General features: G+C 45.8%; 3 protein-coding genes and 1 long non-coding RNA gene across 14 annotated transcripts in view; 2 read left to right on the forward strand and 2 right to left on the reverse strand.

The window, feature by feature from the left end:
• Positions 1–9,774: 9,774 nt before the first annotated feature.
• LOC309890353 lies at positions 9,775–57,901 on the reverse strand. The gene is made up of 5 exons (XR_014319409.1): positions 57,825–57,901; positions 30,565–30,704; positions 17,022–17,068; positions 15,678–15,814; positions 9,775–10,788 (listed from the first exon to the last, which is right to left on the reverse strand). It is a non-coding gene; the product is annotated as an uncharacterized lncRNA (long non-coding RNA).
• Positions 57,902–59,628: 1,727 nt separating this feature from the next.
• LOC309890243 (uncharacterized protein) lies at positions 59,629–61,938 on the forward strand (the record flags this gene model as incomplete). Its single annotated transcript, XM_082783929.1, has 4 exons — positions 59,629–59,640; positions 60,389–60,700; positions 61,024–61,111; positions 61,234–61,938. The coding sequence occupies 4 exons, from the start codon at positions 59,629–59,631 to the stop codon at positions 61,875–61,877; spliced, it is 1,056 nt and encodes a 351-aa protein (XP_082640055.1). The 3' UTR covers positions 61,878–61,938.
• Positions 61,939–62,062: 124 nt separating this feature from the next.
• Positions 62,063–74,496, forward strand: NR2F1 (nuclear receptor subfamily 2 group F member 1). Of its 8 annotated transcripts, none has more exons than XM_082783548.1 (5): positions 62,063–62,927; positions 64,933–65,047; positions 65,946–66,473; positions 71,234–71,421; positions 73,765–74,496. In XM_082783548.1, exons 1-5 carry the CDS (start codon positions 62,480–62,482, stop codon positions 74,283–74,285), a joined length of 1,800 nt encoding a protein of 599 aa, XP_082639674.1. In that variant the 5' UTR covers positions 62,063–62,479; the 3' UTR covers positions 74,286–74,496. The 8 variants fall into 8 exon arrangements, with proteins under 8 accessions (XP_082639674.1, XP_082639675.1, XP_082639677.1 ...); XM_082783549.1 differs by lacking the exon at positions 73,765–74,496 and adding an exon at positions 71,506–73,713 and having other exon boundaries at positions 62,067–62,927; XM_082783551.1 differs by lacking the exon at positions 64,933–65,047 and having other exon boundaries at positions 62,078–62,927; positions 73,765–73,878.
• Positions 74,497–94,763: 20,267 nt separating this feature from the next.
• The window catches only part of ARB2A (ARB2 cotranscriptional regulator A), a 253,767-nt gene continuing 204,351 nt past the window's right edge, over positions 94,764–144,179 (reverse strand). For 2 of the 4 annotated variants that reach the window (XM_082783042.1, XM_082783043.1), the window contains exon 11: positions 94,765–96,137. In XM_082783042.1, coding sequence (XP_082639168.1) covers positions 95,995–96,137 — 143 coding nt within the window. In that variant the 3' untranslated portion in view covers positions 94,765–95,994. Of the gene's footprint in view, positions 96,138–128,481; positions 128,705–144,179 lie in introns of those variants that run through there. The other 2 variants (XM_082783044.1, XM_082783045.1) reach the window with 2 other exon arrangements.

Consider the following 144,179-nt stretch of genomic DNA (forward strand, 5'->3'; position numbering starts at 1 on the left):
ATTGCCAATGGCTAGCACTTACCTTCTCCTTCCCAGTCTGCTGTACGGGTATGTCTAGAGGAACACAGTGGAGATGGTTATCCATCCTAACCTCGTACAATTTCGATTGCCCTTCCTACTGGGGGGACTGGATTGATACACTACAAAGAATAAAACTTCAATCCACAGTAAGAATTCCTTTCAATACAGAAATTTATTTCCTTACACGGTCTCCTTAAATTGTCCTTATCACGAGATTTCTGAAAGTCTAGAGAACTTTTGTTCCTGGCTCACCTTCACCTCTCATGCATTAATTCAGCTTCTGTTTGCAGAAGCTGCTGGTTTGGTCCTTCCAGGTTGTTGTCTGCCAAGTTCTGACTAATTATCTTTAGAAGAACTCATCAGTTTTTTAACATTAAAATGAACCTGGAATTCCACACCCTTTTTCAAAAGAAACCCCAAAACCCCGAAGTTAACTGTATAAATGCCTTTCAACAATAAGAAGGGTGATTTAGCAGGGAGATGCTGTATATTGTTATTATTAGTACTATCTTTAAAAGACAATGTATATGCTTATCTGTACATACCACACAGTAAATTTCTAGCTTCAGAATTTTGGAGGGAGATATTCAGTCCTGGTAATTTGCTCTAACTGAATCCCTCAAATTCATCCATTGACGAACATGAAATTTTATGCTATACATCGGTCATTGACACATGAATTTTTGTTTTTAAATTAGATTCCAATGCCATTTTTCACAGGAAACAAAAATTCATTAAAAGATTGAGGGAGTTGATTCACTGAAAAAGGTCAAATTCTGAGTGTTGGTAAGTATTGACCATAAAGAGATGTGATAAAAATCTAAACATTTGAGGGCTTTAAACAGTAACCATAAGGAAAATGACTGGGTTTGTCATTAAAATATTTTTTTCTGATGTGTCTATCTTATCAGAGAAATTTATTGTGTAAATTTCAGTGTATTTCAGACACTGTGCTGTGGTAACTGGTGTTAATTTTGAATCTTTAATGACTACCACTGTAAGATTGTCAAATGAGATAATGCAATGAAAATTTGAGAAGGAAAATAGAGGGTGATATCCTGAAATTTTATTTCAAAGCATAATCTGCTAAATTATGCTGCAGCATCCCAGATTAATCTGTGGAACCCCTATTAACTGGATAAAATTCCAGTGAAATGGTAAGAAAGAACCTTCCTTGATCACTGGTATTAATGAAGTGGAGAAAAGAAGAAATGAAGGAACAGAGAAGTTCAGTTTCCGACTTGGCTGGCCCCTCTCTTTAGAACATGTTAATGTCTACACATGTACCTCTTGTGCTTGTAATTAATTTAATAATATGATATCTGTTCTAGAGATCTCTGGCTATTTTTGTTTCTCATGGCTTCTTTGATCTTTCATTCCTAGCTGCTCCTGGCCTGTCAGAGTGTATGCTCTAATCTATTTATGTTACCTGGCAGAGTTTCAATTCCAAAGTTTCTTTGAGTTCTTGAGGTCCCTCCTTAACTTTATACTTTCCTAAAGTGAAATTAAAATAAATAAATCTGAACCAGGATTGTTTCCAACTGCTTCAGGGGAAACATGAGGGCATAGGAGTTACAACCATTTTAGCCTGCATGAATGTCCCTTATTTGGTTTAAAAAAAAAAAAAAAAGTTTACAGGAAAGGTGGAACCAAGCAAGTAATCACAGTTAAACATGTTGCAAAGCCATGTAATAGCTTCAAGTACATTCAAGTGATTGCAGATTTATTTCCTATTTTACTATTTATACCTGTATACCCTGTATTTTATTATTTAGGCAAGGAATACCCTGTGCTGTCCTCATTTTCTCATTTCATCCTCATTTTCTTTACTTGTCATGACATAACTTGAACTACTTGGTGCTGTGAAAGGTTTAATCACCACCAAAGAGCATACTTCTCAATTAAATAGGCATTAGCAAAATGCCACCCTTAAACCAAACCACATTTTGATTAATAGTCCTAAAGAACTTTCCTTCTCAGCCTCAGTGGGTCCAGAGTGCTCCGTTACTTGATGTGCATATCAGGTCCCTCCTGGGGTTTCCATCACCCAGTGGCCCCCCAAACCTGCTGCAGCCTCCACACCACGGGGAAGCTTGGTCATCATTTTAGGAGGTTATATTTGGTTTTGGTCATCCTTTTAGGAGGATATATTTGTGAGGAGCTACAACTGATTCAGCAAGTTTCTGAATGTGTAAACAACAGCTTGTTATTATTTGTCAGAGTCAATGTATTCTAGTTGTATTCTGTCTGTGTTGGTAAGAATAAGCATACAGCTCTGAGAGCAGAGGCATGTTGGTTTCCCAAAGTGCTGCGGTCAAGGCGTAGTTTGCAGCATCTTTTTATCAGGTTTTCTTATCTCATGTCTGAAAGAGTGGAGTCTGCCTGCTCTCTGCCCATTTTGTTCCTGCAGCTTCCAGGTCTGCGATCCCACACACCTAAACTAAAGGTGTGCAAGAGGCAAAGAGCTTCTGTGGCCTCCAAGGTTTTCTTGTTTAGCTGTGCTCCAGTCAGGCATTGTCTGGCCCTGCATTATCCCATGGTAGTAGGACAGACTGTCATATTCTCTTAGCTGCAGCTGAATGCTCAACCAAAATGTCAAAAAATATAAAAGTTAAAAAATGGACATTTCAACCAGCTGAAATAGGTCTCTGATTCCTGTTCTTAACAGTTCTTTTTTTTTTTTTTTTAATGTAAATCATCATCATTAAACTTGGAAGGTACAAATTTAATTACTTTCTTTATTATTATTTTGAACAAAAATCAAAATGACGTATGCTGTGAATCCTTTTTATCCTGAATTTTCTGTAATAAGTTGTGTCAATGTTGAAGTACATAATAAATTTCAGTACTTTCCTACATCTAGTACTTTCTCACATCTAGTACTATCAAATATATTTCTACCCCAAAAATCATCATATTTTTATGATAAATAATATTTTTATGATATTTTTTATTTTTAAAAAAGTGTCTAATTCATCAGACAGGATACATTGTTGTAGTTTTAAAACACAAACATGAACTTGAAAAAAGTTAGGAAGCCAAGCTGGTTCCTACACAATAATTCTTTTTTAGGCATAAAGCTGAGGTAAGAATAATTCTTCCCTCTGTAAACCTTTTCTGGCTTAACACTTTGGAATTTTTGCCTTTTTTTTTTTTTTCCACTTTGGAATTCTGGCTTTCTTTTTATTTATTTATTTAATATTTATTATTATCATGCTAGCTGTGTATACAGATGAAAAGTTAAATAATATTACAGAATGTAATTTTCAGAATTAAGAATGGTTACTTTTACTTTTCTTCCTTTATTCTTTTCCTTTTCAGACTGCAGAGCAGAAATCATACAAGCCTTTCAGGAGCCAGAATGCAGCTTCTCGTTTCCTTCGTCTCTGTTGTGACCTCAGCAGAAACAGCCCTACTGCCCATGGATTATTTTCTTTGCTATGGTTTTATACCTGCCGCCAGTACCGTAGCATAGCAAGCAAAGCAGGCAGGCATGTAGCCCAGGTTTTGATTGGCACAGGCAGTTAACCATTTGTTAATAAATTGATAGCTTGTATGGCATTTTACAGTTAGTTTGTGTTTTTGTAAGTATTTATATACATTGTCCATGTAGCGTACTGTGTGTGTCCTTGTGTGTGTGTGTGAAATATATAAATGTTATTTATGGGCTGTGTCAAAAGGTTATAGACAAATTGAATTTATGGAGAGGGATCACTATTCCCTTGTGATTGTTGCAATAGTTGTTCAAGTGTTTCTAAAAAAAAAAAAAAAGTGCAGGCAAATCTTACTCCATCCAATGCTCACCAAAAATGATGGCTCTTAAGCTCCTTCCTGTGGCTCTGTAAGCTAAACAAGGTCATCTGGCACGAAAGCAGACTAGGAAAATATGTTATTAAGGGGAAGTAGCTTTCACTTGAAGACCACAAATAGCACCACAACTGCATGGAAAACAATCAGCAAGGGTGAGAAAGCCACACAGGGAAAGGGTTACAGAGAGATTGTGTCTTGCTCTGTGTAGCACAGCATATTGTGAGGTAGGGAATGACTCTCTCTGGTGTCTGAAAGTGAGAAGAAAGTGGTGGGGCTTTTCCCACACAGGAGGAATTAATTTCCCTTCTATCCAGAGAGGGAGGGATGGGCAGTCCCTCAGTGTATCCCATAAGTGGTAGGATACAGGAAAAAATCACCTGGAAACCTGCAGGTTTTTGTTACCTTCTGCTACTGCTGTAAGTCCTCCATGACTGCGTACCATGTCCTGACACCTGTGGTCTGACACCCAAGTTTTTAGAGGGATGGAGAAGAATTTGGTTCACCCAGCATTTTTCTGCCCCAGGGCCAGTCCCCGGGGTGCACCCATGGTCCAGGCAGAAGGGTTGTTGGGTGATATGCAGTCATCTGGCAGCACAGCATGACATCAGGTCCTATGATGAGTATAATCATCAATGTAGGGAAGAGAAGTAATCATTTTTTTCCCAAATGATTTTCTTTCCACTCCTTCACTATGCCAGAAAAATAACAAACCCGTCAGCAGACTATCAAAAACCATTTTAATATCTCTGATACTCATCAGTGAAAGGAAATACGAATGTAACCCATAATTGTACATGTTGTACTAGATGTCTGGAAAGATAGTCTTTACCAAGATATGGACAAAGCCTTTTCTGCTCATTTTTCTGGCCCATTCCAAAAACCTTGTGTTTCCATCAAATTATATTGAACTACCCTTCATGATAGGTCAACAGTGCTAATACAATTTTCACTTTAGAAGTTGCTTATGAAGAAATATGATAATGTTTTCTGAGTATTTTTTCACTAAACATCAGTAACTCTTCTGTAGGACATGCTAGCAGCCTCTTGGTTTGTTACTGCAAATTTTTGTTTATTAAATGTATTAAAGTATGATCTATTTTGGAATCACTTGTTAATTAGTGTATATTTAGGATTTTAACAATATTTTTACATTTGTCTCTAGAAATTCAGGCACTTTAATTATATTTTATAACACTTATTCTTCCAGAAAATTTTAAATGAAACGATGTTACAGTGATTCTTTTTATTTTATAATCAAGACACGTGCTTTTAACTAGCCTGCAACCTCATCTATTGCAAGCAATTATAGATGATGCAACGGCTTAGAGTATTTACATAAGCTGTTCAGACACAGTAAACAACCAGAAAAAAAAAATAATAACATCAGATTAAATCTTGAAGTTATTAATTCATTTTTAGTCCGTACATATATGTATAAACATTCAGGACCATGATTGCAAAGGGTAGGTGATGACCTCAAGATTCTGCCTAATGCTAATGGATTTTGTCTGAGGTTTCTTATTTGCAGTTAGGCACTAAGTGATCCCATCATCAATTAATCTGAAAGTTTGCTTTAAACTCCTGTCTTCTGACAGGTTTGGAGATACTTTCTTGAACTACAGAAAATTTAATGGCTTAATCTCATCATAAGTATTAAGTGTAACTTGACAATAAAGATTATCAGACTGATATTAATAAACTTAATTTGCTGAAAAAAAAAAATGTATATAAGGACATCTCTTCTAATTAGAGCATGAGTTCATCAAGGGGAAAAACTAACTCACTACATGTGGGAAAATTCCTGTTAGATGTAGCTTTGTCTGAGTGAGAAGAGAATAGAGATTTGGCTCTGGCAAATACAGGACCCAGCAAAATAGTGTCATTTCCTGGTGCCGCAATCAGGACAGTTACTATAAAGCACAGCATTTCATCCTAAATTGACTTTACCAGAGCATGTTAATATTTATGAGATACCAGTACCCAATGTGTCTTAACTGCAAAGAATTGAACAAAAACTTGGTTACAATAAGTCAGCTTCCTTTTTCTTTCTTTTTTCTTTTTTTAATTCTGCAAAGGTTGTCCAGGCTGTCTATATGTCATCTACCAGATCCATACGTGATCAAATCAGGAGAAGTGGGAACTTTTTTACCCTGAAATTCATGCAATAAATTGTTATTCAAAATGTGAACAAGAGCAGAGATCTTCCACCTCTCAGAGATGAGAGATGTGGCTTGGTAGCAGGTCAAAAAAATTCCTCATCAGAAGGCCCCGAGGATAAGTATTGTAATAGTAGCTCTACGTTTTTTTGATGACCACTGTCTATCACTATCCGTTACAGTTATCTCAGAGCTTAACACCAGGGAATTTTATTACAGAATGTCATTAGTAATTTATATTACTGATGTGAGTTAAATTTAAAATTAAAAAAAAAAAAAAAAGGTTTCTTGGATAGTTTTTGTTTGTTTGGCATACAAGCAGTATGTAAAGATCATGCCACATTTCAACTTGGGTTACTTTGACAAATAAATTTTCGAACCGCAGGTGGATTGAAAAGAGATTTTGGCAGTGTATTCAGTGTATTGAGAAAAACCATTTTTCCCACTAATATTTTCCATTCCAAGTCAGTAGCATGCCTAAGTTTGTAGTGACTGTCACAAAAATGTAGGGAATAGGCAGATGAGAGATCTTTTGGAAATTAAACCATATGAAGAATTGGATTAAAATTCATTGTATATGAGACCAGTTGCCTATTGTTCCTCCCATTACACAGCCAATGCAAAGCGGATTTGGAATTACCAAAGCTGAACTTTGGTAATTTCTATGTCAACATGGTTATAATGAGTAATAGCTATGTCAACGTAGACAGCTTATCCTGCTCCCAAACCCCAAACTGTTTGTGGCCCCACCCAGACATCTCTTGGATCTTCCAAATATGAAACTGATGTTTGAGCTCTGTCCCTGTGCGAGTATTGGCTGGTCCTCAAGAACCAAGCCCTTGAGCTCAGCATGGTATCCCGTGGTTGTCAGAAACCACTGGGACTCATGTCCAACCAAAGCAAGCTGATCACCACCACTGAGAAATGGTGTGTTGCCATTTCTTCTGGACAAGTAGCTAAACTGTTTGCAAACTGTGCTCTACTGGTACCTGATGTGGAAGCAGTCCTGGAATGGCCACAGCATCCAGCTGCTGGCACTGGGCTTTCCCTGCCTCTCCTCCCCACTGCCGGTACAGGCAGTGAAGGGCACAGCTGTCAGGCAGCACGGTTTCCACAAATATTATGCTAATGTTCCACAATAATACTGCAGACTAACCTTTTTTCTAGAAGTGTTTTTTTCATTTGAAAATGTCTCATGCATATGTATACAAGTAGAAGAGATCATACCTATATATATATTTATATATATACACACACACACACATAATCAGTATGACTAAAAAAAGTAGGAAATCACATATATACTTGTATATGTGTGTACATCTATGGTATGACATCTCCTAATTTTAAAGTATTATCAGAAAAGCTTGTTAACATTTTAACAAGCTTTAAAAGCTTTTTAAAGCTTTTTAACAAGCTTTTTTTTTAAAAAATAAAAAATAAAAAAAACGGAATATCAGTTGTCATCTAGACAGGCACAGCACATACTTCAGATGTAAGGTGATTCTGTGATTCTGTGATTTGGACATAAATTTCTCGTGTGACCCCAGAACTCAAGTTCAGTCACTGAAAGTCATGTCGTGTAGATATGGCCAGTGTATTGCATCCACTCATCATTAGTATACATGGCTATAAAGTTGTGGAGCAATAGGAAAATAGTTCCAATATGCTTAATAAAAAAACAGGGAGGGAGAAAAATATCATGTCTTGTTTACAGAGCCCTGAGATACAAAAGTCTTTTATAATTTCAAATGTTCTGTGACATGCCAGTATGAAACAAAAGAGCTCCAGTACAGCCAAGAGGAAAGTATACAACACAAATAAAAACATATGGAGACATTTAGAAACAAGCTATAATTTGTCTTCTACAAACCCCTAAACACACACTCTCCTGTTCTTCCTGCAGCTTGCGAGGAAAGAGTGGTTCTGGGTTTCCTCTCCAGATGGAGGGCTCAGCAGCATATTCCCATTCCAGCACTTCTTCCAAAACTGCTGCGTTTTCCTGCTTTCTCTAACACCTGCTCCAAAATATTTCACACTTGTTCTGTCTTGCTTGAGGTAGAGGAGGAAAAGGACACCAGCACCACTGCAAATTGTGCCCAACACTTCCAGAGCAAGCAAGCCATACTCACTCTGCCTTAGCTGCAGAAGGGCATTTGGTGGACACTGTCCATGGAACAACAACACCAGTACAGGTGCTGATAGCTCAAACTCAGTGAGAATAGGTGGAGTCATGGGATTCCTCTGACCAGTCTTTCTTTTACGGTTCTCTCTTTCATGATACAGGATCTTTTGAAGATGGAATGCTGCTGCTGTCACACAGGAGTAGCCTGTGGCAATGGGTGAAGAGGAGGTTTTCCAAGCCTCACACAAGGAAATACATTAAAAATGCAAACCATACTAGCTGTCACATATTTGTGTGTTCAGGTGGCTTATTGGGAGGAAGCCTATTGTGACAAATCAAAATCTATTACATACATCTGTGGTTGTTTAGTGCCGTACAGCTCTCATTAAACAATTTGGCCAAGTTTCTTTTGTCCTTCCAGATTCAGCTTGTTCACACCAACCACAGATCCCAAACTAGATCTTTCGTTGTCCTACTCCTTGTCAAGAGCTCAACAGCCTGGAAGCTGTTGTAACCTGCCTCAAGTAACAGGATCTCCAAAGGTCCACAGACAAGCTTGGTATTGCCACAGCTTTATGTCTGCTCTTGTGGAGTCCAAACCACATATCCCAATGGTGTTTACATTTAAAACATCCCATGACAGAAAAGAACAGAATGTTACAAACGCTGAATAAGCTGGCTGAAACAGTCCTCCATGGAGCAATCTCAGCCATGAGTACCAGGTGGAAATAATAAGAGGTGTGAGCACAGGGTGTTAGGTGCCCTTTAGGAGCAGCCTCCTCATCTTGAGCCATTAATTCGAGTGTGAATCACAGAAGGTTGCTTCCAGTATTCTGCCAGGAGAGGAGAGTCCCAGCTGCAACTCATGGTGTCTACCTGAAACTAATAGGCCTATCACAACTGCAGACCATACTGGCCCTTCTTGCTATCTTCTTTTAGAAGACCAGTATCTTTCTTTCCAAGAGTGGATGCTTAAAAATAGACATTGAATTACAGTACCACAACAGAGTTGCTCCAAAGGTTGAGGATAAAGAAACAGTGTTGGGCATGATATGGGAATGGTTAATAATAGGCTAAATAAAACAAAACAAGTTGGCCTCTTTTGCCCTCCAAAACTGAGACAACTGTTGGCAGTAGATTCACCATACTGAGGCACAAATTTCCCAGAGGAGCCCAAGGGCTGTAAGACTGCATGCTATTAGCGCTGACCTGTACAATGACCTGTCACGTAAAACAGCAGCCACGCAGCTGCCTGGTGCTCCCCATTTAGATAAGCACTGTGTCCATCCTGATGGCCATTATTTATACATGTCAGCGATGAGGAGTGGATCCATCACAACTTATTAACAGATTAACCCTCCCCATCCCAAAGTGAGGGTCATGGTCTCTGCACAAGGGTTAAAAGACAGTGAGGTGGACAGGGGGGATATTTTAGGATATATGAGACAAGCTCTTCAGTAAAATACACCGATTTGGGGAAATTAGACTGTGGGGTTATTCCAGTTCTCCTGAAAGATGCCTGTTTCCATATTAGCCACTTCTAGACATTGAACAAACCTTTATCCCACCAATAAGAAATGTCAATAGCATTGCATTTTCTATTCACTGTCACATGGAACAATACAAAAACATAAATGTACATGCCTTTTTTTACAGTATATATTAGACTTTTCCACCACCCCACAGAAATTATATTTGCTCGGTACAAAAAACTTCAAACAATGGTAAGAGCAGGAAAAAAAAAAGTGTTCTTTTTTTTCTAACTTGGTGTTAACTTAATGATATGTGACATTGCTATCAGTGCAGTGCAATAAAAATGAAATGGTACCCAATGTGCACAGACACTATGGAAATTTCAAATGACAACAGCAACAACAAAAATTATACTTTCCCTTTCCTTTTCCATGCCCTTTGCATTAACGTAAGGATATGTGACTTTGCTATCCATGCACTACAATAAAAATGAAATTGGTGGCCAATGTGTCCAGACAGAGCCTTCAAATAAAACAAAAATAAAATTATATTCCTTTGCATCATGTAAAGGATACATGACGCGAGGCACAAATTTGACTTCGCTGCCACATCAGAAATAATATGCCAGCTGAGAACCTATATTTCTTTCTCATCATGAGGGAGAAAAAAAAATGTACTTTGGAACATTTTTTTTAAATTTCTCTTCATTTTATAAACACTAAAAAATGTGTTTTAAAACAGTTTCTTATATTAGACTCATACTGTGTTTATATGTTTCTTAAATGCATGCTTTTTTGGTAACATGTTTGTGTCTAACGTTACTCATATAAATAAAAATATACAGTCATTTTACAGGATAATAGGCAAACAGACATCTGCATGCAACATTTCCCTCATTAGATGTTATCATGTTAGCATATTTTTATGACTTTGCCGCAAAATACAATGTGCTGGTTTGAAACCTTCTTAAATATAACTTATTATGCATGCTAACAACCCAAATGCCTTAGTTAGGCTGGGAGAATTTTTTAATAGAGTAGCAGCTGATGCTGCGGCGGTGCAAGGCACCCGGTCTGCGGCTGGCCTCTGTTCGACAGGCGAGGGACCAAGGGCTTTGCCACTTGCAGAGCAGGTCAAGGGGCTACCAATATGTGAACGGATGAGCCTATCTTCTGTTTTCAATTATGTCAGGACACATACAACCTGCAAAACAGAAAATGGGGATAGCCGGGACCATAATCCAGCCTTGGGGGTGCACCATATACCTCCTGGTGCATCAGGGTACCCAAGTATCAGGCGCATCCAGCTGCTGGGACCAGAAACTACCAAGGATGTGTCTTGTACAACAGTCATCCTGCAGAAGAGGCTGCTTGGCTCCCAGTTCTTTCTGAGCTGTGATTGTGAAAACAGAATGAATCCTACGATCCGTTAGTGCTTTCAGCTGGGTTTGATCAAATTGCTGCGCCCTCTGTGCCCAGGCTCTGAAGGATGAATACATAATTGAGAAATTCTCTCTTCTAAAATATTTCTTAAATCCAATGACAAAAGAGTTTAATCAGAAAGTTATTCCCTTTTCAGGGATAGTTCTGCTGTAGCTGTTTGGATAAAATGGCTGGAAATCAGAGCTAGAGACGTTTAAATAATCTGTTAAAAAGCTATTATGTTTCCCTAATGCTAGTCATTTTTAAATGGCTCTTGGTTTAATTCACGAACAATACATGAACAGTACATGAATCACACGGGCAATTTTTATGAAGTACTTATCCCAAAAGGAATGTCAGACTGGATGAAATCCATTGTAGATTGCAGTATTTTCATATTTTTTTTAAAATAACATGTGTTAGGTTCAACTTCTCATAGACCAAAGTTGACACAGAAGTTGGGCCTGCTGCAGAAGATCCAACAGAAAAGAGCCAACAGAGGCTGCAAGATGTCGTACAGATAATTGTAAAGATCTTGCTGCTGCTCAAGTGCTTTTGAAGTTCTGAAATGACTTTTTGCTATCAGAAGCCATCAGGTTTAATTGAAGTCAAAGCTTGCTATTTAATCATGAGATCCATGAGCACATAAATATTACTGCTGCTGCCATGCAATGAGTTGCCTTAGTATTAATTAGGAAAAATATGCCTTGCACTGCTTTGAGGACCTGCAGTGGGCACCTAGAGGCTGTTCATGTGTCTGCAGAGAGCAGCTCCAGGGATTTGGGAGCTTCTGCGTTCAATGACACTACCAACAGTATGGGTCTGGGGCTAGAGTCCTTCCATACAGCTCTTCCTCAGCTGTCCCAGCTCTAAGATATAGACAAGATAAATTATTACCCACCTGACTGGGATACTGCAAGAACTAAAACATTCCCTGTAATGTAACAGAATTCCCCATAGTTAAAATATTTCAGCGTAATGTATAAAACATGAGCATAAAGGCAGTCACCTCATGTTGTCTAACCCATGTGGTAAATGTACCCATATTTTCTATGCACAGCCAATGTTTGGGATGATGTTAAAAGAAGGGTTATTGCTAATTGTCATTTTGAAACAAACAATACATTGTTGGTTGAGCAATAAGATCAAAATCCAAAGCATTGTTTCAGCTGTGTTATAAAAGAAGTTGGATTATGCAATTCAGTGCCAAAGTGACTTAGATCTGCTTAAAGAACTCTAAATTATGGTAAGTATTTAAACTGATAAGCAGAGATTTAATATGGGCCACAATAGGATTAATGAATAAATATGAGGGGTTTATATTACCTATTTACAATCACATTTAAAAGTAGCACTACAGCTGCTAGTTTATACTCAAGGTACGCTTCGTACCTTGGATGGTAGACAGCAAAGTGACATATCTACAGAGCCTCTTGCTTGATCTGAAGAACTCTCAGGACATAATTTTTCTCAGTTTAGTCATTCATCAAGCTAAAGTTTACCTAGTTTTATGGGTTTGTGGAAACCTTAACACACATTCTAGTACACAGCAGTCTTACAACTGTGCTGAAAACCACATACCAAAGAGCTACCCTGGGGAAAAGAAAGATAAAAATGTTGTGGTTAGGATCCTAGATGAAGTACAATTCTAGGACACTTTAAATGTTAATGCATCTCAGTTGTACTGCATGTTGGGAAATGATGCTTCTTTTATTGTTTTGAGTTACTTGGACCCATAATCAGGTCCCTAATATGTTCAACAAAGCATCAGGATACATAAAATATCTTACTGGATAATCCTCTTTGGAATCCACAGTTCAGTTATTAAGTATTCCTTTCACTAATCTCTGTAATCCTCTGTTGATATAGGTCAGTAAAACAGTGGCTAAACCCTGTACGATAAAACTAAGTCTAGGTTTTGACATCATTCCCTTTATATTTTGTCTATATTTTCCCCAGCTGTTCTTATTCCTTAAGGGACTTTACCAAAGCTACAGGGGTCACACTTGGCACTTCCCAGAAGCCACAGAAAAAGGTTTTGTGCAGGTATGTCAGCCATGAATTGAGATTCATCAGTGAACTCCAGGATATTCACAAAATGTGTGTGGAAGTCAAGACCAGGATTACATGCTGTTTGGTAACTGGGATGACACCAGCTCACCAGTGTTTGCAGCCACTGGATTAGTAATCAGTGTTAAATCTTCAGATGCAATGAAAGTTAACAATGCTGGTTTTATATCATCCCAAAAAAACCATTGAGTCTGTTTTCCCCTTTTGATTACAGTTCATTTAAGGGAAGAACGTTACTGCATGCTTTGAAAATGTTTTATGTGTCTTTGGCTGATAGAACACACAAAACGTTTGAATAGGCCCATTTATTTGAGCAGACGTATTAAATAATACTTTAAATGTGAACATGCGTGTCATAAATTTTGTAGTCTCTTTAAAGTAGGATAAATCTGTGTATTTAAAATAGTCTTTCTTCAAAGCCATCTTTTTTTTTTCAGTTATAAAGGAAACTCTGATTTGTGCTGCATGAACAATGCCAGCATCATCATTTTAATGTTATCCATATGGGCTTCTAATAATAGATAAGAGACTACATTTGTATTGTATGTCTTAGAGACATTTAAAATCTTGATAAGGAAAGGCTGATTTCATTGGCCCCACAGTTAAAGGAAAGCAGACCCTAATTAAAAGAATTCTGTTCTGAATTAACTAGTTTGACATGTGCTAATTGACAGTTCCTGTGAAATGGTTCTAATTAAAGTCAATATGTCTTTTTCAATTAAAAGGAAATTAAGAATATACTAATATACATTAACAACTTAATCTGCCTTCAATATCCCATACATCAGCTGCTTTTTTTCTAATGTTATTGGAGAACCATCTGACATGCATCTTCTACTGTTTGGTTATGGTATCTCATTATTACTCAACAAGAATGCAAGCTGTGGTGGATATCCCCTAGAGCAAGACGATAACCTGCCTGTACCTAATGCACTCAATTCCTCATCTCTTCTCCTCTCTTGTCTGATAAAAGGTAAATCCACCTTTCCACACAGAAGAAAAAAGACTTTTCTCTTGAATGGAGATGTCCTTATGAATTGCACACCGTTGCAAGTATTGACAATTAGTCAGTGAATTCAAACTTTCGATAAAAGCTGTAGAAGTAACTGTACTGCTGAGCTGTTCTTTCATGATGTGGCCCAAGGAAAGGCAGGATTTTGACTTTAGAAAGCCATCTCTCCCCATGCTCTTTTTCCAGAATGAATGCAGGGCAGAGTTCTCTGGTGGGAATGCTTTTAATTGTATATACAAGAAGAAAATAGAAAACATGCCTGCTGGTGGAGCAGTGCTGAAAACCATCCCATTGTTATTGCTGGAAATGTGACGTAGCTGTTTATAGCCACAAAATTAAGTATTCAAATGTGCAGTTGACTTTTTGCTACCAATTTCATGGCTTTACTGCTACTGACTTTACTAACTAAAAAAGATCCATGAAAAATATCATGCCCCATGCTGATAAGCTTCCTATCTTGAACATGTAGGGAACTGTGCAGAAGATTAACATCTGTTCATGTGGACTTTGCTATTGATTTTTCATAGATTTTATTTTCTTGTTTGGGAAATAATAATGAAAAACTCAGTCAATACATTTTGGAGAGAGTAGAGTCACTGGGGGAACAAGTGAAGTAATTGACTTAAGAGGTAATTAGCTGCTTTAAAAAACCCTCCTCAAATAGGCTGTTAAGAACACAACTGCAATAAATTTTGTAATGGAACACTACCTCAGCTATCAATGTTGAGCCTGCTAAATTTGTCATAGATAATATAATATGTAGCCAGATTTTGCCAAAGTTATATTTGCCTCCAGTGGCCTAAAATCATCATTTTTTTTCTTTTAAATCATTAAAAAAAAAAAAAAAGTATATTTTTAAGATGTATATTTTTAAGATGAAAAATTGGTAAATAGTCATTTATGTGTGACATTAGGAAGCAAATTAAGTAACAGAGAATATGTTTTGGTAGTGCAAAAAAAATGAATAAGCTGATAGTGTGGCTTAGCTTCAGAAACTGTATAAAATATTTTGGGATAATTTGAGAGTTGGGTAATATTTTTTATTTTTTTTGTGGGCTTTCCTTCTATTTGCTGAAATTTACATTCATTTTAAGAAGCAACTAATATTCAAAACTTTTCATACTATTGGAATAAAACGACTATGTTGAATATTATTGTCTGGTTCTGCTTACAGAAGAAATTCAGCCAGATTTTCAGGACTGTATGGCTGGATTTCACATAGGCAGTTACTTTTGTTTTGCAAAAGCAAGTGTCAATGAAAGCTTTAAAACCTTGTCCCAAAACATTTTTGATTCAGTTTAAAATGGCCCATCCTAAAGCTAAAAACATTGTGCTTGGTCAGCTCTCTCAATACCATTGACACAAAGTATTGGACCCAGCAAGATGCTTGGTTCAAGCATCTTGATTTACAGGCTGGTTGAAACTTTTTGGCCGATTGTCATGACACAAATTAAAGGACTTCAGAAAATTCCTTGGCCAGCTCCCCTGACTTGTTGTGCAATGGGTCCCTATGATTCCAAAGGAAGGTCTTCAGAGCAGGGGAAAAGTATTCAGATAACCTGAAGAAAAGCAGCAGCTGAGATACAGACCTGGGAAATGGCTGCTAGCTTCTACCAGGTGGAGATAAATACCCATCTCCTTTTGAGGACATAGGGTAAAGGGTATGATGCATCGTTTCAATATGATCTCGTTATTTCATGAAACCAGGTGCTAAGATAATCAAGTCCTAAAAAAAAATATAATAATTAATTAATAATTGAAAAAAATATATATATACATTTACAGCACAGACTCAAATTTTACCATAAATATATATTTTTTATTTTAAATGCAAAATGCTCCCAAAAGAAACTGGACTGAACTTCTTGATGCCATATTTTTGTGTCTGTTGTAATCTTTTAATATATCATAATCTATGCCAGGGACGGTATTTTCAAAGAGCATTTATGTGTGTGTCTAGGAGCATATATGACTCACAGATGCCACTCTTTTCTCAGCATTGGATTTTTAACCATTGCCTCAGTATGGTGTTAGTACAGATGCACCACTGAAGTAAGATGTTAAACATGTCTCTAAATTAGTAAATAAACAAATCTCTGGGAGACTGCAGAAATTCTGACTACTTGTATTCATTAAAATTCCATGGTTCTTTGCACAAGAGGAATGCTAATCCTGGAGCCTAAACTGAGGCCCAATCCTGCAGTCCCTTAAGACATGCTCAAAATAGAGTAAGACTACTTGCAAGGTTCAGTTTAAGGACTGAGGTGACTGCAGTTCACCAGTATTCTGCCTGTCCAAAATGCAGGTTTTTTTTCCACTGACTGCATTATTCTGTTTTCTCTTCTCTCCTTTTACTGTTGCTTTCCTGTAATCTGCTAAGAGCTTGCCATGTTTCAGCTGTATCATATGCACAAGTGAGAAGATGAAGATAATGGTATATGAAACATTCAGAAAATTATTTTCCTCCTACTCCCCTTTCTAAGCCTGTTTCAGTACTTCAGATCCTTGGAACAAAAGTACGCAAGAGAATGGGTAAGAATTGGTAAGAGAGTGGGGCATAATTAATAAAGCAGTTGCCTTGATTCTGAAAACACTTATGAATGAGTTTCACTTGACTCATAAAAGTAGTCATATTAATTTCAAGAAAACCATGTTTGCTGGAGCATGTGATCACAGTGCATTTCCAAGATATGTAGGAATATTCTTCTCACAGTGTAAATATTTAAAGTGAGGATAGTCCTGGTAGCTTGGGAGCACTCCTTGCACACACAACTAGTCTTAAAAGCCAAGGGGTCAGGTAAGAAGAAAAATTCATCCACATAAGGATCCTGTTTTATGTAAATACCTTGCTACAAAATAATCAGTACCAGTACTCTCAAGACAAAATATGTACATATCACTGCATGAACCATAGTAGTAAACTTGTAAATTACCTTCCTGTGAATGAAGGTCTAGATGCTTTTCAGCGAGTCTCACAGCCCTGTAAGTCAAAAACACAATAAGACCCAAGAAGGAAAAAAAAAAAAAAAAAAAAAAAAAAGGAATCCAGTTCCTATTATGAACCTTCCAGAATGCAGCTATCTTTGTCTTTGTATAAATAATTAGTGAAGCAGTCTTTCTGTTTATATCTAGCCTAGCTAGATAGAGCTGTTTGTGTGGGGAAGAAACTGCTGTGTTCCCAATGCAAGCCAAGCACATCATATAAATTCTAGAGTCCAAGAAAAAATTTATCTTGGCAACAGGTCTGCTCAAGAAATCAGCATGTGGGACATGGGATGCTGTGGTCCATGTAAAATCCTCTGGTTAGCAAGTCTTTTCCTGAAGCATCTGTCCATCTTACCACTCTCCCTTCTTCCCCCTCCCTTCAAACAGCACTTGCTGTACGTAGTCACATTTTCCTAGCCATGAACACTGTGTTAGTTATACATCCTCTTAATACATACATTATGGAATGTGTTTGTTTTTGCTGTTAGAACAGATAAACATATTTTCAACATGTATTTGTTCATGAGCTGAAAAACAAAGTCATGTGGGGTGTTTTTAATATCTTGTTGGCTTCTCTATTGAGAACATTTGGCCCCAGGCAGCTTTCATTTACATACCATGCCCCACATCGTTTCTATTATCGTTAATTGAATATTCACATTTAAGTGTTCCTGAGCTTGACCCCCTATTTGTTCTGCACATACTTTTGTACTCGGTGCCATTATTTTAGCTGGCATTATTTTTAATATCATCATGCAAATAATTATATCATTAAAATCATACCTTTTATTGCCAGAGAAAAGGACTTAAAATCAATAATGTGTCTGCTTTTCCTTATTACATATAGATAAGGAGATCGGTAAAGAGAGTAAACATGGCTACAAAGGTAAAACAATTTCTGTTTTAACCTCGTACTTTTAAGTATTCAAATTTTTCTGACCTTTACATTCAAATTTTAAAATTCAGAACTATACTTTGTGGTCTTCACCTTTGCTCGATGATTTCTTTGTTAAGTGAACACAAGAAGCTTAACTGGAAAGATTTTCTTTTTTAAACATAAAAAAAAAAAAAAATAATAATCCAAAACAACTAGCTGTAGATCACTGGAATATGGCTTGGAGCAACCTTCCAAGAAGCTTTCCTTGCACTACAACATAGAAATCTGATTTGGACTCTGTCTTAATCCAGATTTTTGACAGCTGTATTCAGATCGCTTCAAGTGCACAGCCAGGGAAGATTTCTGAACACATGCATGGGTAGCACTGTTGCTGAAAGGAAAATGGGCAGAAGTGGTGAATGGGTAAGGAGTCCCGTCACTGTATCAATTATCCTTGCACACTTTTTATCACTTGAAGGATCAGAGGAGCTCCTCGTAAATCCAGCAGGAAGAAATCCCACTGGGATGCCCTTCAAAACATTCTGCAGCTCCTGATAGGTATCCAGAAGTCTTAAAATTTAGGCATTGGATTGGATTCATGTTACTTGAAAAAGTGATTATTCAACCTTTGGACTTTTATGGGCAGAATAGTGACTTTCCTTGAGCCAAGGAGCGGCACTCAGTTCTGAGTGGATTCATTTCAGGACCAGCCAGTTCTGCTCTGACCCAAACAACTAGTCCTATACAGGTAGTTTGTCAGCACTACTTTATGAGCCAAGAGACTGAAGCACCCAAGTTTTTATTCTACTTCCTCTGCCTCCTCTGCCTTTTTTTTTTTTTTACACACAGGGAAAGTTTGTGCCATTACTCATGCTCTAGAAAATAATTGTCAGATAACATTACTGAAAATCATCTCATGAACAATACGAAAGGATACGTTTACTCATGTCAAGCCCCAGTCTTTCCATGTGTAACACCATAGTGGCCACCATACCCACATGGGAGTCCTGCTTGAAACAACACTGGCCATGTTGGTCTGTCTGTCTCCCTGCATGTCATGCATGAAGGAGTGAGAATCTCTGATATATCTATGCAAAGAGAGCATGCTGAAGTGCTGCAGAGATCAGTGAATGTGCCAGGCACAGTCCAGTGAGTGAAAAAGTGTATGAAATGCATATGAAAAGCACTCTGTAAAGAGTAGTAGTAGTTCAGATCATAAGTAATATTGAAATGGATAGCAGTGAAAACAGACTGGCACTATACAGCTCTCTAAAATGCGTAAGTACCTTGGTTTCACTGCCAAAGAAATTGCACCTGAAAGGGTCTGTTAGGCATTTTGGGTGGCTAATATACCTTCCACACCTATGATACCCACAAGAGAGGCTGTTTCTGGTGTCTCAGAAGAAAAATACAGGCTGTACATTTCAGGCAGATCTCGTTCTGCTTTGGAAGTCTGTGGGAGACTTCCCAAGGACTTCAAAGGGTGTTGGTTCAGTGCATACCCTGCTGTGAGAACAGATCCTTGTACAATAGGGATGTACAAAGAGCAATCAGATCCAGCCTCCAAGTAGCAGTACTTCTGAATCCTGGTATCTACAGCTAGATATCTCAGCTCCGCACCAAAGTATAGATGTTCTTTGAGGTCACGTCTGTTTTTGTGTGAACTAAATAGCATTCATAGAAGCACATTATTTCTGAAAACAACTACTTAAATCACAATTTAGATGAAAATACATGCAGAAGTAAATTTAGGAAACTTCAGTGTAGGTCAGCAAAGAGAAAATAAAACAAGCATACAAGAACTTGAAGGGATGAATGAGTACCCTGAAAGGATTGACTTTTCCAAAGCTATTGTCATTCTGCTAGTGTGGTCTACCTCAGGTTTACCAAAAACTGCTGGTATTCTAACCTTTGTATGAATCTCATCTGTCTTCTTCGTGCTGTGGGAATATTGTTAGAATATAATATTTTACTTGGGGAGATTCAGCACACATCTATGAAGCTTAAAGTTAATATAAACTCAGAGATATCAGATTAAAAGTTGCAGAGGATCTTCATCATATTCTTGTTTGGGTAGCTAACTTAACCATTATGGCCTTGATCCACGAAACATGCTCCAGTGCCAAAAAAACAGCCTGCTAACATCAGTTAACGGTGCATCTGCCTGTGCACAGGTCAGGCTGCAAGGCTGGAGTCCTGCAGTGGTCTTAATGCAAGACCAGGAAATTGTCTTGTGTAAGACCTCTTATTCTGCCCAAGTGAAATCAATGGGGCTGTTGGATGAAAAAATATCCATATATTCACATATGAGAAGGAGGAATTTCCAGTCTGACCTTTCACGTTCCTCATAGTTTGTGTATACGCTTATTGAACATGCAATGTAATTTTATATTTTATAGTTTGAATCATATAGAATCAGCATAATTTATGCAGGATCCCACACGCCTGTTAAGCAGTAGGAATGCTTTTCATGAGAAGAAAATGTATATAAAGACAGATCTGAGATATCTATATGTGTATGCGTGCAACCAGCAGGCCGAAATAACTGAGAATAACTTACTGGGAAGTAACTCTCTAGCTGAGACTTTTTAAACCAGTTTCCAGAATACAAGAGGACAATTTTGATATTTATCATAATTAACAGGTTTTTTTTAATTCATTTTTTTTCCTGTTTTTGCTTTTTGTTTTTCTTTCTGTGAACACAATTGCAGTTTCCTGGGATGATGGTGAAGCATCGCATCCAAGAGTCTGAGCTCAGAGATGGGAAGCAACAAAAGGGTACATGGACAAGAGATGCTTTGAGACCTGTAGAGAGGCATGTGGGGCATAGCATGGGACGTAGGGTGGGTGCATGGGAGGCCAGCCCTCCCTGCCCGTCCATCACCATGGACTCATAAAAGCATCATTGTCTGGGGTGCACCAGGTGTGCGCTCCTCAGGCAGCTGCCACTGTGAGAGCTGGGGAGAAAACACCCCTGCTTTCAGCATCTGGTTGAGGGATTGTGCTCTGGCAAATTAAACTGGAGTGAAAACAGCTTTTTCTCTGTTTATATTATAGCTTCCTCCTTATCTCTGCTTGCGCCATGCAAGTGACAGCTACAAGATCTGGGATCGCCCCTGGGTCGAAGTTGTCTTTTTCACTGATGTAGAGAGCACGCACTCATACATCTGCATGTTTTGTGCTTGTTTCCCGAGAAAAGATCCTTTTGCTGCCTGTGTATGTGAATTGTACATGCACATAATCAAACAAGAGCCAGTGTACATTCATTGATGAAACATAAATCCCATTCTACGTAGTCAATGGAAAACATCTGCAGATTTTAATTAAACTCATGCATTTCAATGAGGTCTAGAGCCAAAATCTTTTAAATAGTAAAAAAGCAGCAGACAGAGGTGTATAGCAGAGATATAGTCAGAAAAATAAATAAATAAATAAAATGGAAATGTCTTGAGAGCCTATATACAAAGTACATGCACAAGCAATTGCATTAGTACAATCCAAATTAAACATGATGAAGAAAATATGCACGGTTTTTGAAGAACAATTTTTTATATTTTTTTTTTGCCAATGTGTTGTCTAGAAATTACCTTTTTTATTATTGTTGTTTTGTGTACCTGCAAATTTTCACAGGATGTTCCACACAAATTATCTTGGAAAGAGGGATAATGGAATAAAAAATAAATGAGAAAAAGAAAAGAAGCCCAAGAAATAATACTGATCTCCAGTTCATTTTTAAGATTCATACCAAACAAAATGGCAAAGTAAGGAAGCAGACCACAATGTTTTAGCTTCAGTGCTAGAATATGGCTGCATGTAAAGTGTACATTGTTATTGCGGAGAGTCTTCTGATGCTTCTCTGTGTTTCTCTTTGCAAACCATAAGATGAGGGGGTGATCACCAGTGGGAAATGAACAGTCACTGCAGTATCAGATTGGGCTGGAATCTGTCATACTTGGAAACCAGTGTGAATAACGTGGTCTTACACCCAGGATAAGAAAGGAACATTAAAGTTCTGATTGAGCAAAATGATGCCCAGATATGAATAAAGAAAAATCACTCCGTTCTTAGCATGTATTTCAAATCCATTTTGACACTTCACTTAGCTTAAGGTTATAAATCTTAAAAAAATGCTGTTGTCTTTTTCATTATTTTTTTAAGGTAATTAAAAATATATATATATTTGTGAATTGCTTGGGACTCCTCCTATATATTCAGTGATTATTGGTGGTAATTTACAGTAAATCCCATCTTATAAAGACAAGGTCCTTAGGAGCTCAGTCTTTTGTAAAGGCATGGCCTTTGCTTGCAAGTAATTCCAATGGAGGACACACAGCCCTTTCTAGAATGCACCACACAAACAAGCCCTGGCATAATTTATTTCAGGTCAATACATTAAACATCTTTTTACTGATACCAGATTTGAGCTAAGATAATATTTGTTAGTATAGGAAGAGGTCATGATGGTTTAATCTAGAAAAATAACTGTACTTGATTGAGGCACAGTTCTTTCAAAAGAGGTTAATGATATATTTGTTTTTTCCCCCCTAAAGTGACAAATTATAAACTCATTTAATCAAAGCAGAAGTTAGGGTCACCTTGACACATAGTTTTCTGTCAGCCCTGTTGATGTCAAGAGATGCTGTATATAGAGTGACTGCAGAACACCGGGTGATCCACGGTGCAGGTCAGAGATGAGCATTTTACTCCAAATTCCCTATATGGTGCTGGCTGCTGGAGTGATTGATTAGCCTTTGTGATCCCATCGCACAGTAGGCTTTCTGGTCAGGGCTAACCTTTCTTATAAGGAAACCACAGCTTTAGCAATAATGGTTGAGCGCTTACCTCTTTATATGCTTTTTGTGGACATATTGATTTGAGGCATATGTGACCTTTGCTGCCTGAGACAAAGAACTTCATATCCAAATGAAGAAATTTGTAAATTTTACTTGGGAAGTATCTCCCTCCTTGTTAAAGCAAAGTGTGCATTTGGCATCAACAGGGCCAGAATTTTGCCTCAATTTGTCATCTTTGACCCTTTTGTGCAGCATAAGCATAGATGTGTATATAGTCAGGCTTTCTCCCCAGAATTCATGCCATATGCCTACAGCACAACACAGCCAGATCATCACTTACAAACATCTATTAACCTTTGGCCACAAGACAGGAACCTAAAAGAAGCTAGATAGCACCACAGCAAGTCCAGTGTCTCTCCTTAGCCTAATCCAGCACTCTTAGTACACCTGGCCCAGGCCTTTGGCAGAATTTCTAAGGATTTTGAGGAATACTGAATCAAGCTGTTTTCTGCAGCCTAGGGCCTTTGTGCTGTCTTTTTCAGCTATTTTCAATGCATGAAAAGATATTACAGCCTTCTGAAACTTCTTCACATTTTGGGGGAGATCCATGGGTACTACCATAAAACGATAGAAAACTTACTTTTAGTTAACAGGGAGTTTGTTTTTATACTAGTTTTAGAAATATCTAGATGCAAAAAAAAAAAAAAAAAAAAAAAAAAAAAAGTGTGAGACCCAGCTCATCCACCTTTTACTGTATAAAACTTAGGTCTTCTCAAACAGAAATATTTATTCCCCTCCCCTGATATAAAAGGCCAGAAACAAAGTGTAGTATAGTAGAGAAAGTATCTTGATTTCATGTTAGCTACTCAAACAGTTCCTCTCTGAAAGAGATTCTTCTGATGGGCAAGACTATAACAATATAATGTAGGTGCCTTTTCTCAGTGACATTTTTAATTGTTATTTTTTTTCAAAGATTTCTGGTGTAAAGTGCTTACAAGGAGAAAGAAATTTGGGGAAGACAAGTCAAAGGAGATGGAACTTGTGCTCTGTGTTTCGCTTCTGGAAGAGGTAGAGAAAGCAAGGGTCTTCACGGAGCACAGATCCTCTTTGGGTTTCCACCCTTATGCAAGAGAAAGGCATCAAGTCTGGCATATAGGTTCACATCCTAAGTATTTGAACGTTATGAACGTTTCAGCCTCAAGGCTGAAAAAAGAATTTAATTCTTTCTGGATAGAAAAAAAAATACTTCTTTCATTAAAAAAAAAAAAAAAATCTATCTGCTACAAAATAGTGATAGAAGCCCTCCACAATATCTTTCTTTACTTGCAAATATTTTAGAAGTAAAGACAGATTTTTTTTAAAAATTTGGGGTGAGTATGGGGAAATCCTCAGCCATGAGTTGATGCCTGTCTCTGCTCTGCTGGACTCAGATCTGTACATCTGAAGCCAACATCCAACGCAATGTCTCCAAAATTGCACACTTCTGCCTCCCATGCTGATGCTGGTTTATAACTGATTCAGGGATTAACAGTGATCGTCTGATGTCTTGGGTGAATGACCAGATTATGCAAAATCTGGATGTATTTCCAAGCTATCCTGCCCTCTCCTTTTCTGTTCCCTCTCAAAAATAAATGTTCAAAGAGAAACAAACATTTCTGGGACAAGGGTGGAAAAGTGACCAGAGAAGTCACTGCAAGTTTGGCTACTAGGGATGCTCCCAAATCTGCTCACATCTCTTGCTCCCACAGCAGAATTACCAAATCACTTTGGTGGATGAGGATCTGCTCTGTCTGCAGCATAACTTCATGAAATTCCAGTACTGGACACAGTTAATCGGTTACATGCACTGACACATAGATTAATAAAGAGGGATAGATGAAAAGACAGGTTATAAATTACCTGAAAATTTTGTAAATTTCTCAGGTCACTGGGATATATGAGGGGAGATTCATCCCTGATGTCCTCCTAGATGCAGGACTTAAAGCTGTTTTCAGGTGAAAGCAGGGGGAAAAGGTCCTTTCTCTGCAATCCCACAGCTTTGCTTCAGGGGACAACTTGTAGGAAGCGTATACGTGTAACAACGCTGTTCTGTCAAAATACACAAGTCCTACATCCAGTTCAGCTGGGCATATCTAACTGTACATACAAAAAAATCTCCCTCACTTCTTTTCAAGGAAAAAAAAAAAAAATTCTTCCTTAGTAAAATGCAGGAAAACACATGTTTCAGGTAGATAAAGATTTAGAGAACTGTGAAGTATATATGTAAAAAGCTGTACCTAAAATTTGTATGTTCTGACCTAAAATCCATGTTTTCTTTTTTTTTTAAAAAACTTTTCCCTCAGATTATTCATTACAGTACTCCCTTCAACAAAATTAATAAATGTCATGCCAGCCAATAGATGATCTGAAAGCAAATGAGAAAGTCCATCTCTTCTCTTAAGTTTGAGTGGGATTGTTTGATGTTTTGCTGCCTTTTTGTTGAGACAGAGTTTGGCTTTGCTGGTTTCAAATGAGGGATGTAATCAGCACTATTAACAAGACCCGCTCACACAGACTCCTCTTAAGCAAAGGCAGTTCATGATTCTGCTGTTGCTTGTTTTATGAGAAGCTTTTTAATGGTTTTATTCATCATATACTTCAGGCCACAGGACAAATGTATGTTTGTTTATATGAAAACCTCAATCTCTGTCTACAATATCTTGAATTTCACACATACACGCTAGAAATCTACATAAATCTAGCCTCCCTTAAAAAAAAGAAATATATATATATGTTAATTTTGGAAGTAACTCAAGAATTTCAAGTTTAGTTTCTTCATTCACCTAATTCTACAAGACAAACTCATCCACAGCACAAATCTACTCACTTTTTAGGGACTGTGCTGTACCAGTCCATGTGCAGTGCTGTCCAAGTGCAGAAAGAGCTAGAATTACACCTGCCCCTAACCAGGCTGCAAAAGTAAGGGCAATGCTCTCTGAACATGCTAAAACTTACCATTTCAATGAGAATGAAGACCCATGTACTCTTTATGGCTTTATTCATTAGTGAGGGATTCTTTCCATCTGTGGTTCTTGTCTCTTTAATTAAATGTAGGTGAGTTTTGCTTCTTAGGTGAGTTGTTCAGACTTGCAAAATGTTTATTTGGTTTCTCAGATTTGTATTCCCCCAACTTCAAACTTGCTCTGTGAAAACAATGGACGTAGATCTAAAATGGAATAAGTAATTGCTTGATAGCTTCTTGCTTGCTCTTTAAAGTGCTGTGCAGCTGCTGATGTATGTTTGTGCTGGCATCGCAGAGTGGAGCCCTGGGAATAGGGAATCTGATTTCAGAGAAACAAGAGCCAGCTTCAAAGAAGTGAGCAACTCTCCCCAGCTGATAGAACTTTTACTGAAGGAAAACAACAATGAAGTAAGAAACACACCAGCAATATCTCCTGTTACTCCTCTGCAATCCTTTTCAAAACTTTCTTCTCATTTATCTGATTATGCACTTCCGTTTCTAAACTCTCCCTTGTGGTGTTTTTACCTTTTCTGTTAGTTTAGGTGTTTGACTGTAGGTTTCAGTGTGAGAGCACGTTACTTCAAAGCACATTATATTGGTTATTAAAGGGGGGAGGGGAACCAATCCTGTAATTGCAATGTATCCTCGGAGGTCTCTCCAGAATGGGAAACCAATTTGAGGTCTATTAGATAACTTTGTTTTTTAATATAGATTAAAAAGACATTATTCTCTAATAATGAGCTAGTCTGGAGTTTTTGTCCATGGATGCTATGGTATTTAAATATGAGAGCTAATCTGGTTTGATCATATTTATCCAGGTATTTGCTGGTTGAAAAAAACACTTTTGTCACTGAAGTATATGTTCAGCATTTCATGAAAAGGTTGGAAAATGCAGGGTGCAAGAGACTATCTTGAAAACACTGCATGCTTTGGAATTTACTTCTGCCAACAAAAAAATAAAATTAAAATAAAAAAAAAAAAAAAAAAGAGGAAAAGAATCAGTTGTTAGAAGATCCAGTCCTCTTTCTATTCCATCTGGCACCAGTTTGGCAGTTAACTTTCAAGAGAGTAAGTACAGACTCACAACTTTGTAGACCTAGCCACTCCTATGGTGCAGATTTCTGAACTGAACAAAATCAATATTCCTGCACTGGTTTTGCTGTTCTGCTTTACACCAGCCAAAGAACTATTTATGAGAAGACCTCCCAGAGCATGTTATTGACTTACGATAACATCTTTGCCTTTTGTTTATGGAAGATTTTTCTTTTTTCTCTTAAATTTCCAAGAACAATTTCCTGACACTAATAGGTTGGGATATTTCCATGGGAAGGCTCTGTGAATGTTGTTCCTTGAACAGGGAGAGAACAACACTGGTTTGTTTAGTTATTCTGAGTGTATGATGGATGAAATGTCAGAAATAATTCTACAGGCTGCTGATGTCTAATCCCGGAGGACGAATGCCTGCATTTGAAATCCCACTGCAGGTTTAATTTGCCCAAATGAATCCCCATTACAACACCTTTTGTTACTTTTACAAAGAGCAATAAAGTAATGCTGACAAATCGTAAACCAAGAGCAAAGTGACTCTAGAATTATTAAATATCACTCACAACTAAATTTAGCTGGTAAATTTGAGTTGGCAGAAAGAGCTTTAACTAAGAAACACTTTCTCTAATCCCCAACACTTGAGATATTGAACATCTCTTGACCGCAAAAGCTTTGGCAATACCTGAGTGGCCGAAGGGCACTCAGGCACCCAGCTAATGCTAAACTCGTCTTGGTGTACATGCAGGTCAAGGGATGGTTTCTCTGAATTTGAGGATATGAGAGTGTCTCTGGTAGCAAGGTGAGACTTCTTAGGATTTCACAGCATTAAAACAACTTGTTCAGCACAATCCTGGAAACTAGGTGTTCTTCTCACCCTGACTGAATGGGAAGGGATAGATGGCTCACTGCTCAGGGGACCAGCACAATAAAATTAATAATAATAATAAATTTTAAAAAAAAAAAAAAGACTGTAAATTCAAATGCAATTCTGATTCTACATTTGGCAATGTAGAATCTACCACAAGCAGTAAATAACTATTGTCTTTACATAATCTAAGAGTCTTTCTTTAACTTTTATGCTCTTCTACAAACTAAAACCAATTATAAAACCTTGGCAGTTATTTTAAGATATTGCCGTCTTATTTATTTCTTACTGAGTGTGTAAAATGGAAGAAGAAGGACCCTGTAGATGACAACAGCCCTAATTTCCAGAAGTACTCTCTGATTTTTCAAGCACCATCTTGCACTGTACTACACTGGGTGGAAAAAGAGCAGTTTAACCTGTCTGCGTGAAATGCACACATGGAGAATTTGGTAGGTGTTTCTTTCATTGCATTATTGGAAGAGAAATGTTTTATACAGACCATTCCTGTGAGCTTGTTCTTATTCCAAGAAAGACTACACTGAAGGCTGGAAATCAGACCCTCACTGATGTGGGTTGCCTGCTATGGAAATGGTTCCATTGGGCTTCTCCCTCCCTTTGTTTAACAAGGCTAAATTTCACTCACAGGGTAAGAATATCAGTTTTACAAGTACACAAGTATCATATAAGTTTGTAAATTCACTGTTCTCTGTAAGTAATATAGGCTGCTTCCATATTACAGCAGCATTCAGTATTATAGAAGTGTATACTATATTTTAGTTGTCTAGTTTAGTTGGTGGTTTTTTTTGGAGGCAGGTGAGTGTTGGCTGTACAGATCATGTGTAAAGTTCCTGGAAGAAGAGAGGTGCTCCACAAGATCCTTGACTAGACAGAAGTTGGTACACGGTACTCGCTTAGTATTAAGAGGCAAGCTATGTTATAAAAGAATTTGAGATCACTGTAGCTTATGGATATTTTCATTGTGCATATAGATGTCTAATCCCCTTTGAATCCTGCTAATCTCTTGGCCTAAATTATACCTAATAGCAATGAGTTCACCAGGTTAATTACTGCTTTTGTTAAAAATGAAATGAAATGAAATGAAATGAAATGAAATGAAATGAAATGAAATAAAATGAAATGAAATGAAAGGAAATGTCTATTTTTATTAATTTTTTTTTTCCATTCTGCTTCAGTAAACTTCGTGTTCTTGAGTGGATAAACAGAACAACCTGTTTTACCTTATTGGCATGATTTACTATCTTGAATAATGCTACTATATCCCTTCTCACACATCTCTGTCAATTGCACAGTCCTAATTTCTTCACTTTTCATTCATATGAAAATGTATGCATTTCCTACTTATTTGGGAGGCACAGTCTATGTAGAAAGTTGATTTCAGACTTCAGGTTATCAGAAGGTGATGGACCTGCCCCGTTGTGCATCCCCACTCTATGCTCACATGAAAGAGTCTTTAAATAAAAGACAGAAACAATCCTGTGAGCTGAGAGTGAAGCCAAGAGGATGCCCGGAGCCCTGGAGCCACACTTCCTTTCATCTTTAGTCACTGGCTCTGCAAATCCTAAATCCTCTCCTTGACCACAGTTATTTCCCCACAGGGTGGGAAACACGGGTTTGCATCCCCCGAGGCAGAAAGGGAAATGGGACCCACGTGTCCCCCTGGCTGTGATTGTGCTGACAATACAGCTATTGCACTAAGAAGAGGGGGCAGGCATGACCATTGTCCACTTCCTCTTCCAGAATTATTTTAACAGAAAACAGTGATCCCTTCTAAGTTCCTTGGGAAACAAAGAGAAAGGGATATAAGACCTACACATGTGAGACTGCAGGGCTGCCAAGTGAGTGGGTGCTTCTGCCAGGTGCTCTGAACCCAGCTGGAGGTGCTGGGTAGGTTGCTCCACAGGTTGCTCCTTCAATCTCAATTCCTTTGGGATTGCACACAGGGGGCCAGCCTCAGAGACACCTCCTTGGTGTCTTCAGACATCAGCATCCCAGGGGCTGAACCGACTCATGGACATCCCTCTCTCTCCTCACTGGTGGTAGAGGCAGTCTAGGCTGCCAAACATTTAAAAGGATGAAATTAGGTAAAATCCTGCTGAGATGATTCTTCAGGTTCCCAGGCAGTCGAGATAGTCAAAGCCTCCAAATTAGATTTTAGCCCCTAACAAGGAAATGCAGAGCTGACTTTCTGCTTTTATATTATTATCTTAATGCAATTTGGGTGCCACCAGCGTGGTTTTTAATCTGAGCATTTTCTGCTTGCACTGGAGCCTCTGCAGTTATCTTTGCCTTACCATGTTGCACCTTAGCAGGAAATAAGACATCTGTTGCCCTTATATAGGCTTCAGCTATAACTATTTGTGATGCTAAACATTAAGGGATATATTTTGTTAGAGTTATGGCTTCTCACTAATACAGGTCCTATTACCTCATTCCTTGCTCCTTATGTCATTGGCCATGATAGCAATTTTGCTAAAAACATACAGCGGAGCAGCAGGAAGCTTTCATAGGATATCAAAACACCACCACAGCCAGCATGGTAAAGTTTTTCTGGTGATTGGCTATCAACCAGTGTTTCTCAGGAAAAAAAGTTATTTTACAAATTGTAAAAAAAAAAAGAAAGGGGGGGTGGTGGGGGGGAGTTGATTACAAGCATAGCCCTACACACACTAAGAAAGGTGAATTTGGATGACTGGTTTGGTTTGGTTTGGTTTGGTTTGCTGAGTTCCCATTCTCTTTTCCAGTTTCATTTACAAGTTTAATTGTAATCGATGCATATCACAGTAGTGGGAAAGTCTGTGTCCTCACCTGGCTGGCAGGACCAGGACCAAAGCACAGTCTGACTACTGTCTGGAAGAAATGTGTTGTGACATTCAAGGAATATGTTTACCTTTGCTCTTGCTACGGATACTGCAGGCTGGGTGAGGTGGGCAAGGCTGGAGGCTGCAGACTGCTCCTCTTGGTCAGTCCTAAGGCATGCTGGTCTTGGGGTCCGAGCAATAATCTGTAAACTGAATGGTCTCTGTTGCTCTGCTTGAAAAGCAAAACACAAGTTTGTTGTTCAATGAAGACACTGTTGATCATAAGCTCAGTGTTTACATGTTAAACATCTGCACTGTCCCTCTTTTCCTCCAGTGACTCCTTTTCCACAAGGTGGAACACTCCTTTCATAGCAATGACTGTTGGTAAGGCACATTAGAAGAAAAGATGTGAGGAAATAAGCGTTAGACAGTTTGTTCTCAGTTTGCCATGGTGTGTAAACTCCCACAGCTCCCATGTCTTCAAAGTCCCTTGCAAATGCTAAATAGCTATCACCCTCATCTGAGGACTGTCTCAAGTGCGCAACCAGTGAGTGTGCCAGAGCCAGAAAGGCAACTTGTGGAGCACCTGAATCCCGCTTTGCACTCAGATCATCATGCTTTCATGAAAGTATGTTAAAAACATCACTAGCATTTTAATTTAACAAGCTCCATCACTTTCTAATGGTGCAATGCCTATGAATTACAGCATTAGTACTGCAACTGTTACTTGCAAGGTTTACAAGCAAGTTACCTTTATTTTCTCGTAATTACCCACAAATCTCAACTATCCCGGAAAATATAATCAACTGCAGAGTACTTCCTAATGGGACATGTGTGCCAGAGATGAAAATGATTCTATAGCAGCAGAGAACTGTGCTTTTCATGAAGAAGACCATGATCGAAAATTAATCCTTTGAGAATCCTGACATAATGTACAGATCCAGCAGAACAAATCCCATGTGACTGACAAGTGCTACATCAGAGTCATCAACCCTGACAACTGCTAGGGCCCCTTTCTGCTGCTGACCACAAAGGACCAAATTGGTGAGGGAGCATGCGGGCAGCTACAAGGTGGAAGGGCCCCCTGCCCTTGGGTTCACCCACTGCTCCAGCCCTTAGGAAGCAGCACTTAGCTCCAAGGGACTGTAATTGCAGCCTTTAGGATCCCAGAAGGATCTGGAAAATCAACATACACCACACAGCTACCCTGCTGAAGGCACAGGCTAAGCCAACCCAAAAACTAGAGTCCATTGTTTTTGTGCTTTGACTCTGATGTATTTCATTCCTTTGCACTAAAAAATGAACTAAAAAGAGATGCTAATTTTTATGACGCTAAGCGTTTCCTTCACTTTCTTTCATTACATACACCATGTCCTACCACTCAATACAAGTGCGACATATGCTGATAGGTGGGCCCATTAATTACGGTATCTCACTAGACCTTTAAAATTAAAGCTACTGCCTCTGGTGGTTTAGGTGGAACAGAGATATATAACCTCCTAAAATATCTGCAGTAGCCCCAAGTTAACAGCCAGTATTTTTTAATCCTTTTAGTTATATTAATACCCCCCCCCTTTTTTTTTTCTGGAATGGAGTTTGCCAATATAATTTGCAATTATTACTTTGCATAATAAATTCATCATTTTGAGCTCCCGACTCTGAAAAGCAAATCACCCTGAATATATTATCCGTGGGAAATGAATTCGTTTGTGTGTTTCGCCCAGATATATACAGAATATTCCTCCTCCTGGGGTGGCGGGGAAGGGTGGGATAGATTTTAATAAGACGGAAGAAGAATCGAGACAATTTTTGTAATAAAGCCCTGCCTAAGCCAAGCTCTCACGGCAACAAATCCCCTGGCAGGAGGCCCACCAGTGGACCGCATCCAAGACCTCAGCCTGAGCAGCGGCCAGGGGCTGTGCAGAGCAAGCCCAGTGCAGCTTATCACCTCTCCCCTCTGGCCCCTCCAAGCCCCATGGGTGGGCGCCATGACCTCGCCAGGGGAGCCCCGGCTCCCCCTGACCCCCAGCCCCCTTCCCCAGCCCACCGCCGGTGTTGTGATGAAGACGGGGCTTCTTCGTCGACCTGGTGGGTTAATTTCAGTAGCTGTGCTTTCCTTTATTCTTCCTGAGGTTTAAAACTGTGCCGGCAGCTGCATGCACATTCTTTCCCTTATTAGTTCAGTTCCCAGGCTGGCATTTTTGTCTCTGCTATAATTTTCATTTAAGCTAACAACTTACTTGCTGGGCTGCTCGTTTGAGTCAATAGTCATGAGGGTTTGCTGAGAACGCTAGCCAGGAGGCAAATGCTTGATGTTGTTTTGTCACTGTTGTTGTTTCAGAAAAAAAAATAAATATATATATATATACATATATATATATATAAAAAATAATAATTAGAAACAGTGAGTCAGTGTATATATATATATATAAAATAATAATTAGAAACAGTGAGTCAGTGTTGGTGTTCTTGTGGTCAGCTATCATTTCTTTCATGTTAACATGAAACCATGCAATGGCTTTTACTGCATATCAACGTATTGTGCAGGTTGTATCCTGCACTGATCTGCAGGCCGTCTTATTTCACTTACTTGACTGCTGTTGTACGGAGTGAAAATTGGTGAAGAATTTGACCTTTTTAGCTTTATGAGCATTTCACAATGAGCCTTAGAAACTCTACTTCTGATCTAATATGGTTGCTTAGTAAACGTTCATATTCAGGCTTGTAATCTGACTTGATAAAATTATTCATGTGTGTCTTTTCTTCCCATCAATACTTTGGCACAGCAACTGGGCAGATCAGTGTACAACAGTAGGATCCTGAGTTGCACATAATGTTCATCTGCCTTTGTGCAGACCGACAACTGCACGCGAATACAATATTCAGTATGTGCATGAGGAAATATTTTTATTAGGCTTCTTTTTATAAGGCACAAAGGACTACGGTTGCTTTCTCTTTCCTTTTCTTTTCTTTTCTGTTTTTTTTTTTTTTTCTTTTCTGTAAGAAATAAGACTACCACTTCCATATGTGATATTAAAAAGCTACGTCCCCCATATCTTTTACTTTTGTAGTCAATGCTGAGATCTCAGCCAAGGGCACAGCCTAGGCATTTGCATGTCAAGATGAAAATAATCCATTTTGATCCTCTATAGAAAATGTGGTAATAGTGGAAGAAGCTCAGAAAACATTACCCATCTCTCTGTGCCATGGGAGTCTTGAGAGAATAACATTCCAGAGAAGGGTGTGATGCTGCAGTGCAGCACTGCCTCAAATGCTGGGAAGAGCACAAAGAAGAATTCAGACACAACAGTAGTCATCTTGACAAAAATTGGATCTATGCTGATGGAAAGAAAAAGAGAAAAGAAAAAAGAAAAAGAAAGACAGAAAAAAGACTGCCAAAATAAAGGCTGGCTTCGTCCCATTTAGTGACAGCACCTACCTGAGACAGGTGTATTTGAGATGTCTGTGATAGAGTTGTTTTGGCCATGGGCTCCTATTTACTTACCGGGCAAAGAGAGGACCCGGAGGTATTTATTAACTGTAGGAGGGATGAATTAAAACCAAGACATATTGGACAGATACTGAACAGATCAATTTATATGTAGATTTGCAGCTGAGTATGCACTGCTGTGTTTTGGCCATCAGATCTCTGCTTTTAGAGAACATTATGTAGCTGGAGCCGGTCTGGCTGAGGAATGTGCTGCCCAAGCCATGCAGTGTGTGCCCATACACCAGCACACCCTTGTGTGTTCTGGGGACAAAAATGTTTCTCCATCCAGAAAGCCTACAGAGAGGGAGAAGGAACAGAGCTGCTGCTTTCCAGAGCTGAAGGTCAATACCTGCTCTAGACTCAGGTTTTCAGAGCCACAGACATGAGCAGATGTGTGTAACTTAAAAATGATCATAGGCATTTTTAGAGATTAGGAAGTCCAACGTACAGAACCAAGTAAGAAAAAAAAAAAAAAAAAGGTATCAAGTAAGCTCAAGCCTCATTTTGTACCACCTTGTTGTCTCCTCGGACCATCGGCCTTTCCAGCTGAGGCCCTACAATGTAAACATCAACAATCCTGATTTTAAACTTGGCCTTTTGAGTGTCTATAAATTGCTAGAGGAAGTGCTCCCACACAGCTCACTCCCACATAAACAGTCAGCATGTAATGCAGTGTATTCCTTCTCCGTTCTCAGGTCCTGAGGAAATAAAAAGTCCCACTGGACTGGGGAAAAAAAAATGGAAAAGCATGTAATATGAAATAAAATATGTGGAAGATAATGGGCAAGAAATCCACAGGCTTAGTAAGAAATATGTTAGAGACTGATTTTCAAATAGAAGGCTGTTTGTGTATATTAATGGGGTAACAATATTGATGGACATATTTGGGGATTTACTCTTCATGTTACAATTTGGTTGTTATCCTCCTTCCTCTTAAATGTACTCTTTACTTATTACTAGGGCCTTCAGAACAAGCATGCCCAACCTATAGGACTGAAATATGGGAGCCAGGAAAATTACTGTCTGTCTCTCTTTTTGAGTTTGTTAATCCTCAAGGATTCGTCCTACCAAAATCCCATTTCTTTCCCTGTTCTCCAGAACAGAACTTCTTCCTCCGCTCACCTGAGAATTATTCAGGGTCCTCAGAGTTAAGTTTGAGATCTTTTCTGCAGCAAAATCGTATTTAAATCTCCTGGATATTTGGTAGGAGGCAAAGACTCAGAAACTGCAAAAATAATATGTGCTAAAATTTGCGGAAGGAATAAAATTAATGCATATGCCATAGCACTACCCTGTACTACTTCCCATCTGGGAGGAAAGAAATAGGCATTTCAGCTTAATAATATGCATGGTTCTCCCATTAGATTCCAGAATCTCTTAATGTAGATACACATCATTTTCTGGATATCAACAAACCACTTGAAGTATTATTTATACTCAAGGCTAGAATGATTGCCATGAGAATAATTGTGTAAAGGCTGGAATAGGAAAACAAAATTAACATCGCTGAATGGTATTCAGGCCTCAGTGATTTGGCAAACTTAGCAAAGATCACATGTCAGTTAAATGACAGATATGAGCCGTTGCAAAAAATATAGTGGTATTTCTTGAAAATATCTGATAGAGTAAAGGTTAATGTTATTAACATTCTGCTTGGTATGTAGTTGGTGTGAATGCAATATGTTCTTTATGATTTCTGTTTTCAAATATCAATGATACTTGATTTTTTTATTAATAGTGTGTAAGGATGTATTGATTTTCTTTCTTTGTAAAAATAATTAAAGCTGTTGAGCTTGGAAGAAAAAGATCTAAACAGATTAAATCCCAGCCTACATAACTGAGCCTACAAACTAATGCTTCCATCACTCATCACAGTATTTTATTCTTCTTGGCTAAATTCATTTCATGTTTTTCTCTCCAGGGTTTAAGAGCTACTTTCTCCCATCCGACCTCTCCTCAACCTCCTTTGGAATCTGTAGATCCCTCTTTGTACCCTGAACCAGTATGAAACTTGTGAAACCAGTAAACATTCCCCAGGAAGAGGAAACGTGTACCATCCACCCTGTATCAATGGTTTGTGGGCTGATTCATTCTGCTTTTTCTAAGCCTGTCATGTAGACAGCTTTAATTCTTAAATGACACTTGTGTAACTGTAGGGAACTCATGTGCAAGTGATACACACGTGGTAATGTCTTTGACAGTATTGCTGTGGGTTAAGTTGTCTTTGTCTATCTTTTAAACAAGGGCACCCAGCCTCGCTCAGCCTTTCCTGATAGCTCTGCACTTTGTATTTCACTTGCTTTCATGTCTGTCCTCTCCTCAGTCTCAGATTTACAGTCACGGGTTTGCTCTCATGTCCCCATGGGAGACCTGTAAAGGGTGCTGTGATTTCCATAATTACTGATGACTACAGAAATTCCTCCAGTATGTGAATGTCTCCAGTTACTCATGCAGAGTTTAAGGAACACAAGTAAAAATATCTTCCCTGCCTCTTCCAAATATCTTAGAGCTCTGTCCCTGTTGCAAGAGGTGGGGAGGTAGAACACCGCATGTAAAGCTCTCTGTGTGGTGAGGAGAAAGGAGATGGCCACCAAGAGAGTGGCCACCAGAAAACCTACAGTGAATCAATCCCTGACAAATATTTCATAACAGTAGGAGAAATAACCTAGCAAAATCATGCTATGTTACAACTAGTGAATTTCAAACAAATGTAGGGGCATGAGAATGAAGGCTGGAAGGCTCCATACTCAAATTCCTAACCCAAATTCATCAAAATCTTTGGTGTCAGTGCTGCTCAACTCATCACTTTGGAAAAGGGTGTCAAGCTGTGGAACATAGACATGCCAGAGATCCATCAAGAGACACAACACAGTCGTGGGGGGTAACACTTGAGCAGGCTTCTCCATGTCCCTTCGTGCTGCACACCTTCACCTGATGATGAATAGTGTGCAGCCTGTTGACCCATAACAAGCACATCTCCCCTTTCATGTTTAACCATACAATGCAGGGTGTCGTTGCACATTATTTCCATGAGAGACAGGCAGATGGCACAAGAGTAAGTGAATTTTCAGTTTGAACCATTAGTTCAGTTTTTGACCTGCCACCTCTTCTGTTCCAACCAACCTCTTAATCCACTTGATTTTAAAATTACGCGGGCTTTGATTTTACCCCTTGCTCACCCTTTAAATCTCATTTCTTATCCCCTAACTCAATTAATACAGCTTAGTTAAAATTGTTACAAACATCTTTTTTGGGATTATCCTCTTAATCATAATTTTAAAATGAATGGAATATTCAATAATCTGTACTCATGATGTAATCAGAAATTAAAAAAAAAAAATCCTATGAAAGCTATTTAATAATATTCTAAACTACTCAGCATTCAATTAAGGCTATTAGAAGATTAGAAAAGAGATAGAAAGATGAATAAGGAATAAATCTGACATCTTTACCCATTGTTTCTAAAATGAATGACCACATTTAGGTCTTCTGAAAAATAATATGGTAATACTTTTTTTCTCCCACAAGATCCTGCTTTAGAAACATGCTTTTGTGCTTGGGAGGGGAAGGGGAGGGGATTAAAGTCTTTGAAATTGCTCTATTAATACTGTGGGCGCACTGAGTATCAGCCTGTCTCTTCACCAGAGCCAAAACAAGCACCCAAATGCCAGGATCGTCTCCCTAACCAAAAGAAAAACCCTCTCCTCTCTGCAAAACTGGGAATGGTGTGGAGGTTTTTGCACAGGACCCAGATGCACTGCTCTAGCATGGGTACCCGGGGATGTTATGCACCCTTCCTTTCCCCCGTCATGCATCTTGTATCCCCTGGCCACTTCTCCCCATTTTCTTGGCTAGCCAGGACATGAGCGCCAAGCCATCATGCTCAGGAATGCCAAGCCAGCAGTTGTGGCTACATCTGACGTGCAGATGCAAGGCGTAAAGGCTTTCTGTAGTGGCTTTCAGCTTGGACACTCACACAGATTTCAAGCAGCCTTGGTCTGTTCTTTTATTTTTATTCTGGTTTTTTGTTTTTGTTTTTGTTTTTTTCTCTTTTTTTTTCTGTTTTTTTTTTTCCCTGTAGCCATTCGAAGGTGAAATGCTCCTCGCACTAAACCTATTCTAGAGGGATTTGGGATCTGATTGTGCATTTGTTCTACAAATAACTCCCACCCCAGCCTGCCAATCATTCCACTTGCATAATTTCTACAAAAGCCTGAGGGAGTTTTTCATGCAAAAGGACTTGAGGGTCAAGCACACTTTAGAAGAGATTCATTTTACTTTTTTCAAAGTAAACTTAAACAGCTTTAAAACTTGTCCACATTCCCAAGCCCAGATCAGAGCCAGTCACAAAAGGGCAAATTGTGGTCCACCGTGTATGTGTCCGAGGCTTGTTGTCCACCAGGACAAGGACCACTTGCTGCCCTTAGTGACAGCACTGAATTTTCACTGAGGTCAACGTGCACTGACTGAGGGTGTGAGACCCTTACAATAATTTCAGCAAAGTCAAACACTCCAAAGCTATGTCATCACAGCAGATTGCACTCTGAGAATAGCGGGAAGGAATTACATTGCACATTGTTAAAATGTTAGCAACCACATTTCATTTTTGAAAAGGCAATTTATTTGTCCTGAAATAAAGAGTTGATTATATCTCTTATTACTGTTACAAGAACTTGATATATCACAAAGTGGAAGAGTTACAACATGTACCAACTCTCAACCAGGAAAAATGAACCTGATTCATAATTCACTTTGAGAATGTCTAGTTAGTCAATCAAGTGATTTGTAATCATAAAGGCTGCCAGGAATTGAATGAATAATGGACCGTACTAAAATTCTCGGATTTTCTAGTATTCTTATTTCATTATGTGACTTTTATTGCTATTTCTGATAGTTGTCTCACTTTTGGCAGAACAAATTAAACTATTCATATTTACTGGAAGGAATATATTTGACTGTTTAATGCACATAATGAATACACAAACGGAGTGACCACTGCATGTAACAAATGACTGTCAGACTTTTCTCCACAGAAGCTAAACCTTTAGGATGTGAAGCTTGGATAGAAATGTTTTTTATCTCCCCAGCCCATCACCACCACCCCTGTTTTTCCCCTTGAAAGGATTTTTGGGGTAATCAATCTGAGCATATATTGTATTGTTACAGTACATTTTCTTGAGTTGTTTTATAACTATGGAAATGACATAATTCATATAGCATGGCATCTGCTAAAGAGCAACTGCTTTACACTCTTTCTTCAGCCGAGAAGCATCTTACAATGTATGATTATCTATTAAGATGTGACCTCTAACTCTGTATTTTTACCAGTAATCTGGTAAAAATGGGTAGATAGTTCTAGATAGATCTGGAAATGAGAAACAACGACTCTAAACTCTGAAATTGTGCGGAAGTTGCAGCTTTAATATGTGCTAATTACATGCAAAAGTACAGATTTTTTTAATGTTTAGTTTCTTTTTTCAGACTTTTGCTGCAAAACAAAACTTTTAAAACGCACAGCTAGCATTAAACAGAAAGTCCTTTGCTTGTGTATCTCTCTCATACATGGTTTCTCATTGAAATTTTAACTCATTGTTCACTATCGCACTTATTGTTATCTTATACTATCCTATGCTTTCGACATCCTGACGATCGAATCAGATGGTGTTGTGATTTTATTCTCAACATTTTCCCCTATCTACAGAGTAGGTCAATTAGCAGATTTCTGCCTCTTGTTTTCATTTATATTTATGCTGTTTCAATTTTCTTTTACATGGTATGGGGTAGTATGTAAGATAGGGAAGATACAAATGTCAAGCAATAAAGTTAATTTTAGAATATATTTCTACAAGAGCATTGTTGATATTTTAGACAGGATTTTAAGCATTTTGCTGGCCCTCTATCTGCAATCCAGATGTGAGGTCCAGACCCTCCCATTTAAAGCAACATTTTTTAATTCATTTCTCCACATGGTTTCACCTCAGAGTGGAGTACAACCAGTCTGGGACTAGAACGTGGCAATGGGAAAACAGCTATTTTGGGATGCTTCGGATCAGGCTCCCAAATAAACCTGAATTTAGAAAAACAAGATGCAGTTAGCCAAACTGGAACATAGCCAGGACACTGCTCCTACTGTTACAGGCATCCTCCTGCTATTTCATAATGATCGCAAGAGATCACTGCCTGCATTTTACACCTTCTCTGAAGCTGTTGTTATTTCAAAGGGACAATATCAAGTCAAATGTAAACTACAATTGAAGCGTAACCAGTTGCAAAGCTCACGTCCTGTGACATCTTTTTATTGCCAATGAAAACACAGCATTCTGAACTTAAATCTGTGGAAATATTCCTGGACCAAACAGGGTGCCATTGTGTCGGTAAATGAGAAAGGAAATTTGAAAACCGAAATGGCAAGAGTGATGAGATAATTTTGTCTGTGTTAACTAGGATGAGGTAAATGATGAAAGGTGTAATAAAACATTGAAATACTTTTGACTTCACTATTCAAATGCTAGGGAAAATCCACCACCAGCAGGGAAAAAAAAAAAAAAAAAAAGACAAAACAGTTGATTTTGATAGAGAAGTGTCATAGTTAATTTTTAATATTATTTATTTCTTTATTCCTGCTACTGTCATTTCAAAAGTGGGCATGGAATGCACAAACAAATAAAATGCACAAGGTCAAAATGTAGCTTTAGTCAATTATGCAGTATTTACTGCATTTACATCCAGAACTTTCTCCAACTAAAACCACTGTAAATGTCTAGCTGAAGGAGCACCATAAGCATCAGTCAACAAAGATCATGTTGAGCTCTGTGGGAAAGGATATCCAGCAGGAGCCATTTTCCAATCTCCAGCTTGTGCAGAAATCTTGTGTCTGTCACATTAAAAATCAGTAGATTTTAGGATGAGACTTCTGTACCTCCCTCCCACAGCCACGCTCTCCAGCAAAACAGATACATGGTTTACTAGAGACAGTCTTCCTGGTATCCTGAAATATAGTAAAGCTGAAAAGCTGCTTAGAGACAGATCCACATTTCTTTAAGGAGGTTTAGCACAGTGCAAACTGAAAGAAATGGCTGGTGCAGCTGATTTTAATAGCTATGTAAAGCACTGGAGTTATGTGGGATCCCACCATTTTTAATGCATTGCCTGTGATCATAGTAATGAGGCACTTGTAGAGTAAGCCATGTACTTTTAACTTTTTACTCACTCAGGAAAAATGAAGTATCAATACAGTGACAGCTGTAAAACCGAAAACAAGAAATCCCTGCTAATTCATTTGGTGGTTTCATTCATGCCCTTTGTGGACAAGCAGAAATTTGTTATTCATTAAACACTGAGTTCTAACTAAACAAATAGATTTAATTATGCTATACTTTCCATGTTTTTGCAAACTACAGGACTTTGATCTTCGATATAAGAACACATACAACGGGGAGGTGAATTTTACTGCTGCTGGTATAAAAGCCCCATAATAGCAGAGGTTAATGGGTGGGCAAGAGACCATACTTCCTTTCTAAATACTGCCGAGGAGTGTGTGAGCATTAACCTCTTGAATGCCATTTCATACATTAAGCAACTTTGAATTTCTAGGTGAATTAAAAACAAATAAATTCCTGGGAAAGTTGTAATTAAACCTCAGCAGACTTTTGAGACACCCACAGCATACCAGCTGTTGCTTATCTTTGTCTGCTTTGATGAAAATATCAAATTCATTGCTGGGAGAACACAGTTCTGGGGAAGTAACCATGCCCGGTTTTGGGGCCTGTGTCTGCGCCACAACGAACTTATTTTTTATTTATTTTTCCAACCCTTCATCTGGCCATTTGAACTTAGTTTCGCAGAGGTGAGCCAATAGCAAAGGGGCTGAGGTTCCCCGAAGGATCTCGAACCTCTGGAGCTGAGGTCTCTGCTCTGGCACGTACCCGGCCACTCCCTGCCTGCCCACATGTAAGGCGGTGAACACATAGCCCTCAGAAATGAAAAAAAAACCTACTCCCAGCAGTTGGATACACCAAAAATAAACTGTGTCAGAGGTCTGACTGAATGTTTACCTTTTCAGTCAGGATCCTCTCCTTAATGCTATCCAGAAGTTGGGCCCAGTGCCTAGCAATTGTCTTATACAAAGTATATAAGGAGATGGATCCGGGCTTAGCAAGGCGCGACTCCCCGCTGTGCCCATCAGAGAGGACGGCTTTGTTTCTCTTCCCCCCGGGATTTGTTTTTCCCCATACCTGTCGATTTGGGCCAGCCACAGCCAATGCTTGCATCTTCCACAACGTCAGGGTCTCAGCACTGCAGCAGCTCGGAGCAAAGCCTGAGACTCTAGCAATGTGTCAGAAAGGACTAATAAATGCAGCCAAAATCTGTTGTTTTAACCTGACTGGAAGACTGGGATTTAAAGCAGCTTCTTTTCCCTGTATCTTGCTTCTGTTATTAGTGTGAACTTGAAGTGATGGAAAATATTTCAGGAGTGCTGTAACACAGCATTTTGATGCTTCCCTGTTTAAAGAGCTGATGAAATTGATATATTTTTCTGAAATGTTCTCCTGTCAAATTGGCATTTCCTTTGGAAATTGTCTTGATGGATAATTCCTGACTGGTTCACAGTTTGATGGGTTCCCACTATGCTGCCTCTTGCTCTGCACCACGGCAGGTATCACGGCTCCTGGTGCATCACCTTCCCAGATCAGGCAGGGGATCTCTAGTACTAGACAGCTCCAGTACAAGCTTCTGGGTCAGGTATCTGCTGCCAGACACTTCCACACCAGGCAGCCTTTGCGCACGCAGGACCACAAACCCCTCCTGCCCTGTGGTGGGTGCACAGGTCATGGCCAGATTCAGCTCAGCTGCTGAGCTTTCCAGCTTACCCTGGTCCAGGTGTCTGGACCTGGACTCATAGATCTGGGATCCCACGACATGCCTGTTCTTGCAATTACCCAGCAGGAGCTGGTTTTCTGCCATTTAATGCCCTGTAGTCTTGGGCATTGCAAGCTGTGGTCCATCTGCTCTCTCTGCCTGGAGGGACTGGGATCCACATTGCCCTCTCCCTCTTTGCCCAAGCTCAAATCAGGTAAACACTCATGTTTCCTCATGCTCTCAGGGTGATTTGTGTCTGGGTCCAGCCTACACAGCTTCAGCCTGATTATGTAACTTATTGCACCCACACAAAGCCCCCTAGATACTCTTGCCCACAGGACCTTTCTCTCCAGCTCCAGATGAGGCCCAGAGGGATAATTAACGAAAGTTTAATATTTTTGGTAGCGTACCTCTCTCTTTTCTTCCTACAGGGTGCTTGGGAGCCCACAGCACCGTCATTTCTCCTATCATCAGGGGCTGGAAGGCTCAATATTTGACATCCAAATATTTGTGTGGAGCTAACTCCAATAAACCATTAACATTTAATAAACAACCTTCAACAATAAGCATTTATTTTCATTTATGTAACTGAAACAAGTCTGTTTTCAGACAGGCACTGAACTCCCTGGTACATCTGTGGAATTCCTGTGCTATGAGGGCAGTTGGACTAACATGAAAACAGGGTGTGACCGGAGTCAAGCCCCGTGTTTGTACCTAGTCCAGCGAGCCCTAGGAAACAATCAACCTGTGTTTTCACAGCATAAAATTTTCCTATTTTAATGGGAAGAGGGCTTGGAAAACTTACTATTCACCCACTTTTCTTCTTTCTCATGGATAAGAGGGTACAGATGGGAAATGTTGGAGAAAAACAAGACTCTTCCAAGTGACCTAAGTGGGAATGGCTACGCTGGTGTTGTACCACTGGTGAGAACCCTGCCGGGGCCAAAACTTCACGTGGGCAGTCTCAAACCCAGCACAGGCATGCGTCCGTGCTTTGCCCAGAGACGAGATGATCCCAAGGTCGCAGCTGGAGGTTGTGTGTGGTCTGCATCCGGCAGGACCTTGGGGTGAATCACGCGGCTTTCGGCTCATCTGTGTCTCAGGCTCCATAAACGGGAACCGAGTTTTTAGAAGTGTGCCTTAGCAGAGCACAAATAGCTTTTTCCAGCTACAGTCTGTTTTGTTCCCTGGTGGGGAGCACTTCTTCACACAAACTTCTCCCAATCGATAGAGTGACAGCCCTAATGTATAGTTAGTGTATGTGTGAGGGTCATACAGCTGTCCCTTCAGTAGACATTAATCCTACATCCAGAACTATGCGAGAGGTTAATGTTTGCTAATCTAACAGACTCTGTTTCTCTCCAGTCCTGCAGGGATGAAAGGATGTGAGCTTCACTTAAGCTTTTCAAGTTTGGTCTGTGATGGATTCTGCCTGTTTTATTGCAAACGGGAGGGATGGGGGTGGACATCTGTCTCTGCTCCTAACTGAGGCTTTCCAAGCCAAGAATATTGTTACCATTTTTTGCCAAGAGTATAACTTTCCTTGGTGCTTAGCAAAGGAGCAGGGTTCCCTTTGCATAAGCTTGGAGAGGATTGGAAGGGGCAGAGCGGATGGGGGCATTTGCTCCCAAGCAAGACGAGCCCTGCATTCAGAGCCAAATCTCCCTGGGGCTTGGCTATCAGAGCAGGAAAAGCATGAACTGTTGCATTTGTGCCTTTCCTTTTCAGGTGGCCTGACAGTGATTAGCCATCGGGATCTGGGATGCCAGGCAGAGCCAGTCTGTGCTGTGGCTGAGCAGGGCAACCCTGTTATTCCAGAGGCACCTCTGGAGGGAAGCTCACAGCATTCCCCAGGACACCAGCTCTCCCTCCAGGCTTACTGCAGGCTAACCCACACCATATCATTTCTCCAGACAATGTAGTGATTTCTAGGGATTTCCCAAAACGCACCCACAACCCTCTTTATGACTTTATGACTCCCATTATAATTCCTTCTGAAACTACACTAGGTGGAGAAGGGAAAAGTTAGACTTTGCACACCACAGAGGGACTCATGCGAGTAAATATAAGAACATTGCTCAGGCAGGGCAAGGAGTATTTTCTGGCACTACATCAAGGAAATCATGCTGTGACCCAAGTACTGGTATTTGGATTCAACCCGAAACTACAGTAAATTAAAATAGGAAGTAGCAGGCTAACATCCTCCTGGAGAGCAGAAAAAAAAAAAATATATATATATATATATATATATATATATATATATACATATATATATATATGTATGTATGTGTATATATATATATATATATATATATATACAGGTCTGCAAGTTCCAAATTTCCTAGGCTTGAAATGCTTGAATGGATCTGTGCTATCCAGTACGATAAATTTTGTGTCCCTTTGAAAGTAGCTACTGAGCTACTCTCCTCACGAGGTAGATAGAGGTGAAATAAATGCCTCTCTGCTGCCGGTGCTATCCAAAAGTGCTGTTTTGGCATGGCACAGCCCTGCACAAGCCCCGACTGGAAGGACATCGGCACATGACAACACTACTTTTCACCACGGGACTAATTACCTCCAGAGTTTAACGTGGGAAGCCTAAATCAATACAATTTTAGCGCAGCGTGGGGCAAGCCAATGGATCAGCACAGCTGCCCCGTGTCCGCGCTGGGCGAGGGGCGGGCAGAAAAAGGGTAAGGGGCGCGGTGCCCTGGGCTTCCCTCGGACCCTCTGGCCCCTCCACAGCCTGTGGGGGAAAGGAGCCGGCTGCCGCCCCCCCCCCTCCCCCCCCGATGTGCCGAGGCCTGAGTTCCCGACCAATTTATCCGGATGGGACGCAGAGGAATTGGGGAGAGCCCGGTCCCCAAAACTCGTACCAGACCTGGTACAAACCTCGGTCCCCCCCGACTGGCCGGCAATAGGTTAGCTATAGGCGGCCCCGGGATTCTGAGAAAAAAATGGACTGTGAGCTCTACTCCGTCCTTCTGCGACTCCCACCCCTGCTGCTGGGCATGAACAAAACGTTTCGCCGCGACTGTCAAATGCCCGTCGTTCGCATGCAGCTGCCTCTGGAAATCGCTGTTGGAGCTAAGCAGCCCCCTCCGAAGGACCCCGCAACCCTTTTTATAAAAAGGGGAAAAGGGGAACGAAGGAAGGTGGACTCGGCTTCAGAAGCAGTGGTTTTGCAGCACAACAAGGAGAAAGGAAAAAAAAAAAAAAAAAAAACTTTATGGCTTTCCTGGGACTTCAGGATTTTGCGTTTCTATTTTTACAAGAATGGGCTGATTTGTCTTAGGCTATTACTGTCTATTACTGCTGGAAGTCCCGGGGAAAGGTGGGAAGCAGAGAATTCTGGCAATCTGCCTAAAGAGAAATCAATGAAACAAATTAATCCTTCGCAGGCTGCAATGACACAGTAATCCATCATTCAGAGCTGCTTTTATACACCAAATCAGAGAGCAGAGGAAAGAGCCCTGGGGGACATCACAGACAACAACTTACAGCAACACTGGGAAAATACTAAGGAATCAGTTTATTTAAAGAGGATAGATTTCAGTTGATTGCCTATTTCGTTTTATAGAGATTTTTCTTCCATAGTGCTGTGAAGCTCTGGGCGGATGGCTCTATCTGCCGCGTGCTGGCTCCCCGGGTCTCCTCCGTGGGTTTTCAGTAGGACTGGGGGGAAAATGGGGGAAAGAAAAGGAATAAAAAATAGAAGGAGCCCTTTTGCCCGCGATGGGCAGGTGGCTGACACCGGCTCCTGGGACCGGGAAGGGGGAGGCTCCTCGGAGCCCCGGGGGCTGCACAGGATCGGGCCCCGCAGCCGGGGTCGGATCCCGACCCCCCGTTTTCAGCCCGGAGTAGGGGCAGGGTGGCGAGATTAGAAGTCCCCCGGTGCCCAAAGGGACAGAGGGACGGGGCCGGCACCTGACCTTCCCTCGGGATGTGGGGGACCCAGAAGCGAGGTCCCCCGGTGCCGGCGGCGGAGGGCAGCCTCGGTGTCTCCCAAGAGCCCCCCGCAGAGCCGGGGGCCGACTCGGGCAGGCGTCGGACAGCAAGGCTCTGGAAATCCGCGCAAAAATGCAAGGAACAGCCCCAGGACGGACGGGCGGACGGACAGACAGACAGACGAAGGAGGGGGCGGCTGGAGCGGGGACAGCCCGTGCTGCTGTCTGTCGGGGTGCTATTAGGAGGGTTTTATTTTCTCGCCCCCTTAAGGGCAAAGAGGTAATTTTGGTAGCCCGTTTTGCGTGTTGGTTTCACCACCCTGGACACTTGGGAGGCATGTTTTATTCCGGCTCTCCCTTACTTTGAAGAGATGGATAATGTAAGGACCTGGTGGTGCTGCTGGGGTCAGGAGAAGTATGCTAATTGGGGAGCCTAATTGCTTCAAGCAGTCATGCCTCTAAACATGGAGAGCGCCGTTGATGGAGTCAGTCTGTTCCTAATAAAATGAAGAAGCACTGAATTAAATTCCCAAGAAAGGGACTATAAAAGTTTCCACAGTGTAACTAAATGACTTCACCTATACTATTACCCCTCGGATGACATCTTGAAAGAAGGCAGACTCAATACAGCCTCCATATTCATAAATTGGCTGCGCTTAGGCCAGTAAATCTGGAATGATTTAAAAAGGCTTTTTCATCCTCCCAATCAAATGAAGTCATTGTTAATTAGATGTTTTCTGTTAACAATGTCGCTGTTCCCTGCGTTACCTGCTCACACGTTTAGTGAACTTCTTGCAACATCTGGACCAGCAGAGCTTGGGTGTCGGGGTTGGGTTTTTTTGGGTGGTTTGGGTGGTGGGGGTTTTTTCGGTGTCAGGTTGAAAGGTGATTTCCTTCCTCGTTTCGGGGCTGCATCTTTTCATCCCGCTGCTGGCGGGATAAATGCCGCCTCTGGATGCTGTTGGAGGTCGCAGATGTTCCCAGGGTGCAGCCCCAGCCCGCCCAGGAGGGTTTCGGGGTGTTCATGGGCCCTCTTTCCCTGCTCAGGACACCTGCGGAGAGGGGCACAGCCCTGGGGACAACCATGGAGAGGGAAAAGAAGCCCAAACTTCCAGCCGGAGCCGGGATAATAATAATAATAATAATAATAATAATAATAATAATAATAATAATAATAATAATAATAATAATAATAATAATAATAATAATAATAATAATAATAATAATAATAATAATAAATAATAATTTTTTAAAAAAGGAAACCCGCAGCCCGAACGCAATGAGGAGCGAGGAGAGATGCTGGTACACGTCTCTCAGGGTTTGGTGCCTTCACCGGACGCGTGTCTTCTCCTGCCCCTCCGCCCCGAGGCACGGCGGCGCTGCCCTTCTCCACCCTCACCCCCGGCGGCGGAGCGGAGCCGGGGGCTGCGCGCCCGTCCCGGGGCCCACGTGTGGGGAGCAGGACACGGGGCCGCGCCCGTGGTCCCCTGCCCTAACAAGGGGCGTCGGGGGCGCGCCGAGACCCAGGGGCCCCGCGGGGACGCGCGGGGGAGCGCGGGGGCGCGCTCGGTGCGGCGCGGCTGAGCCCTCGCTTCCCCGGGCTGGCTGTAGGGAAGCAGGGGCGTCCTGCTTAATTAGGCGGAGCAGGTGTTTTGCCAAGTGCTTTGTACCTAAACTGGTGACCTCGTCAGAATTCCCCCGCAATCCTTTGTGCCGTGTAAGCCCGTCTTCATCCTACTTAGAATGATTCGGTCGTGTGCTTCGTGTGTCTTTCTCCCGGAATTGGCTCCAAATAAACGGATCAGGAATGTAAAACTATCCCCCCAAGACATACGACGAGGAATTGTCAAGGAGACTTTGGTCCACTATCCATGTCTATTATGCCAGTCACTCATAATGATCCCTTGTGGTGTGTCATACGTCATCATGACACTGATCCATGAAACAGTTTAATGCTATTCGGGGATGCTCCGGCATAGCGCAGCCTCCACCTTTGCAACTCACTGCAGATAAACCCCCTGCCTTCCTCTCCGAAGGAGCTCCGCATACCCTAAATCAAAAGCAACCATCCCGGGCACTTTGTGGCCAAGCGCACGCCGCTCGAGGTTGCTAGCTGTTTCCCTGGGCCGGGGAGGGGGCTGCTTCGTCTTCCCCCCTCCTCCTTTTTGCCTCGCACCTCACATCCCAGCAGCCATTCTCACCCGCTTTTTGCTTTTGCCCCCGCCGCTCCTCTCGGTGTGTTACCCCCTGCGTTAGACTTTCCCGCACTCCCGAAATTAAACGGGGAAAGATGCGCTTCCACAACCGAGCTATCTATATCGCGCGTGGGCGAGAGGCAGCGTCTCCTCGCTGTGTACACACAAACCCGCGTGTGCCGGCTGCGGGGGGGCGGGGGAGGGGCACACACGGCGGGCTGCGGGGGGGCTGCGTGGCGCGACCCCACTCCCACGCGGTCCCACGGAGCAGACAGCACCGTGCCCGTCTGCTCACAGCCGCTTCCAGCCCGCGGCCACCCGCCCTGCCTGAGCGCCCTCCCCACGCCCCCAGGACATACGAGGGGCGATGGGGGCACGGCCGGGGGGTGCCGAGCTGCCAGCGGCCCCCCCACGGAGGCCAGACGGGGGCTGCTGCTCCGACGGTCACCTCGCCCCGACGGCAGCGGGGCTGCTCAGGAGCTCGGGGGATGCTCCGGTCCCGCGGGGCAGGATGCTCCGGGGGACACCCCGCCGACCCCTGGCCCGACAGCGAGGCTCCGACGGCTTGGCCCGACTCGGCCCGGCTCGGCCCGGCTCGGCCCGGCTGTGCGGGTTAGGCTCGGGGCAGCCGGACCCGGTGCAGCTGCTCCGCTCCGTCTGCGGGAGGGAGGCAGACAATAGCGGCAGCTGAAACACCTGCTATCTATCACGGCAATAAAATATGTACAGTAATGTGGAGTAATTGCTCTTTCCGCTTCCAGAGGGAGCTCAAAGCTGGAAAATCAAGGTTAGAGTCTTCCAAACTGTAAACAATTTCCACAGGGCACATCCAAAGCATACGCAGATAGACAGGGAGACAGACAGAGAGAGTTCCCGGTTTGACTCAGAAGGGACTTTAAGATTCATTTAACATTGTGCGAAGAGGGATAAAGAGTCTGTCAACGTGTATTAATCTGTTTAGCTGCAGCACGGGGCTGGGAAACTTTTACCTGTGCGCAGCGCAGGCAGGGAAGCCGGCAGAAAAGCGAGCGGGAGGTAAAAGGTGAGCGGGGATCCGAGCCGATTTACGGCCGGATTAGTGCCGCAGTAATTAATTCACCGCAGACCACAGGGCTGTGCAGACAGGATACATATATGTATATATATAAATATATGTGTGTGTGCACACATTCTGCCTGGAAATAGCGGCGAAGTTGTGTGGCATCCAGGCAGGGACCTCACGCTGGTGCGCACACCTGCGGCCGCGTGTGAGCGCTCGTGTAAACGCGTGTAAACGCCGTGGGCGTGCGGAGCGAGTCTCTCACCGTGCACCTGAGCGTGCGCCCACGTCCCCGGGTGTTTTTCCTCCGTGTCTTTGCCGTGCAAGCGTGCACCCGTCCCACGGGTCTTATTGAGCGCACACGGTCCCGCTCGGCCGTTCGCAGTTCAATATCGGCCGGCACTAAAAATTTAATGCTGACTCGGAAAAGGCAAACTCTAATTAAAACCCCCTCGAGGACGGACGGACCCCTCGAAGAGCGGCTGGGACGGGGGTTTTGGGGAGACCCGTCGCTTCCCCGCTGCTCCGCAGAGGACGGGCGCGGGGAAATCACCGCTGCGCCGGGCTCGGCCAGCGATCCAGAGGCCAAAACCTCTCCCCATCCTCCTGCTGCCCGGGTCGTGCCCACCCGGTGCTGCCCGCTCACCTGCGCAGCCCGGGCCACCCCTGCCTCCTGCCCTGCCCGGGGGCTGCTCCCCGCTCCCCACCGCACCCGCAGTGTGCGGGGGGGGCCGCTCCCCGCCGCCTGCCCCCGGCCCCCGCCGCCCTCCCCGCCGCCGGTGCCGCATCCTGCGTATAAATCACCGAGAACGAGCTGCAGGTTCGTTTCCTTCGGGGAAAAATAAACAAGTAAAAATAAATAAATGAACCCGGCTTTATTGCTCTTTTAGCAGAGGGATGGCGTGTCTCCGCTTATAAAAGGCGCGGGGGGGGGGAGAAGACAGTACGTTAAGCGTCCCCGCCGTCTCCCTGACAAGTCATTACACCTTTATCCACCACCAATTAACCACACCTCGGGGGGTTGCTCCTCGCGGCGAAGCCCAGCCTGAAACCGAGGGGTCCCCCCGCATCCCGACAAGGGCTGGGGACGGGGCCGGCCCCGGCTGCGCGCAGGCGGGCGGAGCGGATCCGCACCCGCGCAGAGGGGCGGACAGAGGCGGGGGCACCGGGGGACAGCCTCGGCCCAGGGAGGCTCCTCTGACCCTGCGGGGCTCCTCCTCGGGCAGGCAAAACTTTTTTTTTCTCTCTTCCTCTCCCCCCTTCCCAGCCCCTGCCAAACTAGGCACCCCGCGCTGGAGCCCTGATCCGCAACACGGTCCAGCAAACAGCCCTGTTTATCACCTCACAGTGCCAGTTTTATGCGCTGTAATGCGACATAGGCATGAGTGAATAAGCGCTGAGAGCTCCGGGTACACGCGAATGAGCACGGTGAAATGCCACCTTCCTTACCTGTCCCTTTTCCTAGCCACCTCGAACAAAAGGCATCCAGGAAGCTTTTTGTGACACTGAATTAATTCCAAATATTTGGTACACAAACTTAGCAAACCTAAAGGAGATTAATTTTCCACAGTAATCCAATTAAAAGATTTCTAAAGTAATCTTTTTTGAAAAAAAAAAAATAGTGCAGGGCTAAAGAGGAAAATCGTTTTTATGACAGTGATTTATTGCGCCAGTTTGGTCTACAGAAAGAGGCTTTCCTCACTTTGAGATGACCACTCTTCTCCCCCCACACCCCTACCCCCCCGAGGGCGCAAATATACCCTAGCATACAAGTGACTCCGTCTGTTTATTGTATTTTATTTTTATTTTCTGGAGAGCCCGTCGTCCGGGACCGAATCCCGCCCTTAGCGCACCAAGGAAGGGAGTTTGGTCGCTCACAAGTACCCTAGACTTTTTAAAGTGCTAATAGATTTATGGTCTCTTTTCCGACGCCCATCCAGAGTAATTAGCACATATGTTCTAAATAGATGATAGTTTTGTGAGCAATAAAGCAATTACCCATCGCTGGAGCTGACAGTTCCTCCAACTAAACTCCAACCAGCAGCTAATTGGAAAAGTCATTTCAGCTCCATTGTCTGCAATTAGTCCTGCTAAACTATTACACCCAAACTACCTGGTTTGAGGTTTATTTATTCATTTCTATTTCCATTTACAGACGTTTACCAAGTCACGCTGAACTTTTCCAGGCGACGGAGCCGGCTTTTTCGAGAGAGCCAGGCTCCCATCTCCGCAGTGCTGGAGGGCTCAGTGTCTGCCCACCGTGCTGAGATGGTTTGATTAAGAAATTAAAAAAAAAAAAAAAAAAAAAAAAAAAGTGTATTTTCCTCGGTCAGGGTGCCCCCTTACCCCCCCCGGTGGCACCGGGGACTGCGGTCCCTTTCGGTGGCAGCGGAGGACGGCGGGCGGACTGCGGTCGGGGGAGCACTTTTCCGCCACCCCCCGAAACCCCTCGACCCCCTCCCCACTTTAAAGAGATGTGTGGGGGGGAATTAAAAGGCGGTCCGGGCTCAGGACTTGTGCACAGTGAGTGGAAAAAATGTGTTAAACATCGGTTTGACGCCCCACCGGAGCTTCAAAATATATACCGGCTGGATTTCTTCTACTTAATTTAATCTTTATTGGACTGGGCTTCTTCTCGCCATCTATTCAGCAGAAGTCCCAGCAAAACGCATCACAGGAGAGAAGGGGGGGAAAGGCGGGGGCAGGACTGCTTAGCCCTTCGTTTGAACCGCGGACTTTAGCAGGTATTTAGCGGGGAGGCACTCCAAGGAGTTTGAAGTAGGTTTCTTAAGTCAAGACTTCTGCCCATGGCTTGAGCTGGTCCTGCAGTGGGGAAGATTTGTGTGTTGGGATGGGAACTTGTAGCCCTGGCAACAAAGTAGTCACTTGAAGGAATTTACAGCCAAAGCATCCCGGACCCAGAGAGAAACGCCAATTTCTGAGCGGCTAGGAGGGAAGAGATAGTGCCCTGGCGTGAGCCTCTGGAACAAAGCTTTTTTTATCTGCTAGCGGCCCCCACTTTCGCCCGCCTACCCTTTTTATTTAAAAGCCATTTTCCCTTCACCCTAAGCCCCAAAAAAAACAACAGCCCGCCTCGGCACGGTGACCGCTGCCTGCGACCGAAAGCCGCGGGCACCTCCCGCGCACCGCCGGGCTCGGGCAATCAGCACACCCGTGTTAATTGCCCCCCTCTGGGGCTGCAGCTCCCTGCGCGGCCGGGGCCACGACCACCCCCCCCGTACCCTCTCTCCATCCCCCCAAAACAGCGTAAGACACGCTCTTCCGACGGCTCTGGCTGGGCGAAACCCAAAGCCGGGAGGCTCTGCGGGCCAGGGGGGAGCAGCGGCCCTGTGGGCAGCGCCGTTCCTGGCTGGGGGTCGAGGGGCAGCGGCATGGACCCCCCCGGGCCGGGCAGGGGGTCCTGCCCCGTGGGGAGCGCGGCTGCGGGCTGGGGGAGCCTCCGCGGGTGCGCAGGGGGCCGCAGCGCCAGCCGGGCGGCCCCGGGGCAAGAGCGTTTTCGTTGCTCTCAGGGCTTCCTCCCCAACCACACACACACATTCACACACACACACACCTCTCTTTTTTTTTTTTTTTTTTTTTCCCCCTTTTTTCCATTACGAGCGATTAGATGGTGTCTATTCAAAGTTGCTGATCCAGAGAGAAAATAGGAGTAGATAAAAGGAGATTTCAAGTGACCTCCTCGTCCCTTTCACACCAACCTGAGCCCTAGAATAGCCAAGGATCAACTCGGACAAAAGCCCTTTCCTTTTCCCTTTCAGCTTCAGAAGATTCAGTGCAAGGGGTTAACAATAAAACATATAACTCTAGCCCCGTTTGGTAGGATCAGGCAATTTTGTATACCTTATTAACGACACCGTTGGATATGCCCGGGCTTCACCCCTAGAAACGTGTGAATAAAAAAAGCCTGCGGATGGTAAAATACATAGCAGTCATTTACAGCTTTTGTGTTGGGCTGGAGCGATTTGTTGTGTTTATTCTGTTTAGCCTAAACTTTATCTAAAGCGCATCCTCGTCCTCCCCACGCAGACGGAATGCGCTGTAATAAACATATCTCCCTCCTGACAGTTTAAGTGAAAATGCTAAGGTTTATTACTTAGATCAACTTCTGATGAGGTAAATATGATTATATCCTTACTGCTGGTACCAGCAACACCACCGCATTTTCCCCAGCAAAACACTTTTGCACCATTTTATCTCGGATGCAGGGGAGAAAGTGACAGTAAATGCTCGAGCCGGTCTTTGGTCTGCGGAAAGTCCAGCTCGGATCTACTTCTGATGGACTAATCCCTGCAGTAAAAGAAATGGGATATCTGACAGGTAACTATTAAGGAAATGATTATATAGTGCAGCCGATTGTATTGTCAGGACAATCTAACAACTTTCAAACTCGTTTCCAAACGTCAGCTCTTCCTCAAAAGCCCTAGCCCAGTTCGGAATAATAAGTAACACCAAATTCATCCCTAACAGAAGTCGAGGATTTAAGACACGGTCAGACGTGTTTCAATGCAAAGCCTCGCGTTAATGGCTTTTGTACACTTTTGTTTCTTTTGGCTTCAGCGCTTAGATCACCGCAGCTTTATTTGTGCCGAAAGTAAATATTTGGTCCTGGATTCACCAGTGTGTTGAAAATGATTCCCAGATTTGCCTTATATAGGAAGGTTTGATTTGCATCAAGAGGTCATCAATTTCTTTTCCTGGAGTCTGCTTGGGAATTGCTATGCTCCTTTATGCTGTCAGACAAGTGGCCTTCGGTTTGGGTGCTTTCTCTCCCCTCCCCACGCAGACGTCTTTTTTTACTTCCAGGAACACATATCTTTTTTTTTTTTTTTTTCCTTTCTTTAGGAAAAAAAAAAAAAAAAAAAGAAAAAAAGGAAAAAGAAAATGAAAGAAAGCGAAAAAGAAAGAAAAAGAAAAGGGAAAAGGCAGACTTTCGGATGTTCAGGCTTCTCTGTTTGGATGGATGGCGAGCGCAAAGTTGTGATTCAGCGCTCTGCTTTCGGGTTGGCACCGCAGCCCGGTACTTCTGAGCGCTAACAAATGACAAACCCCGGCTCGGCGCGGCCCCGCTGCCGGGGAGGCTGCGGGGACGGCAGATTGCCTTCCCGAGGGGGTGGCGGGCGGGGGGGTCCGCTGTCACGCCGCTTTTTGCCAATCCCGTCTAAAATAATTCACGGGAGCACAGGCGGGGAGGCGGCGGCGGGGGGCGGGGGGGCGGCGCGGGGTTGCGCACCCGCGGAGGGCCACGGGCAGCGGGGCAGAGCCCCCCAGCACCGCCACCACCTCCCGTGACCCCCCCCCGGGGCCCTCGTCCACGGGAAGGTCGCGCCGGAGGCGGCGTGGGGAGCCCACTCCCACGAGTGATTTAATAGAAGATTATTAGGCGAGGGGGGGGGGAGCGGCTGGGGAGGGGGTTGCGGGCGTGGGGCAGCGCTGGGGGGGTGGGAGAAGGATAAGGAGGAGACCCCCCCCACCCTTGGGCGAGGCGTGGGTCTGGCGACAGGCTGCGGGGATGACCCCGGAGGGCCGTGGTGATGGCGGAGGGGACACCTGCAGGGGAGAGGGGGGTGCCCCCGGGGGGTGCCCACCCAGCGGCAGGCCGGGGGGTCCGGCCACACAAAGCCCCCCGGCGGCCCCCGGGGGGGGGGCGAGGGGATGGAGGGCGGCAGGCTGAGGGCAGGTGCCCCAGAGAGCAGCCCTAAGTCCCGGGAGGAGCCAGCCCTGGTCCCCCCGGGAGGTTCACGCACAGACACACGGACAGACACACGGACGGGGGATACAGCCCCCGGCGGAGACCCCTTCCCAAATCGGGGAGCGATCGCTTCTCCCCCCGTGAAACACCACCTCGGGTGCGTGCATCCTCTGCTGCACCGGTCAGACAACTCGGTTGTCCTTCAGGGCTGGCCAGGGAATGGGAGACAGAATGGGAAAAGGGGGGAAATGTAAAAATTTAAAGCAAAAAATAAGGGAAAGAAGAGAAAGGCCTGGGAAGGAAGGCCCCAGCGCTGGTGATGGGAGATGAGGCCTGGCTTGGGCAACGCTGGCTGGCGAGGCCTGGCCGAGGATGCTGCGGGGGCAGCCGAGCCGTGCCGAGCCATGCCGAGCCGTACCAGGGCCCCCTCCCCAATTTGGGAGCTCCATCTCTTCTCACAGTGCCCGCGGCCCGGCCGGGAGCAGGGCAAAAGGAGCCCCCAGCGTCCCTCTTGTCCCTGCCACATCCCGCCCTGTCCCCTGGCGGAGCAGGAGACGTGAAAATGCTGGAAGTTGGGGAGACAGAGAGGGAAATTTTTACACGTCAGAACCGCTCGCCGGGTCCTGTGACAGCAGCCTATATATTTATTGTCCCCCATCTCCTCCGCTCCCTGCGTGTGCATATATGCACACACACACATGTGAGTCCGCGCGTGTGGTGTGTGTGACGGTGTTTTTGTACACATACACTGCTCGCAGGGCTCGGCAGGTGAGGCCGGCGTTTAACATTTGGTTTTTGGAAAACCCAAATCTCAGCTCCCTGCTCGCCCGCCGCGCTCTGCCGTGACGCTCAGAGAACAGCCCTACCTGCAACTGGCTTTCACATTACGCCCCCCACGCCTGCCCCCCCGCCAGAAATAGCGTTTAGAAGTTGTCACCGCTCATCTCCTGAATGAACTTTTCCTTCCCGCAGGGGACGAGGGGACGAGAGACAGGGGCTGGCGCGGCCCCGGGTTGGGTTACACCAAGGGGAAAGAGGGAGATACAGAAAGGGAAGGAAAGGGGAAAAAAAAAAAAAAAAAGACAAAAATAAATACACACATCGAACCCTAAATCCTTTCAAAGCTCAGATCCCCCAAGCCTGAGGAAAGCGGAGTGCGGGGCGACGGAGGGGAAATAAGGGCTGAGCCCCTCAGAGATGCTCGGCGCGCTCTCCTCTGCCCATCCCGGACCCGCAGAGGTTAGAGAGCGATCACAGCTCATTTCCCAATTACACGCGAGCTGTGGCCGTTTCTGCGCGCCCCTGCAATTCGCCGGGGAGAGGAGAGGAGAGGAGAGGAGAGAGGAGAGAAGGGCAGAGGAGATGCCTCCCGCCGGCTGCGCTTCGCTCACACCCGGGACACGGCCGTGGGCACGGGGACAGGGCGCCGCGGGGGGGCTTCTCCCCACGACCCCCACGAACTTCCCCGGCCCTCCCAGCACCGGCTGGCTGGGGCGATGATGCTGTCGCCTTTTCCCTGGGCAAGGCAGCGAAGGGTCCGCGGCGAGGCGAGGGGAGCCCGCACCTCCCCGCCGCGCTCCCCCTTCCCGCAGCAGCGCGACTCGGGTGGGTTTGAGCTGTCCCCCCCCCGCCCGCTCCTGCTCGTCTCGTCTCGGAGGCATCTGATTGCTGCCCGTTTAATCTGTTGACACTATCACGCAGATAAACAGGCTGCCATCGATCTTTTCATTAGGTGATCGCATAACAAACAGAGCAGGTGAAAAAGGAGAGCGCGCTGGGATGCTCGCAACTTGTGCTCGGGGGCTGCGAGGGGTGGCCGCCCGCCCGCCGCCCGTGCCCCCGCCACCCGCGTGGGGCCGCCCGGAGAAACACGCGTGTCAGAGGGGCCGGGGGGGGGGGGGAGTGTGCAAATACCCACACACGGGGGGGGTCGGGGGTTTGGGGAGGGGGTCTGGGCTCATGGTCAAAGCAGCGGTGTCGGCGCCCCCGGAGCGGGAACGAGGGGCTGAGGCCGGGCCGGGGGCGTCCCGGGGCGGGGGCAGGGTGTCCCCGCCAGGCGCTGCGCCCCCGCCGCCCCCCGAAAGCCCGAGGACGAGGAGCGAGACTTGCCTGGGGTGGCCGGGCCGGGAGCGGGGCCGGCGGTGCGGGAGGAGCCGGGCTCCGGCGGCGGGGTCCGTCCAGCTCCGCTCAGGCTTTCTCCCTCTGCCTGTGTCTGTGTCTGTGTCTCTGTCTCTCTCTCTCTCTCTCCCTCTCTCTCCGTGCCTTGCTCTGCCTCTTTTACTCCCTGTCTCTTCACAGTCTGGGGAGTAAAATCTGGATGATATACATACCGAGCTTGCTTTTTTTGTCTGATTTAATCTTATTCGTTTCACCTTTTCAATGACCAAGAGACAGGACCGAGAGTTTATTTAGAAAGAGGGAGAGAGAGGAAAGGAGCCTACTGTTGCATAGTCAATAACATCCTTTTTATCAATGCAATATACAATAGAGACGGCTTGGCCAAGGGACTCATTGAAAATCTCTTCATTATTTCGGGACAAAATCAAGCGTTTATTCTGATCTCAGAAATGATGAAGGATTCTCCTTTCCAGCCGACTCCCAGCCTTGGATTTCAGAGCTGACAGGGAAAAAAAAAAAAAAAAAAAAAAAAAAAAAAGTAATCACGATACATCAAAGTTGAGTGTGTGTGTATGTGTTTTGTTTTATTTTTTTTTAAATGAAAGCAACATCTCTTATAAATAAATTAATAATAATAATAATGGCAATAAAACTTCTGTCATATATTTCATCCCTCTTCCCCCTGTAGGCTTTTCCCCGGGCTTACCATCTGATTGTAAACTTTTATGGGAGCTAAGAGGAGGGTAGCCTTTTCTTTCTCTCTTTTTCCTTTTTTTTTTTTTTTTTTTTTTTTTTTAACACTTTGTTTCTTCTTTGTCAGACACAGTCTTTCGACCCAGAGCGAATTTCAGACCTCTCGCAGAAGGGGGAGGTTTCGGGGAAGGAAGGCTTGCGAGGAAGGAGTCTAGCGGAGGTGGACGCTTAGAAAGAAGGGGTTTCTCCCTCTCCTCGGCGCAGCCGCTATATATTTTTTTAAAAATATATTATTATTTTCCTATTATCTCCCCAGTTTATGGAAAAAAATAAATAAAAATAAAATAAAATAAAACAAGGAGAAGAAAGCGAGGGGAGCGGGGCGGCGGGGGGCGGGGGGCAGAGATGGGGGTCGCGCAACCTCCCCCGCGGGAAGGTCGGGGGGACCCGGCGGGAAGCGGGGGGCTCGGAGCGGGGCGGGGGCTGTGCCCGGCGGGCCCCCGGTGGTCTCCTGTCCGCTAGATGGCAGCCGGCGCCAGCGATTCTTGCTCCGCGCCGCCGCCGCCGCCGCCGCCGGGGCCGGGCCGGGCCGGGCCGAGCCGAGCCGAGCCGCGCCGGGCGCTGCGGGACGCGGAGCGCGGCCGCCCCCAGCATCCCCCTCCCCACCCGGTATCCCCCTCCCCTATATTCCCACCGCCCTCCTCCGAGCCCCCCCCTGCCTCCGCCGCACCGCGCCGGCCCCTCCGCGCCCAGCCGCGCAGCGCCGCGGCCGCCGGCACCGAGGTTTGCTCCGCGCGGGAGGCGCGGACAGAAGTTACTTGGGGAGGGAGGGGGCGCAGGGGGGGGGCGGCTGGATGGTGGGGGGGGGGGGGGCGCCTGGGAAGGGAGGGGTTCGGGCAGCTTCCCTCCCCCACAGCACCCCTGCCGCCCCTCGGAAAACAGCGCGAGGAGAGAGGGGCACAGATTTAGCAACCCGACCCACCACCCCCCCCCAAAAAAAAAAAAAAAAAAAAAGAAGGGGGGGAGCGCGGTAGGGGCTGGGCGGGAAGGGCCGGCCGCGAAAATAGCCCGAAGTGGGGTCGGAGCGCGCACAGATGCAAATATGTGCGTGAACGTGCGTGTGCAAGTGTACACACGCGGGCACATGCACTGCTTCTTGCACAAGGCGTGCTTTCCTTTCCATCATTAAAATCCCTCGCATGTTTTTTTTTTTTATTATTATTATTTTTTCAATTGGAAACAGATACAGGAATCCCAATTTAAAACGCTGAGAAAAAAAAAAAAAAAGGAAAAAAAAAAAAAAGGAAAAAAAAACTTTTCACGGGGTGCCCAAATCGTTCCCTTTTAATTCCCCTTTCCGCCTATCGCAATGCATCCTCCTCTTTTGATGTGTGTGCTGGGGTGTGTGTGAGAGAGAGAGAGAGAGAGAGAGAGAGAGCGAGGGAGACCGTAGACGACCCATACTAATCAGGTCTCAAAGTAAATAGCAGCGCAGGGCGATCTCAATGTAAATTGTGCTTGTCAGAAGAATCCCCTCTCTCTCTCCCTCCCTCCCTCTCCCTCCCTCACTCCCCCCTCTCTCCTCCCCTCCCTTCCCCATCCCAGTCAGTAGGTAGCAGAGAATTAAAAAAAAAAAAAAAAAAAGGGAGGAAAAAAAAAAAAAAAGACCTGGGGGGGGGTAACCAATGGAGTGAAGGAGGCTTGGCTAACCTTAGCCTCCCATTTTCTCTCCCCCCAATTCAGGGCTCTGACCAGTCAGTCGCCTTTGATTATCAGTTGCCAGCAGCCCTTCTCTTGGCTCCTTGACATGAGCTCCATATAAGGCAGCGATCTCCATAGAAACGTGTCAGTTTCAATAGTAGTGTCAAAGTTCACTATATACAGACATTCGCGCAGATCCCCCTTTCGGAAACATTGCTCTGCTAGGCTTCCCGTTTAAACGCATTCATTTTTTGGGTCTCTCTCTCTCTCTCTCTCTCTCTCTCTCTCTCTCGCTCCCTCTCTCTCCCCCTCTCTCTCTCTCTCGCTCCCCTTTCTTGCATATTCTATTAGTTGTTTTTTTTTTTTTTTTTCCTCCCCTTCATCTCCCTCTTCTCCTTCCTTTTCTTCTTTTTTCCACCCTTCCTCCTTGTGTCTTTCGCTTCATTCCTGCAGGAGAAGAGAAGAAGAGAGAGGTGAAACTAAAAAAAAAAAAAAATCGGAAAGAAAGAAAAAAGGGGAAAAAGCAGAGAGAGAGAGACGGGGGGGGGGGAAGCTCGGAGAGAGAGAGAGAGAACGCGTTCACATCTTAATACCGTTATTATTTTGACCGTTCTTGCCTATTTTTTTATTTTGGGGGAGGGCTCTGCTTCTGGCTGATGAGTTTTTACCCGAAATACTTTTTTTAGGCAAACAAACAAACAAAAAAAAGAACCTTTTGGGGGCGATTTCCACCGATCTTTTTTTTTTTTTTTTTTTTTTTTTCCTTCCCTGCAACCAGCATCGTGTGTTCTCACAGGAGAAGAAGAAGAAGAAGGAAGGGGCAAGAAAGAGGAAAAGAAGAGGATTTATTTATTCGACCTACTTTGGATCTCTCTTTTTCCTGCGTGTGTCATTATTATTCCCATTCTCTATTTTTACACTTCGCCGTGAATTCGTCTCCTCTGCGAATTTAGTCACATCCGATTTTTTTTTTTGTATTTTTTTTTTTTAAAAAAAAAAAAAAAAGAAGAAGAAGAAGAAGCGAGCGAGCTCCAGAGACACAGAGAGCGAGAGAGAGCGAGCTCGAGAGAAAGAGCAGCGACCGGCAACCTCCTCCTCCTCCTCCTCCTCCGCCGCCGACACGGGATCAAACTGCCTCAGCTCCCCGCCCGCCTCCGCCGCGCTCCCCGGCTCCGCCGCCCTGAATGGCTGACGGCGCCCTGCCCTGGACCTGGCCCCCGGACACCTCCATGCCCTGATCGCCGGAGGCCGGATCCTTCCTCCGCCTCCACCTCCCTCCTCCCCGGCCCGGCGGCGCCCCGAGAGCCCGCACCGGCAGCGGCAGCGGCGGTGGGAGCAGCCTCCGCGGGCCCCGGCGGCGGCGAGCGGCGAGCGGCGACCTCCTCCTCTTCCTTCTCCTCCTCCTCCTCCTCCTCCTCCTCCTCCTCCACCTCCTCCTCCTCCTCCTCCTCCTCCTCCACCTCCTCCTCCTCCTCCTCCTCGGCGGCGCTCCGGCTTCCTCTATGCCTGCACATCCTCCGCGCTCGTAGCGCCCGGACCGCGTGTGCCTGTGCCCGTGCGTGTGTGCGTGTGCGCGAGTGGGGAGCCGTGTGCCGGGCGTGTGCGCGCGTGTCTGCCTGCGTGTGCGTGTCCGGCGTGTTACTCTCCTGAATGCCTCTCCCGACAGCCTTGTTTGCCGTTTCTGATTTTGCAACTTGAAGTGGCGGAGGGGGGGGGGGAGGGAGAGGAGAAGAGGCGAGGGAGAGAGAGAGGGGGAAGCAGAGAGACGGGGGCAGTTTGAGAGGGGGGGGCAGCGCAGGGAGGGAAGAAAAAAAAAAAAAAAAAAAAAAAAAGGAGAGGGGGGGGAAAAAGAGAAAAGAGGGAGAGAGGATAAAAAATCCTCCGACGCCCCCCTCCCCCTCCCTTTTTTTTTTTCCTTAAAAGAAAAAAAAAAAAAAAAGAGAGAGAGAGAGAGAGAGAGAGAGAGAAGAAGAAGGAAAAATTAGCGAGGGCGCGAGGAGCGAGAGGAGGGGGTCTGGCGGCGGAAAATAAATAAAATAAAGAAAACGGCAGGAGCGGCTCCAGCCGGCGGCAGCAGCGGCGGCGGCAGCAGGGCAGCGGCAGCCGAGGCGGAGGCAGGCGGCAGGCACGGTCCCCTCGCTCCCCGCTCGCCCCCGGCCCCCGGCCGCCCGCCCCCCCCCCGCCCCCCGCCTCTCTCCCCGGCAGCCCGCAGCGAGCCGCGCCGCTCCCCAGCACTTTTTTGGGCCCGAGATATGGCAATGGTAGTTAGCAGCTGGCGAGATCCGCAGGAAGACGTGGCCGGGGGCACCCCGAGCGGCCCCAACCCCGCAGCGCAGCCGGCCCGGGAGCAGCCCCCCCAGCAGCAAGGGGGCTCGGCCGCCCCGCACACCCCGCAGACCCCCAGCCAGCCGGGACCCCCCTCCACGCCGGGCACGGCCGGGGACAAGGGCCCGGGCCAGCAGGGCTCGGGGCAGAGCCAGCAGCACATCGAGTGCGTGGTGTGCGGGGACAAGTCCAGCGGCAAGCACTACGGCCAGTTCACCTGCGAGGGCTGCAAAAGTTTCTTCAAGAGGAGCGTCCGCAGGAACTTAACTTACACATGCCGTGCCAACAGGAACTGTCCCATCGACCAGCACCACCGCAACCAGTGCCAGTACTGCCGCCTCAAGAAGTGCCTCAAAGTGGGCATGAGGCGGGAAGGTGAATATTTCTTCCCTACTATACTACCGCTCCCTCTCCCCCCGTGGCTGTCGTGCGAGTGTGTGCGAGTGTGAGTGAGCGTGTGGCGTGCGCACCCGGCCGCGCACACGCGTGCACACAGAGACGTGCATACACACGCGCGCAGAGTGTGTCTGTGTGTGTGTACGGATATATTTGCAGCTCTCCGTGGCGATCTAGGTCTCTCTATATTTACATGCACATGTCAATCTCTCCCTCTGCCTGCACTCCATCTGGCAGCTTTGCACCAGGTTTTGTTGTTATTGTGGATGGTGGTTGGTGGTGTTTTCTTTTGCTTTTTGGTTTGTGCCTCCTGCCCTCCTCCTGCTTCTCCCCACCCCCTTCCCCGGCACCGCCACGCTCTTCCCTTCCCCGCTCATTGTGCCGAGAATTTATTATTATGATCGCTCGCTAAATATTTATCGTTTAGCCGCTATCTCCGCGCGCGTGTGTCTGCCTCTCCGCGTGTCTGCGTGCGTGTGTGTGGATGTGGTTTTGTCTATTGTTGGCATGAGACCGGGGGGTGGGGGGAGATACATCTCTCTCTCTGTACGAGATGTGCTTCCATTCAGCTTCCTTTCCCCCCCACCTCCCGCCCCATCATTTCTTTTTAAACCCACAACACTTCTCGGTAGATCCATTCCCAGGCTCTTTTTTTTTTTTCTTTCTTTCTTTTTTTTTTTTTTTTTTTTTCCTGAAAGAAAGATGAAAGACGTGTAAGTAGGAAAGAAAAGAGTAAAAGGAGGCGGGTGGGGGGACGAGGAGGGGGAAATGTGCTACTGTATCTCCGCTTCCCTGCGCTTCCCGGTGCCCCAGAGTGTGCTTCTGTGCGAGATCTGGCCTTGTTTTCACTCCATGCGTTCAAAGGAAAGTTTGTGAGTGAACCGGGTTTCCGTACTTCTGTCATTTTTTTTAGCACGCTGCTCATTTTATTTCTTCGTCAAACTCCACCCTCTCCTTAAAGCCTGCATACAAATTGCGATTTATAACCTATTTACCGATCCTTCTCATTTTAGCAGAATTCCTAGCCTGCATCTGGCAGTGGGCTCCTCACCATTTCCAAGTGCTCTTTTATTTATATATTTGTTTGTTTGTTTCCCCCCCTCTCCCTTCCAAGAGTTGCTGTGGTTTTCCTCGCTTTTAGGCTCGTTCCTCGCGTAGGAAGATTTCCTGCCCTTCTTTCTCCTCGAAATGTGTTTCTCGGTTTACAGTGAAAGTTTACCCTGTGACTATCGTTAAAGATGCCTGAGAGTCACACCAGCGAAACAAGTCGGTTTTGCGGACTGGGGATTACTCCTGCCTTAATTGGTTTTGAAATTGTTATTTTGTATGCCACGAGAAAAGGAACGAAGGTGCTCCAGATCTGAAAGAGCTCGCAAATATGACGACTTCATTGGTAGCTTCAGGGGCTGTTGGTAGGCGTCTGGGAGAGGGGAAGGAAAAAAAAAAAAAAAAAAAAAAAAAAGGAGAAGGGGGTGAAAAAACGCATAGATTTGTGTTCGCAGTTAATTGATAAATAACTGCCAAGTTTAAAAGCAGATCCAAGAGGCAGAGGTGGGCTGGAGGGCAGGAGCAGGAAGGTCCGGCCCGGGAGACTTGGAGGGCTCGGTGGGGAATGGACGTGGCTCTGCTAAATGGGAATAAAAGAGAAAGTTGGGGAAATGTGCCACGCCAGAAAGATGAATTATCTGCGTGCCAGCCCGTGTGCGTGTGTGCGTGAGTGAGTGTGTGCGTGCTCGTGTGAGCGTGAGCATGTGTGTGAGTGTGTGTGAGTGTGAGCAGAAATAAGCCTGAGTAGCTGTATCTTCTCCTTAAGTTACCTTTGTTTACATGGCATGCGGCTGAAAACGCTGGCACTGATGAAGTAAAACACACACACACTTAAAAAAAAAAAAAAAAAAAAAAAAAAAACTTTGGTCAGCTTTCGGGACTCGAGGCATGCTTACGCTCTGTGTGGAGATGGTTAATGAATCCAGTGTTTTTGCAGTTGCAAGCTTGTGCATTCACTGTGCAACGCTGACTGCAGGCTTTTGCAGTGGCAACAGCGCACCAAAGATATTAATTACACCGTCCCCTTTTTTTTCCACGAATGTTTGGCTATTGTAAGTTCGGACCTTTTTGTTTTATTTTCCCCTTCCCTTGATAATATTTAATCTTTCTCTTCCTTTTAGCAGGGAGAACTTTGCTGGGCGGGGGAGGGGGGGGTCCTCTATGGAAAGCTTGTTCTGTGTAATAAAGTTAGCAGTGGGGAGCTGGGGGGCTGCGACCTGTTCCAGTTTTAAGGGTAATGATGTGGTATTTTTGAAGAATATGGACGCGTTTATTTTTATGATTTTTATTTAAAAAAAAAAAAAAAAGCAACACAGCAGTTCACTTGTAAATCTCAATGCTACCAGGGCAATCGGCTGGGATCCACAACAGAGCTTGGCTATATTTTTAACAGCTGGCTGTGATTTTTAACCCCACTTTCTTACCACCCGGAGGATTCCTTTGATTTTATTTTTACGTGTGGGGCTGCCTTTTGTTGCGAGAGGGGAGGGGGGCACAGCGGCGGTGGGGGTTGGGGAGGGATGGGGGGGGGGGTGGCGGATTTGTCTTGTTTGCCTTGGCTTTTTTCTTTTTTTTTTTTCCTTTTTTTTTTTTTTTTTTTTTTTTCTCTCTCTCTGTTTTAATCTGTGTTTATTTTCGTGAAGCCTGTCTGTCTTGGGGGGCGGGGGGCGCTTGGCTGCCGCTGCTGTGCTGGGGGTGCCTGAGCCGGGGCTGGGGTCGCGGCCGGGGCCGGGGCCGGGGCCGGGGCCGTGCCGTGCCGTGCCGGGCGGGGGGGCGATGCAGGTCTGCCGCAGCTGCCCGGCTCCGCATGCCTCTGGCTGTGTGTGCCCGTGCGTGTGCCGGGGGGGAGAAGCCCGGCATTGTCTCCGGCTGTCTGGCAGCGCCGCCGGGGCGATGCCCGCGAGCCTCCTGGATGCACATTTCCTCTCCTTCTCTCCTTGTTTTTGTCAGCGGTTCAGCGAGGAAGGATGCCGCCCACCCAACCCAACCCCGGCCAGTACGCCCTGACCAACGGGGACCCCCTGAACGGGCACTGCTATCTCTCGGGATACATCTCCCTGCTGCTGCGGGCCGAGCCCTACCCCACCTCCCGCTACGGCAGCCAGTGCATGCAGCCCAACAACATCATGGGCATCGAGAACATCTGCGAGCTGGCCGCCCGCCTGCTCTTCAGCGCCGTCGAGTGGGCCCGCAACATCCCGTTCTTCCCCGACCTGCAAATCACCGACCAGGTGGCCCTGCTGCGGCTCACCTGGAGCGAGCTCTTCGTGCTGAACGCGGCGCAGTGCTCCATGCCCCTACACGTGGCCCCGCTGCTGGCCGCCGCCGGCCTCCACGCCTCCCCGATGTCCGCCGACCGCGTCGTCGCCTTCATGGACCACATCCGCATCTTCCAGGAGCAGGTGGAGAAGCTCAAGGCGCTGCACGTCGACTCGGCCGAGTACAGCTGCCTCAAAGCCATCGTCCTCTTCACCTCAGGTGAGCGCCGGGACAAGAGGTTTGGGGCGCGCCGAGGTTTGGGGCGGGGGGCGGCGGGACGGGGGCGATGCGCGCGGGGGTCGCGGCGGGGAGCGCGGGGACACGGCCTCGGGACCCCGCCTCGCCCCCTCGCCACCCCCCGGCGGAGTCCCAAACGTCCCAAACACAGGCGGGCGTGCATCGGGCCGAGCGGAGACGGCGGGAGCGTGCGTGCGTGCGTGTTAACAATTTTTTCTGATGATAGATGGTTCAAATTAACCGGCAGGAAAGTGCATTAACATCGCCTTTGAAGTGCTCTGGTTGTAGCCTATAAGAATATAATACATCTTCTATTATTGTAACCTGCGAGAGAGAAATTTATAAACATCAAAGACGAACGATGCGGTGGAAATGTAGGCAGTGGAAGCGAGGCGAGATAAGAGGCCTCGCAACGTCATTTTTTAATTATTATTCTAATTATCGCCTCGATGGGGCTAATTGCCACTTTTTCTACTTGTTTGTTTTTCTTTTCTTTCCTTTTTCTTCTTCTTCTTTTTTTTTTTTTTCTTTCTACTCTCCCTTTCCACTGTCTCTTTTCTGTCCGGTTTGTTGTTGTTTGGTTCGAGCCCTTTTATTATTATTACTTTCCTTTTTGCTGTCTGTTGTATTATTGTTATCCTTTTATTATTTTTTTTTTCACCCTGGTCTTCTCACTTAGTGATAACTAAATAGTCCTAATAAATCTGACTTAAAACTAGGCCAAAGCAAAATTAAAAGCGTTCCTGAACAAAGATGGCAAATCGTTCAAAGGCCTTGTTTAACAGTAAGCATTTTATAATCCATCAATATTTGTTGCCTTTCATGCATGAAAAATAGTATTTACATTGTATTAAAATGACTCCTAAATTTGCACAATATTGTAATGTAGCAAATGTAGTATTAATATCGATTTGAACATCAGATAATTTATTTAGACAGGAGTATCTAATTTGTATGCAGGGTGGTCGGAGACATGTACTGTGACTGCCCCCTTTTACTTCCAGTGCAAATGCAGTCTCTCGGCGTTGGAGGGAATATTTCTTTGCAGAGGATAAAGTGCAGATCTTAAAACAAATGGAAGATTTACTGAATAGCCAGCTCGACATTTTAATGCATTTTATCTTAATAAGTCTTCCTGATGGAAACATGTTTTTCAAAAGTGACAAAGAGACCTGGCAGCATTTATCAGGCTGATTTAACTCCGGAGCCTGCCTGCAGACTTACGCACTCTCCATCCCCATTCATTTCAGGGTGTTCATCAATAAGTAGGGTCGATTGGGGAGAACCCTTCTGTGATTCCCCCACCCCCCACCCCCTCCCCCCAGACCCAACTTCGAGAAATTAGGAAAGCTCTGGCCCGTGCCTCAGTGCTTCCCGCCGCCAAAGGCGCTGGGAAGACGATTTCCCCAAATTAGGACATTTTTTGAGGGGGAAAGGGGGCTTTTTCGTATTTTTCTCTCTTCCCCTCTCTTTCTGTTCCCCCTCCCACCTCCTTCCTTTACCTTCCTCAGATGATCGACCTTGGCTAGAAAGGCAGTTGGAGGCTTTAGATGAGCCCCTCATTTACATATATTAAAAACAAATGTAATAATTAAATGTTTACGAGGGGGGAAGCCTGTTCCCACAATGGAGCGGGGCGTGAATGGGGTTTAGAAAGGGAACAATAATATTATTTTGGAGCAGGATCGCATGGGGCATCTCAGAAAATGGAAATACAGCTGTCAGGAGTAATCTACCCCTTACCCCCATCCGCACATTTCCACTTTTCACTAAACTTGTTTTGATTGCTTAGCCAGAGGGGAATTCATGGGAAGCGTTTCTCAAAGTCGTCCAACTTTTAAACAAACTTTGACTGATGGAAAAGACATTTTTAGGCATATTGTCCTAAGTCCTTTGCTAAGGACTTCGTATTTAAAGCTGGCATGGGTTTCTCCTGTTGTGGTTTTTACATTTGGGCTCCGGATAGTATATTTAATCCGTAAAATTCTGGACACCGTCCAACGACTGGGTCGTGACCCAAAACCTGCTCCCTTTCTTGACTCTCTCTCTCTTTCCTCCACCTTCTTCTTCTTTTCTCTCTATTTTTTTCTTTCTTTAGAGTTATTAATTCCTGCATCTACCTTTTCCTCGTCATAAATAAACGTTTCCAGGAAGGGACCGAGCTAAATAACATAAATCCAATAAATCTATTTGCAGCGCAATAAGAACTTTGATTTCTAGTTAGATGCCAGCTGATTACATCTATATTTTCTGAACACTAAACTCTTCTGAAGGCGTAACATGAAATACATTCCCACTACTACAAAGAAGAAGGCTGGAGTGTGCTGAACAGTAATGGTTATTTATTTACATAATTTCTTTTCCATAGACTGCGGGAAGAAATATAGAGCTTTCCCGTATTGACACACTGCCATATGAAAAAGTGAGGCACACAGAATTTTCACATTAGCCCACTTTCTGAGATGGGATAATAATTCACCTTCGGTAAACATGTATTGCATTATTTCTTCCATGGATTGCGCTTCTCTGGACTCAATAATCTAATCGAGCTGTGCATCCCTTAATTATTATTATTTTTAATCCCGTTCTAGAGGGAGAATTAAGCCTTCCCACCGCCACCTTTAAGGATCCGAAATAAAATCCAAATAAACGCATATGCCAGACTATTAAAAATAATTAAAGCTCAATAGATATTATCGGCACGAGAAAAATCAGACGTGCTTGGCGGCGTAATGCAAATCCCAAGGCGTATTTTTCTCCTTCTCCTGCCTGCCGCCCTCCTAGCCAGCAACTGCCCCATCTACAGCGTCCGGTGACCTGCAGTATAGGTGCACTTACCATAAATATCTGATAAATATTTTACTAACCTTAAGGGTATGACATATGGGGCATAAAGAAAAAGCCCTGCTAGGGTGTCAGTAAGACCCTTTCATATTGCATTGTTTGGAAGTTGAATAGAATCCTAATGCATAATGGGCAGATAATGCATGTAAAATAGCAAGATATATGTAAATATGGAGTGTGATTTGTGGCAATCAACATATGAACAGGCCTGTGTTTTTGATATATATTGCTAACAAGAACAGGCCCGAGCGTTTGATATATATATATGTTGCAACCTGGAGCTTTAGATGTTGCAAAATATCATTGCATTAAAGGTACAGTATGGGTTAGCAGAGCAGTCTGGCTCAGATAATTGTATATCTGAGGGATGCCAAGTCCGCAGTTCAGGTCAAAGGTTCCCCTCTTCAGAAGTTCTTGAATTATGGCTTGTTTTATTTGTATTTTTGCTCGAGGCCACAGTATTGTAGATGAAGGTGTTCAGAATTCTTTGTAAAGCCAGTTCTTGATATGAGAAGGCAAACTTCAAAAATCTAGTCGCTACAGATTTTTTTTTTTTTTTTTGAATAATTTGTTGTGTCCTTCCAGGGTCATAATTCTACATTCACAATTTTATAATGTCCTTTTGGGGGGCCATTAACATGCATTAATTCATATACAGATCTATACATTAGCAAAGTCTGCCTTTGATCTCTGTAAAACCGCAGTGCCAGCTGACGGCCTCTCTCTGATCCTGACGTCTTCTTGTCGTTGTTGTTGTTTATTTAATTATTATTATTTTTTTTATATAATATCTATTATTAATCTGTGAAACAATGTAGATATTTGAGCCACGGAGGTTATCACGCCACTCTTCCCTGCCCTCAGTTCCCAGCCCAAGACCCCCAGCCAGCCATCACTCCTTGCACAATTACTCCTGCGGGCGCGGGGCTGCGCGTGTAACACGCCGATGGTGCGTGCACCTCTGCCCCTCTCCCTGCGCACCCGCGGAGGCCCCGGCCGCGCACCTCCCCGCCCGGCCGCATCCTGCGCGGTGCGTGGGGCGCGGTTCTGGACACCGCCGGCCCCGGCTTTTAGTGTGTGGGCCCTGCCGGGCGCGGAGCCGCCGGGACGCGGTGCGGAGCCGCTTCTCCGCGCCCTGGTGCGTAGCAGGCAGTCAGGGACCCCCCCTCGGCATCCCTCCAGACCCCATCCCCTGCCTCCCTGCGATGCGCAGCCATGTCAGCAAACTCGCTCTGTGTCTGCGCGCTCCGCAGTCCCTGCCTCTCTCTCTCTCTCTCTCTCTCTCTCTCTCTTTCCCTTTATTATTTTTTTATTATTTTTATTATTATTATTACAATTTCCTTTCCCGGCAGCCCCCCTTTCCCACCGCTGTTATTTACCGGGGGCCGCTCCCGGTTCCCAGGAGCGCGGTGATGCACACGGGGGAGGGAGGGGGGGGTGATGATGATGATGATGATGATGGGGAGGGGAGGGGGCGAGGTCGCGGCGTTTTTTTTTTTGTTGTTGTTTTTTTTTGTTTTTTTTTTTTGGGGGGGGTGGGATGGCACGGCTATCAGCGCATCCCCGCGGAAATACGCACCGGGGGGGGTGGGGATGAGCGAGGAGCGACCCCGGCGGACAGGTTATTGATAATCCGCGTTATTTATAGGAGGGGGATGGGAACTGGGGGAGCGTGTGTGTGTGTGAGGGGGGGGGGGTATCTCGGGGGGGTGCCCCCCCCCCCTCCATGGGGGAGGAGGGGGGCGCCGGCGCGCAGCTTCCCGGTCCGCTTCGCCGCCACTAACCGCTTCTCCCTTCCTCCCCCTCCTCCTCCTCCTCCTCCTCTCCTTCCTCCACCCCCCCCCCCATACTCCCCCCCCCCATCCGCCGCCCTTCCGCGGGCGCGGTGCGGCCGGCAGACGCCTGCGGGCTGTCGGATGCGGCGCACATCGAGAGCCTGCAGGAGAAGTCGCAGTGCGCGCTGGAGGAGTACGTGCGGAGCCAGTACCCCAACCAGCCCAGCCGCTTCGGCAAGCTGCTGCTGCGGCTGCCCTCGCTGCGCACCGTCTCCTCCTCCGTCATCGAGCAGCTCTTCTTCGTCCGCTTGGTAGGTAAAACCCCCATCGAGACCCTCATCAGGGATATGCTACTGTCGGGGAGCAGCTTCAACTGGCCTTACATGTCCATCCAGTGCTCCTAGAGCCCGGCCCGCACCCCCGGCAGAGACGCTGCGCGGCGGCGGAGGCGGGAGCGCTCGCACCGAGGGGCAGTCGGGGTGCGGGGGGGCCCCGGGAGGCGGACACTAAAACAAAAGAAAAGGCCCGAGTGGGATCAGAGGTGTGGCCGCGGTTGGGAGAAGGACGGACCTTGGCGTCCGTGGAGGTTCTGGTGCTTTGGTTGGTTTTCGGTTTGGTCGGTTTTGCTTTTCTTTTTTTTTTTTTATTTTTTTTTCCTTTTGGAGAGGAGGAAAAAAAAAAAAAGATGATAATAATAATAAAAGACAAAAAAGCAAAAAAAAAATACAAAAAAAATACAAAAAAATATGAGTATTGAGGGGATATTAATCAAACCTGAAGGGGATACTGGATCTTCCAGGATTTATTGTGGACTGTTGTTGATATATGCTGTACAGTAACAAACAAAACAAAATGCGTTGAAACTGAACTGAACCTTGTGTAGAATGAAAAACAAACAAACAAGCAAACAAACAAACAAAATTCCACGCGCAAACACTTACCACGAGCATTGTTACTCATTTTGTAAAATATTAGTCTTTATTTTCATTTTTTGTAAAACTTAAAACATCGTATGCGCATAAAGGAAAAACAAAAGAAACGAGAATTAGGGGAAAATAACATTTTCCAAATAATTATAAAAAAATTGTCCTGTGTCTATGTATCTATATCTGTTTTGTATTTTTTTCTGGTTCCAAACCAGGTTTCCTGTGATTCTATACTAATAATTTTTGATATAACCCTTTGCTTCTTATAATGAGTGCGATATATGTTGTCGAAGCTGTTCTTCAAGAATTAAAATTGAAGTGAGAATTTAAACAAAAATAAAAGAATTTAGCAAAAAAAAATCAACTTATCACCCCACAACCCATGAGTCTTGTTGCTTGAAACATGCCAACAGTTCACCAAAAAAAAAAAAAAAAAAAAAAGGAAAAGAAAAAAAAAAAAGTTTAACCTCCCTGGACTTTTTAACTCCTTTAGTGGTGTTAAAAGGGAGAACGTTAAAAAATAAAATAAAATAAAATACAAAGTTGTGAGGGGCCAGCCAAGCTGTGCAGACCACGTGATGCCCCCAATCTGGCTTGGCTGTGCTGCCGAGGCCTAGGTCCTGCGGGTCCTGGTACGGTGCCGCAGGTGGGCTCCCTATGCTGGGATGGGGGTGGTGGGCTTGCCACCTGTGCCCTGTGCCACACTGGCCTGCCTGCACTTGGAGGCCTTCTCCCACCAGCTGGAGTTCCTGCCGAGTTTACACCTTGCTGCCTCCCTCCAGAAACCATGGGCATGGATTGAAGTCACCCTACCCCACTGACACTGTGAGGAGGTGTGTGGGGCCAGGCATACCCTAGCCATGACCCCCGTTACCCTCTGTCCCAGGCATAGTGGTGTCTACCTGGCTCTTTCTGTTGCTTTTATTCCTTTTTTTTTTTTTTTTCCCCCTCTTCTTCTGTTCTACCCCAAGGCCTCATAGACCTATGAGCATGCTCTGGTGAGCATGCGCTGCGCTTGCTCTTGGCTGAAACATCGCCCTCGCTCTTTTGCTTCTCTCCTGTCACTGTGTGCTGAGGGTACTCCCAGCCCACTCGTACCAAAAACCAACTGGATTTTGGCTCCTTGGGTGGTGAGCCACTGCTGTCCATGTTCATGCCTGTCACATGTGTGCCCCTCCTCACAGGAACACGGGTGGGAGCACCCCATGCCAGGCTGGGTCCCAGGTCTGTGCCAAAAGCCCCACTTCATTTTGGCTTGTGCTCTTTCTTTTTTCTTTTTTTATTTCTTTTTTTTTTTTTTCAAAGAAAATTAACAATCATTTCTGTAATGGAGCTCCTTTGAAGGTAAAGGCTTCACAATGCTTCTAGCTGGTGGTGCAGATCTCTGTAACAGCTTTCAGTGCATTAATGTTTTATAGGATCTGAGACGGAGCTGTAAGAACACATACTACCAAGGGAGCTCTTTCTTAACGTATTAATAAAGCCGGATCTTTAAAAATAACATCCCCCCCCACACACAGACATCTCCCGTGCCCTCCAAACAAGCCCGGATGAGGTTGGCTTTTCAGTTTGTGGAATCATGGGCAATGTTTTTCTTTTAATTTGCTGTCCTCCATCCTCTCCTCTCTCTCTCTCTCTCCCCTCTCTCTCCTTTTCTTTTTTTTTTTTTTTTTTTTTGCATTAACAAGATCCTTCAATCCAACCCGCTTGGGGTTTTTAATATTCTAGGCGCAGCAGATCCGAGGCGAGAGCAGCTCTATACAGTAGGCACTTATAGCTGGATAATCAACATCGCGGGCAGAGGCTCCGTGGGGGCAGAGCCCGTCTCGGCAACGAGAGGCGGCCTGGATTCGCAGGTGCTGCGTGGGGGGCGCGGGTGGGTTCCAACCTGGGTGGAAACCGGGCACGGGGAGGCTCCTTCCCTTCCTCTCCCACATGGGCGACAGCCTCGTCCCTCGCCCCCCGCGGGCATGGGGCTCCGGCAGCCCCCCGGGGACAGGGACATCCCGCCCCGGGAGGCGCTGGGAATGGACCCGGAGAAGCTTTTTGGTGGGGCGGACGGCCGGGGACCCGGCCGGGTCAGCACCGAAAGGCAGAGCAAACTAACTGGAACACGAACACACGCACGCACACGCAAAACACACGCACACGCAAAAAATAATAATAATAAATATACATATATACAAAACACACACACAAACAAATGGGGATATCGGAAGAGAAAGACAGGTCTCGGTTTCTTCCAATGAGATGTAAATATATTCATTACAGTGTTATCCCACTGATGAAAACAGATAAACTTTTTCGTAGGTCAGAAACGTATTTTTCAATTAATTTTCATATTTATGAATAATAATAACCCACCGATTGCCAAGAAACTTGCAGGTGTAGAGGAGGTGTACGAGATGCACTTATTTCCATGTATGTGCCTAGAAAGAAGTGTTTCAATCCCTTATTAAACTTTGCTTATAAGACAGTATTGTGTTCTGAAGTGTTAAATAACCCAGTCTGCGTTGTGTTGGTGGATGTTTTCCTTTGCCACGCTCCAGCCTCTCGGGCATTCATACGGCGGCTGAAAATACTGTATGATCGCGTCACCGAGCGCTGTGTTGCTGGAAAAAAAAAAATAGAAAAAAAAAAAAAAAAAAAGCAATGTGAATGTGGAGAGGGGCCGGGGTCCCTTCGCAAGTTTCTGCTGACTTGTTCGTAAGCTACAATATACTGCTTTGAAACCATCTCCAGCTACATTTCTCCTGCCTCGTTGTCGCGCAGGGCTGCCCGCCGCGGTCCTCGGCACCTACGCTGGCAGAGGGAGGTGGGGGGAGGAAAAAAGGGGGCAAATAGGGGCCGCAGTGGGGGTCCCAGCCCACCCCTCCCACCCCATCCCCGCTCTGCGGACCCGCTCCGGCCCCTGCCGCGGCGGAGAGCGCGACCTATACAAAGGGCCCTACCTTTTAGCTCCTCGCTAACTAGCTTGCCTCCTCCCACCGCCCAATTAGCCCCCCGCTATATATTCAATCGAATAAATATTTGGAAATACTTTTAAGTGGAGGGCCGAGCCCGGGCGGAGGCGAGGGGGCTCGGGGAGGGATGCCCGGGGCTCGGCTCCGCTCCGCTCTCCCCGGCGCTGCCTTGGGGCAGCTCCTCTGCCCCCAAAGCTGCCGCCCGACGGGGGGACGGGGGCGAGGTTGACCCTGCCCGGCCCCCCCCGGCCCGCCCGGGACTCCCCCGCTGCCTCCCCCCGCCCCCACCTGCGGGGCAGGGGGCGCCGCCCCCGCCTCTGAGCTCCACAAAGGGTCAGCGCCGCTGCCCCCCGAGCCCCTCCGCGACGAGATTTGGTTTTGGGGAGGGTCAAAGAGGGGCTGGGAGGGGGGGAGGGCTCTGCAGGCTGCGGGGCCGCGCAGGTGTGTGGGATGCGCCCAGGGTCGAGCTTGGAAGCGCCCCAGCCAGTGGCCCTGCCCGGGGTCATGCCAGGAGGCAGCACAAGAGCACCAGGGACGGAAGGGAAAAAAAAAGTAAATTCCACCTTGCCTCCTGCGTGGGGAGGCTGGATGGATGGCTAGGCGGGGAGAGGAGCGTGGGCTGGCGGGTGGAAAGGGCTCTTCGGCTTTTCGCTTTTCTTTTCCTTTTCTTGCTCTTTTTATTATTTATTTATTTATTTCCTTTCCTTCCAATCTACCTGCCATACACGAACGTCATGCGTCCCCTTTGCAACAAAAGCCGAGCACTCGGCCGCCTTTGAAGCAGATTTTGAGCGGCCCGGCGCGGGTAGGGGGGGGGGGGGGGGGGGGGGGGGGTTGAACCGGCCCCGATGCGCTGCAGGCGAGGCGGGGACGGACACACGGACGGCGGACGGACCGACGGACGGAGGCCAGGGCTCGCCCCGGCCCTTCCACCGGCAGCGGCCAGGCACGCAGCCATTCACAGGCGATGTTCCCTCATGTGCGTGCACGGCTATTACGGACACTGTTGACATGCTTCCTCCGGTTTCATGGAGCATTTTGACTATTCAAAGGGTTGGTTCTCGAGTCACGGAACAACAGGTTTGGGGTGGGTGAGGTTTGGGGTCGGATTTTGTTTTGTGGGGTTTGGGTTTTGTTTTACGGTGGGTTTTCCTTCCTTTCTCTCTCTCTCTCTCTCTCTCTCTCTTTTTTTTTTTTTTCTTGTTTTTCCCCAGACCCTGGTCCACCCTGTGCTTCAATGGAACAGACAGAAGTGGGTCTCCACCACCCTTGCCCACTTTTCACCCAGTCCCTTTCCATCCTGGGGCCGATTCCAGAAATGGCATGATCTCCACCAAACGCGTCTATATATTTGTTTTAAAAGGCTCCCTTTATAATTGGCTTCACTGTCATTGACATTGACACGAGATTTTTTTTTTTCCTATACTTCCCCCCCCCAGCTTTTTCAATCCCCAGTGGGTCAGAGCGGCTGAGGATGACTATTCTGCAGCGATGCCGGAGCACAGCGAGAATTACAAATGAGTAAATGTCAAAAGCCACAACTCACGGCGGCCGCGGGCAGTCCCCTCGCCCAAGAGAGGCTGGCCCGGACACCTTGCAGACCTGCCGGCTTTCCCAGGGCCGGTGACGTGGGGGATCCCTCCTGGCAGAAGGAGTTTTAGAGGAAGAGGAGAGAGGGGGGAGGAAGGGAGGGAGAGAAGGAGGGGGCAGAGAAAGAAAAATAAAGGGTAAAAAGAAAGAAAGAAAAAAAAAAAAAGATTCGGAAGGGAGGAGGTGAGGAAGGAGAGAGATCTGAGAGCACAAGTGGAAACTAATAAAACTCTTGTTAAAGTGCTTGCTCAGGATCCATGGCGTCACCAGGTCTTTTACTTAGGAAGCCAAAGAGTTTTATTCCTAAATGAGTTAAAGAGCCATTTACCTCTGTCGTGTTCTATTCATCAAGCCACAAGTCGAGAGTCCCTAACATGAAACTATTTGTTTGCTTACACAACCAGCTGGGTGCAATTTCACGTCTGAGATATCTATCTGAAAGCGCCTCTCATTTATTATCCTTACTTGTCAGCGAATCCATTTTCCAACTTTCTCCCCACAACCCCCACCCCCCACCCCTTCGTCACTCATTGAAGACTCCGGGCTTAAATGCTCCCTTAAATATTTCAGCACCTACCCCTGCTCCCCTCCTACCACATCCGGCTCAAACACCGGTGGAAAACCCTAAAACTGCGAGGACCAGGACGGCGAGATCTGGCTCCCTCGCTACAGCTCGTGCTCCTCCCTACCCTCTTCTCCTTTTCCCCTGAGGCCTGAGGATGGACGGCTTCCCCCCATACTCATCCCCATCCCCATCCCCATCCCCGTCCCCGTCCCCGTCCCCATCCCCATCCCCATCCCCATCCCCATCCCCATCCCCATCCCCGTCCCCATCCCCGTCCCCATCCCCATCCCCATCCCCATCCCCACCCCCATCCCCATCCCCATCCCCGTCCCCGTCCCCATCCCCGTCCCCATCCCCATCCCATCCCATCCCATCCCAACCCCATCCCGATCCCCATCGTAATCCCACCCCATGCCCATCCGCTTTCTTATTTTTTTAAGCACTCCTGAGGCTGGGGCTTGTCCCACTGGAGATTTTCCCACGGGTGCAAGTTGCAGCCACCTGGGAAGGGAAGGGAAGGGAAGGGAAGGGAAGGGAAGGGAAGTGAAGGGAAGGGAAGGGAAGGGAAGGGAAGGGAAGGGAAGGGAAGGGAAGGGAAGGGAAGGGAAGGGAAGGGAAGGGAAGGGAAGGGAAGGGAAGGGAAGGGAAGGGAAGGGAAGGGAAGGGAAGGGAAGGGAAGGGAAGGGAAGGGAAGGGAAGGGAAGGGAAGGGAAGGGAAGGGAAGGGAAGGGAAGGGAAGGGAAGGGAAGGGAAGGGAGCACTGGTTGGCCGAGGGGGCATATTGGGACCGAGGGTGAGGAGGCGAGGAGGGATGTCAGGGGTTTTTTTTCCACCCTTCATGGTTTCCACCAGAAATACAAAGCCACTACGTGAAAACGGGCCCGATCGGGTTTTAAACGTGATTGCGAAGAAGGAAAACAATTAACAAAAGGGACAGTGGGAAATAGTATCTCCCCTCCCTTCGCTTACCCCCAATTTTGAAAAATCAGGATAATGTGAGTAGTGTTTCAAAGCAGGACGGTCTGGCTGACAAGAGACTCACTGTTGGTAATCTCAATGATGGCTGTATAATAGTGTATATACATCTCCTTGTCTGCGCAGCCCTCCGTCAAGCTTAAAGCAATGGATCAAATCCAAAACTACAGGGTATAAAATATCCCCAGTTGTTAAAAAAAAAAAAAAAAGAAAAGAAAAAAAAAAAAAGAAAATAAAAGAAAAGGAAAAAAAAAGGAAGGAAGAAAGGATGGGAAAGGGCGGGGGGAGGCTCCTTGAAGGAGAAGCGGGCTGCGAGCTGTCCTATTGTGTTGGCTGAGGAAGACGTCCGCTGCCTGCGAGGCCGAAGGCCGGCCCTAAAACCACCGCCCGGCCAACACACCGCGGCCTCGGGGGTCGCGCTCGCTCCCCGCGGGGTTGGCGACGCGCACCGGGGGCCGAGCCCCACGCTGACACCCCCGCGGGAGCGCGCCCGGCCGCGTGTCCGCGCCCCGTGTGTCCGTGGGGCGGGCGGCGGGGACAGAGCGGGCACACGAGGGGACAGAGGGGACACGGGAGGAAGACACAGGGGGCACAGGGCGGGACAGAGGGGACACAAGGGGGGACAGGGAGGACAGCGGCCTCCGCCGCCCTTTGTCTTCCAGCCTCCGACGCCCTGCCCACGACCCCACCGCCGACCCCACGGACCCCGCGTGTCCGTGTCACCCCTCGTCCCCTCGTCCCGGGAGCCTGGGGGCCTGGCCCCGCTCACAGCATCGCCTCCTCCCCACCTGCTTATTTGCAGGGGGCAACAAGAGACCCCCTTATATATATATGTGTGTGTGTGTGTATATATATATACATATATTTATTTTTTTTCCGTGTTTTGCTTCGCTTTTCCCCAGCCGTTGTTTGCGCTGCGGGGTCGGGTCCACCGGTGACTTCATTACACAGACACACGAGCCTCCGCGTTTGCTCTCCTTTTGTCTTTTTTTCCTCCTCCGGGTTATTTTGGGGGGAGTCAGGTAGCTTTTGAAGAGCTGAACCTGCTCTGCACAAAGAGCCAGTAAAGAAGGAGTTGGGACTTAGATCCAAAGGCCAGAAAGCGCTTTAAACTCCCAGATTTGAGCCAAACTGCCTTTCTGAGCGACGTTTCTGAGGCTGGAGAGCCACACAAACTTCCAGCAAAGTAGCTGCGGCTCCCTGAAGTGATAAATAAAACTAGTCAGGTACTTTTTCTTCCAGAGAGCCATACAAATTGGTCCATGTTGACAGATGTTTGTCACTTAGTAACTTCTTTCCAAGTTTTTTTTTTTTTTTTTTTTTTTTTTTTTCCTCCCTCTCCCCTCCTCTAAGCCTTCTTCCGAGCTTGCTTTGTTGTTTTAAAATATGCATGTCTCTCAGGAATGCAAGTCACGAGTCCAAACTTCGTGTCCAACCTCCCACAAGAAATGATCCTTTTATAGGGAACCCGATATGTCTCAATCTGCACTTCACTCAAAGCCGCTGGATATAGGGCACTGGTCCCTGCTCAAAAATAACTCCGCTGAAACGCCTTTCCACCTAAAAAATCCCCGCGAATTACTCCCAGGGAAGAAATATAGCTCCCATAATTAAGGAAGCCAGCGGTCAGAGGGGAATGCAGTCCGGAGGAAAAAAAAAAAAAAAAAAGAGAGAGAGAGAGAGAAAGAAAAAGAAAAAGAAAGAAAAAGGGCAGAGAGGGAGAGTTTTTATTCCTGTGCCCGCTGCACTGGGCCGTCATTAGCAGCAGGTTTATCAGGACGAGCCTCTGAGGCAGCTCCGGGTGCATGGGGAGAAGGCGTCAGCTCATGACGAGCAGAGAAGAGGAGAGATTAAGGAGCAGAGCCCAACTCCGAGAAAAGAGTAAGTGACCCTCAGTACAATGCAGGAGCCAGGGGACTGCCGGGCTTTGAATTGGCAGCCAAAGTTTGCTCGCAGGCGCGAACAATGGCGTGGGGGCAGGAGAAGGCGTGGGACGGGGCAGGGGGGGCCGGGGGCTGCGGGAACGGGGATGGGACGGGGATGGGATGGGGATGGGGATGGGGTTGGGATGGGGATGGGGTAGGGGTGGGATGGGGGCAGCGGGGCGCGGCCTGGCCGTGCGGTGCCGCTCCATCACCCGGTCCCTTATTTACGTGGGAAAAAGTAAAAAAGAAAAAAAAAAAAAAAAGTAATACATAATTAAATAAATAAATAAGAAAAAAAAATGGAGGGGGAAGGAAGGAGGGAGGGAGGGAGCGAGAGAAACTTCCCAAGTGATGAGAAACAGATGAGTTCCTGCCTGGGTCACGTCTGCTGCGGGCCCTGATGCGAAGTGACGTCATCAGTTACATACCCTCCGTCGTCAGAGCGAGCGGGACGGGGAGAGGGGAGAGGAAGAGGGGAGAGGGGAGAAGAGCCTTCCCTCCTCCCCCGCCCCCCGTCGGGACAGGCTGCCCTTAGGACCACGCCGAACAATGCCCGAGTTGCCCCTGGCTGCAGACACCTTTCCCTGCGCGCCCGCACAGCCCAGCATATGGGAAGCTCGCAGGCCCGGCGCTCAGCGGAGCCGATAATGCATTATTTTTTTCGGCAATATTTACAGCGCCGCTTTTAATACGCACCAGATGGCTCGCGACGAGGCTACCAGCAGCCAGCGAGCTCCTCGGTTTTACTCGGCAGCGTTTTGTTACAATTACGCTCCATGCTGGGACCAATTTTACCGGTGACCTATTTTTCATATTTGTAGCTTTTTTTTTTTTTTTTTTTTTTTTTAATATTAAAAAACCTCCTAAGGCAGGGCAGGGCTGAGGCAGGCGAGGAGCAGCCGCTGCTGCCCCCGGATCGCAGGCGGCTCCCCTCGTCCCGGGTAATGACACGCCGCCGCGCGTGTGCCTACGTCTGTGCGCAGATAAATAATAGATACTCATATTTATCCCTCGTTTTTGATCAATAAAGCCCCTGTTTGTTAAACCTTAGCTCAGCGCGCTCGCCCTCCCGAGTGCGGAGCATCGCAGGCGGCTGACGGCGGTGGCAGCGCACCGCGCCGGGCTGGGCTGCGCTCACCGAGCCGAGCCCCCCGCAAAACTCCCCACAAAAACGGGGCGTTCCGCTGCCGAGAGGAGAAACCCAGCCCCTCGAAGTCCCCGGGAGTCCCTAACCACTGACAGCAGGAAGCTGCGGGTGATGCATTCCTGCGAGCTACACGCCGCGCTGCCCAGGGCAAGGCGAGCAGCCCTCGCCTAGAAAAAGCATCCCCGGGCTCCTCAGCCCGGTGCGCACCGAGCCGCAGCGGTTTTCTCCTCGAGTTTCTCCCCCTCCCCATTCTCTGTACAGCACAGCGCCTGTTTTCGGCGTAAACGGCCAATTTACTCCTTCGCAGGTGTGCTCTCCCTTACACAAACGCTTTCCCCACTTTTATGGGAACTGTTGTTTTTTTTTTTTTTTTTTCCTCTCCTGCTAAAATCACAGATGTTTATTTTATTGATATAACCTATACCTCGGTTATGCCGGGAATAATATGCCTCAACTAACAGTCATTTAGCAAATAATAGAGGCGCTCTGGATGCTTTCCAATGTTACACATGTACTTGGTCATAAAATGATATGTGAAAAAATTAACATCTGCTTTCCTAAAATAAAGTGTTCCAAGTAGCTTTTTATGAATGCTTCCCTCATTTTAAAAAGAAATATGTAGAGATAAACTGGCATCCATATGTATAGCATATTTATAATGGTTTTAGGATTTGAAGGTAGCTATTCATTGCATAAGCCATTTAGAACTGACGTTTTAAAAGCTACTTAACCTCAGACATCCTTGAATCTTAAAGAAGGATTCCCAAAGATATTATTTAAAGAGGAATTTGCTGTAATTTAATTGCATATCAAGGCGGAACCGTGCGCGGGCACGGCCCCGGATGCTGCGCTCGACGCCGCTCCAGCGCCCGGGATTTTCTTTACCTGCGCCCCCCGCGCCCCCCCGGGACCCCCCCTTGTTTGGGGAGGGGGCAGCGGCGGCGACCCTCCGCTGGGCGAGACGAGGCCTCTCTGCAGGTGGTCCGGGGGCACCCCAAGCGACCCCCGGCTCCCCATGTCCCGCCCCCCCCCCCAAAAAAAAAAAAAAAAGAAAAAGAAAAACATGGGAAAAAAAGTGGCTTTTAAATGCTCCCATGGCTTTTCGAAGGGGGTAACCCCCAGCCGGGGCGCTCAGGGTGGGGGAGCACCACTGGGGCGTGGCTGCACCTCGGGACCGGGCAGGGTGAGCTGGTGGGGAGAGAGGGGGTGAATACCCCCCCAAAAAAAAAAACAAAACAACCTTTTGCTGCCCCCAGACCCAGTTTGGCCGCTGGCTGGGGGTGCCCAAGCAGCACCCCAGCGCCTGGGGCCTACCCTGCCCTGCCTGCAGTGGCCTTGCAAGCCAGGGCCAGAAAAGGCGGGGGGGTCACAACCCCCCCTCGGGTCCCTCTGACCCCCCCCGGGTCCCTCTGTGCCCGGCCTGCCCCTTGGGGCGTGGGGCAGGTGGGGGGAACGGCCCCGCTCTGAGTGACAGGGAGCTCCATATCTTTTTTCTTTCTTTTTCTCTCTCTTTTTTTTTTCTTTTCTTTTCTTTTTCCCCAAAAGGCTGGCCAGAGAACCGCTGCTCCTACGGACATGAGGATTTCCAGCGCTCCGCTGAGCCCCCCTTTTATTTGCTTTGGTGGGGTGGTTTGTTTTCTCTGCCACCAAGGCTGGTCAAGGGAAAAGCGGGCTTGGGGGTTAGCAGGGAAAAGTCGTGTACAATTTCTGGGAAAGAAAAAAAAAAATAAACAAAAGTCCCACACAAGTCTGACTGGGTTGGTAAAATCATTAAAATATGTTAAGTGACATGAAGTTTGGATTTATGTGGACACACCGGACAGAAAGTGGACAGAGCCAGCGGGGAGAGTCACGCTTTAAGACAGGGGGTCTTTATTTAAAGATGGTGTATTTATGGGGAAAGAAAGGGAATATCTTACAAAGCTCTGGCTATACCCCCGATAACAAAACCTGTCACATCTTTACTTCTTGCTAGAAAAGAGCGAGTGTCCTCATTTGAACATCTCTAAAGTGATTATTAGATTCCTCTCCGAGAAATCGGTTTGTGAGACTGAGCCCGGAACACACAGACAAAAAAAAAAAAAAAAAAAAAAAAAAAAAAAAAAAGGTGTGGGGAGAGAGAGGAGAGAGAGAGAGAAGGAAAGAGAGATTTGTTCACACTGTGTCCATCTCCTATTTTACCTTCTCAAATACCACTGGAGTATCCCTCTATCCACTGTCCTACCTAAGGACCTTTCGTTAGTATAAACAAGCCCTGATTTAAAATAAAATATTTGCACTAAGGTAGAAAAAGGGGAAACAATAAGAAATCCAGTAGTTGTTGAAGTAGTAGTTATAGTCGTAGTACTAACAGTAGTGGTAGTAGTAGTTGTTGTTGTTGTTATTGTTGTTGTTATTATTACTACATCCCACCCCCTCAAATAAGATCTGAGAACTTTTTTTTTTCCCCCGAGAGTGTGAAATGAAGGACACAAAGACAGTGGTATATCAGTGAAAAGAAGAAAGTGGCCTTTTAATGAGAACTAAAGAAAACTAAAACGTAGATGAAGTGTACCGTAAAAGCTGCTTCAAAGTACAGTAATTCCCCCGAGTTCAGCCATCACGTAGATTTGGTAATTGGGAGTTTACTGCGCAGAGGTAAGGCAGCGTGGTGTGGATAACCCCGCATTTTTTCCCTTCAACAATTACAGATAGGTTTCACAGGCTGTCTTTGCGGAGAGCCATGAGGCATTAGGGACCCTTCGCTGCTGCAAATGAAGGAAGAGCCAGTCAACACTACGGAGAGGCAAAACAAAACAAAACAAAAAACCCAACCACCTACCTGCGTGCGCCAAGTTTAAATGATTTCCCCCTCTCCTAATCGTGGTCCTGGCTGCAGATGGACTCTAACAGGGGCGATAACATCACCAACTAGCTGCTGCTACCTTTACTGGCGTTTGCTTCTATGCCCGGCTTTCACTTGGTGTTTATTTTCCGACCTGAGCTTTTGCTGTATCACAAAAAGGCTCCACAAGTAACAGAGCAATAAATCCTACCAAAAATAAGACAGATTTCCTCATCGATGTGTAATAAAGTTAAAGGACATTGTTTTGTCAGACAAGCGCTAAGTAGAAAATAAATCTTTGGGTCTGGGGAAACAAAACGGAGTGCTGTTGGCATGTGTGTAAATTTACTTTTAAAAGCAATAAATCAATGTTAAATTAAACAGCTGGGTTCCCTATCTCGGAGAACCTTCCACATCGGAGGAAACCTCACTGGTGGAGCCCGAGATTTAATAACGGCGCCCCCCGAGCCCAGCCCCGACCCTGGCGCAGCCTCCGGCCCCTGCCCCGGCCGCGCCGCCGCTTCGGGACCCGCCGGGGGCCGGGGGCAGCCCCGGGGGGGCGCACGGAGACCCCCCCCTCCGCCTCGATCCGCGGGGTGCCCGGCACAGCCGCCCCCGCTGCCCTGCGCCGGGGTTAAGCAGCATAACCTGCCCGAACAGCTCAATACTGTTATTATCTCGGTGCTAATTTCATCATTTCTGCATCACGGGGCAGATGCCGGGCGCTGCCCCAGCGGGAAGTGGGGCTCCGGAAGGACGGCTCCCCATCGCAGGGTGCCACGGAGAAGAAATGGGGTGCACCTGCTCGACACGGCACCTCGGGCGTCGTGGTCCCACCGCATCTCGATCTGCGTCCCCACATGCTGACAGGGATGGAGAGAGGGGAAGAAATGGGGGGCTGGGGAGATAAAAATTGAAAAATAAAGAGAGGGAGAAAGGAAAGGGGAAAGAAAGAGAAGGGAAAGTGATAGGAAGAAGGGAAAGAAGGGAAAGAAAAAGAAAAGAAAGTAAAGAAAAAAAAAAAAGGAAAAAAAAAGGAAAAAAAAAAGAGTAAAGACGGGAAAGAAAAGGAAAAGAAAAGAAAGAAGGAAAGAAAAGGAAAAGAAAGAAAGAAGGAAAGAAAAGGAAAAGAAAGAAAGAAGGAAAGAAAGAAGGAAAGAGAGAAAGAGAGAAAGAAAGAGAAAGAGAGAAAGAGAGAAAGAAAGAGAGAGAGAGAAAGAAAGGAAGAAAGAAAGAAAGAAGGAAAGAGAGAAAGAGAGAAAGAAAGAAGGAAGGAAAGAAAGAAGGAAGGAAAGAGAGAGAGAGAGAGAGAGAGAGAGAGAGAAAGAAAGAAAGAAAGAAAGAAAGAAAGAAAGAAAGAAAGAAAGAAAGAAAGAAAGAAAGAAAGAAAGAAAGAAGGAAAGAAAGAAAGAAAAAAGGAAGGAAAGAAAGAAAGAAGCCAAAGAAGGAAAGAAGGAAGGAAAGACACGAAGAGCGAAAGAGAGAAAGAAAAAAATAAAGGAGGGAAGAAAGAAGCCAAAGAGACTTGCAGTAACATTTTTGCACTCTGATGTAGACAAAACACGAATCAATAAGTTATTAAAAACCCCAAACAACAAAAGCATTATTGCAGAGCAGAAAGCAGCATGGCTTTCTGTTAGGGAATGTCTGTATCTGATTGCAAATGTTGAAGTCACCAAGTAAAATTTTTAAAGGACGTGACAATAAAGATATTTGGACACACAGCCGTTCACCGGTGTCAGTCGTTTCCTTCCAAACACAGGGACAGGGCTTGGACGAGGGACTTGCGGTGGCTCCGCAGCAGTGGGAGCGCTTCAGATGCCCTTGCAGACCCACTCTGGTGTCTACACACCACGGGCGTATTGGGTTATTTTTGCCGAAACAGTGCAAACACGAGGTAGAAGCATTTATTTATTAATTTAACTATCTACCCACTTAATTATTTATTTTCCCCTGGAGCCCTGCAAGTTCCAGAAAAGAAAGGTGACCCTTCACGGGACGGGAGCGGGAGCGGAGATTTAATGTTCGCTTTGCCTTTGTTTTGCTCTCTTTGGAAGGCGGATCTAAACACACGGCAAACTTTGATTGCTTGTTTGTTTGTTTGCAGATAAGGGCATTTTCGGCTTCCAAGTTTCACTCGCGGCACCGCTGCGGCTGTCACGCAGCACTCAGCGCACCCCGTTGTGCCCCCCTTGTCAAACCACCTTGGCTCTCCGGGCGCACCCAGGTCCCTGCTGGGAACGCGCCATTGCTGCGGCTGGCAGGGCCGGGAATTTCGGATATTTCCCCTCCAGGGCAGCTCTCTGGGACGGCGAGCCCCGAGGGCTGATGACTGCCAGCCAGGTGCGCGCCGCCCGCCCCCCCCTCCCCCCCCTGCACGCCGACACGCGTGTGGCGCAGCGCGTTCGCGCGGAATTAATTAGCGAAGACGGAGAAATAGATTATCCTAATAACCCCGCGGACAAATGAAGGACAAAGACCGGAGGGGTCCCCCCGGGTGCCGAGCGGAGCCGCCTCCGCGCCCCCCTCTCCGCTGCGGCGGGACGGGGAATGGGGGGGGGAGAAATGGGGGGCGAGGGGAGCGCGGCCCCTCCGCGCCTCTCCGCGGCTCTCCGCGTCGTCGCCGCCCCGTGGCCGGTTCCCGTGGCCGGGGCTAGGTGGCGCTCCGCCTCGCGGCACGGCCGCGCCGCCCGCCTGCACCCGCGGGGGGCTCCGCGCCCGCGCTGCCGGCCGCGCAAAACCCGCGCAGCCCTCGGAGGGGGGCGCGGAGCTGGGCGAGCCCGGGAGGGGTGGCCCGCAGCCCGGCACAGCTCGAGGGGAGGTGGGAAAGGGGCGCGGGGGGAGCCCCCCCGGTGCCCACGCGTGTCCGCGGGCGCGCAGCGGTGTAGGTGGCGCCGCGGGTGTGGGCTGGGTGGGAGCGCAGAGGCGCTCCGTGCCGCGCTGCCACGAAGGCAGCAGGACAGTTGCGATGGGTTTCAAGGGTCGGGAAATCAAACACGGGCCTCTGGTCCCCGCAGGGCTGCGCGTGGTGTGGGCGTTTTTGAGGATTTCTCCCCAAGGCGAGAGCCAGCACCCGCGGTGGGGATGGACAACTATGAGCTCTAGGCAGCGAGGGCATCCTTCCCAAATTCACCCTCAGCATTGCTAGGGCTTCTTCCCAATTCCTGCATCTAAAGAGTAAACGGCGTTTTGGGGCAGAAGAAACCCTCTCTTTGCGGGACAAACCGCTAAAAAAAGTTCCTGGGGGAGATCAAGCCGACACAGAGCGGGCAATGTCCTACAGCCCATCGGGCTGCGGCATTATCACCACCAGCGCTGCTGCTGTTGCTGCCACTAATTGAACAGGGAGGTTTCCATCATTTGCATCAATCCTGCGGCACCTTAAGGAAAGTGGCCTATGAGATGGGGAAAAGTAATAGTAAACAGTGATTCACCGAGCGCTGTCTTGCGGAGCGCTCCCGCAGGCGAGGGAGATGCTGGGCTGCTCATTTCGGCTCATCTCGGGAGCGTGGCGGCTCCTTCCTCGGCGGGAGGGATCCGGAGGAGTTTGAGTGGCCTGATTGGTAAACTTTATTAGGGATTTCGGATCGGATTATTCGGATTTGGTGCCGTGGGATCTTTGTGGAGTCTCTCTCTCCCTCAATAGGTGTTAGGCTGTAACTAGGAGGCGCTGAAAACCTAAGGCGGAAAATTTACAACTTGATCAGCTCCAAACCACACACACCAAAAAAAATCTGCTACTGTTGCAAACATATGTTACGGATTAAGTTAAGCAAATGGCTCTAGTTTTGCAAGGTTGAAAGCTGATAATGAAAACTTATATGCTAAAGAGTTTGGCTTTTGTTCTAACTCCAGTTCCTTAAACGCCAGCAAATCCCATTTACCTTTCTGAAAAAAAAATAAAATAAAATAGGAATAAAAACAATGCCCTCCATCTAGCTGGAATGGGAGCCCTGGCACTTGCCCCTCCGGCGGAGCTGAGCCTGCCCCGAGCTCTGCATTTATCTCCAGGTATTCGTTTCAGGCAGCGGGCACGGCGGGGCAGGCAGCACCTGGGGTCGCACAGCCCTCCCCGGCCCCCCCCGAACCCCTCTCCCGAAGGATCCCCGGCACCCAGGGGTCCGAATCTGATTTTCCTGCCCCCTCTCCCCTCCGCACGGCGGACCCCGCACTCTCGTCCCCGCCAAGCCCGCGATGAGGAAGACTGCGGCGGGGAGAGCGCTTTGGGGAGGAAGGTTGCACCTGAAGGTGACCCCAGCCCGCCCGCAGTTCGCCCCCTTGGCTGCCCCCCATCTCCCCTGCCTTGGCCGCTGCGGTGGGAGAGGGGGGCCCCCCTCTCGCACACATCACCTGTCGCGATACGGCTACAGGGACAAAACCGGGTCCGCTGCACTCCCGGAGGTGAGGGCTGGTGCCCCCTTTATTGCTCTGTTACTTGTGGAGCCCGAGGAAAGGGGCTGAAGGCCCGAGTGGGGGGTGTCTCTGTGGGCACCGAGCTGGGGAGGGGTCTCCCTGCTGCGTGCGGGGCCAGGAACGCGCGGCCGCTTCGCTGCCCGTCGGCTGGCAGCGGGGATGCGACACTGATAAATGGCCGGGAAGAGGAGAAGCCACCCCAAAAGACATCGGGGGGTCACAGGAGGAGGGGGCGAGAAAAGCGCCAAGGGGGTCCCGACACTCCTCCTCGGGCTGGGGGAGATTTGTTTATTCCTTTCGAAGAGAAACGGAGGGGGGGGGGGACGGGAAATGTCTCCAGAAAGACAAACAAAATACATTTTGCTCTATTCGTAGGGGAAAGTTTCCACGCTCCCCAAAGCCCTCACGGATCAAAATGCGTGTGAACGACCCTGTCTGTCCCGCGCGGGGAGTGGGGACAGCGCGGGGAGACGCGGGCTAAGGGGCAGGAGGGGAAGGGAGGCAGAGAATTAGGGACCTAAAAAAAAAAAAAAGAAACAAAAAACCAAAAAAAAACAAATCCTAAAACAACAGGGAATAAAAACAAACACCATGAAACGCAACAAAGTCTGGACACTCGGAGGCCAAATCCAAAAAGTTGGGGCGGATCCGAACGAAACTCCAGCGCCTGCGTTTGCTTTTAAAGAGCTCGGAGAGCACAGGGCTCGGTGGAGAACTGGGGGTGAATTTTCCCGACCATTGTGAAGGCGCAGTGGGGTTCCAACTTTGTTTCCGTCTTCCCTTAATATATATACTTATACGTGTACATTTATTTATAAAGAAAGAGCGGAGAAGAATAAAGAAAGACGAAAAAAAGAAAGAAAAATAAATTAAAAGGGCAAATAGAAAATAAAACAAAAACATTCCAGACGAATATTCAGCGCCGCAAGACATTTAAGCCTTCGGTTTCGTGCGCGTGTGGCAAAGCCTTTGATGCAGGCATCTCCCTCTGCGCCGAAGTCGTTGGGCGAAGCCCCCTGCTCTGGGGGGTCCGGGAGGAGGTGGGCTCAGAGAAACCGCCCCGGCCCCCCCCCGATGCCCCCAGGAGCTGCGGCGGGTCCCGTCCCGGGGGCATCCCGCACCCCTCGGCGGAGCGCTGAGTCCCTGGGGGCTTGAGGCGAGGGGGGGCACACACAGGGGGAGGGGGCGACTCCGAGACCCCCCGGGAGGTCCCCAAACGACGTCCAACACGGCGGCCCCCCCGGGCAGCCACGGCGGCGGGCTGCCGGGTGGGGGCACGGAACAAACGGATTCGCGACCCCCGGCACAGCCAGCAGGACCCGGGGCCGGGGGTGTCCCGGGAGGGGCTCCCCGAGGACCGGGCTCCCCCCTGGGGTCTGACCCCGCAGCCGGTTGCGGATCCCGGTGGGGCGGGAGGAGGAGAAACGCCCGGTGCGCCCTGGTTCTGGGGGCTACACGCCGGGACCCCCCCGGCGGAGCCGCTCGGGGCCGGGGCTGGCACCGAGCATCAGGACCGGGCTGACCCCCCCCGCCCCTCTGCCGCAGCCCCGGGAGGAGTCGAGGGGGAGTGTAACAGGCAATCAACTTTTTTTCTTTTTCCTTTTTTCCCTCCCTTTCCTCCCCCCCCCCCCCCCCTTTTTTTTTTTTCCATCCTCCCGCCCGGGAGCAGCCGGCCACCGGGAGTTTTGCCCGAAGTGGCAGCAGATCAGCCACCGACCCCCGCCTCCCCTCCCCCTCCCTCCGAGGGGGCCCTGATACAGCGGGTGGGGGGCGCCGGGGGCACGGCGGACGGGGCGGGGGTGTCCCACGCCTCCCCTTTTCCCCTTGTCGTCGACCTCCCTCTCGGGGTCCGTTCCCCAAGGGGAGGAAATCCAGGGGGCAGCCGGCGACCCCTTCCCCACTCCCCCATCCGCCACCGGGGAGGCGACCCCATCGGAGCGGCGGCGGCCCCAGACCCCAGACCCCGGACCCCGGACCCCGGACCCCAGACCCCGCGCCCCGGCTTCGGCGGCGGCGGCGGCCCCGGCGCTGTCCGTGGTGCTGGGCCCGCCCCGAGCGCCGCCAAGCCCGGCCCTCGCCGCCCGCCTCGGAGCCAGAGGGGAGCCCTCAACCCGTCCCATCCCATCCCATCCCATCCCATCCCATCCCATCCCATCCCATCCCATCCCATCCCATCCCATCCCATCCCATCCCATCCCATCCCATCCCATCCCATCCCATCCCATCCCATCCCATCCCATCCCATCCCATCTCACTCCTCCCATCCCACCCCATCTCAATCCCATCCCACACCTCTCACTTCAACTCCATCCCACCTCATCCTATCCCATCCCATCCCATCCCATCCCACCCCAGGTGCTCCCTGCCCCATCCACCCAGCCGCCGCTTTTCGGGAACTTTGTCCCCGCCCAGGAGGTCGCTTTATGTCGGGAACCCGCCTAAAATGCCACAAGGATCCCCCCGCAGCCCCTGTCTGTCGCTGTTCGGGTGTCCCCAGCCCTCCCGAAAATGTACACCGAGTTGGCTGAAAGTGCCAAGGAAAACCACTTCGCATCCAGGTTTTATTGGTAGCCTTAGTGGTAATACAGAAATAAAAATAAAACCCAAGCGCACTCGAAGAGGGAAGCATCTCCCAAACAGCTCCGCCGGTCCCCATCCGAGGACGACCCAAAATCTGGCTCTTAATTCAATTAGGAAGAACCTCGGTGGGAGCAGAAGTAAGGCTTACACCTGCGAGAAAGGGACCGGAAACCGGGAAAAGCTGGCAAAAGCGACCATCAAAGTGGCAACACCTCGCCTGGCATTTGCTGAGAACCACCGGGCCACTATCAAACGGGTGCCGAGCACCGCTGGTGCCTTTTTGCACCCCACGGGGACCCGCAGGGGCAGCATCCGTGCTGGGGGGAGGCACTTCTGTGCCGCCTGCTGCGGGGGGCGAGGAGGGCTCCTCGCATCATCGGCTTCGCTGTGCGAAACAAAACTGCATTTCTTCGCGTGGCGAGACAGCCCGGCAAAGGAAAGGCGTAAAACGGCCCCGGGAGGGGGGGGAGATGCGCGGGAGGGGGATTTGTCTAATGGTGCCAGGGGTGGCAGCTTTAAGGGAGGAGTGTGAAGGCACAAGGCTGCGGACGGTCCCTTGCCAGGCGATAGGGGATTAGGTAGGGCTTGAGGAAAAGAGAAATGGAAGCGACAAAAGACGGCGACCCAGGCCTTTCCAGAGAAGGGTCAGCTCTCTCCTGCGCCGCACTTAGTGGGAAATTACTGCTGCTATTGTCTCCGCAGGGACAAACCAGCCCGCGGAGCTGGCCCCCAGAAATACTCGCATTTGCCTTACCCCAGCAGAGGGGTCCTGGGGGCAGCGGGGGCCGGGCAGGCACCGCTCGCCTTTCCCACTCGTGTTTCTCCTCCTTCGGGCCAAGGCAGAAGGCGGTGCCGGCGTGTGGGAGCCGCCGGGGAGCCAAAACTCGCCCAAAGTTCCCAGGAAACCCACCCAGCTCCCCCGGGAAAATAGTAAAAACCTCCCCCAGGAATTAAAAAAAAAAAAAAATAATAAAAATGACCGAGGGCTGAGCGCTGCTGGCACGGGGCCGGGAGGCAGTGCTGGCAGCGAGTGAGCTTTTTGGGGCCGGGGTCTGCTGCCCAAAAACCATCCGGGACCCCCGGCAAGGCTGCAAGCCGCAGGTGCTCCCCCTGCAAAGTCCCAAAGTTAAACCAGGGCGGCGTGGACCGGGACCCGCAGCTCACCTCCAGCCTGAGAGGTCCCCCCAAGTGTCAATGAAAACGTTCACTTCTGCTTTTATTCGCATTCTTATTTTATTCTTATTTATTTATTTTTTATATATATCAACTCAACGGCACTTCCAGCGGGCGAGGAAGCAGGAAGGGGCTCCCGGCCGGCCCCACCGCCCCGGGCTCCCACCACCAAACCCGCTCCTCCCTGCTCCATCGGGAGCCAGACTTGTGCCACCTTGTGCGGGTGTTGCGTGCTGCTGGAGCCCCGCAAACTGCGCCAGGGCACGGGGTTTTCTCCGCCTCTGCCTTCACACCCTTCAGGGGGAATAAAACGTCTCTGAGGGGCAAAACTGCAGCCGGCGGTCGGCGCGGGCTGGGCGATGCTGTCCTCGCCGTCACGTTTGGCCACTTTTTGTTCCTGCCACCAGCATTTAGGGGACCGTGCTGAGCACGGCGAAATTTAGAGATGCGGCAAAGCTGCTTGTTTGAGCCTACTTTGAAGTAGTAATGCTAGTGGGTCTGAAATCCAGATCTACGCGCTAATCTATGGTTTCGCCTTCAAACGGAGCTGAGTTACAAAGAGCTCGGGAAGATTTTGCATCTATTCAGCAGGCACAAAATCTTTAATTTTCTGAGGAGCAAAAACTCCCCAAGAAACTTCATATAGCTCCTTAGGTTTTGCTTAGCATACGTGATAAAACATTGATTGTCGCAGTTTGGTGACCCATGAAATTTGGGGGTTAGTTTTCTCTTCAGACCAGAGCATATAATTATGCAAATAAAGAGCTGTCACTGATCTAGTGAAATACTCACAAACACATGCAATCCGAAATGGAACAGAAAAGTGAAAATTTGTGGTATTATGATGGTTACAATGATAAATGACATCTCCTTCCAAGTTTCTCGAGAAGTGCATTTTTCACACTTTGTCGCGCATGTCAGGATGCTGCGGGCACACACCGCGGCGCACACACGCACACACACACGTCCCGCAGGATCCAGACACCCACAAATGCGTGCACAGGCACGCACACACACACACACACACACACGCACCCATCCCTCGACTCCCTGAGATTTGTCTCTGCCCAAGCGTGCGGTGGATGCATACATTCTTGGCAGGTTATTTTTGGTTTGGCTGACTCGAGCACGGTGCAATATGTGGCTACACGCGGTTTTGGATGTGACACTTTCCATTTGTACTTCTGAATGAAATTTCTAGAGGGGTAAAAAAAAAAAAAAAAAAAAAGAAAAAAGAACAAAAAAGAAAAAAAAAAAAGAAAGAAAGAAAGAAAGAAGAAGAAAACAATTAGTGTTATTTCTCGGGGACACTTTCCCACGAAAAGCAGCATCTTGTGACTGAGCCCCAGAGATTCACACCGCGATGGCTGCAACCAGCGCGGAGCAATGGGCGCACAATGCAATTTCTTTGCTTCCCCCCCTATTTATTATTATTATTTTTTTCCATAGCCCTGCTGCGTTTGAGGGTCCCCATGGGGCCGGTGGCTGCTTTCCCCCAGGACCATTCTTTCCCCCCCCTTGGTGAGGAAATGCTGCTCTCCGACGGGGGGATCGCTCTCCGAACCCCTCGCCCCTCTCAGGTGTCACCCTGGTCACAATATCACGGGGATGTCGCGACATGTCCCCGCCACTGGGTCCCGACGAGGTTGATTTCAGACCCCCCCGCCCCCGAGGAGCTCTAGCCCCAAAAAGACATCGATCCGGAGAAAAAACCCGTGGACCCCCGGCCGCCCCTCTCGCCGTTACCTCTCCGCACGGATCGACGCCGGCAGCGCCTCCGCGCAGATCCCGCGCATCTTGCGCGGCCGTGCAGCACTGCTCGCGCCCCCCGGGCGTCCCTCCCCGGCCAGGGGGGTCCGCAGCTCCGCCGAGCATCCGCGAAACCTCCCCGCAGGCTCCACCCGTCTTATTACCGCTGTTATTTTACGCCGGGGTTAATCGGGATTAATGCGGGGCGGTGGGGAGGGCCGCGCACCCCGCGGAGTGTGGGGGAGTGAGGATGGCACGGGGGTCTGGGGGTGAGGGAGCACCCCCGGGTCCATCACCCCACGGGGGACTTTTGTGGGGGAACTCATGTGTTTGTGGGGAGCAGCCCCCGGCGGTACCTGCGGGGGGTCTCGGCGCTGGGACGCAGGAGGCGGGATAAGCTCATCTTTATTTTGGCACGGAGTCCTCGGGGGGACCCCCTGCGCTTCGCAGTTCCTTACAGAAGCACAACCCGAGGCGAAGGCGCGGGAGGGAAAAGCCCCGAGTAAAGGGCGGCTGTTACAAGCAGAGATTTTTTTTTTTTTTTTCCCAAAAACTTTCAAATAAATCCGTCACCGCGACGCTTGGCACCTCGCTGCCTCCCCCGGTGCAGGTCAAAACTCCCCGGGAAGAGCACAGATACCCCAAATGCGTCCTCCGACCGGGGAGGAAAGGCCGGGGGCTGTTGCACACCGAGCCCCCCTCCCCACCTCCCCCCGCCCCCCCCAAGCTTCAGGCTCCCGGTACGGTAAACCCCGCAAAAAGGAGGATTTCGGCTCAAAACTGGCCAGTCGTCCGCCCCGTGCACCCCTGAGGGTCTCTGCACCCGGAGGTACCGGCGCCCTCCCCCTCCCCCAAATAATCCCCGTCCCCCAGGTGAACCACGGGGAGCATCCCACGAGCGGGGGTCCCGAACCTACGGGCACCTTTTTTGCCTCCCCGCTGCTAACCACATCGGAGGCGAGGCCGGCACGGCCAGTGAATAATAATAAAAAAAATTAGATCACTCTAATTTCGCATAATCAAAACGAAAAGAGCTTAATTAGCGTGCTCGCAGGCCGGGCACGCTGTCAGGCACGTCTCGGGATGCGCGGCCGAAAGTTGCCGGCACCGAGGGCGGTGGTGGGGGGACCGGGGGGGACCTGAGGAGGACCCAGGAGGGACACAGGGGGGACAAGGGGGGTCCAGCCCGGGTGGGGATGGTGTGAGCAGGGAGCCCAGGCCCCGGTGATCACCACGGGACAGCAAGTCATTACAAATCCGGTGTATTAAAACGGAAGCATCTTTGCATTTAAAAATAAACGGGAAAATGTGCCCCCTTTTTCTTTTTTGTCTGTCTCTCTCTTTTTTTTTTTTTTTCCTGTCATATTTCACAGTGTGATTCAGGCATTTAATGAATAGGCATTTTTTAAGTGGAGCTTTCAAAAGGAAGATAAGATCCACAGATAATGCCATTGATCCGGCAGGAGGAGAAAATCTCTACAACAAAGGGGCTTTCCCATAAATCGGGACCAAACTTCTTCGACCCTCCTACCGGCAGAAAATGAAAGACTGAAGAGTTGATCCCACTTGGTCCCAGAGAAAGAGAAGGCGACTGACTCTGAAATCACTACCGAAATCACGGGCTTGTTAGCACTTCTGAGTTAGAGCCCTCTTTAGAAAAGAGTAATTTGTGTTTTGTTCTGTCTCAAACTAGAAGGAAGCAGCAAAAATCCTGCAGGCAATGGGACCACGACGATGCTGTTAAATTCTGGCATCAGCCTGGTGCAGGGCTATGTCAGGGCAATTAGAGCTGCACCACGCTGCACTGTGCAGTACCACTGTCAGCCTTAATCTGCGTGCTGATGGGCAGCACGAAATCCAAGTTACAGCCCACAGGAAGCACAACCAGTGAACCCATATTGCTTTGACAGTTGCACTCATCTAGAAATAATGCAAAACGCTATTTAGATGTATACATCACGACCCTGTGCTCTAGGAAGAAAACAATCTAATGAGGGGCTGGGAGACTGCTTGCAGGAAGCAAGCAGTGAAGAGGTTTCCCCCTCGTCCTCCTTTTACAATTCTTCGTATTTTATTCTGTTGGAGCGCCGCGTCGGGGTCGGCTTCACCGAGCTGTTCTTTGCCTCCAGGGCTTCGCTGAAGAACCTGAAGATGGATGGGAAGCTCTTCCAGGAGGTCAGCTCGTGGCGCTCCGTACCTGCAGAACAGAGGGGACAGAGTGACCGGGGGATGCTGCACACCGCGGCTGGCCCTGTGCCCGGGGCATCACAGAGAAGCAACAGCAACCATCCACATCCATTTCCACATCCACATCCGCATCCATATCCACACCCATGCTTGTGTGGGAGTCGCAGACCCTGCGGACTGGGAAGGTGAGGACCCTGCAGCATGGTGACAGCACTACCTCCATGAAGAAACGTTTGCTCTTCAGATCTGGAGCACCTTGTCCCATTTTTTTTTTTTTTTTTTCTTTTTTCTTTTTTGCCCAGTACATGTGTTTTGGCCCAATACATGTGTATTGACCAAGAAGGGACACCAGACCCTAGCAGCACTGCCTTCCTCGGCAGACCCATACTTGATGAACCCATACATGATGTGCGGGCAGAAAACAGGAGCCTTTCCACTTACCCACACACAAATTCAATCATACCTCATCGTTTTGGAGGGAACCTCTGTTACTTTGCAAGCATTTCCTTGAATGCCTCTCACATTTGCTTTATTAAAAAAAAAAAAAAAAGGCAGCAAAGCAGCCCCCAAATGAAACCAAGATGCACGCCCCCCTCCTGCGGAGACGAGGAGCCAAACGTGGTGGAAGAGTTGGGATCTCTTCCTGGATAACCCAATTATGCGGGGATGCTGCCGGGAAGTCTCTGGATCCTGGGCCTCCGTTTGATACTTTAACATTGTTAATGATAATTCTTTAGTCTGTAATAGTAGGTCATTGCTATGGTTACTCTACAATGGTGCAACACTTCGCTTTCCCCTTCAGCTATTCGCTCAGACCCGGTAACCACATTTGTTGCTTAGCAACAGTTTTGTGACAGCATCACAATCTGGGGGTGACAACAATGAAGGACACGGTGGCCCTGGATGGCCCTGGAGGGGATGCCACCCTCCAGGGATGCTGGGCACAGTGCCGCCGCTGTGGTGCCCCCATGAGACCCTCATCATCCTCGCGGGATGCATGTCCTCAGCACGGCGCCTCTGTGAGGAGGCCTCCGGTGGAGGCCTGGACATTTGCCTCTCTTCCCCTGCATGCCCAGAGGCAACCAACCCATGATTTCCCCAAAAAAAAACCCTCTGCAGAGAGTTGACTGCTTCCCACACAAAGAGACGCCTGCCTACAAAGGCAAAGCACGCTGCACACAGACGCACATTCCCACACCCCCATCTCCCATGTTTGTCCTAGGGAGACAGCTTGTGACACCTAGTGCAAATTTCCTGGGGCATCTTTCGCTCAAACACTCCCCACCTCCAAATCCATCCCACCATTTGCAGGGTGACGGAACAAGCATGGGTTTTATGGAGGGGTGCTCCTTTGCTGCTGGGCTTCCTTGCACTCCTGTGTCACATTATGTTCCTTCACTCTTCTCTTCCTTTTCTTTCTTTCTTTCTTTCTTTCTTTCTTTCTTTCTTTCTTTCTTTCTTTCTTTCTTTCTTTCTTTCTTTCTTTCTTTCTTTCTTTCTTTCTTTCTTTCTTTCTTTCTTTCTTTCTTTCTTTCTTTCTTTCTTTCTTTCTCCCCATTTCCTTCACTCTGCCTCTCTCTCATCAACAACATTCCTCCTTTGTGAAAGGGCCATCCAGAAACAAAAAATGGCAAAACAATAAGTTTCAGAAGCCTCCCCTTCCCTTTCTCAGCCTTGCCTTCTCCCATGCACTCTCCTCCTTCCCTCAAGAGAGATCAGGCTCACATTCACTGGTGTTACTGAAACTGATTAACCTAAAGCTTTCCTGTAGCAACCCCTCTCAACCCACCCCTCTCAAAAAACAATTCAAGCTTTGAATCTAGAGGGACTCAATGATTCAGCGGTCTAAAGCAATTTTAACACTTCCTATTTTCCCTTTCCTAGTAACAATCTCACTGACAGATGAACAATTTCCCTGGTGATAAAATCACTACAATGGCTATTTAGTTTCTGGGATTATGATGATTCTTTGCTTGATTAATATTGCAATAAGAAAAGCTTGCCAAGTAACTGCCTTGGCCCTTTACAGTCATTTAAAGGTCAAATTTTGTCCTTACTTATTCACATTCAACTACTACTAAAGGGAGAGCCCTAAAAATTTAACACTGCACAGACTGTGCATTTATGATTTATATACCGAAGGCTTGGAAAATTAGACAGAAGGAAGAGGAGTTATGTCCTCAGGGTGATGACAGATTTGGCCATAAGGCTTTCGCCAGAGAAAAAATATCGTTGATGAATGCAATCTCAATCGTGTATTTAGCAGTAGACAAATCTAAATTAAATGCATGAGAAGCCATCTATTTTTTGATTGAAAGAACCGTTTGTGAGAGTCGGGTAATACGAGGTGGCTGTACTACAGCTGAGATACTCTAAGGTATATATCCTCTTGGTGCCTGCTAATTTCGATGGCTGTCATTATAAACTGCACGATGCGGTTAGGCAACGACATTCATTCTCGGAAAAATCTGAGGAGCACGGTGCAATGAAAGGACATATGATGGCCGCCAAGTGTGGGAGACAGCTTGAACATCCTAAAACAAGCCAAGGCTGCTGCTGCTGAAGAATCACAGCCATTGATCCTGCCTCTCCTGACTCCGCAAAGACCCGGAGGGGCAGCCCAAGGGCTTCCCGAGGACCCGCATAGGAACGGGAGCTGAGGGAGCACCAGTATGGCATTGCTGGACAAAATGCAGGAGCAGCCAAGGGTCTGAGAGAGGACTGACCTGCTGGCTGCTGGTGTGGAAGGAGGCAGGGGAAACGGTGTTGTGTCAAGTTCAGGGCACTGCGGGGGAGCAGCGCCAAGGCGAGGGCGGATCCGGCAACCAGGAGGGAAAACGAGCAATGACTAATGCAGCGAACGGGCTTCAGAATCAATTTACACATGGCAAGAAAGAGATACTGACAGCTGGAAATAACGCAGGCTTGATGATACAGTTGTTGATACAAAAAATCAGGTGAGGGAATACTCGCTAAAATTTAATATACAAATCACTGGGTCTGGATGACATGCATCTGAGGGTCTTCGGGGAACCAGTTAATGAACTTGCTGAACTACTAGCAATTATTTCTGAGAACTCATGCACAATCAGGTAGGCACCAGAGGACTGGGGCGGGGGGAGGAAGAAAAACAATGCTAATTTGAGAAAAGAAGGATTAAATGAAATCACCACACATAATATTTACCTTTGAATATTATTAAAGTAAGAGATCGACATTTAAAAAAAAAACAACCCCGCAGGTGCCTTGAGGAGAACAGAAGCTGTAGAACAAAACGGGCTCAGATTTCACAAGAACAGATAAAAAATGAACTCGCCCACTTCACTGAACCACGGAATCTAGCAGGCAGAGAAGACAGGGCCATGACCACATCCTCCTGCACAGCCCAGTCAGACACCACAAGTGCGGGAGGGATGTGGGGCATCACCTGCAGCATAGTGCCACCACCGCGGCACACCTTGCCTCCTGCATGCCCACCATGCCCGTGGCGACCACCACAGTGTCCACAGGTTTCTGGTCCCTTGCCTCTGGGTGGGCTGAGACTGTCTGAGCTTCTTGGGGGCTGGCTAGAGGGCTTTGGAAGAGAAATAATAGGTGTGGTGCAGGGCTGGAAACAGAGCTGTGGTGTCGCTGAGGGATTGGTGTTAGGACTTATGTCTTCTAAACATGGTTATTAGTGATCTGAGAGAATAATGGTAGCACTTATTAGTTAGCTGGATGAATTAGCAGGTGATACAAAGAAGAGGACATGAAGAAAAAGAAGGAAGAGAGAAGAAATAATACTAATATTGACACTAATATTGATACTAATACTGATACATACTAATATTGATACTGCTAACTCTAACACTAATATGAATACAAATTCAAATTATTAATATTAATGCTAATGCTATTGCTAATAAATGTTAACACTAATATACTAATACTGATACGGATACTAATAAATGCTAATACTAATATTGATACTAATACTAATGCTAACACTAATAAATATGAATACTGATACTGATACCAATAATTACTAATACTAATACTGATTGTAATATTGATACTGGTACTGATACTGACACTAATACTAATATTGACACCAATACTAATGCTAACAATAACAACAGCAATAACAACAATAACAAAAAAAAATAATATAAACAAAAATAGTTAATAACAGGAGCCTAAATGGGCAGGAAAAATGGAAGAGGGAAAAAAAGGAGCTTGTATAGGTGCCTGTCGAGATGGCATCGTGTTGCGTGTGAGCACGGAGTGGGTGACCCCGGTGCCACGCAGGCCTTCCTGCTTGGGAAGTTTTTCCGCTGAGACCAGCTGCGATGCTGGCCTTGGCTCCGGCCCCTGAGGAAGCAGCTCCTCCTGCAACACCATGGCCTTTGAAATGAATTAAGGGTGCTCTGCACCTCAGGATTTAGCCTCTGATGGAGCAGGCAGCGTCACAGCTCTCCATGAAGCACCTTGCATAGTGAAAAGCTTCCACCTGGCGTCAGTGGGAGCCACACCGGGAGGACCCTCGCTGCTACGTCTGTCATCCCAGGCACTGAGCCACACCTGTACCAAGCCTTGCCAAGGCCTCCTCCAGGGCTTCTGTGTTTCCACAACACAGAGGAGCAATGCCAAATGCACAAAGAGATGATGATCCATGTTCCCTCTGGCCTAGGGAGGTGAATGCAGTTCACAAGGCCTTGCTGGAAAGGCCTCTCTTTCCTTGTCACGGTATCTACACACACAGAGTCTTGATCCTTAATGTATGCCATTGTGTAATGGTGTAATGATGCAATGATGCTGTCCAAACCTGCATGTGTGCATCAGGAAAAGCAGTATCCTACCTGCTGCACCCGTCTTTTCAGATGTTCTTCCCTTTCCCAGAGTTCTAACCAGGAACTTAACTTTTTAACCCCTGACTCCATCAGACGTTATCCAGAGTGACAGGTTTAACTATTTTTAATTCATAAAGTTTCTGCATTTACTATTTTTGGAGAAGGGTCCCTTGGATCTGCACAGAGGAAGTGAAATGTGCTCTGCAGAAATTACTGTGGCTGCTGTGACTACTTTGCTCTACTGAAGTAAATCTCCAGATCTGAAACCCCAAAACAGAAGATCATCATCAGGAGATCAGAGCATCATCAGTTGTTTTATCAGGAGATTTAACAAATGTGTTTGTTTAAAATCATTATGCACTTCTGACAGAGAGCACAAGAACTTCAGCAAAAAATTGGGGAAGAGTCCATTAGCTCAAGAGGTTCGAGAAAGGATGATCTTAAGAGCTTCTGCATATGCAGTGGACATCTCAGTGGTGAAGAAGTGTTAAAAGCTTAAGCAAAATTAAGAGAGAAGTCATAAACCAATTAATGAAATGGAAGCAGTGATTTCTGTAATAATAATAATAATAATAATAATAATAATAATAATAATAATAATAATAATAATAATAATAATAATAATAATAAAACCACACATGCACAAAAGAACAAAACCTTGGTGTGTTTAGTTTGGCTTAGATGTAATAGTTTGTGGAGTCATGGACATGATAATAATCTAGAAGTGTCTTGGTAGGGAAATGAATTCTTTGGAGGAACCATGAGGGAAGAACCAGGCAAAGCTGGAGGAATGAAATACAGCTTAAGTAGAGGGCTTAGTCCCACAGTAAGTTGTTTTAGATGGAATGTTCGTGTGAGAAAAATCGTGGGAAGCTGTTTGGCAATGCCAGAGAACAGACTACACATACTAAGGCATGTTATGCTTAGCTATTACCTCCTGTGACACTGACAACAGTGTTTACTTTTGTTGGACATTTATTATCTGTAATATCTTTACTAGAATGACAGAAATGGAGCAGCAAGAATCCCACCAGCCCAGAACAATGATTACCTCTGAACCACCCCCTCCCCCCCCCCTTTTTTTTTCCTCATTTACAGCACATAATCAGAAGCAGCAAGTGGTTTGGAAAGGTAACAAAATATTTAACAGCCTCCTCTCACCCTGCACACAACTGATGGGAAGACTCGTGCAAAAGCTGAGTCAGAGCAAGGTTTGCAAAGTGAGAAAGAGACTGGGAGCCAACACACCACTGCAGCCATCATTTCCACCACTGTTCATTAAATATTAAGGGCAGTCCCAAGAGCATGGGTCATTTGTTTGCTTCTCTGAGCACTAACCGGTCAAATAAACCAAAGTTGTAAGGTCGCTCGCTTCTGAGTGCAGGTCAAGTCATTTTCTTTTGAGCATGCGTTATAAAAAGGAAAAGAGAGCTACTGCGTTACAAACAGGAGGAATCACAAACAGGTTAGCAGCTGAAGGTGCAGGATGATCAATGTCATTTAAAGAGATGGAAGAGTTTCAGAAACCCAGTGGTTTTAAGGGACTGGTCCTGGGCAGCAAACTCGTCCTATTCCTATTTCTATATGGACACTTACATGCAAATCTCTATCATCACCATCTACAGACATTTCTACATCTATCTGTATTTATATATGAACATCAATATTCCTTGCCTGTCAAATATGAGATGGGGAGTTCACTTTACATCACAGAAGGTATTTTGGTGGTGAGAAAGCACCTATGGAAGCTGCAGGATCTCATTGCATTAAGTAGCAATGGGTCAGGCAACAGTCTCTTGGGAATATTACAGGTATACCTGAAAAATTGCACATGTTCTTGAATTTCTTTCCATCCAGCCCTATTTTTTAATAGTTTGTGATTTTACCAGCTGTATTTAGACAACCAGTAGCACTGATTCTATTTGCATGGTACATCATAGCTCTGAAACCTGTTGATAATACACATCAGTGTAAACTTTTTAGATGTAGGTTCTTTTTCTTCTATCATAAATTAGAAAACAAAACAAAACAAAACACCCAACTTTATAAAATTGTACCCAAGAGCACAAAGTAGTTAGTATATGAAAAACATAATTTTCTCCATCAGGGGAAAGGAAAGTTATAAGTAAATGAAGTTTTTACCTGTTTAAAAACCCTGCACTTCCCAAGAACACTCATTCACCTGGCTTCTTTGGAGACCTCTATAATACCCATATTTAAGCTTCGAGGCTCCCACAGGTTATAAACCTGGGAAACACGATGGCTCTTAACATGCAGCCGCACCGTGACAGCAGTCAGTGGCCTCTCCTTGTCCTGTGCTTCCCAAGGGAAAGTCCAACAGGGGTTTCTGCGGCTGTGCTCACCATTGCTGTGCTTTAGGGGATGGGCAGCAGCCAAGACTGGGGCTAGAATACTACTCTAGTGCATGCACAGCACTTGACATTTACACCACATCACGGCAGTACCTGTGTGCTCATTTAATTCATGCCAAATGAAATACTGCAGGGCAGATTTAAAAATCTGAGCTTATTCCAAAATCCCAAAGCTTTTCAGTGATTCTGGTGCTTACAGGGCGGAGATGTGAAGTTACACCCCTCGCTGGCAAGCTCTGCTGACGTGGGAGAGCACTACTTACGCAAGGAGTTTCATTGATTAGAGCAGGACCGGGTGTGTGAAAGGACCGGCGCTTAGAAAATAGCTACTCTCTGTGATGGTGTTTTACGATTATTTGCTCCTAAATAGTAATTGTACCATCAAACATCCGGATGGAGAATTAATTATTGGAAATAATTCAGAAAATGCTGATGTAAGCTTCCTTCAGTGAAGAACATCGCAGATTTGTAAAACCCACCAAGCAAATGAAATTATGTAAATCACCCGAGGAACAGCTGTACCAGCAGCATGAGCACGAGCCGATACGGCTTTGGCGCTCCCAGGCACGCACGCAGCCAAGGCGATGCTGTGGAAATGGCAGCGCTTGCACCCAGAGCAGCGAGGAAGGGCAGTGCTTTAAAATCCTGCATTATGTGACGGTAAAGACACCCTGCCTAATAAAAATGGAAGAGGGCCCTTAATCACCAGCAGGATAAGCACAGACCTGCAATTGCAAAAAAGCAATTATAAAGTAAAACAGCTGAATATAATTTTCTCCCCTTACGTGCCAGAACTGGAGTGGATGCCAACACTGGCAATCACGGAAGTGAAGGAGGTCTTTCCAGGGACAGAAACGGCCCCGTGCTGAAGGAACAAATGGGCCATGAAGCGCTGCAGCAAATGCCCAGTGCTTTTAGGATTTCAGCAAGAATCTGAATTCAAATGTCGTAAGCCTGTAGTGCATAAATGAACTCCTGCTGCCCCCATCCCCCTCGTGGAAAATGTTCATAATAAGGAGCATTTCAAAGGGTTTTTGTTTTCTGAAATTTCTGCTTGGATTATAATGTCCTGTTGTATCTTTGTAGGCAGAGGATTACAGTCAACATGAGCCCAGACTATATTTGCAGGTGCAGGAACAGCATTTTATGTACTGTACTTTTACAGTTAAGTTCAGAGGCAACTCAGTCTTGTGCTTCCTGCCACTGGTGCTCACACAGCACTCATCACTGTAAAAAAGCCCTGCCTTTGAAAGGAAACAACCCAACCCAACCCAACCCAACCCAACCCAACCCAACCCAATCCAACCCAAGTCAACACAATGCAACGCAACCCCTCCATGGTGTCTCCACCAGCTCCCAGTCTCTGCCTGGTCTCCTGGTCTTTTTTTTTTTTTTGGCTGAGTTTGTGCTGGTGAAGAAGAAAACCCCATCAATGTAGATGCACTGCCTCTGAGACACTGGCGGTGCTCCTGAGGGAAAGCTGAGCAAAACACATCCATAATCCTGCTGTCTGTGGCTGCTGGAGGGTGGGAACAGGGCAAGCGATGGGGACATCCACCCTCTCTCCTGCCGGACACCTGCTCCAGGTGCCACAAGCTGCCAGAAAGGACTTAGCTCTTTGTGTCAAGAGGTGAAATTTAACAGCCTAAACCCAAATGATCCTGAGCATCCTGATTCAGCTGCTCAGTGCCCCCCGAGGTGTCTAAGCTCCACTGACACCTCTGCGCCTGACCTTAGAGCTTGTGCCTTATTACAGCACTGCCTCTGTATATGCTCAGAAACACCTCAGGCTTGACAGGGCAAATGCTTTCATGGGTCTCAGGCAGATAGAGAGGCCCCTCCGTAATGCTCAGTACGTACACAGGCCTCAGAGGGAGGAATGCCCTCTTCAATCCTTCTTTTTTTCCCAACTTTCTTTTCACTCCTTCCCCATTTTAATTCTGTTCAAGACACCTGTTTGTCCAGGAGGAACTTCTGAATTCCTCCCCCCAAACTTGCCCACCTCACAGCTCTTCCCAAACCCTTGTCCACCAGATGTCCCTTAATTCCTCCTGGATCTCATCCATCCATCTAGACCATCTTTCCAGTCTCTATGGCTCCTAATTCCTTTTTTTTTTTTTTTCCTTCAAACTGTTCTCATCAGACCTTCTCCTTGAAAACACCTCACTGGAAAACAGAGACTGAGACATGGTTTTGCCAGGTTTTTTAAAAACATGGGCACAGGCTGCACCTACCACTCAGGGATAGTGGTGAGACAGAAAAATGAGGGCACGTCCACGACAATACAACAGCCCTACCCTGAATGTTATGACAAATGAGCAGTCAGTCTTCTATGTGAGAATGATGGTTTCATGGGAAATTTAGTACAGTTTTTAGTGACTTCATGGAAAGGAAACACATCTGTGTTTGTAAAATGCCTGGAAAATAGAGCTGGGCTACCAGAACGCAAAAAAAGCATAACAAAAAAGATTTTAAAATTCAAGTTTTGGAGTCATGGACAGGTTCTCTGTTCATTCTGCTAAAATTTGAATTTTACCAAGTAATTACAAAAAAAAAAAAACTCTATGGGAGAAAAACTGTGAAAAAATTGCTACGGTGGGAAGAAGACAGCGCTGTTTCACCAGTGAATTCACACTGATACAGTCAGCATTAACCTTCTTATGTAAGCATGACCTTTGCTGGTCATTGCGAACGAACATTCTTGAGAAAGGCAGGGGACTGAACCCAGACCGCGAGATTTCATGGGCAATGATCATTGTTGTGGGTCAAGTACAGCTGTGCTGCAATCATGAAGTTAATAACCTCTCCCACGGCAGCTTTACATACGGCTGTCTCCGAGGAATGCTATTTCTGTAACTCACAGCCTTTGGAGATGCTATTTATAATTTATAACCAATCTGAAGCGCAAAGATTTTTTCTCTCCTGCAAGTCCCAGTAATCAATACAGGTCTGCACCCATCACAGTCCCGTTGACGTGAAGTTGATGTGAAGTGGGTGAGCACTGTGGCTCAAAACCACTATGGCCACCTGCAGCATCTGGGCTGGAACCGCAAACAAAGGGGAAGGAATGCTCTGTTCGGGTGCCATCTCAGCTGTTTAGTGTCACAAACTAAATTAATTGCATATTTGCCTCAGAGACACTCAGAAACTTGAGTTTTTCTGGCATGTGTCTCATGGACTTCAGGCTTCCACGCCCTAATTCATAACACATCAGGAACTGGTGTTTGATACTTGAAGTGTCCGTAGCGTGGAAACCAGCAATTTAAGACTAAGCACTAATTTGCAGAGGCTTTGCAGATGCGAATTAAACTAGATTTAACTAAGCTGAGTAACATTGCACTTCCCATGACTTAACCTTGGAGACGTCATCAGAGGGAACATTCAAGATTAATGACCACGGAGCTGCACCAAGAGCACAGCAAAGCATAGGGCATCAGGGAGGGAGGGGAGACGTTGGTGACTGTACCTGAGATGAGATGAGAACACATACTGTGACAGAGGGGGGATGACCTCCACCAATGCCCTGCCTGAAATCCCCTTTTCTTAGGTGGGCACATGCATGGAAGGTTGGTCTGCCACCAGCAACAGAGCCTGGGATGAACGTGGAAAGGTCAAGTTTGTGGTGGAAGGAGGAAAAAAAAGACAAAAAAATAAACCCTTTAAAAATGGAAGACTCTTGCTCTGTCTTTTTCTGGCTTTTCTGTGGCTGGAGTGAGCTCATCAGGACCCAGGGACCAGCATGGGGAAGGACAGATGTGGATTTCTCCTGGAGGAACTGCAGGTCATGTCCTGCCTTACAACCTTGGGAGAAGCACAACGGGCCTGAAAGCAGCCCCCAAAACACATCTTTCTGCTAACACGGTATTCATCATCCAATCGAAGAGCTGAAAAGGTTGTAGCCACTTCAACACTTAAATAAGCTCCCTTTGGGAGACCATATTTATTCCAAAATGAGGACTGATTTGCTACTGCCATTCATATATATATATATAAATGCCACCAAGCTCCAAAGCTATCTTCTAGCTGACATAGTCACCTCCATTCTGAAGGAACAATGTTTGTTTTCCCTACCAGACAGAGAGAGGGAAAAAAAAAAAAAAAGAGAGAGAGAAAATAGCAAAGCTTAATGACCCTGGTGCATTTCCAAATGCAAATTCTCATTTTGAAATACTGTCCTGACCTAACAATTGACCTTCTGATGTGGAGTCTTATGACAGAACTGGTGCTCCTAAGTCAGGCTCACAGAAAAAGCAAGCAAGATCCTTCATGTCATGGTAGGGATCTTCTGCCAAGAGTTCAGTGGGTGCTGAAGAAAACTTGAGTTTAGTCTCTCTCAGTGAGAAAGATGGTAAACCTCAAGAACTGGAAATGAAAAAGCAAGAACCTGCCAGGAAAGTATATTTGGAAGTGGAAGAGAGATGAAATATTTAAATGAGTTTCAAAACTTGTTTCAAATTGTTTTCTTTTCCTTACATTGAGGATCTCTTTTTTTTTAAATTTTTTTATTTTTTTTTATAAAATTAAGACAGAATGGAAAGAAGTTGTCAGGGTAATTTCTCTCTGAAGAATTGCTGAACTGGAATTATGTCATCTTGCATTAAAATTATCAGTTATTGCCACAGTTGGCCCACAAATATTATATTAAAAAAGCAGGAAGAAAATCACTAAAATACATTTGGGGAATTCTTTTGTTTGTGCCCTGTGCATATCTTTTAATACTTATTGCTCCAATTTGGCTTGGTTTGTCTAAAACACTGTAGGCTGTTTTTTCAAAACAAGCCTAAAACAACTGTTGATATATTAGGGAAAAAACGACATGGGGAAAAACAAGATTGAGGTGGGAGCTGAAGTTTGTCTAAATGAGAACAATATCAGCATGCACAAATGCACAGACAAGCACAGTTTGACAGTCACTGCTCATAAAAGATCCTGCAAGGAGTTAATATGAAAACTAAATCTCCTGTAGAGGGAAGTTGGAGGGGAGCTCATATATAAGCACTTAAGGAAAACTTGCGCCGTGGCTGGAATATATATAGCGCATTCCCCATTAGTCTAGGGATAAATGAAATGTAATAACCACGATATATTGCTATATTAAATTAAGAAAATATTTTTTTCAGTCTTTTGCAAAAAGAGGGAATCTATGACTGACTAAAAAGCAACGCGCTTTCCGTCAACAACATACCCATCTGTTTTGACACGCTTTTCAGAGCCAGTACCAAAACGACATGAATGCTTCACATTTTGTGCCTCTGTAGCTGCACTACGTGACTGCTCCTCCCCGCAGGAACCTCACCGAGCCTTGCAGTGCAAATCCTCCACATCTCCAGATGCCCCCAGTGGATTTTCCACTGAAGGCCTACGGGGTTGCCTCCGAGCTGGGAAAGGAAGGGGACGTGCAGGGCTTGCTCCCATATGGATCGCTCCTTTGTGAAGCCAGGAAAACCAGTCCCTGCTCAGAAAACACTGCCCCAGGCTTTGCTCTGTGCACAGGGGTCCTGCTCGGGTCTGGGGGAGAAGAGTGACTCTCCTCCATGCAAGGAGCCCCCATGCACCATTGCACCGCATTCCTGGCATGTGCCAAAATGCCCCCGCTGGGGCAGGACCATGATGGCATCTGCCCCATGGCCCAGGGTTTCTGTCACTGATCCGAGTAACAACCACCTCAACTGTGATAATTTCCATATTTTCTGTGTTTCCTTTAATAGGGAAGCACCTTGAGGGGACCATGCTGCTGCCCTTGCACAGCACTGGCTGAGCTGGACTTCTGATGTACACGCTGGTACATAAATTAAGTTTCACAACAGAAATGGTTCAGAAAAAAAAAAAAAAAAAAAAAAAGAATCAAATAAATCTGTGGCAGACAAGCTTAGCAAATCAAATAGATGCAACTGCTTTGGTACGGGCTGGGAAGTGCTAAAACCAAATGCTTCCTTAGGACACCCATTGCTTAATGTGGCTTTCTGAAATATGAAAAGCAGATACTTTTTAATTGGGTTTAGTATCCCAAATGGGTCATGGAGATATTCCTATCTGACTTTTGTGTGTTAAGCAAGTAGATCCTTTGTAGTTAGGGATCTCCATAGTTTCCATTATAAGAGCTTGTCTTCAGTTGCTTATAAATTTTGCCAAGCTAAGTATTTGGGATGAAAATTCCCATGCTCTGTTTCTGCCTCAGGCTGATTATTATTATTTTTTTTTATGTTTCAACTAAAAGGATTTAGTCACTTCAGGAAATAAGATTGAGGAAAAACATGTTTTGCCCCTGTTGGGGAAAAAAGAAAAAGAAAAAAAAAGAAAGAGAAAAGAAAAGAAAGCCTTACAAGAAATTCACTGAGCAGCTCCTGCGTCTCTATTCTTCACAGCAATAGTCTGCAATTTGGAAGGTATGGTCCCTGTTGTCCTTTTGCAGGTCCCATGAAAAACCACCCAGCTTTCTGCCTCGTCACAAGCCTTTGAAAAGTCTCATTTGCATAGGCTCAGTGAAGAGTCCCCAGAAGCTGGCACCCAAAACTGGCCCACAGCTGCTCTGAAGATGCTGCTTGCGAGGGGCGAGCTGCAGCCCAGGCCGGCGGGGCCGAGCTGGGCTGCTCCTGCAGTGCCTGCTGCCAGGCCCTGTGGGCACTGTGGCATCAGGCACAGGAACCGAGCGTGGCCTCACTCCATCCTGCGCTCCAAATGCAGGCGAAACAAGGGAAGAAGGGAAAAGAAAAAGCCACTTAATGCCACAAAAGAGAGGGGAGAGCTAGTCCTGGGGGCAGACTGAGAGCAGAGCTGGCTGTGCAAGAAGGCTGCAGGAGGGAGGTGGCCCTGCAGCTGGAAGGAGGGCAGCCCAGGGCAGGGAACTGGCTGCAGAGAGGCTGGGGAGTGGGGACAGGGACCGGGGCGGTGTTGCAGGGGCAGCACCGGTGGCAGGAGGGTAACGAGGAGGGGAGCAGATGCAGCAGGCCACAGGGGTGCAGGTTTTTCCATCTCGTTGGAGGACCCATCCCCTCCCAGCACCACCAGAACAGACCAGCTGGGTCGGTGCTTCCTTCTGCCTTAGCTTTGGTTCATGGAGAAGGCGACAATTAACAACTCTAGTGATATCAGCTGCTTTGCCTGGCTTCACTAGTACAGGCGCCTGGATCTATGATTTCCAGCTCCACACCTGGCCTGCATCAACAGAGCCTCACACGACAAAATTTCTCTTCTTGATGAGGTTAAAGAAAGTGAATTGCACACAGAAGAAGCACATTAAGAGAATATTTGAAGTGGAGACTGAAGGGAAAAGTTAGACAATCAGCTTAGTCAATACCCAAGTGGCTCAGGGACAGGACCATGGTGACTACTGCTGCCAGTGGGAAGGAGGAGATGCATGGTGAGAAGGCTGCCAAGCAAGCAGCAAGGGAAACAGTTTGTGATCACACCATGCAGAGATTGGGAACTGCTTCTGGTGACTGGAGACTTGGCCCCTGGTGGAACATGATTATTGGCACTGCTCTGATACAACTTCCATCTACACTGTGCTGCCCTTGAGGATCTCTTGTGCCTTTCTCTACCAGGCTCCTCCACTGACTCATTGCTTGGGTCAAAACAGACTGGGGTTTTTCAGCAGAACTTGAAATAATTTCATTTATAATGAAGCGCAACGAGGAAACAAAGGAGAATGTAATACAGCTTGGGAAACTCAAGAAATGTGGCACTTTATTTGCCATTCTATGGATAATGAATGGAATTAAGTGTTGGGTTTAAAAACAGATATTTAAAGTAAAAAACAATGTCTATTTTAAAGAACAACAGCAGGGAACTAATCTCACTAGGGGAGTAAAACTTGCATGATTTCCCAAGTCCCAGGGAGGGTTTTGAAGCACCTGCAGACAGGAGTCTCACCACAGAAGCAGATCCTGTGCCACTGAACCATTCACAGTCAGGACGTTCCTGATCCTTCCAGGAAAGGCCTGGCTCATCTGGTTTCTTAGGCCCAAGGTTTCCAGGTGAGTATCTTCTCAGATATGTGTCACCTCTAATGGCCACTCATATTTACTGAACTACCAGTCGTATTTTTATCTTAACCCAGCTGAAGGTAACTGTTGTTTCCACCTGAGAGCACACCATGTCTGTATGGGGGCATGACCACTATGGTTGCACAGCGCTGTTGTGATTGCTGTAAAGAACAAGGATAACACGGAAATAATAATTTACGCTCAAAATAAAGCTCAAATAAAAATCAAGCCCAAATAACTCATCTGTGGTGAGTTTTTCCTGAGGCAGCCCACCAGAAGTTCCCAAAGCACTGGCCCGTAAGGTAGGGGCTCAGAGGAGCTGACCAACACCTGGGACAGGCTGTGTACAGCAATCCAGATGGACATCACAGGTTGGCTTCATCTGAGGATGCATGAGCTGTGACTCTGCCAATCCAGTGGCGCACGGAAAGCGCTGAAGAGCTGTGCTCGCTGCAGGGGACAAATTGCACTCGCAGGACACAACATATGTAGGAGCACTAAAGTATAAAATACAAAATGTTTGTACATTGTCATTGCTCACTCTAGCATGAACTGATTGGGCAATAGTCTGTCACTGTGGAGGACTCTGGATAATGTTAGCCCATTAAAACTTCGAGCATTTCATACGTCGTTGGAGCTGAGAATGGCCAGTCACTAAAAGCAGTATTACGCTGCAGTCACATCACATGCACCTCTAGACTCATCCCAAAATTCGCTACCATAGCTTTAGCTAACAGTTACCTATCTGGGGTTTGGATAACAGAACAGTTAAAAAAAAAAAAAAAAAAAAAAAAAAGGAATAAATGAAAAAAACAGTATGAAGACTCATACAGGGCACCATGAACACAGCACTGACAGTTTTAATGATAAACGTATCGGAAAGAATCCATGCATCTAAACTTGTACTTGCTATGATGTGTGATGCTGTGACATGTATTTTGGGGTGCCAACCATACACAGTTTGTTTTTCTTGCTCCAGCTGTTAGCATGTACCTTTCTGTGCTAACATCATGGCACTCTTCAAATGAGACATGAAGGAAGGGTGACATAGCCACAGGCACAGAATCAATTACCCCCAAACAACAATGTAATTGATCATTCTCAAATACAGAAAATCTGCTAAGCCCTGCCAAGCCCTAACAGGCTCAGTTTCAAAAGCAGGCACATAACACTCTCTCAAAATCTGTAATAAGCTAGGCATAGTTTAAGGGCACTAACCTGCCCAAGAACGCCATCACCTCTATAAGCATTCATGTTCAGTAGCATATTTATGACAACTGCACTGTTTGTGCATCATATTATCATTCAGATAACACAACACACTTTGCACACTTTTATCTATGCTTTATGGCCAGTATCTTTTAAATATTACCAACTACGGTTCATTTCTTTGTTTACTGCTGCTATATCACAACGTACCTCCCAGGTGTGGCAACGACTGATGTTGTTGCGCTTACTCTTAGGAGCAGTTCTTGCTCACTACCTTGGGACACCACGTTTGCTCTGTGCAGTACAAAATCTGCTAACCCCAAACTCCTAATTATTTGCTGTTCCAAGCTGTCATAATGTCAAAGCACCATCTTTTATTCCAGGTGAGTCTTTTATCCTATGCATCTACCTGTAGCTGTTACATTTCAATGCACATGAACATACTGGGGCCTGGAGACATGAAGAAAGGAAAATGACATCTTTTTACCTTCCACAGGCACACATATATACCCCATCTGACAGTGCCCTGGTATGCAACAGGCCATCAAGTATTTGGTAAAAACTTTGCAAATGATCATCATCTTTTCAGGATGAGAACTCTTCTACTCCCTTTGTATGCAGTCTTGAATGCAAATTGGGCACTAGCATAGGCATTTCTCTCATAAACAGCTATGTTCCATTTATTTAACCTGCTAAAGCTAAAAACCGAGCAGCTAACACACTGCAGAAAGCCAAATCTACACAAGGCAGAAATTAGTTTGTTAAGCAACAGTCATTGGGTGTTACTGGCGTTCTTCGGTTTTGCATTTTCTTTCCTCTTAAAATATCTTGCCTTAAATTTGAAGTAATGTCATTAAGTACAGCAGACTGCTTGACAGGCTTCTCTGGTAACAGGCAGCACAGTACGTTTTCTTTAAAGGGCTCACGATACAAATGCTGAAATAAGATGTGTTTTTACTTAATGTGGATAAAGCGTGTGAATGAAGTGTGAAAAATCTGAAGTGGGAATAAAAAACAAGCCTAAAAGAATTAGGCTCTTCCCTCTTTAAAAATAAATACTGGAAAATTATTTCATTTAATAAAATTGCCAGCTTTGCAATCCAAAGAGCTCCCCTATAGTCCCTTCAAAGAAAATAAAGACAAATCATTACACAAGTGGCAATATAAACCCGTTCTTCTCTGTCACTTTTGCAAAAAATAATGCTTGAGCTGTGGACTTGTAACAAGTTTTGACTATGGTCCGTTGAAAATCTGGCACTTCCATGAAGCTCCATCAGGAGCAAAATGACCCACCTAGGGTGATGGTACCTAAACCTCATGTTTTGTGCCTGGACACCTTTCCACCAGCACTGAGTCCCTTGTGGCACTGGATTTTTGTGATGCAGCAGCCGAGCCAGCCTCTAATTCAGTAGCGGAAGGTCGTCTGTGCTCGATCCTGTGCGGACCCGCACTCAGGGCTCACCCCCACCACCTGGAAGTGTGGAAGGGTGGGGCAAGGAACCAGACCCTTTTGGTCCCATCCATTTTTGTTCACTACATCAGAAACCAAACCACTGAGATTCTTGAACTCCATGCCCCAGATCCTCTTCGGAGCAACAGGCCAAAGCCAAGCTGGCTGAGCCACACCCCAACCAGGCTCCCTGTGGTTTTATAGGTTTAAGTAGCTTAGGGTTATTTCAGTGTGCCACACCGTCATGGAGGAGCACTGGAAGTGCTAAGGTTGTCAGTCTGCTGAGCTATCAAAGATTAGCTCATGTAGGAATGTATCAACATCCTTCATATACAGCTAATCAAATTTGAAATTACTGACATGTCACCTTGAGGAGGAATTTGATTTATTATTTGCAAAGTAATCCAGAAAGCAGTGAGATGCACAGCTGTAAGAATTACTGTTACGCTGTTTATGACAATACATTAGTTTTGTTGCTTCTTTTGTGCCTTCACAAAATAATAGTAAATAACAAAACTTTCTTTGTGGCATTAAGTAGTCCAGAGAGCAACATGTAAAATGCTGCTTTTCAAAGTAATAATTCAGATATAAAACCACAGAATAAGTGTTCACTAATCATTAATGGTATGTAGCTGAAGATATGAATGTGTACAGTTATTTTCCCTCTTTGCAATGGACCCATACTTAATGGAGAAGGTTACCAAAAGCCATTTTGGCTCTGTGACCTCTCTTGCTCATTTCTCCCCATTGGGTAGCAGGGCCTGCTCCAGTGGGATCAGATTTTAAATGTCATGCAAATAGCATGCAAATCTTAAAATGCCATGCAGTTTAAGTGCATACATAATTTGTAGCATATTTACTTATATGTGCTCATAAATCACAATGCCTGTGAACACAAACTAGGAATGGAGAAGTATGTACATTTTTCATGCACAAATGTGTGCTAAAACCACCTGAAAATCTGCCCTCTTGTAACTTCATGTCAGAGGTGACTTAACTTTGTCTTGAAAATAAAGACAACACAGGATCGCTCTCAAAAAAGTCAGATACCTGGTTAATTGCACTGCAGTATTCATCCAGTCTGCACCACAAATTAACACAGAGTACTCATGTATGCCACAGGCAAAGCTTCCCGAATTAAAGATTTATTTTTAGCACTGATAATTCGCTCCCGGTTGTTATGTATAGTTTTGTATGTATATAAATGTATGTTTATGGCACAACGTAAATAAGAGTTCTGCATTTGAGATCAGCTACCCTGGTAAGTAAATGACTATGCATATAAACAAATCTGTTCACTACCTTCAAATATTTTTATTTGTCATATAATTATATCATATATATATCTTCACAGATGTATAAAATATATTCTTAGGAAAATTGCCACGGAATGTTGTTGCTTATATTAAGTAAATGGTATATTTGTGTACTGTGCTCCGTACTTATATACATGAAGCATATTTGTATACACATAGAACTGCCAAATATTTCACTTCTGTTACTGTACACACAGGTTGATATTACTAGGAAAAAAAATAAAAATAAAAACAAGTACTAACTCTCTGGAGTGTTTTGGAGACTGGGTTACCAGCACACCTTTCAGAAAACGTGTTTTAATGCTGACAAGGCTGCAACAAGATGCTCTAGGTAAGGATGCTGTATGGCCAGGTAGGCTCATGGCTAACAACGCAGCCTTTACCCACCTTTAGTCCATTTAAATCGAGGCTGATAATTGTTGGCACCACCAGACAGGGTCTGGAAGAAGCTTGTTAGAACCCCTCTGCTGTCCAACTGGCTGCTCACTGCGGGGCCATAAATTCCTGCCCACCACTTTAAGGGGTAGGTAAAACAGACCTCTGAAGAACTGACTTTACCCCGCGTTCCATATTTTCTTCCCATCCCTGGTGTGGGGCACTCGGGGCCTGGCTAATCTACTAAAAGAAGCAAAAAGTGCATTTACAGGTGGCTTCGAGGAGAGGTGTTTCAAGCTGCAGCGGTGAGATCGAGAGGAAACAGGTTCTGAGACAGTGTGGGAATTTTCAAAATGGAATTTAAATAACTAAAAGAGTAACAAGGGATGTGAGGTGAATTTCAAAATATTAGCATTAACAACTTTCTTTTTTTAGACAGGTTCTCTCTGGCAAATAAAGCTGTTAAGTGATTTCAATAGCATCAATATTATACACAAAAATGTGATATCGTTAATAACAATGAAAAAGAAGAGAATTCTCACGGGAGGTATAAAACTGGTGTGCAACAAGTTATACCCTCACTCTCCTAATCCAGTCTGAGCCATTTAATTTCATGTTTTTAAAATATATTAAAAGGCTTGCTTTTTTCTTCCCCACAAAAGCCTCTTAAAAAGCATTCATAACACATCCGTGTGCATATGAAGTAGGTGGCGGTATGCTAGCAGAGCCGAGGTTGCCTCGTGGTTGTTCTGGGGAAGGACAGCCCTCAGTGCCAATGCTGAAGCTGACCCGACAGATCGGACCCTTGGGAGGGTCCTGGATTTACATTTCATAAGCTCAATAATATTCTGCCTGATTTATGATTTGCTGCCTGGAACAAAGAAGGTTGTGCTTAACAACTTTACTTTAGTGTGGGTAACTGTTGATCTCAAAATGGCATGTAAAATGCATTTACATCAGCGCTGCTAATAGGCCCATAATGATTCTTTATTATGTTTCAGTGAAAGGCAACTGAGTGACAGGTAACTGATTTTGTAGATCAAATAACTTTCTGCCACCCCCACACAGCTCCCAGCTGCTGCACACTTCACACGCCAATACAAATACAGTTGTAAAGTAGACAAATATATTATAACTATGTTATTAAATGAGACACAACACAGGGTGCTGGAAGACTCAGAGAGCTGTTTAATAGGGAACTACGGGGATGCAAAACTGAGTTCCACAAGGGTTTTGGCACACAGCTGGTGCCCCCGTCCCTGATGCCAGAGCTCAGCAGCACCGTGCCTGTGCTCAGATAGTGCCTGCCCTGCCAGGGCAGGGGATGCTCACTGCACGGTGCTTAAAGAGAAGCATTCTGGTATGTAGACATGGGTACTGCTCTCAGAGACACTGACAAGGGTGTTCAGAAATCCTGGTGCTGGAGGCTGATGGTGCTGATGGCCTGCAATGCTGCAAAAGCCTCCTGCTTGGCTGGGATGTATTTTTACGTGCTAAACTGTGGGTAAATAAGGCGTCGGAGTCTGTCTGATCATCTTTGACAACAACTCCAGCCCTGCCATCACAGCCACAGGAGAAACCATCACGTACCCAGCCCTGACCTCCCGAGCCTTTTATCTGTGTTTGTACTCTCCCCGGACCCCGCAAATAAAGGGCAACCAGCAATTTACACATGAATAAGCCTTCTCTGCCGAGCAGGCACCAGAGATGTCCCTTTTCTCTGCTGTGGTGGGGAGAAGTGGCCGGGTCGGAGATTGTCTGCCCAGGAATCACGGTCAGCAGTGGCGGGCAGCGGAATGCTTGGCGGGATGCCTGGCGCGGGCAGCAGCAATGGAGAGCAGAGGAGTGCCGAGAGGGGAGCTGCTCAAAGCAGACCATGTCACACAGCGCGGAGATACACTGCTGATAGGAGATGGTACAAGATACCTTAGCAGGCAGCCGTATGGAATTCAAGATGCATTTTGATGAGGCACAAGCCTTGTGGTTACTTCAGGTCTTGGCTCCGCTTGCATGTGCTGCCTCTCGCAGCCACCACTGACACTGGCATGCTTACGAGTGACTGGCCAGGGGCATGCATTGGCCAGCCCTGACAAAATGCTCTAATGACATCATTCTCAATGGTGAATAGCCAAACACTTTACAATGTGAAGGTCTACTGTAGAGGCAGTGCAGTGCTTGGTTTCCACCAAACATCGCTGCTCAGAGGAGTTTCGGCTATGCCTAAGCAGGGCCCGTGCTCTCCTACCTGGAGCAGGAGGCGAAGTGGGGACCAGCACTGCTTCATTGCACGCACTGGAAGTATTTCTGCAGGTGAAGCCACTGCAAACCCCATCCAGCGCTCTCCTGTCCCCACTCCTGCCTCTTGTGGATGCCCTACTGGACCTGGCTCTGCCCCACCCAGCTTGCTGCCACAAGAGCACAACACAAACAACAATGTACAGCCTTTTAAAGCAAACAAGCAACAAGATGAAACAAGAGCAGTTTGGCTGAAGAGATGACTTTGCCTTCTAAAAACCCGAAACCAAAATATAAAATAAAAGCAAGATGTCTTCCTCCTTTATACACTAGGTAAATCCCTTATTCTCTACAATTACACCTTTTTATTGGGGTTACATCCATCCTATCTTTGTTTAACCTTCCTGAAAACACTCTTATTGCTGAGAATGCTTATGCTATGCATCCGTGCTTCCCAAGATACATGGGAGTAAAAATATGATTTCAGAAATTGATTCTGCCTTTGAAAAAAAAAATAATTCTATGAGTGCTATGCCTATATATCTGATGGACAAAACAGACCTACTGAGTCTAATTGCTTTAGTATTTACATGATGATATGCAGGTGTAAAATAATGATATAGGTTGGATATGCCTTCATTTAAATTTAATACCAACGTTGCTAGCATCAGATCTGCATTTATTAGTGTGGTACATTTTCTGTGAGTATGGTTTGACTAGATGCCAATGATTTTTGAACTATGTAGTGAAGCCAATTAGCTCTAAGAAATAAACTGATACTTCTCTCTAGTGTCATACTAACTGCTACAGTATGAATTATGCTGCTGATAAAGATGTTGCTATGAGCCAAAACATAACTACAAAGACTTAATCAACTTGCAACATTTACATAATCATAATAAGAAATTCAGCTCTGAAAGAGTTGTGTTTACGTCCCTAAATGTACGTTTTTAACGGACACCAAAAACAAAGGTAAAAATTAATATAAAATGTGGTTTATTGTTCTCCGAGGCTTACACTCTCCCCCATTTCCCGGAGCGGGTGCTGTCCCTCTGCCATCCCAGCCCCGGTCACGGTGGACGCGCTCCCTCCTCAGTGCCCTGCTCTCCCCTCGTGCTGCAGCGCTCTCCTGCCCGGTCTCGCTCCTTCTCCTCCCTACACATTGCTTCTGACCCCTCCTCACCGCCAGCTCCCTGGCTCTCGTTCCCCTCTCACCCCGTCCAGGGGCTCACCACCATCCGTCTTTCCTTCCATGCCTGGCTGTTAAGTCCTTTCATAGCCACCAGAGATGTCACCTGCTGGGCTCCCAGGGCAGGCGCTGCTTCCAGATCCTGCTCGTGGCTCACGTTGGCTGCTGCTGTTGTGTAATAAACCTCTACAGTCAACCCTGCCTTGTTTGTTAAACCAGCACTGCTGCCCAAGCTCACCATGGCCAACATGATGCCTTCTCTTGTCCTGCCAACGACCTCAAGCCCTGCAGGCACTCCTCCTGGACATCGCTGTGAAGATCTTTGTCATGCCGTGCTGCTTTTTTCACCCTTCACTGGCTCTGCTTGCTTGATCACAGGGAACTTCGGGTCACTGTTCCTGCATCCAGAACCCACGGGCTTTGCCTGTGCTGGCAAACAGCCCCAGGAACCTTGCTGGGCACCAGGCCCCACTGGCACCAAGCGTTCCCTGCATGCAGTCCCCTCAGGCAACCCCGACTCCCAGGCAGGCTGAGGGCTGGTGAGCTGTCCTCCTCAGGCACCAGGAGCAGTCTGAGGAGCACGAAAGCATGGGCAGATGCATCCCAGCATCCTGGACCATCCCTGGGCACTTTAATTAACAAAGGCAGACATACACGGCTGTCCGATCTGCTGCTTGGCCCACCCATCTCCTCATACTCGCTCCCGCCTCTGGTCAGCCCATCACACAATCCTTCAAGTGCCAGATTTGTGTAGTCTTTTCCACAAATTCCTGCAGACCCACTTTATTAACTTCCTAGAAATTCCTCTATACAGCTCTCTGCTGAGATGCCTACAAAGGGTCAGAATAATTTGTCGGCTGGTCCTTCAGACAACCACTATCACACCATACAGCAGGGCTGTGACACCACTGCTTTTCTCTTGAATATTAGACTGCATATTATGACTGCCAGCTCTCTTTCTGGAAGCTGGATTAGTGTCAGACGTCTCTGCTCTTGCCGTAGCACAGGTGATCCACCTGGGTGCCTGTAAAATGCCCCTGAAGGTCCCCCAGCAGGGAAACTGATGCAGGGCAGGGAGCAGGGCTGGGAGCAGGGCTGGCTGTCACGCAGAATTAGCGTGGAGGGCGCTGACGAAGCGAAGTCATGTCTAAGCACACTGGCCTGTCTCAAGCTCAAAAAGCAGCCAGGCAGGACACGTACTGAAGTGGTATACAGGGACGTGTCTCTACCACAAATGTCTTAAGGGCAGGAGGTCAGATTCCCAGGTACCCCTGGCAAAGTGGACCAGGCATCCCAAATAGCAGAGGCTCATAGTGCTCTGCCTAAAACCCACTGGTTTCCCTTAACCGAGCCATCTGAAAATTGCTAGAAAAATGAGTTAGTGAGGAGGTAAGGGGAAGAAACAGTTAAAAAACAGCCTGGGCTTTACTTGAATACTACTTCACATGGCAGAAGGATGTTATTCTATCACTGTTGACAGAGGAAACCTCTTTTGGTGGCTTGCGCCCTGTGAGTCTTGTCAAGAAATCACTTTTGCAGGCACCAGGAGAAGCTCTGAACTCCTCCCCAGCAAACACAGCACAAAGAGGAGGCTGGCACTTTGTGTTCACCTCTGGGAAAGATCAAGTCCTGACCGTCCATCCCAGCTCATGGAAAGAGGTCAAAGCCATGCTTTCAGTCCAAACCGGTGCAAGGTGTCAGCCCCAGCTCTGCCAGCTCACATCCACATAGTTTTATCTTTCCATCCTGTGAGTGCATGTTCTTGCTTTGCCTTCACTAGCCTACGAGTTGAAGGGAAGCTTGTGCCTTTTCCCATTTGGCAAAAAAGCAATCTGCCAGAGTCCCAGGTGGGAAGAGAGGTCCCTCATGTTGCTGCTGAGTGAGTAAGACACCTCCTCTGTGAGCCTGACTTAGCTGACACTTATTTGGGACTTAAAGCACAGCTCTGCCTTAGCTTGTTTTCAAAGTCCCTTGGTTAGATTTATTAAGTGATTTTTTTTTTTTTTAATAGATAGTTGGTCAACCTTTTTTTTACAGTGTTTAGATATAGAGAAGCAAACATCTCTTGCCCCTACTAACGTGCTGATACAAACAAATTCCCATGTAGGATGCATTAAAGTTACATTTTGACTACAAGGAACATGGTCTTATCTTCTCTTTATGTCTAAAAGCCAGCAGTGCACTGAAGTAACACTATTTGTAAGGGAAGCAGACCATGAACTTTAAGACACAAGTGCAATGAGATGGCACTTAATACAACATTGTTAAAAAATAGGGCAAGTGGATGCTGCCTGTGAAACTCAGAGCATGCTGATAATGAAAAGCCTCAGGAAAGGCTGGAGGACCTCATTGTTGTCCGGCCCAAAGCACCCAAGCTGTGCACCCTGCAGGCAAAACTCAGCTCCTGGATTAACCCCGCAAAGGTAACTACTTGTCGGACAGCGTCCAAATAGGTAAGTGGGCAAAAGTTATTCTGAGCTGCCTTTTAAGGTTGAATAATTTTTTTTTTTTTTTTACATGAATGAGAAATTCATTTGTAGAAGAGTGCCTAAATTGCATAAATTTTAACATGGTCTCTCCTACAACTAGCTGTCTACTGTCCAGTTCAGCAGCTGCTGAAGGAGTTCACAGTCAGCCAGACAATTTGCTAACCAGAAAGAAAAAAGGACAGGACCAGGAAGAAACAATCAGAAAGTAATTCATAATTGAGGTGGGCTAATTTGAATATTTAATATCCCAAGTAATGCTGGAAAGAATAACTTGAGGCAGGACCTGGGTCAATAAACAGTTTGCAGCAGATCTTTGGCACAGCCGTACTGATAAATTTGCTGATAAAGACTTCTGTTGTTTCTTTGATTTAATTCCGTCGATAATTTTATTTCTTCATTCACCTTTCCTACCCTGCCTTTCCAGCTGAGCAGAGCCTCAGGGCAGACATATATATATATATACATATATATACAGATAAGAGGTTTTTTTGTATGTCCCAAATAATGCGGTCATAACATAGGAATATTTGCAATGTGCCAAGCAGGGTGTGCTTCTCTGTTTAATAAGGATTACTGATATATTTAAGAAACATATCTCAGGCTAAGTATTTAAATGAATGATTTAGAAGTTTATTGGGATTTACAGAATTTGAATATGTGCATTTTCCTGTCATTCAGGTAAGTATTTGTATTAAATAAGTGTCTGTGACTTGCCACCAAGAATAAACACAAAATAGCGATTTACCCAACTTTTGCACATTGAAGTTTTCACATGCATCATCTGTCCCCCTTGTAGGCATGGCAGACAAATTTAACTGTTGACATACACTGGGAGCATACGACTCAAACGTCAATGTTAAATATTGTTTTAAGGAAGACAGTTATTTTCAGAACAAAAGCAGCTAGAGGTTTAGTTAAAATCAGTTTAAAGTGCAAAATATTTGCATTTAATTTGATTTAGATGTTCGCTGAAAAGATCTCATTAAAAAAAAAACAACTCTGGGTTTGTAAGGCTGAAATTTTATTTGAAGCCTGGAGTGTTCCCTGATACAGGAACAGACGTTACCAGTTTTACAGTCAGACATACATTGGACTTTCTTCATTATTTCCTACAACTTTTTTTTTTTTTTTTTTTTAATACAGAGTACATTTTATTAACATGAAATTCATATTTTTAGAGTGGTGAGATCTGAAATAACAGCATTCAAGGGGCTGCTTAGACAGTATTACTCATTTGACACTGAAGGTTTTGTTTTAGTACACAGCATATAAAACCATTTCCTCAAGATATTTTGTGTTCAGCATAAAATATTAAAAATGTCTCATTTCCAAGAGATCTGGTGGGAGTTCATGACAGATGTGTTATATCTTTTTTTGAAATTTTTTGCAGCATTATTGAGTCTAATTAGCCACGATGATTTACCCATGACAGTATGAACTTCTTGAGAGGAAAGGAAAAGTGGAGCATCATCTTTGGAGCAAAGAATAAACACGTTTTTGGGGAGATAGCAGGGAGAGAAAGCCCCGATTCGAGGAGGTTTGCAACTGATGCCCACAAGTAGCCCTGGGAGCTTTCACTTATTTATGCACCACCATATGATCCATCTCTTTGCCTTCAGCACTACAAAACAGCCTGGGTACAAAGCGCTCTCCAGGTGTTAGCTCAGCAATCGTGTCACTACTCCTTATCTACCTCTTCTGACTCGTTTTGGAGGACAAATTACTACTGACGAACAGTGCCTGACTCCAAAAGCCTGCCACGGACAAGGGGAGGCACTCCTGAGCATCCCTTGGCAGCTGCCCCTCGCCAGGCCAGGAGCTCACTGGGGATGCTGTGAATCTGAACGTGAAGCTGCCCTTGTGGATGCCCCTGAGAGCTTTTCTTTTTGCCTGGAGGGCTTCTGCCTGCTTTTCTGCCACAGCACAAGCACCCTGGTGCCACCAGCCTCATCAGGGACAGGGACACAGCCCGGACCAGCAGCACCAAGGCTGGGCAATGAGGGAATCACTTGGGTTGGGTCACATGGGGGATGCTGCAGAAAGTTAGAATTTCTCAAGTTTCAATTAAAACATTTCCATTTTTTTTTCTTTTTCTTTTTTTTTTTTTCACCTGAGTGTAGCCCCATGTGGCAAGGTCAGCCCTTTCTGTGAATAAACAGCTCAGTCGCCTCCAGTATAGCTGTTATCTTCCTCAACAAGGGGAGACATTTGGCACAGCCTAAAGCTGGGGCACGAACCCTGGCTAAGCTTAAGACATTTATCTGACAGCATCAGCTGACACTCCACAAACACATTTGCTCTCCATGACCCCAGAGCATTCGTGATTAATCAAAAATGTATCTTGGATCTTGAGAACAAGCTACAAGCAGGCACACACAAAAAAGAATATGCTCTCGATCTCGCTTATCGACTCCAGAGGTATATTGAATTTAGAAATAGCAAATAGAATAAAATGATCAATATGTTCTCACTTGTCCATGGAAGAGCAAACTTTATCCCTCCAGCAACAAACATTGATCATGTAAATGTTCTGGAGCTGCTTTCAAGTAAAGAAAGCAAAGGCACCAGGATTTTCGGGGAGGGGTGCGGGACACAAAAGCCACCACTGTACGGGGGTGATCCCTCGGCTGGACAGCATGCAGGAGCGTGTCGAGGTGCCTGAACTGCCGCTGCTGCGGCCGCCTCCACCAGTGCACATTGCTAACATCCAGTCTGGGAAACACTGTGCCAAGCCATCTTAATAAAACATTATAGAGGGGACTTTAAAACTTAATGAAGGCACATAATCTGCTTCAGAGAAAACTCTCTGCCTTAATTTAAATGAGACACAGTTATAACATATCCCCTATGCACTGTTTACAATTTATAATTTATGTCTCAGTTCAAATACACTACTTTCTGCAGTCATCTGCTAAGTGATATGATTAGCATTTGAATACTGTAATATTCCGCTTCTCGATACTCAGAGTAATATGATGCAGTGCATTTCTATTTTAATACCTTTTTTTTTTATTCACTAATAAGCATACCAAGCTCTAATTAGTTACGAAGAAAGAAATCATGCGCCCCACCCAGTCTAATTTGAAAATGGTTATATCTCTGTAAAAACTCTCCACCATTTCACTTATTAAATCCCATTCTTTTCTGGTTACCTACTGCTCAGGCTACAAGCCGTTTGTGCTCATACAGCACCATCACTCTGCTACAGCACAACTACTGTATGTGCTCCGGTCCCTGTTGGCACGGCAAACAAACTTTCATTGCGTGTGTTCTCTATAAAATTGTGGTACTAATTAGAAGATATAAACTCACGCTGAGACATGATATGAATTGGCTTTATGCATCTACTAAGCTCACAGCAGTATTAGATTTATACTCTTGATGCCCTCAACTAATATTCAACTAGAAACTTGTAATTTTTTTAAGACCCGCGGAAGAATGAAACAGAAGTGACTGCGTCCCACTCACAGTGTCGCAGGACTATGGCAGCCCGCACTCTGCTGACACATATATCTATAACCAGCACACACAGAAATGACCCTTCTGCTTTTTCAGCAGGTCTGGGGACAGAGTACTGCATGGGGTGCTCACGGCCTCTCCCCACAGAGCAGGAACAGGGGCGCTGGGGGACAGAGTCCCTAGCACCTCATCGTCAGCTGCTGCTGGTAAAATCATCCAGCTATGTTCAACAAACAAACAAACAAACAAAAACCCATAAAAGCAAACTCAGAGGAGGGATTTGTGGGTCTGCCAGGACCAGGAAGGTGCCCAGGCACCCCAACTTCAACCTGATTAAAAATACTGCGTGAACACAGGTTTGTGACCACCCTGCCCAAACTCTTACAGCATGAACTGTGAACACTAGACATCACAGCTGTGTGTTTTGACATCCATGGTGAAAATGAGCAGAAAATCTAACTGTTCCATATCAAGAAGTATTTTTACTAGTGCTAATGCGCCTTAAATACCTTGTTCCACAGATGAGTGGCCTGGCACCTGCTGCATGAGAAATAGCCAATTACTGCTCAGTGTCTCTAATTTTCTGATTCAATTAGCATGCTTCAGAGCTTTCCAGTTTAATTGCAAACTACTTCACAGTTAGCTCTCTGATTAATCATTGCCCATCTGCAAGCCATCGCAAAACTTGGTGGAACAAATCTGTGTACTTTGGAATGCTGGGAGCTTAGCAAATCAAACTTGTTTTGGTATATAAAGCTTTAATTTTGTTTGCCCTTTTCAGCTGCACTTGTAAGAAGCTCTGTACTGATTAAACAGGAAGTCCAGACAATAATATGCTACATTATGCATATAATTACTGTAAATACAGGCGAGACTGTAGAAACATCATTTAAGGTTAGGTGATAACATGTATGGAGTAGGGGGTCATGAAAACACATTCGGAACCAATTTCTCCCCCATTATGACAGAAAGAGGGGGGTAGAGGGGGTGGAAACGGGGAAGCATGCAGACACCCGTGTCTCTGGAGGCATTTTTGCAAAACGAGGCTCCTGTACAACCACTGCATACTGCCTCTAACCTCCTTTGTAAAGGGGGCTGGTGCTTCTCCAAAACTTATCAGAAAGTTCGAAAAGTTATACTCTATTGATTTAATACCACGTCTCTACACTTTGTTTATTTACTTTAAGGTATTTGCTTATTTGTTTTAATTTATTTAATTCTATTTTAACTTAACTGCTGGACAGGCTCATAAGAGTGCCCAAATGTCATGGAGCTGCTGTTTTTTCTGCATTTTTCTGCAGTAACAATAGCAATATCCAGTGAACTAACACAGCTTCCCTATTTTAGAGCTGCCTTACTTGGATATACAAAAACTACCTGCCTGGAAGACTTCATTACGAAAGTACCAGTATGTCATACAGCAGGAAATTATCAAATACATGCAGAATTAACTACTTTGCATATACAAAGGTATACATGTAACTGAAGCCTACAGATTTCATGATTCATCTCAGCAGGCCTGAATTCCCAAGAAGATTTCAGAATGCACTACATTCAAAGTATTAGATGGGTGATTCACTTCTGCAGGATGCCAAACATCCCTGATCTGTATTAAATTCAATGAGATGCATTGGTGCCCAGCATCCCATGGCATCATGCTTCAAATACTTCCCTGAACTGGGGCCATAGCAAATATTTTAGTTTTCCAAATCCTGTACTTAAGAACAAGCCAATCTCCATCATAATCTACCTGCAGACTAATAAGAGAAATACTGTTATTGTAACTAAAAAGCTAAATCAGCTCAGTGATCTTCTCTAATCTTGAAAACAGACACAAATACTGTGAAACTATGGTAACAGCGCTTGGAAGATACCTGGTGACATCGCCAGAAAGCAGTACCTCCTGCATTGTGGCAGAAACACAACTACATGACTGAAACATGAAGGAACAGCTCTCTAAAGCTGTATTTCTGATTGCCAATATGCTGTCACCACACAGGCTGAAATTTGGGCTACTTCTTCGAAGTCCTTGGGTCCTGGTCTGAGTTTCAAATTAACAAAATCCATCTTTCTGTATCAGATGAGGCATGTGTGTCACCTTCCAAGGATAACCTTTGCAACTTCTCCATGATGAATAATAAAGTAATTGCAAACTCAAGGCAAAATGTCTTTGACTCTGTGACACACCAGCTCCTGCTTATCATTTGTTTTAATGCAGACATGGTGTACCTGAGTAGAGGATTTTTCCTGTAGCCTATACAATCAGATTACAGATTTGAGACATCTGTTTCAAGCCATGCTGAGGAGCAAGCTTCTACTCAGGGAAAAAAAGAACTGTCTTGCTGCTCTGTGGAGAACCCCATATTTTAGCAGTTCTGTATGTTTTGTTACCGTTGGTTTTTACTTTGTGTTTCTGAAATCATTGCAGCTTGTATTATCTTTGGCCTCTTCCTCTGAACAAGGAAAAGCAAAAGCAGTGAACTGCTTAATGCCTCAGACTCAGGTGTAGCAACATCCCCTGGCACATAAACTTGAGAGACCTCTCCTGAACCATCTCACAGACTATGTCACGTGGAGGCAAAGCAATGGGCACAAAACACAGGGTCTAGAGAAGACAAGGGACACGGCCATAAATCAAGGGTCCGGGCTGAGCTACAATTGAACCAGAAAACTGTTGCGAGGGGTCTGCAGCCCCATCCTGCAGGCTGCCAGCTCCGATGCTCAGGCCCTTTCTCTATATGAACATTTCCCATCCAAAAAATAAATGACACTTCCAGGGTAACTCTTCAGGCTGCTTGCCCCAAAATACAGTGTGGTACGGCACGCAGAAGGAAAAATGCTGGTGTGCTTTTATAGGGACCTGGTCTCTGTCTCTTGTGCTTGCAGCCCTTGTAGGGAAGGGGACTGTGCAGGCTGGGCTGAAAGTCACCTGCCTTCACATTCCCTCTGTGCCCTCACCCAGCCCTGACCTGGCTGTGACAGCTCCACCAGCTCCAGATCTGCCTCTTCCTTCCTGCTTCAGATCATCAAATTGCCATTGATGTTTTGTTCCCCTTTACTCCTGCATCATTTAAACTTTCCCTAAGATCCCCTGTAATTTCTCTTGTTATGCAACTCCCAGTTTATAATGTTTAATCTTTTTTACATAGGTTTTGGAAAAAAAAACACATAGCTTTGTTTGATTTTTTTGGATGTTTTTGTTTGCTTTCTTTAGGGAATATCCTAAGCCTCAAACATTTCTCTCTGTTCTGAATTGCACAGGGTGAGACAAATGTGTTAAAAACATGTGGGGAAATCCACTATTACTTATACTTCCTTTTTAAACCTTTTCCTCCCCTCCCCCCAAAGAAAAGACAAAAATTAAAATTCTAGGCATGGAGGAGGTCTCATTTCCCTTTATCACTGTCCCTCCCTGCACATACTTAATCTCTGCTTCACATGAGGAAGAAAGGCAAAACTTTTGTTTTTATTAGTTAGTTTAAGAAGTTTCAAGCCATGAGAAAGAGTGATTTTGACAAGAGACGCTATCTTCCCTCACTTCTTGTTTTTTCGGAAACACTCCTCTTCTTTCTACCTGGCCTTTTGAGATGACAGAACATGGGCAGGCTTTAGCAGGTCTGGGATGCAGCACTGGAAAGCTTTGTTCTGAAATGCTGCCCTGATCTCAACCTGGAAAACAATGAAGAAGGTTTAAAAAGGGGAACCTATTCCAGCCCAGGAAAAATGAAAAGGGGAAGGGCTCAAAACCAGCCCACCTCCCGCATGGTCCTGCAGACATGAGGGGTCCCACATGGTGGCAGGGATGGAGCTGGACCCGCACCGTGGGACTGGCTCCTGCCACGCCAGCATCTCCCTGTCCTAAATACACGGCTCCAGCAAGCGGGAGGATGTTAATTATTCAGAAATTACGTGACTTGAAGAGTAACTACAGAGGTAGTTTCCCAATGATGAGACTCCTATTAAGAAGTTTACTGAGAAATTTGAGACTTCATTAAGACTTATTCCCAAATGGTGCTGGTCCATCGAGGCTCTGGTAGGATGCAGTAACCTGCCTGTTGTCAGACATCTGTAGTTAAACCCAGGCTCTGATTACTGATCCCGCCTCTGCAGCTTTCTGCTGAGCTGCTCACGTAGAGAATTTCCCCAAATTTTGACCCAAGCACAGTGGCGGCAGCGCAGCCCACTTTGTTCCTTGCCAGGTATGATCATAGTAACATATTGGGGAGAAGAAATCAGAAAACATCCATAGATGAAATTTTCTAATAGTAAAATATAAACATGACCTCTCTTTTCCGTGTTATCACAGGCACCGAGTTACCACCGCTGTGTTAGTATACATGTGTTAAATATTTATACAGCTGAGGTGAAAATATAGTTCACTTGACAACTTGCACACTGCAGTGCCTACTTTTAGCAGAAACACTCAAGCTATTAGTCTCCAGCACAGAGCAAAAGAGAGTCTCAGATCATTTTTAAACCAGGAACCAAAAGGCATGGCTTTGCTGAGGTGTTTCATTTAACTGTGAATAAAAATTAGCATTCTAGCCAGTAAAGACTTGCCTGACTTCAGGTAAGGTCATCCAGTCCCTGGCTGGGAATGCAGGGGATATCCCGCAACAGAGAACTGATTTATTTCACCATCGTGATGCCCAGGTGCCACAGGGACAGGATTCCCAGGGAGAATCCTCTCTTAAAAAAAGGGAGAATCCTCTCCTAAAAAAAGATGAAAATGCTAGGTAAATGAAATCATAATACTTATGGAATAAGGGGCTGAATAAAAAGCATGGACACCTAGTGGGGATAGCAGTGGGTGAGCACAGATCCGCTCCAGCTGCTGATTCAGGCTGGTCACTGCTTTTGCTTTTCCCCCTGCAACAGAATAAATACGAAAACAAAAACAAAAACAAACAAACCCACAAACAAACCCACAAAACAGCATTTGCCCAGAACTGGGACAGTATTGATACATTTGTTTATGCATTTATATACAGCACTTTGCTGTACTTTTATTCATTTTAGTTGCTGCAAAGCCATTAATCTTATTTGGAACAATTACTTCAATTCAAGCCGTTCGCATTCACACCAACATAAACCTGATGCATTAAAATAAACTTGAAAATCAGCTGCTGTTGTGCATGTTGCAGAGGTTGTTTAATGCATCCATCCATGTATGTATGTAGATGCTTATGAATATCCGGCTGCTTTGAAAAGGACCCACTATGTTATTTCACCACAATTTGCATTGTTATAATAGGTTATTGACTGATTTTAGGTTTACGGGACTAAGGTAGTATTCAGTAATGACTCTGTGCTACAAGTTTATTGCAAGTGCCCAAGGTTCATTCACCCCAAGCAATTCAGTCAATAACCAATTTTTATACTTCTATCTCCTTCAAAATTCCAAACCAATAATCCCTGGCTTTTTTTTTTTTTTTAATTATTTCAGTATCAGACTAACATTTCCCATGGAAATCAATATGGGTGAGATCCATTAGCCAAAAATCTGCAGCACTGCAATGCAAACATATTAAAAATATTGATCTTTCAGGCTACTGATGTTTTGATTGACTTTAATGTTTGTAAGCAGCAATAACAGAATTTCAATGACTGAAACAAACTTTTGATTAAAATTATAGATTTTTAATTTTTTTTTTTCTATTTTGCTGTTTCAAAGGGTATCACATGGTTTACTTGTTTGCCTTAAATGATCATAGTAGTAAATACTTATTCAGTTTCTCATTTGTAAACACTATGGACTGCCACAGGTTACACATCTTCCAACCACTTCTGATGTTTCGGTTCCACTACACCAGAACCGTAACGCCAGCACGGCCAGGGCCAGATCCTCGCACTCTGCATGTTCCTGTCACCAGCAGTGACAGCAGTGTGGTCTCCCTCTTCCCTCTCCTGTAATTCTCCAACAAACTTCAGATGGTGTTTTCACAGCAGCTGGCTGTGATTTTGCTAAAGCCGTTTTCCGAATGCGCTCCTCCTTCCGGAAGAAATATCCCAGCTAAAATAAACAGATTCTCTGTGCTCTGGCTTTTTCTGTCTTGTGTTTGTTTCTTGTCTTGTTTCTGTCATATGCCTTCGTCTCCACAAAATCTGAGTGTCCCACAGCCTGGGTCACATTTACAGGATTAAGCAGCAGCACTCCTGCTTTAGGGATGGGGAGGCAAAGCACAGAGACATCTGGGGGCACATTCAGGCAAGCTAGCTTCTATGCATGTCCCAGAGACAGCTGGTGGCACCTCTGAAGGCTGAGGTTTGTCATCAGGAGGCACCGGCCCTGATGGGTAAGCAAGTGTAGGGAGACAGAAATGAAGAGGATTACAGTGAGGAGATGCCAAAGATGAGTCCATGCAACTTCTGTCCCCAGCGAAGCATGCTGGGCTCTGGTGCCGGCCTGGATACAGACCTACACATAAACAAGCACCTGGCAGAGAAGCTATGGCTATATCATTCTGTGTCCTGAGAGAGAGATGTGCCACCTGAGGTCCGTTCCTTGCTTGCATTTCCATGATTCAATATTGTGACAGCGTAAGCCCCATCCCTTCGGTCAGACTGGATTTCTTCTTGACCTTTCTGATTCAGGAAGGTTTGTTTTCTCTGTGCCTTTTACATTGCAACCAAGAGCCACTTGAGATGGCAGAGCTGAGCAGACAGCTGTAGACAAAAATATAAAAAAGCCTACAGATGGACCACCTGAACGCTTCTGCCAGTGTTTTTTATCACAACCCTCCTCCTGCAGACTCACCAGCTCTGCAGCCCCATCTGGCTCATGCGGCCAGCGGACAAAAACCACACCCAGACCACATGGCAGGACGGCAATTAAACATCAGAGATGTAGCACCCATGCAGAATGTAACACATCTGGCATCAAGGTACGTCTCCAGGACCAAAACCCTCTTGCAAAATCACTCCGGGTGGCTGGGAGTGATGCTGGGAGGGGAGCCAGGTTTGGCTGTGGCATGGGGAGTTTGGCTGACCCCAGCTATGCACAGTCAGGATGGGCTTTTTTAATTATTATTATTTTTCTTTTTCTTTTCTTTTTTTTTTTTTTTTAATCCACTGATACATGTAAGAAGTGAATTTTGCAAAGTAAATAGCCCCAGAACACACCACTATTTTATATCACCAATTCTAGTCCGAGCTACTGTCTGTCAGACTGAGAACATCTTGCCTTCTCCAGTCTAGCCTGCTGATGCATGGCACATCTTGCAAAACCTCAGTGTTTACATCTATTTTACTCAAATTCTGCGTAGCTCAGTTTGCAGACTAGTACTTGATGTATCTCATGGCTTTGTTATTATTGATCGCTCACTCTGAGACACTCAACACTTGTGTTTGAACAGGGCAAGCAGATCAGATTTTCAAGAAGCGACAGAGTTTTAGCACTCAACAGCAAATAAAACACAGGGTGCAAGCATAGAAATGGCAGAAATAATGGACTCTGTAACCCGATGGGATCAAAATAGCTCTGTGATAATCCGGCTCTGAAGCTGCAAGTGGCACAAGGAGAGGCAACCTAAACTGCATGACCTGGTCAGACTGAAGGGTGTCCTCTCCCCACTGTGGGCTGCTAAGGAAAGAGGCCCAGACTTGTCGTCAGCTGCCTGCTGTAGGCAGCACTTCTGTCTGCTGATGTACACTGAGTGCCTCACAACCTAAAACCACCTTTAAACAAGAATGTTTTGGACAAAGTGCTAACCATTTCACAAGCTGCAGACCACTTTGTAGGCAAGGAACTGGTGGGTGGGGAAGTTGCGCAGAACTGACCGTGACCATCACTAATGCTGGTGCCAGTCTGAGTCCTCAGGTGGCTTTAGATGACTGGAAAAATACACATAGACTGATAAAATAAGACTGAGAAAAAGTTATGAACTACAAAAATGTAAAGAAATGGAACTGGTGGCTGTCAAAGGGATTGGTAACACTGTGAGTGGCATTCTTTTGTATCAGTACTGCAAAAAATAATCAATTTATAAACCTCAAAACTGAAATACCTTGTGCTCCAAACCATTGCAGAACAGGCAGTCTTAGTACAAGCACTTCCGTGACAATATGCCTACACATGCTCCAAAAACCACTCCAGGCTGGGGAGCACATTTCAGGGCTCCAGCACACGAGCCTCCTGCAGACTCAGCTGCAGGGGCTGGAAGTGCTGCTGCTCCCCGCTGCTCGTCTGGCCCCTCTGCTGGAAGGGTGGCCCACCAGGCCGAATTAGTAGAAATGAGCACACCCAGAATGTTAGCACAAATGCACATTTTTTGCAGTGGAAGGATGTCAACTTACGGAAAAGTACCTGTGGGCATCACGGCTGCTGGGGAGTTAGTTGCTGCTCTCCCTCCCAACCCATTCATGGCTGAGGCTTATGAAGACATAATTGCCTATTGAAACATATTAATCCCAAATTTTGTAAGTAATTTCACCTATGAGACACAAACAACCCTGGCTTTGCCGCTGTCTGACCACTGGTGACACAGGCAGAAAGCTCTGTCTTGTGACCTGCTCTCCAAGTCCCTTGACACAGTACCTTCATTTCTAGTATTGCCTGGGACAGAATAAAAAATATTCACACTTCTCATCTATTTGCATATTCATCTTGTCCATCACAACAGAGAGACAAATTCAGAATATATTTTTTTAAGATTTCTCTTCAGCCTCTAGCTATAGGATTTGTTAGTGAGTTACATAGGCATGCAGCACTCTGTCACACGGCGCAGATCACCCTGGTTTTGTATCGTGCACACACACAGTGCTGTCCATCCCTTCATTGCCCACAGCAGACCGGGGTGAGCAGATGCTGCGGGTTCACTTGTGTAGGTGCAGTATGACCCAACTGAGCCCTCTGAGCTCAATTTTCTGTCTCCAGCTTTGGCTAAGGCACTTCTGCCTCCACAGACTCCTTAAACTTCAATTAATAATGACAAGAAGATAAAAATCATAAAATTAAAAAAAATCCTTTTCCTTTTAAATCTCTTCCTATTTCTGAGCCTTACCAATCTTCGCTGAAATATTCTCCAGCTTTTTTTTTTTTCCATGCCATTATCTGGACAAGTAGTTTGTGTTAAAAAACGCAAGACAGCAATTGGCCACGTCACAGCAGCAAATCTAAATAAAATACAGACCACCACCAATTCACTATAAAGCTATAAATGAGAAGAAAACAGTTGTCTACATTTGATATTTGCGATGCTGTACATTGTGGAAATCTTCATAGCTGCTGTGACAACTTGCTAATGTTCTGAGAAGACTATGCCATCTTTATATGCAAAACAACATATTCTACTATCAACACCTAATGCCATCATCCATGATCTTTAAATTGAATTAAATCAAAAGACAAGGAGGTACAACACACAGAAAAAGTAATGCATTTGGAATTTGCAAGTGCAGATTTGAGAAATTGCTCTACCAAGCCACAGCAATTGCTCCTTGTAATAAATTAGCTACATCCTTGGCAGACCAATTCCTCTTCCCACTAGATCCCTTAACGCCAACACTTTCATTTGTATATGCCAAATGGGTTTTAACCCTCTCCATGCTCCCGAGTTCAGTAAATCTCTATTAAAGGTATCTGCTCTCATCACCCTGTGAGAGAAGGGGCTAATCTCTGCAGTTTCTGTAGACAACAATCGCACATGGAGCAGTAAGAGGGAAAGAAACTGAAGACTGAAATTCCAGGGGAGCCTCGGGCACACCTAGGTGGGTGTCAGCAGATATGCCTCTTCTGCTCCTCCCTTGTAAGGCCATCCCATGCCAGATACAACAAGGCACAGTGCTGTGGTCCCAGGGCTGGTAGCCTCCTGGCAGGGCACCTTGTGGCACGGAGATAAAGGCAGTAGGCATGGGCCACATGACTCCAGGTCTGTCTTGAGAGCCTGAGGGAAAGAGCTCTTGGGGAAGAGCCAAATTCAAAAGCAACCCAAACTGTTGCTGTCCTTGCCAGAAGCACGTGCTCTGCTACCAAACTAAATTACGCAGGACGCCCCGAAAAGCAGGCAGACTCGTGCTGAACACCTCTGTGACTGCACTGAGTGAGTCTCCTTGCTCAGTCAGGGAACTAATGGTAAAGCCCCACAAGGTGTTGGGCACCTTCTAAGAATGCTCAGGATCCTCATGTCCCAGTGGTACTGAGAAGTGATGGGAACGCTGGGTGCTCAGCAGTTTCAGGACTGATTCATTAAATCATACTAGACTGATAAAGAGGAGGCATATTTTGAATTAACAAAGCAACTATAGATAAAACCTTCAGGGACAAAATGCCTTCTCCTATTTAATCTTAAAAAAAAAAAAAGGGGAGAATTAAAATGTAGCTGCGTTTACCGAGTATTGTATCAGCCTATAATGCAAAGAATCCATTAGAGATTCAGAAATTCTTAAACAAACTACGGGCTTTCAGAATTTTTTGCAGTTGGGTTTTCATGGCAAACCTTGAACACTGAAATAGGAAAAGAACTTAAAACTGTAATAAAAGAGGTTATGACACAAATACAATTAAAAAAAACCACCACTTTTTGGCACTGAAGCATATGCTCTGCCCCCTGCAGCTAAAAGTCACATACTGAGAGTGTTTGTTCTGTCAAGAATTACTAGTTTCAAGCGTGGCTGGTGATTTTGGACAGTAGCACTTCAGAAACCTTCAATCTGGCACTTTTATCACTGCACATTTATTAAAGCATCCCCACCGTCCAAACTCCCAGGAGTTTGGGGATCTGACCTCTGGGAAAAAAGAAAAAAAAAGGTTCCTGAGACACTGTTTTGATCGGATCCGTATTTTTTTTTTTTTTTCTTCAGCCAGATCATTATTCCAAACCATTCCTTGATTCTTCAGAAAAAGTAGTAGATGCAAGAATGCTTCACTCCTTTCTTTCCTGGGAACAGACTGGCAATGAAGCTGGCCAGAGCCCACACAATTGCTGCTAAAGGTGCTAGTGTTCTCAGCAAAGAATTATTTGCAAGCTGTAAGATTAGAAGCAAACCGATCAGCAGAATTTATTTTAATGTAATCCATTGCACTTCACTTGCCCCAAGATGTTCTGGAATTAGCATGAATACAAGGAAGAGTTCACTGTTTACTCTTATGCATTTTACTATGCAATACAAAGTGTTTGTTTATTTAGTACAAATAACATTAGCTATAAATGCATCTTTTCTTTTTCTTTTTTTTTTTTTTTTTTTTTCCTGGTTAGTAAATTCACAAAGCCATCCAGATTTCAATCTGTTTGCTGTATGTATGTATTAAATGAATTTGTAAATGGAGTGTTCATAAATGTTTTACTAAGGCTTATTTGTTATTCCCAGTATGCAATTGCCACTCTAAGCAGTCATATATTTGTTTTACTCCCTGACTGTGTACATTTTGGACATCAAAACCAGTAACAGAGGGTAGTATCCTCCTGGTTAACACTTCCTAACAGACCTATTTTTGCTCTGAGATGTCAAACTGGGGAGGAAGCTGTTATCAGTAGCTGTCATTTCTCCCTCCGCATCGTGCCAAAGCCAACAGGTAATTTTACCCAACACACATGCCAGAAAACAAAGCTCAAAACTCTCATCCATGTATTGTTTTTGCAAACATCCAAAAAAATACTTCTATTTGCCATTACTTAAGCAGCTTTGTACATGCTAAGTACAGTCTTCAGTATATCTTCAAAAAGACAGTAAGGGTGCTTCCAAAATTACAGAAACAGCTTAAAAATGATGAACCTGAGAATCTGAGTGCAATCTGAATTTTCATTCCTTGAGGTTTTAATTTTTTTTCTGCCTGTTCATACAGTCATAGACCAGCAAGCATGAAAGAGATGTCTCTAGGTCATACACTCCATGCCCTGATCCATGGCAAGATCATCTGCACCTATGTCAATTTCTGGCAAACGTCTGCGTATTTGACCTGCCCTTACACACCTCCAGTAAGAGAGGCCTGTATGCAGTATCCTCCAGCCAAACCATCAGAAAGTTTCTCTTAAACTCTAACCTAAAATTGCCCTGCTGCAGTTTTATCACTTTTTGTACTATTTACCAAGTGTGCGGAGAACAGACTGTTCCCCTCTTCTTCGCGGCAGTCTTTCGCACACTTGATGATTTGCACCATGTTCTTTCTTTCAACCCTCTTTTTTTAGGCAAAGCCTTCTCAGGTCGTTCAACCTTTTTCAGAAGGCCACGTTTTCTAGGCTTCTCATCATGTTTGAGGCTTTCTTTTGGAGGCTCTCCAGTTCCTACTCCTCTTCCATCAGCTCTGCTTCTCGTCCTGGCTGAAGCCTCACCTGTTTGGCAAGCTGTAGGCTACGACCTTTCAGGAAAAGGCTCATCTTTTCTGCAGCAACATGTCTTTGTTGACTTATTCTCTGTCTGCTGCTGAAAATGGTAGTGGTTTATTCTCTGGGGGGAAAGGGAACTATTGCTTGACTCTAGCTCTTGTGATCCACTCTGAAGCCTCTGATAAATTCACCCCTGTACAAGCCACACTCCTCTTCTTCAGGGTCCTACTTCTGCTAGATCTGGATCAAAATCTGTCATCGCTGTGATCCCAGTACTGTGTGACACGCAGTAGGAGCAGTCAGGAGCAGTTGTACTTTCATGTTTCGTGGCAGTTGATAGGAAGAAAGGCTGTCCCTCAAAGAGGGACTGAAGAGCAGCTGCTTCCTATGTCAAGGCAGAGGTAGTGCTGGTGCCGCAGTGCCGCTGGCAGCAGCACTGCCTCCCTTGCCTCTGCGAGTACCCAGCAATGGAGCAAAGTCTTTAATTTCCTTTGTGAGCAATCCAGAAAGTTACCTAACTCATTAAGAGGCAGGCAAACTCTGGTATCTTCTGCCATGTGCTCCAGAAGCTAAGCTAACTACTGAGCAGGGGCCCTGAAGTTTCCTTCTGCTGGAAAAAGACACTGCTCCAGCTCCTGTGCTTTATTGCTTTTCGTTGCCTTGCACTAGTCTACACAATTAGCCCAACAGAAAGAGTCCCTGGACAGCAATTGAGGAGCAACGCAGGTACTCACGTGGCAGAAACTTTGCATAAAGCCTCCCTGTAACTGGAACGAGTTGAGGAAATAGGAAGGCACGAAGACAGCTAGTCCTAAATGTGGAGAGTGATGGATTTTGCAGACCTGTCTCAGCAGTCTTTTCCACCCAGCTCTGACAGCTGGATCAGAAGACAGAATCTGATACTGCTTCTTTTTTTTTTTTTTTGTGGAGGAAAAGACATCGAAAAACGTCCCATTGCTTCAGAGTAATGGCATGCCATTATGCTAGAGATGAAGCTTTCTACCAGCTCAGGAAATGCGAATAATGCCATAGTGATATACACAGCCAATACTTGATTTTTTTTTTTTTTTAATTATTATTATAAATAAAAGCAAAGAGCCTGGAATGATTAGAGTATGTCAGAAAAGAGTTGCGTGACAGCTATACAGGGAAAATACACTCTGCATGAAACCTACAAAAACATTATTTGCAACCAGTAGATGAGGTCACCTTTATGCCAGCAGAACCACCCTCCATACCTCACCTGCTGGAAATAAAATCAGGGCACAGTCAGAAGTTATTGCATGATAGATGGTAGATATTAAAGGGCCACCAGAACAGGAGAAAACCCCTACAGTTAAATGCTGAAATCTGCAAGAAACCGAAAGGGGTGACATTCAGACTCAGTTTTCTTAAGCATATGCCTTTTCTGTAGAAAATCTTGGAGACTGAGATGAAGACTGAGTCCCTAACGTGAGGATCTATTTCTTGTCCTGAGGATCCATTCACCACCATGCTGGCACTGCAGCACACAGCTAAGTGAATCAGCCGTCTCTCCAAAACTCAAAAGCTAGAAGTCTGCATTGCCTTGTCCCAACACACTATAACCTTGCCAGAGACAAATACGTGTACTGTAAACACATATTTAGCTATTGACTGCAAGAATAGGAAACCAACTCTGACCTTGTACCTAACCACAAGGACCATGTGTCAGCGAGATTTATGTGTGTGCATGTGTTGTGTTATCATTTATTGTTGTTCTTATGTAAATAGTGTTTTGTTTAGCATTATTGCCTTGCTAACTCTGGTCCTTACGGCTTTATTAATCTTTCTTAGTTAATAAAATAAGCACCTGAATGAAGCAAGGGCTCATCTATTTCCCCAGCACAACCACACCCCAGCTAATCTATCTGCTGTCACAGCACTCCACTCTGAAAGCTGGTGGGAAGCATGGGGGCAGAAGGGCTGTGAAGCTCCCAAGAGCTGCACATCGATCCTGGTGGTTCAGCTCCGCAGCACCAGGCTGCCCCTGCAACACCCATTACGATGATCATGCTCACAACCATAATTCATTACGGGTGGAGACTATCGGAGAAGAGCATTGGTGAGTAGTGGGACACAGAGAGAGCAAATTAACTCCACTCCTGTGGACCGCAAAGTTCAGAAAGACACAGCCTGTTACCTCCACGCAGAAAGTCTGTAAGAGCAGCAAGTACATAAGGAAGGTGAACAGATCAATGCTTCCTTACATAAACATCAGGGATCAGCACAGGTCAGGAAAATTTAAAAATCACTGCAAGTCTGTTGGCTTACAAGTCTCCTAGAAGTCTGGAAGTATATGGAGATGCAAATTTCCTGGCAAAATATAGGGAGTGTATGAAGCAAACAACATGGGAAACTAGGATATACGGGCTCTGCAGAGAGTCAGTTTTTGGACCTCAGCTCTTCGGTTCTTGGCTAATACGTATATGCAAAATAAGAAAGAAAAGTTCATCCCATTTATCCCACCTAGAGACAGATGTCTCACACAGACATGAAGTATCTGCCAAAAGAGCTTCCAAAACTTTCTGGAAGATGTTCGTCATAGAGGAAGAGAACATGTATGATTTAGTACAGACAAACAATTAAAACAAAGTTAATCTGAAATAAACAAAAATTAACAAATCCACCTCCACACCAGTCCAGCCCATACTAAGTCTCTCCTTCCACATGTAGGAGGAATTGAAGGTGAGACAACAGCATGACAGGGCAATACTGCTTAAGAGTGATAAACTGATGCTCCCTGCTCATAACCTGTTTTTAATTTTTAAGAAAGAAATCAATAAGTGCAGATAAAACACAGAAGGCTGTAATCCCTGTGAGTAATCTTGTCACAACATGTGTTACTGTAGTTCTACACTTTTACCTTTGCACTTTGTTGTGTGTAACAGAGCAACATAATTAACCACTGGTAGGTAGTGTTTACGTTAGTTCTCAAAAGGTTAAGAAGCTGATTATAGCTAAAATCAGCTTTGCCTGGGGCTTCAGTGGCTCTGTGTAATCAAATTAGACAAGCAGGGCACAGTGTCACCTAACACAAACCAGTGGCACTTTCTTCTCTGCTTTGACCTTTTTCATTAGATGAGCAAGCCAGGTTTTAGCTTATTCCAAACATTTTGAACAGATTAGTTCCCAGTAAACTCCAAGCGATAAGCCAGGCATTAGTGCACACTGTTTTTGTAGGTGACTCGGTGAGACTGCACTCAGGAGATTATTTGGGGGTAGCGCCAGCTTTGCTTTCCCCTGAAATTAACCTTTTGGTTTACATTTTTATTTTGATGGGAACTGTTTTTTGAAGGTGAAAAGCAATAATTTCAAATCCCTAAATACCCTCGATCACTTTCTTTGTCTTGGACATTTTAATGTTTTGATTTTAGAGATGGAGAGTGGTTTTCCAAATCCAACACCAAACAGAAAACTTCATAAACACGGTAGATAATGCATTAGCATTTCTGAGAAGCCACAGGTAATGCGTTCGGCAGAGTTACGGCTCAGCCACGCGACGCAGCCACTGTACTCTTTGAAGTCAAGCAAGGTGAATGGTATAATGGAGGAGTTTAAGGAGGTTTAATAATGTAGAGAGAAGAGCAAACCAGCCTCACATCAGAAGAGTGCTTTCTGCACAGCTACACTGTAACTACATTTAAATGCAGACTGCAGTGCCGGTAGCTTCCATAATCTCAGGATCTTTGAACATAAAGGGAAAAAAAGATTAACCAGGCAAAGAATATACACAGAAAAATAATGGCAAATTTAGATAAAAAAATCTGCAAGTTAAAAATGCAGCATGCTCTTCTGAATTTTATACACTAACATAAAAGACAGCGGCCAACTATATTTGTTGAATCTTTACATATTTGTTCCCCAACTTCAGCGGCAGCTCTGCCTGTTCAGGTACTGTAGCCAAGTTATGGGGAGTTTACGCTGTGAAAACAAGCAGGCATGTGAAACAATAGCTTCTGCAGATGATTCGTGCTTACTCGTTTACAGATAATAAAATCAAAACTTGTTATTTTAATTGATTTAGTCATAAATACAGAGTTACAGAATTCAAGTCTCTGTACTTGCACAGTCCGATGATTCCTGCTAATCCAGCAGTACTTAACAAATTCACATGTGGTTAGCTTGCCTTGCCATAGCTGTAGATCACATTTCCATGCTGCAAGCTGTGCAGAAAAAATCAATATGCCAAGTTTAACATACGGACAAGAAACATGATGTCCTCCTATATTTTCAATGAACTTCAAATGACTGTGCTGTTCCTATTCTACAGCATATTTGAGGGAAAGGCATTCTTGAGGAAGAAGAAAGATCTATCACACAGTGAAATACACAAAAGCATGACTCATGGAATCACACCTGGCTCTATCGTAACAATGTACTTCAAATAGTATGGCATTATGATTGCCTCCTCCTGCCTTTACACTTCTAAAGCAGTGGCCTGCCCTTCAGACAGAACACACGCTCGCCATGCCCGTCACGTTTAGCAGTGAGTCCCTGCTGCCTCGTACAGCTCTGTAACGTGGGGGGGACAGCAGTCCTTCCCCCCCAGGCTGCCAGAGCCCTGTCTCCCTTCCCTGCACATCCCGTGACCCGCGGCCCAAGGCTGGCACCGCATGGCGGCTCCTCCACAGGCCCTGGTGGCCGATGGCGCCCTGTAGGCCTGATGGCGGTGGCTAAAGGCCTCTTTGCCAGCAGCAGAAGGACAAAGGGGATGACTCGAAACCCTTGCAAAGACAGTGGGGGTGTTTCCAAAATGTGAGGCTAGGCAGGGAAGCAGAGGGATCGTCAGCTCTTTCACCGGTAATTTCTCTTCATTGCAATGAGCGGCTGTAAATGGATTAATGGCATTTAGCTCTAGAGAGCATGTCATTGATCTGCACCGAACATATAAACTGTTATATAAAACACACTCAAAGACTTGCGCTTGTTCCTAACTTTCTATTAATATGTCATTTGCAAGACAAATTTTATTCAGAGATTAATGTACCATTTTAAAAACCGTAGGCATAAAACTCCCAATCAGGAAATAACAATGTAACAATTTTAAGTGTTGAATAATATTAATACTGGAATAAATTACAATTTCAGTACATTTTAGCCTTCTTTTATCAGTTCAGAGAATGTAACGTAGTCCCACACATGAGTTCTTTCACACAAATGAGTTCTTTCACGGACTCCAAAAATATCAGATACATAAACTTTACTTCCACAGTCTCCCCTGATAATGCAGGAGAATTGATAATTTTGTGGCAATGAATGGTGATCACTGCCCAGTATCTACAGACTGCTTCAGGTGTAATGTGCGGATGTGTGTGAACGTATGCCCCTTTGCAAATCAGAGGACGCTACAGAGCACAGATGAGAGCCAACCTCGAGATACGCGATGCTGAAGTGATGATGGTACTGGCGTCCCAAGGCAGTTCTGCCTGTGCCAAGCTACCAACAGTGCAGACTTTGTCCATCCGTCAAGACTCCTGTACAGGGCTCCCGGTTTGATAGCTAACATCTGGATCTAAATAATGGCCTACACAGCTTGCTCACTTCACTTGGGGGCTTTTATGGGGGGTTGCAACATGGTCAGGAAACTTCCTCCACACAGACAGCTTCATTAGAGCTGGCCAAATGAGACTGTGCATATGCAAATCACTGCTGAGTTTGTACTAGATCTTTAACATCTTAATGCCTCCATTTGCTTTTTTCCCCTGACTTTGACATTGCTTCACTGTGAACAGCTATATTTAATTTACAAGTTCTTTTTTTTTTTTTTTCCCCTTTTCTTTTTTTTTTTTTCCCCTCCCCAAAACCAGGAGGCAGGAAGTAGATGGGTGTAACTTGCAGAGGCAGCTGAGATGAGCTGCTGGCAGGGTGAAGTGGTAGGTTTTAGTAATAGCTGGAAGCTGTAAGAGGTTCTGAGCTTTGAAGTCAGTGCAGCTTTGATGTACTGCTCCCATAGTTAATCGCAAGATAGTCTTGAAAGAAAAAGATTTCCCAAATACCATCCAAGTGTCATTGCTTGTGAAATCCTTGAACGATTTTTTTTTTCCTAGTGAACTTTAAATCTAACAGTGGGCTGCTCTCACTGCCTCTCAGTCACTCTTAAAGTATATTAATCAGTTAAAAAGATGATTAAACACATGCTCAGTCTGGTCCAGGTGAGTAGCTGGCTGCATGCTGCTTTGCCAATGAACTTTGAGTACTTTCTTCGCTGCAGCCATCGTGCTCAGCCACAGCGAGGAACCGCAGAGCAGGATGGTGGCACGGGAGGAGGTGGACAGCAGCCTCCAGGGTAGCTGTGGAGGAACATTTACTGATTTTTCCCATGATATAAATTGTCCTTGAGTTGGACACTCAAGCAATGAGAGCATTCATTTTTATCGAAAATATAAACAAAACTATCACTGGCCAATTAGGTTAAAAAAATCAACTCATAAAAGCATCTTTTGAATATTTAGCATCTTTTGAAAATAGTTGTACGATTTATTTTAATAACTGGATTTTAAGCCTGAACCTACTCTACATGTCAAACGTCATCTATGAACTACATGCCAAAGTGCAGCAAAACAACCATTTCCAATGAGTCCAAAACTATCAGGTCAAGAACATCAAAGGTTTAAACCACAATCCCCGTCCTACAATGAAAAGCTCTTTACCTGTGCACATTTATATCTGAACAGAAAGGGGAGACACCATTCACAAACACCCATGTCTGTCCAAATGGACAGAAATAAAGAAAATGGCATGTGACTGGTAAATTATGAGAGAGCAACACGTCAAGGTTAGAGGTCAGTGAAGATTTCAACAAATCTCAGAAGATATGGCAACAGATTAAGCAAAGGGATAGACTGCCCTCCAACCCTAAC

This window comes from Aythya marila (assembly GCF_965140915.1).
Source record: "Aythya marila genome assembly, chromosome: Z".
In the NCBI taxonomy this organism is placed as follows: domain Eukaryota; kingdom Metazoa; phylum Chordata; class Aves; order Anseriformes; family Anatidae; genus Aythya; species Aythya marila.

What these genes read in the sequence shown, in the direction of transcription:
- NR2F1 (XM_082783548.1), top strand. Translation starts at nt 62,480, where the DNA reads ATGGCAATGGTAGTTAGCAGCTGGCGAGATCCGCAGGAAGACGTGGCC. An exon ending in TCCACGAATGTTTGGCTATT is followed by an intron (nt 65,048 to 65,945) that starts GTAAGTTCGGAC and finishes TGTTTTTGTCAG; the next exon opens with CGGTTCAGCGAGGAAGGATG. An exon ending in AGCTCTTCTTCGTCCGCTTG is followed by an intron (nt 71,422 to 73,764) that starts GTAGGTAAAACC and finishes TTAATATTCTAG; the next exon opens with GCGCAGCAGATCCGAGGCGA.